This window comes from Balaenoptera acutorostrata, chromosome 21 (genome assembly GCF_949987535.1).
Source record: "Balaenoptera acutorostrata chromosome 21, mBalAcu1.1, whole genome shotgun sequence".
In the NCBI taxonomy this organism is placed as follows: domain Eukaryota; kingdom Metazoa; phylum Chordata; class Mammalia; order Artiodactyla; family Balaenopteridae; genus Balaenoptera; species Balaenoptera acutorostrata.
In genome coordinates this window covers 6,593,844-6,738,022 of record NC_080084.1, presented here as the reverse complement: position 1 = coordinate 6,738,022, position 144,179 = coordinate 6,593,844, and the positions used below count along the sequence as shown (strand labels likewise).

The window sequence follows — 144,179 nt, the reverse complement described above, 5'->3', positions numbered from 1 at the left end:
ATTATAACGAGATCAAGAACGCAGTATTTCTCTGGATCATCTGATTGAATATGAACATAGTTTTGTTGTACAGAGTCCAAAAGGACCTAAGAATGTTACCATCTCCTGAATTAATGTCAACATTGGATGTAAGTCTATTTTTTTAAGGTCTCCAACAAATATTTGCATGTCATTATAACTGAATAGGCCCATTCACCAGGCAAAACTTATTATTATAATAATCATCTCCAGGCATTATGACAAGTGTCAAGAATAGAAGAGTAGCTCACAACTGGAGGAGTGGGTATCAGAAACCCACACAGCCCTCTACACCCCAAACGTGCCTCTGAAACTATGATAACCCCTCACTGCTGTATGTAGTTTCAAACAGCTGCTTGGGAGACCCAGCCACTGGTTGAGGGCCTCCTGGATTTGTGTCAAAGCAGGATTGGTTTCCCAGCAGCTGCAGTGATAAGTAATGAACATGATTGTTCCTGGTTTTGCAAATTCCCATCCAATGCCCAGGAGATCATTCATAACAGCATAACGGCTCTTAGCCCTGAACAAGAAGATTCACTGAAGGTAAAAATGATCCTGATGCCCTGACTCAGGACTCTCAGGCCACCTTGCCTCTTTTGGAGATGACTTAGATGAGTTGAACATCTTTTGGCTAAGTTTCTATGAGAACCGAAGGAGAAAATAAGTGCGTGTGAAAGCACTTTACAAAGTTGAGATAAATTTCATGGACTTTTGGTTGGGCGTCCAGAATCTGAGACAAAGTTTGACAAGGACCTTGGCTGGGGGGAGACATAAAGCAGGGAGACAGGCACGTGACTACTCTCAACCCTGAACCCCAAGCTCCCACTCACACGGGTCCTACTGCTTGATGCCCAGACGTCAGCATCCACACAGGGCAAAACAACGTGTTTTCTTTCTCAGAGACACGGATGGAAATGTCCTTGTCTCTCAAGGTGTCAGCGTTTAAAAGAACAGTGGAGCCTTGGGAAGAGTACTTTCCCAAGCTTTGGGACTGTATGGATTTGTGTGGTGTCAGCTTCGGGAAACCGAAGAAAAGCAGAAGCCAGATTCCTTTGACAGTCAGAAGGTCAAGGCAGCATGCCAGGTGCTGCCTGCATCTGCTCACGCACACCGTCATTGCCTGCAGCCTACCCCATTGCCATGGGGAAGCAGCCAAGCCCAGGCCAACTCCAGATGCTGCCAGATCCCCTCTTGGGTACCTTCATTTCATGGGCCAGGTGGGTTTTAGCACCATGACATAGGACGTCGGTTGCTCCTGCAGAATACCCATCACCGAAGTTCCAGGTGCAGATGGTGAGAGATCAATGTGGGTTCTAGGTCATCTGTATAGGTTCTTGCTTGTCCTTGCTTCTTCCGCTTCATGAGCATCCTTACAGACTGGCCGCCCAGCTGGTCATGACCGAGCACCAGTTTCAAAAGCCAGAACCTCTCATAGAACACCCACAATGGCCTAAGGCTAATTCTCACAATAAACCCCTATTGTGTAGAACTCCTTGTGGCTTCTCTAACTGAACCTTATCTCATACAAAATTTGGTACTGGGAGCTTGGTTCAAGATGGCGGAGCAGAAGGACGTGCTCTCACTCCCTCTTGTGAGAACACCGGAATCACAACTAACAGCTGAACAATCATCGACAGGAAGACACTGGAACTCACCAAAAAAGATACTCCACATCCAAAGACAAAGGAGAAGCCACAATGAGATGGTAGGAGGGGCGCAATCACAATAAAATCAAATCCCATAACTGCTGGATGGGTGACTCACAAACTGGAGAACACTTATACCACAGAAGTTCACCCACTGGAGTGAAGGTTCTGAGCCCCATGTCAGGCTTCCCAACCTGGGGGTCCGGCAATGGGAGGAGGAATTCCTAGAGAATCAGACTTTGAAGCCTAGTGGGATTTATTGCAGGACTTCGACAGGACTGGGGGAAACAGAGACTCCACTCTTGGAGGGCACACAAAAACTAATGTGTGCATAGGGACCCAGGGGAAGGAGCGGTGACCCCATAGGAGACTGAACCAGACCTACCTGCTAGTTTTGGAGGGTCTCCTGCAGAGGCAGGGGGTGGCTGTGTCTCACCGTGAGGACAAGGGCACTGGCAGCAGAAGTTCTGGGAAGTGTTCCTTGGCATGAGCCCTCCAAGAGTCCGCCATTAGCCCCACCAAAGAGCCCAGGTAGACTCCAGTGTTGGGTTGCCTCAGGCCAAAAAAACCAACAGGGAGGGAACCCAGCCCCACCCATCAGCAGACAAGCAGATTAAAGTTTTACTGAGCTCTGCCCACCAGAGCAACAGCCAGCTCTACCCACCACAAGTCCCTCCCATCAGGAAACTTGCACAAGCCTCTTAGATAGCCTCATCCACCAGAGGGCAGACAGCAGAAGCAAGAAGAACTACAATCCTGCAGCCTGTGGAACAAAAACCACATTCACAGAAAGATAGACAAGATGAAAAGGCAGAGGGCTATGTACCAGATGAAGGAACAAGATAAAACCCCAGAAAAACAACTAAATGAAGTGGAGATAGGCAACCTTCCAGAAAAAGAATGCAGAATAATGATAGTGAAGATGATCCAGGACCTCGGAAAAACAATGGAGGCAAAGATCGAGAAGATGCAAGAAATGTTTAACAAAGACCTAGAAGAACTAAAGAACAAACAAACAGAGATGAACAATACAATAACTGAAATGAAAAATACACTAGAAGGAATCAATAGCAGAATAACTGAGGCAGAAGAACGAATAAGTGACCTGGAAGACAGAATGGTGGAATTCACTGCTGCGGAACAGAATAAAGAAAAAATAATGAAAAGAAATGAAGACAGCCTAGGAGACCTCTGGGACAACATTAAATGCAACAACATTCGCATTATAGGGGTCCCAGGAGGAGAAGAGAGAGAGAAAGGACCCGAGAAAATATTTGAAAAGATTATGGTCGAAAACTTCCCTCACATAGGAAAAGAAATAGCCACCCAAGTCCAGGAAGTGCAGAGAGTCCTGTACAGTATAAACCCAAGGAGAAACATGCCGAGACACATAGTAATCAAATTGGCAAAAGTTAAAGACAAAGAAAAATTATTGAAAGCAGCAAGGGAAGAATGACAAATAACATACAAGGGAACTCCCATAAGGTTAACAGCTGATTTCTCAGCAGGAACTCTACAAGCCAGAAGGGAGTGGCATGATATACTTTAAGTGATGAAAGGGAAGAACCTACAACCAAGATTACTCTAGCCAGCAAGGACCTCATTCAGATTTGATGGAGAAATCAAAAGCTTTACCCACAAGCGAAAGCTAAGAGAATTCAGCACCACCAAATTCAGCACCACCAGCTTTACAACAAATGCTAAAGGAACTTCTCTAAGCGGGAAACACAAGAGAAGAAAAGGACCTACAAAAACAAACCCATAACAATTAAGAATATGGTAATAGGAACACACGTATCGATAATTACCTTAAACGTGAATGGATTAAATGTTCCAACCAAAAGACACAGGCTTGCTGAATGGATACAAAGACAAGACCCATATATATGCTGTCTACAAGAGACCCACTTCAGACCTAGGGACACATTCAGACTGAAAGTGAGGGGATGGAAAAAGATATTCCATGCAAATGGAAATCAAAAGAAAGCTAGAGTAGCAATACTCATATCAGATAAAATAGACTTTAAAATAAAGAATGTTACAAGAGACAAGGAAGGACACTACATAATGATCAAGGGATCAATCCAAGAAGAAGATATAACAATTATAAACATATGTGCACCCAACATAGGAGCACCTCAATACATAAGGCAACTGCTAACAGCTATAAAAAGGGAAATAAACAGTAACACAATAATAGTGGGGGACTTTAACACCTCACTTACACCAATGGACAGATGATCCAAACAGAAAATTAATAAGGAAACACAAGCTTTAAATGACACAATAGACCAGGTAGATTTAATTGATATTTATAGGACATTCCATCCCAAAACAGCAGATTACACTTTCTTCTCAAGTGTGCACAGAACTTTCTCCAGGATAGATCACATCTTGGGTCACAAATCAAACCTCAGTAAATTTAAGAAAATTAAAATCATATCAAGCATCTTTTCTGACCACAACGCTGTGAGATTAGAAATCAATTACAGGGGGAAAAAACGAAAAAACACAAACATGTGTAGGCTAAACAATACGTCACTAAATAACCAAGAGATCCCTGAAGAAATCAAAGAGGAAATCAAAAAATACCTAGAGACAAATGACAATGAAAACACGATGATCCAAAACCTATGGGATGCAGCAAAAGCAGTTCTAAGAGGGAAGTTTATAGCTATACAAGCCTACCTCAAGAAACAAGAAAAATCTCAAATAAACAATCTAACCTTACACCTAAAGAAACTAGAGAAAGAAGAACAAACAAAACCCAAAGTTAGCAGAAGGAAAGAAATCATAAAAAACAGAGCAGAAATATATAAAATAGAAACAAAGAAAACAATAGCAAATATCAGTAAAACTAAAAGCTGGTTCTTTGAGGAGATAAACAAAATTGATAAACTATTAGCCAGACTCATCAAGAAAAAGAGGGAGAGGACTCAAATCAATAAAATTAGAAATGGAAAAGGAGACGTTACAACAGACACCACAGAAATACAAAGCATCCTAAGAGACTACTACAAGCAACTCTATGCCAATAAAATGGACAACCTGGAAGAAATAGACAAATTCTTAGAAAGGTATAACCTTCCAAGACTGAACCAGGAAGAAATAGAAAATATGAAGAGACCAATCACAAGTAAAGAAATTGAAACTGTGTTTAAAATTCTTCCAACAAACAAAAGTCCAGGACCAGATGGCTTCACAGGTGAATTCTATCAAACATTTAGAGAAGAGCTAACACCCATCCTTCTCAAACTCTTCCCAAAAATTGCAGAGGAAGGAACATTCCCAAATTCATTCTATGAGGCCACCATCACCCTGATACCAAAACCAGACAAAGATAATACAAAAAAAGAAAATTACAGACCAATATCACTGACGAATATAGATGAAAAAATCCTCAACAAAATACTAGCAAACAGAATCCAACAACACATTAAAAGGATCATACACCATGATCAAGTGGGATTTATCCCAGGGATGCAAGGATTCTTCAATATACACAAATCAATCAATGTGATACACCATATTAGCAAATTGAAGAATAAAAATCATATGATCATCTCAATAGGTGCAGAAAAAGCTTTTGACAAAATTCAACACCCATGGGCTTCCCTGGTGGCGCAGTGGTTGAGAATCTGCCTGCTAATGCAGGGGACACGGGTTCGAGCCCTGGTCTGGGAAGATCCCACATGCCACGGAGCAGCTGGGCCCGTGAGCCACAACTACTGAGCCTGCGCGTCTGGAGCCTGTGCCCCGCAACGGGAGGGGCCGCGAAAGTGAAAGGCCCGCGCACTGCGATGAAGAGCGGTCCCTGCACCGCGATGAAGAGTGGCCCCCACTTGCCGTAACTAGAGAAAGCCCTCGCACGAACCGAAGACCCAACACAGCCAAAAATAAAGAAATAAATAAATAAAGTAGCTATAAAAAAAAAAAAAAAAATTCAACACCCATTTACGATAAAACCCCCCCAGAAAGTGGGCACAGAGGGAACCTACCTCAACATAATAAAGGCCATATACGACAAACCCCCAGCAAACATCATTCTCAATGGTGGAAAACTGAAAGCATTTCCTCTAAGATCAGGAACAAGACAAGGATGTCCACTCTCACCACTATTATTCAACATAGTTTTGGAAGTCCTAGCCACTGCAATCAGAGAAGAAAAAGAAATAAAAGGAATACAAATTGGAAAAGAAGAAGTAAAAGTGTCACTGTTTGCAGATGACATGATACTATACATAAAGAATCCTAAAGATGCCACCAGAAAACTACTAGAGCTAATCACTGAATTTGGTCAAGTTGCAGGATACAAAATTAATGCACAGAAATCTTTTGCATTCCTATACACTAATGATGAAAAATCTGAAAGAGAAATTAAGGAAACACTCTCATTTACCATTGCAACAAAAAGAGTAAAATACCTAGGAATAAACCTACCTAGGGAGACCAAAGACCTGTATGCAGAAAACTATAAAACACCGATGAAAGAAATTAAAGGTGATACCAACAGATGGAGAGATATACCATGTTCTTGGATTGGAAGAATCAATATTGTGAAAATGACTATACTACCCAAAGCAATCTACAGATTCAATGTAATCCCTATCAAATTATCAATGGCATTTTTTACAGAACTAGAACAAAAAAATCTTAAAATTTGTATGGAGACACAAAAGACCCCGAATAGTCAAAGCAGTCTTGAGGGGAAAAAATGGAGCTGGAGGAATCAGACTCCCTGACTTCAGACTATACTACAAAGCCACAGTAATCAAGACAGTATGGTACTGGCACAAAAACATAAATATAGATCAATGGAACAAGATAGAAAGCCCAGAGATAAACCCATGCACATATGGTCAACTAATCTATGACAAAGGAGGCAAGGATATACAATGGAGAAAAGACAGTCTCTTCAATAAATGGTGCTGGGAAAACTTGACAGCTACATGTAAAAGAATGAAATTAGAACACTCCCTAACACCATACACAAAAATAAACTCAAAATGGATTCGAGACCTAAATGTAAGACCAGACACTATAAAACTCTTAGAGGAAAACATAGGAAGAACACTCTTTGACATAAATCACAGCATGATCTTTTTTGATCCACCTCCTAGAGTAATGGAAATAAAAACAAAAATAAACAAATGGGACCTAATGAAACTTAAAAGCTTTTGCACAGCAAAGGAAACCATAAACAAGACGAAAAGACAACCCTCAGAACGGGAGAAAATATTTGTAAATGAATCAATGGACAAAGGATTAAGCTCCAAAATATATAAACAGCTCATGCAGCTCAATATTTAAAAAACAAACAACCCATAGACATTTCTCCAAAGAAGACATACAGATGGCCAAGAAGCTCATGAAAAGCTGCTCAAGATCACTAATTATTAGAGAAATACAAATCAAAACTACAGTGAGGTATCACCTCACACCAGTTAGAATGGGTATCATCCAAAAATCTATAAACAACAAACGCTAGAGAGGGTGTGGAGAAAAGGGAACCCTCTTGCACTGTTGGTGAGAATGTAAATTGATACAGCCACTATGGAGAACAGTATGGAGGTTCCTTAAAAAACTAAAAATAGAATTACCATATGACCCAGCAATCCCACTACTGGGCATATACCTTGAGAAAACCATAATTCAAAAAGACACACACACCCCAATGTTCATTGCAGCACTATTTACAATAGCCAGGTCATGGAAGCAACCCAAATGCCCATCAACAGACGAATGGATAAAGAAGATGTGGTACATATATACAATGGAATATTACTCGGCCATAAAAAGGAACAAAACTGGGTCATTTGTAGAGACATAGATGGATCTAGAGACTGTCATACAAGGTGAAGTAAGTCAGAAAGAGAAAAACAAATATCGTATATTAACATATATATGTGGAACCTAGAAAAATGGTACAGATGAACCGGTTTGCAGGGCATAAATTGAGACACATGTAGAGAACAAACGTATGGACACCAAGGGGGGGGCCCATACGTGGGGGTGGTGGTGTGATGAATTGGGAGATCGGGATTGACATGTATACGCTGATGTGTATAAAATGGATGACTAATAAGAACCTGCTGTATAAAAAAATAAATAAAATAAAATTCAAAAGTTCAAAGAAAAAAATAATTTGGTACTAGAAGGTTCCAGAGGCACAGATCTCAAGAAAGGGTTCTCTGAATTAGGCTTTCAAGAATTGGCTTTCTGGTCTAGATTTAAAGGCATTAGTGGTCCTGTCTCCAGTGGTAAAAGGGGCAAGAGCAGTCTGTGGTGCTCAGTGGCAAAATAGTTCTCTAAATTATCACTTACAGACACTTGTAATCCAGTGTCTAGAGAGGGCAAGTCTTTGAGAAACCAAGTTTGTGCTGCCACTAGAATTTTTAGTGAAAGTAAGAAATATAGTGCAACTGGTTAATTGTTTCTAAGTGCAGTGGAGAAATGGGGGGTGGGGGATGATGAGATCAGGGCTTTAAATTTCCAGCTCAAGGTTCATACAAGGGACTAGAAAGCTTCCATTATGGTCCTAAATAACCTGTCTTCTATAGCCACTGAATTGAGATTTCTAAAAACAAAATCTAAACCCAAAGTCTAGCTCTGTGGGTAGTTAAATTGTAACACAGATGGAATTGTCTCCCTCATAGACTTTCTCACATTAGTTAGAGTTAGTTAGTTAGTTAGTTTGTCAGTTAGTTAGATTTTGAAGGAGTGAGACTCTTAAACTTGGGTAGATTCTAACCCCTCAATTCGGCCACACCTCCTTTCCAGAACTTTCACCCAAGAATGAGGAGGGTCGTCTCCCCTTGGCCAAAGAAATGACAGTGACTTCACCTGCCTGATAAGGGATTATACCTCCCCAGCTCTACCTCACCCTCTCTCAGCACTTCCAGATTTACGGCCAGAGTCAAGTCCCCAGGCTCCAGAGGATAAAGTACAAAGAGAGATTCATGAGGAAGCATGATGTACAATGAAAGAATTGCATGATTTTGCCAATTTATGTTGATAAAAACCTGGGAAACACATGTGGAATGGTTCCAAATGGTGTGGGATCAGATTGGAAGGAAAATTAAGTTGGATCAAGCCAAACTGATTGATATGGGCCACTAAGCAGAGATTTCAGATTCAATGTGTTCATTGTATGGGCTGAGAGTTCTCTAACAGTTTTCCTGGTTGGTGGACAGAAATCTGGACCAAAAGGTGACTCACGCTACAGGTGGCTGAAATGCCAAGATTTCCAAGGCACATGGTCGGGAGATGTTACTGGCACGGTGACCATGACGGACAGCAGAGGCCTTGGGTGTCCGTAGGGCTGACAGGATGGGGAGCCCACGCACGTCTTGATCCATACAAGCTGAGAAGCTCTAGGTCTGAGAAGCACAGTAGAGTCATGGACACTAAATTCACTCCCTATTAAAGCCAGTTCACTGTTCCAGAGAGCCTTGAAGGAAGGGGAGGCCAGGTCTTCTTGAGGAAGCACCTGCTACACAGCCCAAATTTTGCCCTGGGAATCTTCCTCCTCATCCCCTTCAAAGGCACCTGCACATTTGCCAGGAAGACTGAGCTTCATGAAAGGGAAATAATCAGAATTTGGAGAGATAACTGGACGGTGATTCTGAACTGACAGTAATTCCTAGACACCCAAAACTCCATAGCAGTAGACTAGTCAGTGTAGAGGCTTACGGTGATCAGAAAATCAAAGGAATTTTGGCTCAAGCCCATCTCATGAGAGGTCCTCACACCCCAAACCCACTCTGTAGCTATTTCCCCAGTCTGGGAACGTATAAGTGGAATATATACACTCAGCAACTGGCCGAATCCTATGGAGTGAGGGCTATCATGGTAGGGAAAGCTGAATGGAAGTCACCACGATCGCCTCTATCTACTAACCAAATGGCAATACCAATCTCTAAAGAAACCAAAGAGATTAGTACCACAACCAAGAAATTGAAAGATTTAAGGGTGGTGATTCCTACTGCACTCCCTTTCAACTCACCTACTTAACCTGTACAGAAGAAAGATGGATCTTGGAAAATGACAGTGGATTATCATACACTTGATTAGATGGTCACTCCAATTACAGCCACTGTTCCTGGTGTTTTTTAATGGACAGAGGAAATCAATATATCCTATAGAATCTGTACGTAGCTATTGACTTTGTAAATGCTTTTTTCTATGTACCTGTATTAGTTTCTAGGGCTACCATAACAGAGGGCCACAAACTGAGTGGCCCTTAAAACAGCCACTGAAGCCTCTAAGGGATGATCCTTCCTTGCCTCTTCCAGCTCTGGCAGCCCCAGGTGTTCTTTGACTTGTGAAGCATTACTCCAACCTCTACCTCCATCATCACATTGCCATCTTCCCTCTGCATCTGCATCTTCACAAAGTGTTCTCCTCTGTGTGTGTGTGTGTGTGTCTGAGTCCAAGTTTCCCTCTTCTTATAAGGACAGCAGTCATGGTGGATTAGGGCCCATCCTAATGACCTCATCTCAACTTGATGTTGTCTGGAAAGATTCTATTTCTACATAAAGTCACATTCACAGGGACTGGGGGTTAGGAATTCAACATATTTTTTTTGGAATACACAATTGAACCAATTCTAGGCTGCCTTAAGTACTCCCACACCCTGTGATTAAATTAATGTAATGGGATTATCATTATAAGAGAATAAATTGATGGAAAACTACAGACAGTACTGCTAATGGCCCAGACCCTTCAGGAATGAAGGTCTGGCTCACCCCACTAGGTAGGGAACCATGACCAGCCAAGGTGCTTGCTAAGAACAAAAGGAATAAATATGTTCTGAGAAATAAAAGAAGAGATGTATGAATCATAGCTGTAACCATGCACACAATTGCAGAATGAGAATTGGAATAGTTATGAATACTTTTTCTTATTTTGATAAGAATATATTTGTGTATATATTAACCAATTCTTTTCTTTCTTACTCTCTTCCAATTCTCTACCATCTAAGCTGTGTTAACAGTAGTTTACCTTATACCTCAGTGTTTAAGTCAGAGATATTAACACGTTATTGACCAGGGGATTTTTGCAGAAACTAACACCTGTGGCCGTAATATGTCTCCGGTCAAAAATGTGTTAATAAGGGAGTGTAACTCAGCCAGAAGTGGAATAAACCTCACCCACAGATGGATAAAGGGATTTTGTTTCTTCTTTTCAGGAGACGGTTAGCACGTTTTCAGTTGTGTGGAGGATAGTTGTATCAAATTCGGTGAAATCATGGTTTTGCTATTGTCTTTGTTAGGAAATAGTTAAAAGTGATACACGTGGATAAGAAGTTTCTAAGGGTGTATTGTGGTAAATTTGTTTCAAGTCCACTTAGCTAAATGAAACTTTGCTTCCCAGAAGCTCTGGATTAGCACTGGCCACAAAACACCTTTCCCCTGAGACCTGGAAGGCAGAAGTGAAGCTCGAGCCTCATTCCTTTCACTCTGGGGAAGTTGGTGCAGGGCTGCTGGCCCGACTGCCGCAGACACACACTGTCACTCATCTGGCTCGCCTGGGTGATGGTGCAGCAGCTGCGTCTCCGGCCAGGTCTCTCTTCAGCTCAATTCCTGGGCCAGATGTGTTTAGCTCTGTGGCAGCTCCCGCCAGCTTCTCCTGCCCATCAACACCCATCATCAAGGTTGGAGGCTTAGAGGTGACAAGAGGTCAACGCAGATTCTGGTCCATTCTCATAGCTTCCGGATCATCTGTGTCAATTTCAGTTTCTCCTTGCTTCTTCTGTATTATGTACATCTTTTCTTCCCAACTGCCTGCCTGCTGAGTTCAGGTTCCAGCACCCGGCAAAGAAGCGACAACCTCTTAACTTTTGTGAAATAAAAGTCATATTTTTATGGCAAGACAAGAGAAATTTAGACAAAAATTCTTCTCTGCCCTTTGGCCTCCTCTCTCCCCCCACTGTGCATTGTATATCTGCATTAAGCATCACCAAACCTCCCCCACTGTCAGGAATACCTGCTGAGCCATAAAAAGCAGCACTCCCCCTGCATCAACAAGACAACTCCATAAAAGATAACATTCCTTCTTGATCTTGTAAGGGGTCACATGACCCACCAGGATGCCACTTAGATATCTGGATTATGTGAACTGTCAATAATACATCATTTGATGTACAGCCCTGTGTCTCAAAAAACTTATATAAACTGTGTTTTGACTTCTAACGGGTGGAACAGTTCTCAGAGGTTTCTGAGATGCTCTTCCTGGGTTACAACCCTCAAGTTTGGCTTGAATAAAATTTTCCATTTCTTTCTTAGATTGATTAATTTTTTGTTGACAGTTTTTCACCAACTCCCACAATTGCGGGAGGTCAAATCCCCACAATAAACCCCTCATTATAAATCCTAGTGGGGGGACTTCCCCGGTGGTGCAGTGGTTAAGAATCCACCTGCCAACGCAGGGGACACGGGTTCGAGCCCTGGTCCAGGAAGATCCCACATACCGTGGAGCAACTAAGCCCGTGCACCACAACTACTAAGCCTGAGCTCTAGAGTCCACGTGCCACAACTACTGAGCCCACGTGCCACAACTACTGAAACCTGTGAGCCTAGAGCCTGTGCTCCGCAACAAGAGAAGCCACTGCAATGAGAAGCCGCGCACCGCAACTAAGAGTAGCCCCTGTTCGCCACAACTAGAGAAAGCCCAGACGCAGCAACGAAGACCCAACGCAGCCAAAAATAAAAACAAATAAATAAACTTATAAAAAAATAAATAAATAAATCCTAGTGGGTTCTAGGTATTTCACTGTAAGAATCTTTGCCATAATCTCAGCACGATTAATTGGCCATAAGACAATTTTCCCATAGAAGATAAAATAATAAAAATAAGATAAAAGATGGACATTAAAAAGGACATAGTGAATCAGGAAAAGTTAATGACAAAAACTTGTAAAGATTTTATGGTGAAAACTGAAAATACGAAAAAAAAATTGAATACGTTTAAAATGTCTCTGGGTTCATGGCAATACTGCACAAATAACTGATTTTAACTTGTGGATTGTATCTCAGCACTTCTCTTCCAAATCTTTCCTTCATTCATAGTACTACACTTTTTTGTTTTTTTGCTTGTTAATTCCCTCCTAGTATGGCATTCCATTTTTCCTGTTGCAGTAAAATATCCCTCTTTATTAAGACAGATATCAGTTTCCAAATCCTAGAATGTATATTTGTAACTGCATTCTGTGTCTCATCGCAGAAGCTTCTACACTATTGTGTGTTCTTGGCATATTGTCACATGGCTGCTGATAGACGTTCCAAAGTTCTATGGAAAATGTGCGTTGAACTCTGTGCCTGGGAGACCCTCATCCTCTTTCTCTTCCAATGTCGTGTGCTTCAAAATAAGAAACCAACTCTTTGCCACCTGTCAGCTGGATAAAGCCATCAGTAATGTCACTAACAGGAAGAAATGCTAACACTGCAAAGCATTTAATTTTCACGTTAAATTCAGCATCTGTTTGACAGAGCAACTTTCGTCCAATGTCAATGATTTTGTAGAAATGTTTTTTGCCATATAAAACAAACAGCTGGGGAATTCCCTGGCGGTCCAGTGGTTGGGACTCCGAGCTTCCACTGCAGGGGACATGGGTTAGATCCCCGGTCAGGGAACTAAAATCCCTCATGCCGGGTGGCAAAACAGCTCGTTATCATTGTATTCAGGTGTATCTTTTTTTTTTTTTTTTTCTGACTGCGCCAGGTCTTAGTTGTGACACATGCAATTTTCACTGCGGCATGCGGGAACTTTTTTTTTTTTACTTGCGGTATGCGGGAACTTTAGTTAGAACATGCAAACTCTTCGTTGCGGCATGTGGGATCTAGTTCCCCGACCAGGGATGAACTCAGGCCCCCTCCACTGGGACCGTGGAGTCTTAGGCACTGGACGACGAGGGAAGTCCCGTATTCAGGTATATCTTAAGGAAATTGATGATACTTCCCTTCTCAAAGTCGATCAATAAGGATTCAGGATCTAATGTTGGACATAAGTTCTCTACTATATACATATAATCTGCTTTAAGTCTTTCCAGATTTCCCAGGAAGTAAAACTAGGGATGCAGCTATTTCCCATCAATGTATGTAACTGCTAGAACGTATCTGGGCTACACTGAAATATTCCATCATCTGCCCAGTCCCTTATATTTCACCAAATCATCTAAGCCAGATTCTGTGCCAAATTCCCAAATTCCATCTACATCATGTTCTCTACTACCAAATAGCAAAAAAAGTCACCATTTTCAAGAAACTTACGTTCATCAGAAATCACATAACCATATCTTTTGGGGGGAGAGGGAGGGGCTTGATTCTTCTTCTGCCTCCAACTTCTAATACCGCTGATATTGATAAATTTGCTAAAGATGGCAAGAGAGGACAAGCTGGTGTATCTAAATCAGCCAATGAATCTATCATTAATGCTCTCAAAGACTCTTGTGAATTGCCGCCTCTTATAAAGACTTGTGGCCCCGAGGGGCGTGAGGGATGGCTGTGCTCATGGAAGGATTTGCAAACTAATATGTTATCATTTTCTAGTAGGATATGCAATCCAGCTCTGCACACTCTTATTTCACACTTCCACTAAGTTTTCTTATCATCGTGTGTTCTATCAAGTCAATAAACGTGGTTGTTTTCATCCACTCTTTTAAGATCACCATAACTACATCACTGTAGAGATCATTACAGGGCCTGAGATGTATATAAAAGAAGGGAGTATTGTATCCATGGAGAAATGAAACCCATGGAGAAATAAACAAGACCAAAAGACAACCCTCAGAATGGGAGAAAATATTTGCAAATGAAGCAACTGACAAAGGATTAATCTCCAAGATTTACAAGCAGCTCATGCAGCTCAATAACAAAAAAAACAAACAACCCAATCCAAAAATGGACAGAAGACCTAAATAGACATTTCTCAAAGAAGATATACAGATTGCCAACAAATACATGAAAGAATGCTCAACATCATTAATCATTAGAGAAATGCAAATCAAAACTACAATGAGATATCACCTCACACCGGTCAGAATGGCCATCATCAAAAAATCTAGAAACAATAAATGCTGGAGAGGGTGTGGGGAAAAGGGAGCACTCTTGCACTGTTGGTGGGAATGTAAATTGATACAGCCACTATGGAGAACAGTATGGAGGTTCCTTAAAAAACTAAAAATAGAACTACCATACGACCCAGCAATCCCACTACTGGGCATATACCCTGAGAAAACTATAATTCAAAAAGAGTCATGTACCAAAATGTTCATTGCAGCTCTATTTACAATAGCCAGGACATGGAAGCAACCTAAATGTCCATCGACAGATGAATGGATAAAGAAAATGTGGCACATATATACAATGGAATATTACTCAGCCATAAAAAGGAATGAAATTGAGATATTTGTAGTGAGGTGGATGGACCTAGAGTCTGTCATACAGAGTGAAGTAAGTCAGAAAGAGAAAAACAAATACAGAATGCTAACACATATATATGGAATCTAAGAAAAAACAAAAAGGGTCATGAAGAACCTAGGGGTAAGATGGAAATAAAGACACAGACCTACTAGAGGATGGACTTGAGGATATGGGGAGGGGGAAGGGTAAACTGTGACAAAGTGAGAGAGTCACTCTCTCACTTTGATGAGAAATAGCAGTCACAACTGTCAATCAGTTGTCTTGTCTTTTACGGCAAAATTACTTTACAGCCAGTTAGTTGTGCAACAAAGCTGCCTGTGGCAAAGATGTTTCTGGAGAAAATATGGACACAATCCTAGCGGTGCTGCTTCTCTGGTTGAAGCCTGCTGACACAATGCTGTCCCAGGCCTTGACCTGCCAACCTTAAAAGGCACGGAGGGGGCTTCCCTGGTGGCGCAGTGGTTGAGAATCTGCCTGCCAATGCAGGGGACACGGGTTCGAGCCCTGGTCTGGGAAGATCCCACACGCCGCGGAGCGACTGGGCCCGTGAGCCACAATTGCTGAGCCTGCGTGTCTGGAGCCTGTGCTCCGCAACAAGAGAGGCCGCGATAGTGAGAGGCCCGCGCACCGCAATGAAGAGTGGCCCCCGCTTGCCCCAACTAGAGGAAGCCCTCTTACAGAAACGAAGACCCAACAGAGCCATAAATAAATAAATAAATAGATAATTAAAAAAAAAAAAAAGGCACGGAGAGGCTGTAGTCTTAGCCATTGGTCTGCCAGCTGTGTCAAACCAGCCCAACATGTTGGCCACTGAGTGCTCAGTGTTGAGACAGTTAGGATTCACACCCGTGTTCACCCCCAAGACCCACTTGTTAATGTTTACCCCTGTGGACATCTTTTTATAAATGTGTAAGGTATCCAAAAATTGTGTCTATTAGCTACCCTTTCAGTTGTTTTCCCGTATGCTATGACTGAGAGGTAATCAAAGCTGCTCATCAGAGGAGTGGGCCAGCATTGCTGTCCTGCACTGAGATCATTCCAGCCAAAGACAAAGAAACCTGACACGCTGGCCAGCTCTCCCAGGAGGGGGAGTTGTCGCGTCGTCAAGTTTCCCTCGGAAAAGCCTGTGGGGAGAGAGGACGTGAGGATGGGTGAGCCACAAAAAGCTTCCGAGTGATCCTCGCCAGTGGGATCATGGCAGTCCCAGCAGAGCCCTGAAAGCAAGGAAAGCAGAAAGCATGGGCGGAGGATGGGGGAAGAGCGGGTGGATTCCCCCCCATGGGGAGCAGAAGCCCTCCTGCAGCGTTCTGCCTGCGGCTGAACCTGGGAAGAGGCTGCCTTTCTGAAACAGCATGAAAATAGAGCTGCACACAGTCAGAGAGGAAGGTGTAGAGGGCTCTCCGTCAAAGTGACAGTCGGGACGGATCCCAGGACAGGTCCATTGCTAACCCCCGATTCAGCTGGTTAAGTCAGCAAAGCTTGGACAATGGTACAGAAAATCCAGAGCAAAGAGTCACCCCAGGCAGAGCTCTCCAGTGCAAGTGAACAGAAAAGAGTTCATCCCATGAGTTACCTCTGAAAAATAATGCCGAAGAGACAATAACAGTAGCAACACTTGGCGTGAGTTAGAGACCTCACTCAAGATCTTACACTGTTCTGAGCGAAGTTTGTGACCTTGAGTAGGTGACACCTTTCCTGGCTTAGTTTGCATCTTTAAATAAAAGAAGGACCAGAGGGCCTCCTTGGCAGAGATGTTAAATATGCCAAAGATCTGCACTCTAGACTCTGCTGGAAAAGCAGCTCCGTGGCCAGGACTACATCTCCCAGACCCCTTTGTCATTAGCTCTCGCCAATGGGATCATGATGAGTGGAAATAACTGGATGTCTTTCAGACTAAAATGGACAAGAAATGAACGTGCCTCTTCCATACTCTCTTCTGCTATATCCTGGCAGGGTGTTGTCACCCAGGGCAGCCCTGGGAACCACGTGTACAGAGCTCCCATCAGCGCATGTTCCTGAAAGCTCGCACGGAGCAGAGCCAGTCCCCACACATAGGACTCTGCGTGAACGAGAAATAGACCTTCATTACGTTCAGCAAGTGAGACTGTAAGGTTTCTCTTTCAAAGCAACTAGAAAAACTGATAGGCCTCTAAGCTATAAGTTTATGACCAATTAATAGCTTACAAATACTTTCATTTAAAAACATTTTGTGCTTAATCTGACCTGAAGAATGACCACCCTATGAAATAGGTCAGTTAAATCTTTCTTTCATTTAACCTCAAGAACCATCCTCTGCTGGCTTCATACTTTTCTTCTGCAGCTTCCTCATCTCTCTCAGCATTCACAGAATTGAAGAGAATTGGGGCCTTGCTCTGGATGAGGCTTTGGCTTAAGGGAAGGCTGTGGCTGGTTTGATCTTCTATCCAGACCGCTGCAACCTTCTCCATATCAGCAATAAGGCTGTTTCCCTTTCTTATCGTTCGTGTGTTCACTGGAGTAGTACTTTTAATTTCCTTCAAGAACCTTTCCTTGGCAGTCACAACTTGGCCTACTGTTTGGTGCAAGAGGCACAGCTTTCAGCCTATCTTGGTTTTCATCATGCCTTCCTCACTAAGTTAACCATTTCTAGTGTTTGATATGACACAAGTGATGTGTGGCTCTTCCTTTCACTTGAACACTTAGAGGCCAGTGTAGTGTTATTAACTGGCCTAATTGCAATGCTGTTGTACCTCAGGAAATAGGGATGCCCGAGAGATGGGGGAAAAGCCCACTGGTGGAGAAGTCAGAACACATTCAACATTTATCAGTGAAGTTTGCCATCTTATATGGGCGTGGTTTGTGGCACCCCAAAGTAATTCAATAGTAACATTAAAGATCACTGGTCACAGATCACCAAGACAAATATAATAATAATGAAAAAATTTTAATTACTGTGAGAATTACCAAAATGTGACACAGAGACACAAAGTAAGCAAATGCTGTTGGGTAAATGTGCTGGTAGACTTCCCCAAGGCAGGGTTGCCACAGAACTTCATTTTGTAAAAAACATAATATTTATGAAGAGCAATAAAGTGAGGTGTGTCTGGATACTGAGAAATTTAAGAGGAAAACGATTGTCACCCAAGGTCTCTCTTCCTCTCCCCAAGATCACCACCGCTAACATTTTTGTGTCTTCATTTCTAGGTTTTTCTCAGTGGATATAAAAAATATAAACTATTTAAAAAAAAATTGAATCACATGGTGTAAGTGTTTTATTACTCTGCTTTGTTCTCTTGACATCCTACGATAAGTATTTTATTGCCATTAAATACTCTTTCAAAATACCATATTTATCGCAGAATAATATTTTTAGACATTCAGGTTGTTTATAATTTTTAATGATTGGACATAGCACTGTGATGAAGATCCTTAGACATAAGTCTTTAATCACATTTTGATTATTTTTCTAGGAGATACTTGAAAGTGGGATCCTTCTGACAAATGACATAAATATTTTTACGAAAATTCTTACTGCTAAATTGTTTCCAGGAATGTTGCACCAATTTATAGCCCTAACAGCAAGTATGGGTTAGTGCAAAAGCATTGCAGAAACAAGTCAATATTTTTAAATGTTTTTCATATTAATAGGAGGAAATGATATCTCATTATTTTGATTGATATTTCTTTGATTAATGGATCTATTGACCAATTCTTAGGTTTGTTGGCCATTTGGATTTCTTCTATGAGTTGCTTGTTTATTTTCTTTGGTCATTTTCCAATTGGGGTATTAGTATCTTTTATTGACTTGACGTTAAGGCTGTTATTCTTTGTCAATTTTATTGCAAATATTTTTGCCATTTTTAAAATTTCACTTTTAATTTTTATTATAGAGGGATTTTAAAAAATACAGACAGTTTTGGGTTTCTTGTTTGTCTTATGTAGTTAAACGTAACAGTTTCCTCTGTGATGAATCCCAATGGCTTTATGCTTAGAAACCTCTCTGCATCCCAAGATCAGTTAAATGTTCCCCTATTGTTTCTTTGAAATAATTAAGAAGATTTATAAAATAAGAACCTGTAAGAATTGGAAAAGCTCTGTGTTCTTCATTTTATAAATGAGACAACTCAAGCTTAGGAGGCAAAGTAACTCAAAAACCGGGAGACAGCCAGTGAGTAGAAAAGCCAAGATTTTATTTCCGATTAAAGAATAATTAGCCCACAATAAAAGTTGCGTATCTTAAGTATTCAGTTTGATATGTTCCAACAATTGTACACACTCTTGTAACTACCACCCAAACCAAGATACAGAATATGTCTACCACCATCAGCACCTACTATCTGACATCATTCACTATAGATTTTTTTTTCTTTTATTTGGATTTTATAAAAATCCAAAAGTACTTTTTTGTGACTCTCTTTGTTCGCTTACTTAGCATAAAATGTTTAAGATTCAGTCATGTTATTTGGCCTACAAGTAGTTCAGTCATTTTTTATTGCTGAATGTACTATGAATACACTAGTAATTGATCACATGAATATATTATGTAAATATAGTATGTTTTTTTCATTCTCTTATTTATCGACATTCAAGTTGTTTCCAGTTTGGGGCTTTTTTGAAAAAGGCTGATATGAATATTCTTGTAGAAGTATTTGTTTATACACGTGATTTCATTTCACTTGGGAATGGAACTGCCGGGTCATTGAATAGATGTGTGTTTTACAGCTAGGGTTTGCAATCTGACTCTAAACACCATGTCCTAAGCCATTCAACCACACTGCCCCTCAGAGATCCAAGCATTAGGAGATCGAGTTCAAATCCTAGCTCTTCTATGTCCTTGCTGTGTAAACTCGGGCAAGTTACATCACCTCTCAGTGCCTTGTTTCCTCAGCTGCACCAGCCCCTCAGGTTATTATGGAGATTAAATGAATTAACAGAAATAAAGCACTTCGAACAGGCCTGGCACATGGTTAGTTTTTATGATTATTATGATAAGAGAATGTGTCTACATTTAGCCTCTCGGATACTGGATTCAGAGAATGGTTCTCTTGAAGCCAGTGGGAAAGGCCTCCCTGTCGAAGGTGGGACCACACCGTAAAGATGATTTATGGAAGAAGACTGTCCCTTCCCACAAATTCAGCTGGACCTGCCACCTAAGCGCCTAGTGTCGGGATCTGGCGGCCTCAGGCATCTCTGAGGCTCTGAGGGTCTCGTTCTCTAGTTCCTGCACTCGTCCTTGTCTGGTCCTACATGCATTCGGCCTCCGTGTCTGCAGGTTCCACATCCACGGATTCAACCAACTGCCATTTTATATAAGGCCCTGAGCATCCTTGGATCTTGGTATCCATGGGGATCCTGGAACCAGTCCCCTGCGGATACCAAGGCACAACTGTACTCTGTCCTCCTGCTCAGTGTTCAGCCCCAGGCAGTCCCCGAGGACTCGCTCCGCCCTTAAATCCTCCTTCACATCTGAGCTCCACCTCTCCTCCCTGGGCATCAACCCTATTGCCCAAGACTCTATTAGTGCTGTGTAATTACCGATGTCCCAGCCTGAGGTCAGTATGGAGGGAGGTCTTCAGGAGGAACACGTTAGTGGCGCGAGGTAGTGCTGTTGGCCCTGAAATGAAGAACACTTTTCCAATCTTGATTACTTCCTAATCTCTTTGGAGCATCATCAATTATGGCCCTTTCTCCACACCACTCTCCCACTGGCCGGTAAGCTCCACAAGGGCAGAGTCCAGACTATTTAGCGCAGGATGGTGTACTGAGTGCCTAGCAGAGACCCAGCACACAGTCAGGAAGGCACCCAGGAAGCATTGCTGATGTGTAAGAGGAAAAGATATTTACAGACAAGTATTCAGCGTCTCTCCTCTCCTCTTACCTGCCGGGGAGATTTCTGCCTCCCCTCAGAGCTCTGGGCTCTTATTATCAAGATCAGAAAATAGTTGAGAAGGGAAACAGAGCCCAGGGAGTCTTCTTAGATTTCGCTGGAAAATAAATAGAAGCAAACTATTCATCCATCAACAGGAGTATTTATAAATAAATTATGACCATGCATATAATAGAGTATATAGTTTAAATACACAGTCTAACATGCACTAATCCATAGACTTTCTCCATGCTCTTATCAAAATGGATAATCACACAAGGTTCAGTTCTTTAAATTTGGAAGGTGATATATACATACATATATGTGATGCCATTCAAATGAAATTTGAAAAATGCAAAATTCTGCTATTGTTGTTATAATAGATGGTTATGAAATAGACATAGAAATATTATATATACATAATATTATGAAAATGATAAATACCAAATTCAGGATACAGGTCATGTAATTTGGGGGCAAACTATACGATAAGCGCACTTTATTTGTAGAGTATAAGTGAAAGTATTGGGGGAAAGAGTTTTTCATTCCATATTCGAGTGACCATTAGGTGTCAGGCACTGCTATTGGCACTTGGGATAGATCAGGAACCAGACAATAGTCCCCATTGTCACTGGTATCCTTGTAGCTTTCTAGGCCTGAGGCAGAAGCACCTGTCTCAGGGCGGTCCAGCTGACAGCTAATGAGGGTCTGGAGGTGTGAGGGGAGGGAAGAAGAGGTGTTGGAGCTATAGGCCACCCGGGTGGAGGGCAAGGCCCTGGGGTCGGGGGGGAGGCATGGTGTCGTGGAGGAAAGTGGGGCTTTGCATCTGGGTGACCCGAGCAGTGGGGTGTCAGGGCAAGAAAGAAGGGGCTCCTGCTCTAGGCCTCGCCCTGCAGCAGGGCCAAGTTCTGCAAAGATGGATGACGTGTTCCCTGCCCCCAAAGAGCTCACAAATTAGTTGTGACAACCATTCACTCGGCAGTTCGTTCAGCAAATACTTTCTGGATAAGCGTGCCGACATCTGCGCTAGAGAACTCATCCTCCTTGCGACCCAGCCAGAACTTGACGTCCAGCCCCCGAAGGCAGAGAGGAGAGGGCCCCCGGCTCCGGACAGCAATGAACCTGGGAGAGTTACGAGGTGCACTGTCCTCTCACCCGACTCAAGTACCTGCGTGTCTCTTCCATAAACATTGTTAATTCCCCACGCCCAGGTCCCTCGCTGGCTCAGCCCCCAGGAGCAGCAGGCCACAGCCATAACTTTCCAAACTCAAAACATCCACTCAGGCAGGATAAATTTCTGGTTCTGGCAGGACCCTCTGGGAAGGGCTGTTACAAAGGCTCACCCAGGGCAGCTGGCTGCTCCGGGGGACTGAGCACCAGCCTGGAAAACTGGAGAACAGAAAGAGTCTGTAAGCAAGTCAGAGATCTGGCTTTAAGTCTCAGCTCTGCCACTAACTAGCTGGGTCACCTTGCACAACCACTTAACCTCTCTGGGCTTCAGTTTCTTCATGGGTAAAAAGACACGCTTAGATCTCTTGGGGCCACTCCAGCTCTCACCACTGTACTGTTTCCTAGGGCTGTTGTAACAAAGTACCACAAACTGAGAGGCTTAGAACAACAGAAATTGAATGTCTCCCAGTTCTGGAGGTTGGAAGTCCAAGATCAAGGTGTCAGCAGGGTTGGTTCCTTCTGAGGCTGTGACGGGGAAGTGTTCCAGGCCTCCCTCCTGGCTGCTGATGGTTTGCTGGCAGTCTTTGACATTCCTTGGCTTATAGAAGCATCACCCAATCTCTACCTTCATCTTCACTTGGCCTTCTTCCTCTGTGTGTGTGTGTGTGTGTGTGTGTGTGTGTGTGTGTTTGTGTCTGTCTGTCTGTCTGTCTCTTCACACAGTTATTCTTTTTATAGGACACCAGTCATATTGGATTAGGGGCCTACCCTACACCAGTATAACCTTATTTTAACTACTTATACCAGAATGACCCCATTTCCAAATAAGGTCACATTCTGAGGTGCTAGGGAATTAGAAGTTGAACACGAATTTTGGAAGGACACAATCCAACCCCTAAAGAAAATCTTGAATCTCTAATTCCTCCTCCCGTGGACCTCTGGGGGGGCATAACATTTATTATTATCATCCAAACAGGACATTTTGAGAATGAAAAGGGGCACCATGAATAATTATGACAGACAACAGGTGTAACTGGGAACTGACCCAGGCAAACTGGGACATATGGTTCCCACAGGTACTGTGAGGTCCAGCAGAGGCACCTGACACAGGACTGGGAAGCAGGGATTGGGACTCTTCTCCTGCCTCCTGCTGGTCACTCTGTGACCAGGCTGAAAATCATATCCTCTCTCAAATGAGAAATGGACAGAGTGGGAGGGAGGAGAAAGGCAGGAAACAGTGCCTGGGAAATGCCGGAGGCTGGGACATGCACACATCCCCATTCACACATGGGGATGAGTTGGAGAAAAGTCATCCCAGTTTCAAGCAGGAACTCTTCACTGAGATGCAAATATGGACTCGAGCCCAGGTCAGACCTGCAGGGTGTGCGTGACACCATATGAAGTATGGAAAAGTCCCCACAATGAGTTTTCAGTCTATCTGGAGTGAGACGGAGTCACATGAATAATGAATAAGCAGGTTCTGGGCTGCTTGGTGCAATCAGGGTTCAGAAAAGGAGACAGTCGAGTGCCCTAAAGTGACTGGGAGATTTCAAGGTGTGTAAATGTCACTTAAGGCCAAAAGAAGTAGCCAGGCAGCCTGAGTAAAACAGGCTTCATAAAATGAGTTGAGAAGTGTCCCCTCTTCCTCTATTTCCTAAATTTGTGTAGGATTCGTGTAATTTCTTCCTTAAATGTTTGATAGAATTCTCCAGCGAAGCCACCTGGGTCTGGAGTACTATTCTTTGTGGCATGGCTTTAAATTATGAATTCAATTTCTTTCATTGATTTGGATCTACTCAGACTTTTCCTTCTTCCTGAGTCAGCTTTGGTTGTTGGTGATTTTTTATTGCACTTCGCCTTTCATCTAAGATGTCAAATTTATTGGCATGAAGTTTAAAAATGATATCCTCTTATTATTCTTGTAATGCCAGTAGGACCTCTAATGATGTGTTCTCTTGCATACTAGATGATGGTATTTTCTGTCTTCTCTCTTTTTTTTTTTTTTCTTGATCAGTCCAACTAGAGGTACATCAATTGTATTGTTCTATGCAAGGAACCAGTTTGGAGTTTATTAATATTTCACTATCATTTTTTTATTGGAGTATAATTGCTTTACAATGTCATGTTAGTTTCTGCTGTACAACGAAGTGAATCAGCTATATGTATATATATATATCCTCTCCCTCTTGGACCTCCCTCCCACCCCCCATCCCACCCATCTAGGTCACCACAGAGCACCGAGCTGAACCTCTTGTGCTGTAGCGCAGGTTCCCACTAGCTATTTTACACATGGTAGTGTATTTATGTCAAACCAAATTTCACTGTCTTTTATTCTTTCTTTTTCATCAGTTTCTACTCTTTCCTTTGTTATTTCCTTCCTTCTACTTATTTTGGGGATAATTTGCTACTCTTTTCCCACACTCTCAAAATGAACACTTAGGTCCAGGATTTTAGATGTTTCCTTCCTCATATAAGCATTTAAAGCTATAACATTTCCTCCAAGTACTTCTTTAGTTACACCGCACAAATTTTGGTGTTTTGTGGTTTTATTTTCATTCTGTTCAAAATACTTTCCAGTTTGCCTTGGTACTTTTTAAAGTGCATCTCTTGTAGATAGCATATAGTTTTTAAACTCCCGAAGTTCTATTTGGTTTCTTTCTATATCTTCCATTCTCCTCATTATCTTCATATTTTCTACTAGATCTTTGAGCATATTAAGCATATTTATCATAGCTCTTTTATTTATTTATATATATATATTTTTTGTATATGTATACACAGACAGACACACACACACACGGATAAACTATTCCCATAAAGACTTCCAACAGAGTTCTGAAGTCCATTACTATCTTTTTTATTCTTAATATTTTTTTTTGATTTGAATTTTATTTTATTTATTTATCTTTTATACAGCAGGTTATTATCTATTTTATACATGTTAGTGTATATATGTCAGTCCCCATCTCCCAGTTCATCCCACCACCACCCCCATCCCTGCCACTTTCCCCACTTGGTGTCCATACATTTGTTCTCTACATCTGTGTCTCTACTTCTGTCCTGCAAACCGGTTCATCTGTACCATTTTTCTAGGTTCCACATATATGCGTTAATATACGATATTTGTTTGTCTCTTTCTGACTTATTTCACTCTGTATGACAGTCTCTAGGTCCATCCACGTCTCTACAAATGACCCAATTTCGTTCCTTTTTATGGCAGAGTAATATTCCATCGTATGTATGTACCACATCTTCTTTATCCATTCATCTGTCAATGGGCATTTAGGTTGTTTCCATGACCTGGCTATTGTAAATAGTACTGCAATGAACATTGGGGTGCACGTGTCTTTTTGAATTACGGTTTTCTCAGGGTATATGCCCAGTAATGGGATTGCTGGATCATATGGTAATTCTATTTTTAGTTTTTTAAGGAACCTCCATACTGTTCTGCATAGTGGCTATATCAATTTACATTCCCACCAACAGTGCAAGAGGGTTCCCTTTTCTCCACACCCTCTCCAGCATTTGTTGTTTATAGATTTTCTGATGATGCCCATTCTAACTGGTGTGAGGTGATACCTCATTGTAGTTTTGATTTGCATTTCTCTAATAATTAGTGATGTTGAGCAGTTTTTCATGTGCCTTTTGGCCATCTGTATGTCTTCTTTGGAGAAATGTCTGTTTAGGTCTTCTGCCCATTTTTTGATTGGGTTGTTTGTCTTTTTAATATTGAGCTGCATGAGCTTTTATTTTGGAGCTTAATCCTTTGTCCATTGATTCGTTTGAAAATATTTTCGCCCATTCTGAGGGTTGTCTTTTTGTCCTGTTTATAGTTTCCTTTGTTGTGCAAAAGCTTTTAAGTTTCATTAGGTCCCAGTTGTTTATTTTTGTTTTTATTTTGATTACTCTAGGAGGTGGGTCAAATAAGATCTTGCTGCGATTTATGTCAAAGAGTGTTCTTCCTATGTTTTCCTCTAAGAGTTTTATAGTGTCCAGTCTTACATTTAGGTCTTTAATCAATTTTGAGTTTATTTTTGTGTATGGTGTTAGGGAGTGTTCTAATTTCATTCTTTTACATGTAGCTGTCAAGTTTTCCCAGCACCACTTGTTAAAGAGACTGTCTTTTCTCCACTGTAAATTCTTGCCTCCTTTATCAAAGATAAGGTGACCATATGTGCGTGGGTTTATCTCTGGGCTTTCTATCAATAGCTCTTTTATTTAAATAAACCGTTTATTTTGGAACAATTTAAATTTACAGAAAAGTTGTAAAGATAGCACAAAATTCCTATATAACCAACTCCCAGTTTCCCCTAATAGTAACATCTTACATAACTATGGTACGTTTCTCAAAACTAAAAAGTTAACACTGGTACATTTTTATGAACTAAACTCCAGATTGACTTTACTGGATTTCACCCGTTTTTCCACTAATGTCTTTATTCCAGAATCCAATCCAGGATACCACATTGCATTTGGTAGTCATAATTCTTAGTTACCTCTGGACTATTCCTCGTTTTCATGATCTTGACAGTTTTGAAGAGTATTGGTCAAATATTTTCTACAATGTTTCTCCATTAGTGTTTCTCATGTTTAGACTGGGGTTATATGGGGGTTTTGGAGGAATACCACAGAGGAGAAGTGCCCGTCTCATGGTATCATATCAGGAGATCAAAGATAATAAAATATCACTGGTGATATGAACCTTGGTTGCTTGACTAAAGTAAGGTCTGCCATGTCTCTTGCTGTAAATGACTACCTTTCCCACTCCATGCTCTTTGGAAGTGAGTGGCTAAGTCCAGCCACACTCATGGCGGTGGAGGTGGGGAAAGCTGAAGTATTGTTTTGCCATTTCTTTCCATCATATCTGTTTCTGAGTTTCCTTTGAGTTATATTTTTGTCTTAGTTATGAGTTAGATTTTCCTGCTTCTTTGCAAATCTAGTGACTGTGTGAATTTTACATTCTTGAATGCTAGATTTTGTTGCATTGCTTTAAAGAGTGATGGACTTTATTCTGGCAGTCAAGTAAGTTATTTGCACATCAGTTTAATCTTCTGGGCTTTTATTAAACCTCTTTTCAGGACGTCTAGAGAGCCTTTCTTCAGATTCATTAAGTCCTTCTATTAGGTATGTCCCTTCTGGGGCCTTAATGATATAGAAAAATGTCTCTCCACACTGTCTGGTGGAATTGAATGATTCCCAGTTCTGTGTGGGGTGTGGGAATATTTTGACTAACAGGTCCTCACTAATTGTCATCCTACTCAGCCAAAGACTCAAGAAGACGCCATGCACGTTTCTGGATCTCCTTTCCTGTAAAACTCTTTCATCCCTGGTGTTCTACCTCACAAATTCTAGCCACCTCAGCCCCCCTAAACCCCAGTCTCTGTCTCCCAAAGTCAACAGGACACTGGGTTCTGTTTGAGTTTCTTCTCGCCTTTCCATGGTTCAGGAATTAACTCCCAGCAGAGAACCAGGGCCAGTACAGAGCTTACCTCTTTCACTTTCCCCCTCTCCGAAATCACAGTTCTGAGCATCCCGTTTACCCAGAGTCTGACAAGAGCTATTTTATCTATTTCATCCAGTTTTCTAGCTGTTTATGGCAGGAGGATCATTACAGACCATTTTACCATTTGTGGTGGGAAGAACTTCGAAACTTCCATAATTCCTATCTCTTCCCTCAGTTCCCTAACTGAGGGCATCTACATCCTAGGGTTACAACTTTCATAATACCTTAGTAGTTGGTTTTGCCTTTTCAGTTCTCCAGTACAATTGGAAAATTGTATCGTTAATAATTATTTATATTATACTCTCTCCATCAAAATAATGTGTTTTCTGTCTCCTGCCAATCACCTTCCTTCCATTTATTTATTTATTATCTAATTATTTATTTATTTTTATTTTTGTCTGTGTTGGGTCTTTGCTGCTGTGCGCAGGCTTTCTCTAGTTGCGGCGAGCGGGGCTACTCTTTGTTGCGGTGCGCAGGCTTCTCATTGCGGTGGCTTCTCTTGTTGCGGAGCACGGGTTCTAGGTGTGCCGACTTCAGTTGTTGTGGCACACAGGCTCAGTAGTTGTGGCTCACGGGCTCTAGAGCACAGGCTTAGTAGTTGTGGCGCATGGGCTCAGTAGTTTTGGCGCACGGGCTTAGTTGCTCCATGGCATGTGGGATCTTCCCGGACCAGGGCTCGAACCCATGTCCGCCTGCATTGGCAGGTGGATTCTTAACCACTGCGCCACCAGGGAAGTCCCTTCCTTCAGTTTAAAATGGTAAGAAAGAGATGGAGGGAGAGAGTTGGTGATAATGCATTTCTTTTTAATTGAAGTATAATTGATCTCCAATGTTCTGTTAATTTCTGCTGTACAAATAATACATTTCTTGAAGAAGGTCGGTGGCTTCATAAAAGTAGATATAGATGTGACCTCTCTGTCTACCACCGCAAGCCAAGGGGCCCTGGGACTAGAGCAGAGGTCAGCAGGAGAGTTCCTAGAGGAGCATAAAAAGTGTCCCCTGGAGTTGGGAAGTCCTAGGGTCATGCGTCTGACTCTCAACAGTAGATCTCTAAAGGCAGCAGGTGGGTGGTTATTTGGAAAGCCAAAGTCATGAGAGGGCTGCCCTGGGAGTGGCTTCAAGGGCCAGGCTTTCCCACTGGAGCAGAACAGGTGGCTGGGAGGAGCCCATCTAAAAGGCCCAGGTGACCCTGGCAGACAGCTCTGGGATTGTCAGCTGGAAGATGAGATATCGAGATATCTCCATGGGGTTAGGGGGGTGGGGCGGGAGGGAGGGAGGATTTCCAATAATTCATAAAAAAAAAAATTTAAAAAAACCATGAGAGAAAGCGCCTAGTTTGGGGCACCATCCAAATTAGACGGCCTCTAGTCCAGACTACTACATGCTAGAAGAATGAGAACTTCCCCCACTGGGCTCCCAGTGCAGGGGGGTGCAGGACAAGGGGAGGAAGAGACCACCTCCCCTTTCTCCCCTGTAGGTTTCAGAGGCTGGAGCGGGGAGGGAGGGAGAAGTCAAACCTGAATAAGAACTTAAATCTTCTAGGTAGTCTGGACTCTTTGGTCCATGAAAATGAGATTCCTCCTTAATACCTGCAAGGACCAGAAAACTATGGAAGCTGCATGAGTTCTCGGGATCAGGATCCAACCCAGCAGGTGGGAAAAGCAATAGTTGGAAAAGAGAGTACTGTTTCCTTATTTCAGGCCAAGTTCAGTTCGTGCAATAAACCAGTTACAAATACTAAACATGTGAAAATGGTTTATAGGAAACGAGATGGGACTCCAGAGGTCAAAGACAAAGGCCAGCTGCTGCTGGACCCCCCCTGAGTCCATGATGCTGGCCTTGCTGTGGCCGAACCAGGGTCCAGATCTGCCTCACCACGCGGAGTGCCCACTGCTGTCGTGGACACTTTAGACTCGTGTCCTGCCCCACCGTGTGGGCTTCACATGGCTACGCAGACCCAGCATGTGCCACGTGTGGTCCATCTGGAGAGAGGAAAGAGACTGGGCTTCAGATGACAGACCTCAGCAAACAGTGTGATGGAGAACAGGGCCTATTTCAGGAAAGACCACAGCGGTAAGTGAAGGGAGAGCTCCCCCAACTCTCTGTCGTGAAAGACTAGTGAGGTTTCTCTTTCCAGTCTGTCCAAGAACTCTATATATTGTAAGGTACAATGAAAACAAATTGTTAGAAAAAAATTGAATAAAAGCAAGGCATACAAAATCCAAGTTCAACATTCGTATCATTAGATACGTCATGCAATCACTCCATCAAATAACGATTTTGTATCCTTAGATTTGAGATGCAATCACTCCATCAAATAGCAATTTCTGCACGTATTTCGTATTTCACGTGCACAGTGACAGCCGTCCACGGATCGTGCTCTTGAGTAGCACTAGCTGGGTCAGTTCAATGGCAGACACTCGCTTCTCAAGCAGCATTGGGCAGACCCAGGCTGTGTCTGTCCTCCTCCCTGACGGCCTCTCCAGGCTCCTTGAAGCAACTTCTGATTAGGTCCATCTCCAGAGCATTGGTGGTTCCCGCGGCATCAGCTCCGTGCCCTTATTCTCTCTCTCAATGTTCGTGCTGTTCCCTCTACGTGGGACACCTTCTTCTTGACTTGGCATATCCCATCCTCACTATTCTCTGGGGCCCAACGTCAGTGCCACCTGCCCTACTTTTTCATCTTCCTGGATAGCGTTGCTCTGAGGCCTCTCTGATCTGGTGCTTCACTCTCTACGTAGCACTGTGGTCAAGTCCATGTCTTCCCTTCCCTAGGAGACCGTAGGATACTTGGGGGCAGGATTCATTTCTGCTTTATCTTTGCTGCCTTCATAAAGGCAAATAGTGAATTGCCTCCATGCCAGTGGTTACCCAAGAAAGTTGGTTTTTATCAGTGACTGGCAACCACAGAACCGTCTCCCACAGTCTGGATGGAGCAGGTCGGGCAGGGAGAAATGGCTGTTTGTCTGTTCTTCCTAACCTCAAGGGCCAAGAAGTTCCAGGCCCTGATGGCCCCTGGCCAGGGAAATCCCAGCAGCACTAAGGAAAGTAGTTGATTGCTAAGGGGACCCTTTTGAAGGGCTGTGTGCCTCTCAAAGCTCTTCAGAAAATGAGGCCACCAGCTGTCCCCTGCCTCAGTCAAGCAGGAGGACGTTTCCTTTCATCTCACTCAGGCCTCTAGCTGCCCAGCAGGGTGTCACAGCCCAAAGCCAGTTGTCCCAAGCTGGGGAAGCAGATCTGACAGATGGAAGATGGGTCAGCTGTGTGTGAAGGGAAGCACTTTTGTTTAGAGCCTTGCATGCATGGCAAGCACAAGTCTTGATCACAGGGTGATGAACCATGGGAGGAATGCGTCACCTGGGCTGGAAAACCATCGTGGCTTGTTTTGTTCCTGCATCCGAGGACAGCACGCAGGCAAAATATGCCACATTTCATCCCTACGGGAACGGACCACGTCCCTCCTGTCCCTCAGAGAGGCTGCCATCCCTTCAGCTCTGCCGTGAGGACCCTGCTGCATAGCAAGCTTGGACGCCCTCAAGTCAAAGGCAGTCGGAACTGGCCGGCTGAGAAGCGTGGGGAGCAGGGCAGCCTCTGTAAAGGAGGCTGCCTGACCTGGTACAGCGGGGACAGCGTCCCCGAGCGTGGTCCAGCCTGCGGGAGAGTCCCTGCTGCATCCTGCCTCGAAACACAAGTCCCCGAGCCAAGGATTGTATCTGGCTGTGAAGGGGAGCTGAGAAAGCAAGGAAGACAAGGGGAGAGCTCGGAAAAGAGGTAGGAAGATTGAGGGTGGAGGAGGGGCCAGAGGGAGAGCTATGAGGAAAGATGATTTTTTGTGACTTTGAATATTTTTATTGAAATATATTTGACCTATAACACTGTATGAATTTCATGCATATGACATGTTGACTTGATACATGTATACATTGTAATATGATTGCCATCATAGCAATAATTAACACCATAATCATGCCACATAATTGTAGTTTCTTTTTAGTGGGTGGAACAGTTTAGATCTAGTCTTTCAGAAAGTTTGATGATTATAACACGACACTTTTGTCTATATTCACTATGCTGGGCATTGGGTCTCTAGGGCTATTTACTACTTGTTGCAACTTTGTACCCTTAAACCTCTGTGCTATCACCCCCAACACACACAGCAGGGATGAACTGTGAGAACATTATGCTAATTAAGTCACACAGAGAAAGACAAATACTGTATAACATCACTGAAATGTGGAATCTAAACAAGCCAAACGTGTAAAAATGGAAGGTGATTCAGATATAGAAAGCAGACTTATGGTTACCAAAGGGGAAAGGCGAGGGATAAATTAGGATTTTGGGATAAACAGATACACACTACTATATATAAAATAGATAAAGAGCAAGGACCTACTGTATAGCACAGGGAACTATATACAATATCCTGGAATAACCTACAAAGGGAAAGGATCTGAAAAAGAATATCTATACGTGTGTGTGTGTGTGTGTGTGTGTGTGTGTATAACTGAATCACTTTGCTGTACACCTGAAACTAACACAACATTGTAAATCAACTCTACTTCAATTTTAAAAATGAAAGATGATGAAAGAAAGAGAATGGAAAAGAAAAAAGAAAAGAATGAGCAGCAAGAAAGGAAAATAAAGAAATCTTAAAAGCCGGGGGGGGGGGGTGGGAAGAGAAGGCCATCAGGGAATAATGTTTGCAGAGCCTCGTGGATTGATGGATGTTGTTGCTTGGATACACGTCCCCTCCGAGTTGGGGCCTTTGGTCCAAGCTCTGTCTTCTCACACCAGCAAGGAGCAGGGCCACACAGGCGAAGCCATGAGCTTCTCAGCAAAGCCCAAGGCAGCCCCATCCCCTTTCTCCTCCCAATACAAGTCCTGGGGGCCCAGGGGGGCGAGTTCAGGGTTCCACTCCAGCCCAGCAGGGGCACTGGGAAATGGTGTCATTTCACACAGGACATCTGCTGAGCTGGCTGGAAAGTGTGTGCACGTGAGCGTGTGCCTGTGAGTGTGCACGCCTGTGTGGAGGGACGGAGGAGGAGCTTGCCTGCCCGGGTTGGAGAATCTCGCCCCTCGGAGAGTTCTGCTCACTTTTGCTTTGGGCGAAGCGTTTTCCTCTTGTAATCCCCAGTGTGGTGAGCAGAGGAAGTGGAAAAAGCACCCCTTGAGGTTTTTTCCATTACGGAGGCCACGAAATTGCGCAAGGAACTCAGAAATAAGGGTCTGCTGCACCCGTAGTTTCCAACTCACATCTTCCTGGGCTCTGGAAACCCTGTTTTGTCCCAGAAATGCCCAGGAGAGATGGAACAGTATTTTTTAAAATTATTTTTAATTGTGGTAATTACACATGCCCAAATTGACCATCTTTTTTTAAACTTTATCTTTTATTGAAGTATAGTTGACTTACAATGTTGTGTTAGTTTCTGCTGTACAGCAAAGTGACTCTGTTATACATATATACATTCTTTTTCATATTCTCTTCCATTATGGTTTATCACAGGATACTGAATATAGTTCCCAGTGCTCTATAGTAGGACTTTGTTGTTTATCGGTTCTATATATAATAGTTTGTATCTGCTAATCCCAAACTCCCAATCTTTCCCTCCCCTCCTCCCCCTTGGCAACCACCAGTCTATGCCCCAAATTTACCACCTTAACCATTTTGAAGTGTAGAGCTCAGTAGTGTTAAGTACATTCACATTGTTCCCTTTTCATCTCACAGACTTGAAACTCTGTGCCCATGAAACAACTCTCCATTTTCCCCTCCTCCAGCCCCTGGCAAGTACCATTCTACTTTCTGTCTCTATGAACTTGACTATTCTAGGGACCTCATCTAAGTGGAATCACACAGTACTTGTCTTTTTGTGACTGGCTTATTTCACTTCATATATAATGTCCTCAAGTTTCGTCTATGTCGTAGCATGTGTCAGAACTTCCTTCCTTTTTAAGGTTGAATGATATTCCATTGTATGTATATACCATGCTTTGTTTATCCACTCATCTACCTTTTGGCTATTGTGAATAATGCTGCTATGAGCATGGGTGTACAGATCTCTTCAAGCCCTTGCCTCCTGTTCTTTTGAGGACATACCCAGAAATGAAATTGCATGGATCACATGGTAATTCTATTTTTCATTTTTTGAGGAACTGCCATATTATTTCCCACAGCGGCTGTGCTATGTCTCCCTCCCTCCAGCGGTGCACAAGGGTTCCAATTTCTCCACATCCTCTCCGATGCTTGTTATTTTCTGTGTTTTGATAGTAGCTATTCTAATGGATGTGAGGTGGTATCTTGTTGTGGTTTTGATTTGAATTTCCCTAATGATTAGTGACGTTGAGAATCTTTGCATGTGCTTCTTTGTATATCTTCTTCAGAGACATGCTTATTCAAGTCCCTTGCCCATTTCTTACTCAAGTTCTTTATTTTGTTGTTGTTGAGTTGTATGGGTTCTTTATACATTCTGGGTCTTAAGCCCTTATCACATGCATGATTTGCAACTTCTTCCATTCCATGGGTTGCCTTTTCACTCTGCTGATTGTGTCCTTTGATGCACAGAAGTTTTTAATTTTGATGTAATCCAATTCATCCATTTTTTTCTTTTGTTTCCTGTAAGAAGAGTATTTTAGCCAATTTCAATACCATGGCTCTTCTCAAGATGCCTTTAAGTGAGAGAACAAGATAAAACCCTGTGCTGATAATGGGTGCCCTGGATCTCAGAGTGACCACAGTGAGCAGGCATGGACCAGGACAGGAGCTAACCTTTCCTTTCTGTTACTTTCCGAGTCAGAGTTTGTACGAGGTTATAAGATATCCTTTTTTTTTTTTTTTTTTTTTTTTTTGCAGACCTATGCTAAACTTAGGGGTTTGGGTTTTGGCGTCTTTGTTTGTTGTTGCTGGTTGGGTTTTGTTTCGATGCTGGGTGTTTTTTTGTCCCTGCCTTCTGGGTACACATTTTCCCCTCATACAGCAAGGAATCTTAAAGAATTAACTTCACATACAAGATCCAAAATGAGCCACTTATTTAGGAGAAAATATCCCAGGTTTTTTGGCCAGTTCAGATGTTCATTACTTGCATCAGATGGGATCATCCTAAAAATCAATAAAGGGTCCCCAGGGGAGTGAGCCAAATGCGAACATTTAACTGCTCTGAAAGATAAGGAGCTGAAAGCATCTTAGAAGAAAGAGCTGAGCATTCAGGTCTTGGCTCTGTGCTTTATGAGTCCTAACTCTGGTCGGTGTCAGTTGCCGAGTCCTCTGCCAAAGAAATACTGGAAAGCCAGCTTTCCCTAATTCCCTCGGTACGCCAGCAGCTGAAGGTCACCTTCTGGGAGGCCAGACCAACTTTTAATACATTCCAGTCTACTGGCATGAACTCACCACTTTCCTCTCATAATGGAAAAAGCAAAGCTAGTTTAATTGAAGACATCTTCAAGCCAATGGTGCCACAGGAGGTGAGGAGGGGCTCCTGGGCAGGGACAGCAAAGCTACTGCCACACTGCCCACCCTCTTCACCCTCCCGCTCACTTTCCTCCCTCCTGGGAGGCCTCACACATGCCCCCATCTGCAGATTCGGAAGTCGCGCTGTTTCCACCCATCCCTCTTGTTTCTTAACCATCAAGACAAGTTACGCATGTGGACAAGTTACCCGAGTACAGGCCACGCGCAAGGCAGCGGAGGGGGGTGACCCAGAACTAGTATCACACAGGTATAATGCGGGTATAACTTATTACCACGTGTAATGCGTGGTATAATGTATACTACACTAGTATTAGACCTCACGTGCTGCAAACAGGTTGAAGGGATTAAAAGACATCCCAGGAACAAGAGCGACCCATATGAGAGAGACTTGTCACCGCGCCACTTAACGTTCCATTATACATCAGGCGTGGTGGGTGCTCGAAGAAGAGGGGCCTGCGAGGAGGGGACCATCCCCCCGCCCCCCGCGGTCTGGTAGTGGAGTCACGTTACACACACAGACACCAACACCAAGGCAAGCACGCACTTCCCAACATCAGCTCCAGCACGCTCTGACACTCACACACACACACACACGCCTTCCATACACATCCACACCCTGCAAAGAGATGTGTTCTCCGCACACCAGTTCACGGGTAATTGTTTTTAAGTTCCTCTGCTGAAAGAAATGAGAAATGGACAAAAGCACATAGCTTCCTAAAGAAGTTTGGGTGGCCCAAGAAGGCACTCCCGGCTGAAATTTTTTTAATGAAGTATAGTTGATTTACAATGTTCTGTTAGTTTCTGCTGTACAACAGAGTGATTCAGTTTTATATATATATATATATATATATATATACACACACATATACATATATATTCTTCTTCATATTCTTTTCCATTATGGTTTATTACAGGATACTGAATACAGTAGGACTTTTGTTGTTTATCTCTTTTATATACAGTAGTTTGCATCTGCTAATCCCAAACTCCTAATTTATCCCTCCCCCACCCCTTTTCCCCTTTGGTAACCATAAGTTTGTTTTCTCTGTCTGTGAGTCTATTTCTATTTTGTAAATAAGTTAATTTGTATCATATTTCAGATTCCACAAATAAGTGATAGCATTCATATTTGCCTTGCTCTGTCTGACTTACTTCACTTAGTGTGATAATCTCTAAGTCCATCTATGTCGCTGCAAATGGCATTATTTCATTCTTTTTTATGGCTGAGTAATATCCATATACATATATATACCACATCTTCTTTATCCATTCATCTGTCAATGGACATTTAAGCTGCTCCCCTGTCTTGGCTATTGTAAATAGTGCCTCTATGAACATTGGGGTGCATGTATCTTTCTGAATTAGAGTTTTCTCCAGATATATGCCCAGGAGTGGAATTGCTGGATCATATGGTAACTCTATTTTTAGTTTTTTAAGGAACCTCCATATGGTTTTCCATAATGGCTGCACCAATTTACATCCCCACCAACAGTGTGGGAGGGTTCCCTTTTCTCCTACACCCTCTCCATTGGCTAAATGTATAATGTCATCCTCCTCTTGCCCCATTCCAAACAGGCTTTATGAGTAACCCATAAGAAAATGCACCCTAAATTCCTGGGAGAATTGGGCTTTTTGAAGGAGTAAATTAGTGTTCATGGGCAGTGGTCGCTGGAATTTCAGGTGAAGAAGAGAAAAGTGTGAAGTGTTCATCCCGGAATTTTGAACGCTCTTGCGGATAAGCGTTTATCCCATGAACAGACGCGGGCCTCTCTTTTCATGGACTCTGGCTCGTTTCCAGCACAGGTCAAGTTCAAATGCTTTATGCTGCCTAGACAGTTACTGGGCCGTGAGCAAGTCCAGGTGGTTCTGATCAGGTCTAGAGACGCCTGGCTTTTCCACTAGAGAATCGCTCGGTTCCAAAGGTCGGCATTCCTGCCCCTCGGTCAAGTTTCATTCCTAATGGAACGTCGCTTCCCAGTTCAAAGTGAAGATCTTTGATTCCTTTTTCCCACCTACCCTGCTCACAAAAAGTAATAAGGAAAAAAAATGGTTGGCTTGGAATAGAGGCCCTGAGGTTTGTTTGGATATCACCCACCCCTTGTAAATCAACATTTTAATGAGTTAAGCACACAGTGAGAAACACAGGGGTCACATTCCTCTGAAATACTTGGTCGGGGTGCATTTAGCCTAATTCCAAATCAGGTGGCAGGCCAGGCCCTTGTCACGTCTCCCTTGTCCCCAGGTTTGGCTCAGCACCCAGGACCCTGTCTGGTCAGGACAGATCAGGGGCTCACAGCCTTGAATTCCTGTGCTGGTGGGTGACAGCTGCCTGACGGCCTGCCCGGGGAGGGGTGGGGGACACCTGCTTCATGATGGATACCAACAATTCTCACCGCGCTGTGATGGCCTCCCCGATGGGCAGGCAGGCAGAATAGGAGGCGAGTGATAATGAGAACAATGAAGGGGTCTGACATGGAAATTTCGGTAGGAAACAAGCAATTACATGAGAACAAACATTCCCAGCGCCACTCACAATCATCCCAACACATAACAGTGATTATAAAAAAGATAGCAACAAATTGAGACCCGGAGCTGTTTGCACTTTGAAAAAACAGTCCTTCTGGGGCGGAGCCATGTGTGACTCTGTGTGTGTGGTGGGGGGGCTTCTGAAACACATGAATTTCATTTGACTTGATTTAAAACTGGATCTCTTTCCCCTGCAGTTGAAACCACTTCTCCTGAACAAACACATTTCCATCCACCAGGCGGGGAGGAAATAGTGAGTCAGAAAAGAGGGGAGGATTTTTCTGGACCTGCTGTAGGTTCAGCGGAGCCCTGCTGGGAAGCGTTCAGACCCGAGAAGAATGGTCCCCAGTGCAGAGCTCAGGATTGGAGGTCCGATCACAGCGAGGAGGGTCTAGGATGCAAATATTTTGCTAGGAGCCTAACTGACCACGAGCTGTCCTTTTTTTCATCAAGAGTCACAGCACAGTCAAGCTAGTTCTTAGGGTTTTAAAGGTGAGTTCTTTCCTTCCAAGTCACTAAATGGAAATAAAATTAAGTCTCTGGGTCCGGCTGTCCATCTCAACTGTCCCTACATCGTGGGATGCCTTCATCACCCCTCTCCAGCCTCCACATCTTAAACAGCCTGAAGAGAGGAGACATCCAAAAGTAAGGGGTCGGCTCTAGAGAATTAGGAGAGGGCTTGGAGAGTTTAGATGTGACAGTAGTTGGCAAATCAGGGGCAGAGCTAGAGAGGCTTCCTGCTGACATTAATTGCCATTTACAGACTGGGGTGCAATTTTCCTCTAGCCGGCTCCACGCTGCGTCTTCCGACTCCTCTTCCTTCTCTGCAGGGGCCTTGGGGCCTCCGCCAGGCCTGGCCCAGGTCAAGGCCTGATTTGGATGCCAGAGGGGAGCTACTGTTGCTAGAAGTCACTGAGTAACCTGCGGGGACGGGCAGCCAGACTTGGATTCCCCGTGGCCTCAGCTGCCAGCCTCTGGAGGGAGCACTGACCCCCCAGGGATCCAGTCAATTCTGTGGGGCCCACCCTGGCTGTCTCTGGGTCACACTGTGAAACACACACTTGGGTTTTGGCATGCGATGCCTTTATTCCTTCAGCTGATGGGCTAAATCTTCTAGGCAAAGAGGCAAAATTACCCAGATCTGGTAATTACAAACTCTCCAGAGGACTCAACAGCAAAAATGGAAACCAAGGCCCTTAAAGCACCTCCCACCCCCAACCCATTCCCAGGTACAAATAGTGACGGTGATGCTGGTGTGAATTATTAAAAAGTGCAACAGAGGTGGGATCATGTACAGAACACTTCAGAAGCATCTCCTCTTTTCTTTCTAATTCTCTCTCTCTCTTTTTTTTTTTTTTGAAAGGAAATCAAATGTGCAGTTCTGGGGTTTGATGGCTTTATTTATCTCTAAGTCCTGACATCCAAGGAATCTCAGAGCAGCCCTAGCCCAGGATCCCACCTGGCTAGCTGATGGGCAGGCTTCTGCAGTGTGCTTAGTTTCAGGGCCCAGGACTCAGGAAATCCAGGGAAGAGAGAAGGTAAAACCATTCCTTGCATCTCATGGATGCCTACAGCAGAGCTTAGCTGAAATGCCGAGGACAGGACCGTGAGAATTCCGAATCCTTCGCCCCCGCCCCATCCACCAACTCTGGTGTTCAGGTGATGGGAAGGTCATCCTAATTAAAGCCACGTGGTGGGGTTTCAGCTGTGGAAAAATTGCTGGATCCTTTCTCCTACCTCCCACCTCCTCTGCCTCTCCTTAAACATACACATGCAACCTTCCCTCCCTTTATTTAAGCAAACAACTCTCTCCCTGATTAAGTACAGCCCCCGCTTATCTAAATAGTCCACAGACCTATAAAGACACAGGCACTCTCGGGTGCTATTCGGAGCTTGTACTGGTACCTGTCTTCTCCAAACCTACAAAGAGCAGCTTTCCTCGGCCTTTGCTGACAGAAATTCCTCACGCCTGTTCCCCCGGTAAAGCAGCCTTGCTCGGCAGGCTGTCCTCAATTTATCAAAGAGGTGGGATTTCCCCTCCAAATACTTCATTCCCCCCGCCACCCCTCTTTTCGTGGCCTCTCCCATAACCTGAGCTTGAAGCTGCCCAGATGTGAACATCGGAACATGAAAAGTCCCCGTTCTGTTGTCAAATTCTGATTCTGTTTGGCGGTGGAGGGGAACACCATCGGGAGGTGAACTCCAAGGCCCCCCAGTGGGCGGGGCTGGGCGGAGGGATGGCGGGGAGGTCCAGAGGCAGACCCGGACAGGACAGGTCTGGATGGCTAATAGTTTGCTGAGGAAGAAAAAAAAAAAAAAAAAGGAAAGGAGTCTGGGGAAGAAGAATCAACCCTGGAGAGCTAGGACAAAGAGCCCTAATGAGTGGATGGAGAGGATGGGCCCCCAGCTTTGGGTTTCTAACTGCGACTCTCCCACAGTTTGATTTTCTTTCCACCCCAAAGCATGGTTCATATTTTGACTTCCGAGGAGATGGGCGCTGCGTGGGGACCCAGAGGTGTCATTATTAGTGCAGGGAGTCAGGACACTGCTGAGCGGACCAGCAGCGCCAGCTCCGCCCCTCACCCGGGAACCAATCAGAAATGCAGAATTCCAACCCGCCCTCAGATCTATCCAATCAGAACCTGCATTTTAACTCGGTCTCCAGGTGATTGATATGCATATTAGAGGTTGAGAAGTACTCCTTGGAGAGCACGATGTACCCGGCAGTAAAGAGTTAGGTTCATCCCCTCCCTCGTGTATCTAACTTACCTCTGTTAATTAATACCTAGTTAAGAATAACTCACAGAACTTCAGAAAGGGCTGCAGCAATATGAAGTGTGTGAGTATGGAAAAGAGATACCAAAATAATCGTCTGCCTCTCATTTCCAAGCCACCACGTATGTCCTACTAGGATGTCATGCAAAGATCCAGAGGACTGCTGGCATCTGGAAAACCTAGAGCACTAGCTCAAAGTTGAGGTTCCAGGGCCCCATGGCAAACCTCCCGAATCTGAATCTCTGGGAGTGGAAGACAGGCTGCATGTTAGTAAGCTCCCCTCGGTGACACATGCTAAAATTTAAGAATGAGCCTCCCTATTTCCTCTGAGTACCACTGGATGGTTGGTACGGATTTCTCTTCCTCCAGAGAGAAAGTGAATTGCTAGTACTTCTGGATCTGTTGTTGCCTTGGAAATAAGACCCACCTAACTTGGATAACATTGTGACCCTGATCTCTTTCTGGCCCTGAGTTGGAGAGCACCTGTACAACTCCTTCAAGAGGTGTGAGTGCTATAGAGCCTGAGGGTAAGGCTGTTCTCAGCACCGCCACCCTCTCTTAGTCACGAGGCTCTGGCAGTCCTGACACTTGAAACACCCCAAACTCCAGGGCGACGCCAGCTGCTGAAGCCAGGATGCCCTTGAACACACTTCATCATCTTTTTGGTGATTTGATTTTTTTTTTGATAATTCTATTTTAATTTTTAAATTTTTTTAATTTTAATTTTTTAACGTAGTTGATTTACAACGTTGTGCCAGTCTCTGCGATACAGCAAAATGACTCAGTTATACTGATTTGATTTTTAAAAATGCAAAAGAGCAATGAGAACATGTGGGTTGTGGTGGTAGGGTTCAGTGGGGTGAAAACGATATCCACGTTCTGCCTAAAAGAGATTTTCCTTCTTATTAACCACAGAGGAATAAAAAGGAAATGCCAGTATTTTCCTTGGCTGGGCTGGCATTCCAGGTACAGGTCCACTAGTATGGGAAAATCTTTTGATACCCTAGCACGACTTAGTGGAATTTTTACAAGTCCTCATACCACGCCTTATAAATGGTGCCTCTGTGCTTAGGTGTGGTCTGGGGTCACTTGGAGTATTTGCTCACTTCTGGGTAAAACTGCCAGTTGTCTGAGGTCTGGAAGTGCCTTGTTAGTCAGGGCAAGACATGAACTGAAGTTGTCACTGTCATTGCTTACAGAATTAAAAGTCACAGCGAAGAATTCCTTAGGCAAGAAGCCTAGAGCAGCCTATAGCCTCATATCGGAGAGCTTGGGCTCGCCAAGTGGTACAGTCTGGGTCCAGAGGGAGGCTCAGCTGTAATTCAGACCTTGTTCCCATGGGACTGGGACTTGGGAGCCCTGGGTTCTAGTTCCAGCAACGCCAGTGACCTGGGAGCCCCACCCTCCTTGGGAAACCCTAGCCATCTCACATCTGGGCTTCCCATCTGTAAATTAAAGGGGCAGACGTGGTCTCCTCTAAGGCTCATGTGGGTCTAAGACTCCAGGTACCAAAGAGTTTTCAAATTTTCGTTGGAATTTTAACATAGAATTGGCTGGAGGGGAAAGATCATGTGAAACCAAAAACATGGAAAAGAAACGCAGGCAGGGTTGAAAAATACATTCTTGGAGAGCAAGTATTTAACTTTCTCTCTGATCTGAAACACACAGACAGGGGAAACTTCTGGAAATGATTCATGGGAGCAGGTGGTGTACGTGGGATGGGGTGAGGGTGTCTGCAGGGCCCCCCAGGTACTCCTCTGGCTCACCATGCCCAGTTACTATTTGAAAGCTGTTAAACTGGGACCTGAAAAAAATCAAGACAGGGGTATGTGTGCAGTGGAGGAGGGTGAATGGTGCATCACTGGCGGGAAAAAGTCACCATGCACATTACCATTGATTAATTGAGTGATTTTAGTTGAGTGAATATTGATACATGGCAGGAAGGCATGAAAATAAAATGAACACATATGGGAATTACTATTAACATAAGTGATAACATCAAAACATCTGGTAAAATGCAGTTAAAAAAACAACACACAAATGAAATGGAATGTAAAACATTTTCACAGTATTCAAAGCTTTTGTAAGAGATTTAGACTCTATAAGAGGAGTGCTACGTGGAGGAACTAGAGGAAACAGGAACCTCGTCTGTGTCCTGTGTATCTGCTGGTGAAAGGTCAGGAGGGCCAGCACATTATGCCACGAGAGTCTCTCCTAAAACAGAACGCCTGAGCCCAACACATCCACGGGGTTACAGCAGAGCAACTAGTTACTTGGAGTCTGATGAGAAAGACAGACTCTTGGTTTGGGCAATGGGGTTTCTGTAATTTACAGACCCAGATGCCTTAGGGAGCCCTCAGTGCTAATTCACCGACACCCAAAGCCAAGTGTGACACAGGATGCTCTAAAAATAAAGTGTTCTTGGAATTCTCACCTCATTTTCTATCTTCTAAGATAAGTACTAATATTCTTCAAAGATTTAGCTGAGTTCTGCCCATGACCTCACTGGATTCCACCCAGAATGATGAATTTAAACCTTCACGAATACGACCTTTGCACTAGCAATAATTACCAAATCACACACAGACCTCTTTTGGAAACCAATGAGAAAGCCTGTGAGTCTGCACATCGTTTTTGTTACCTCCTTTGCTGAGAAAAACAAAGGTTTGTGACCAAGTGCAGCTTTGGGCCCAGAGCCTCCCTTTGCCCTGCAATGGCTGATGTGTAATAGTCAAGGCTGTTCCAAGTCCACAGGGAAACTCAGTCCCGGGACTCTGTGGTTGGACTCTACAACTGCAATTCACATTTCCAATTTATTTTGAACTCTCTTACTGCTTCCTACCTGAGAATTCCCATTTAGAGACTCCAGCTGTTATTTATAACCTTCCTGGGGTAACTGCTATGGCCCACACAAAGCCTTTCCCAAGGCCTCCACCCTGGACAGAGGCCTTGTTGCCTGACCCACTCTGTCCAAACAAGCAGACACATATGAGCACAGAACTCTTGAGTTAATCAATCAAGACTAAGACCCAGATCCATACACTCATGAAATTGCTCTGAATTTCAGTTGACAATAGGAAAGTAGAATATCTCTAATTAACTAATATATATACACATTTTAAAAAAAATCATCCAAAATTACAGGCAAATCACTTAAGATCCCCAACACTTTATGATTAAAGGTCAGAGAGAACCAAAAAAAAAAAATGTATTAAATGATGGGTCACTAATTGTCAGGGGTTCATTAGATCAGGATAACCCTCAGGAACGTAATGAAGTTGGCAGGCTGGTTTTCAGACTGGAGTTTTGGGAAGTTAACAGAATCTTCCACTGTTTCTGTGTCAGGCAGGGGCCATGCGGGTGACGCCTTCCAGCCCCACTGAAGCACTGGATTGGGTATAAACATTTGCCCAGAGGGACAATCGTTAAATCCTCGAGGTGTTACAGAGAATGAAGAATCAGGCTTGAAGGAGAAATTAATTTGGGAGGAATTACTTCCTATACATTGAACAAGAGGAGTCAAGTTGCTTCCGTGAATGGGTTTATGTACATCACTTATTAAACACAATGTCTTTGAGAATTATCTTAGGGCCCTTGGGGGAAAACCAGAGCTGCATTGCCTTTTAAACTCCCTCCTTGGATGGGAACCCTTGTAGCTTAACTTTCCCTCTGCAGAAATGAAAAAAAAAAACCAAACAAACATTTTTTTAAGTGCAGAGGACAGGCAGGCAGGCTATTCTGAATTTCTCTGATCTCTAGGCAATCAAGTTCAAAGGAATCCATTTCTTCACATGAAAGACAGGAATGGGATGTATTGTGAGTTTTGATTAGCATTGTGTTTGGGCCAAGGCGACCCAGAACCTCTCAGGAAGGAGGACCCACAGCTACACTACCAGGAGAATTCACCTCCCACTGGAAATGCTCAGAGAGACGGCCACTCAGCTAGAAAGTTGCCGCAAAGGCACCAAGAGACCCCAGTCTTACCACACCTTTCAAATGCTCAGTGGAGATTTTTTTTAAAACCTTGAAAAGTAAGTGGGTCTGTTGGTCGCTTTAAAACAATGTGAAATGAACCAACAAGGGAATTAGAATACTAAGCTCTTTCCCAATGACAATTCACCCTAGACTAGCAATTTGCTGACTGTTCTCAATTTTTTGTTTTTCTCCTTTAACTGTTTTTTGAAAACCACCGCTGCCTTCTCAGCCTACGAATCATCACCTCTGTCACACCAAGGCAGGCCCGTGCCGCCCTCCACGTGTCAGGAGGTGAGATCAAACCTGAGGCTGACGGTGACCACCTCCAGGGCATCTGAGACTGGCTGGTTCATATCAGAGATGACACATGGCCACAGTGCCAAGCAATGCAGGCCCCTCCCTTTGTTCTCACTATTTCTCCTGTGCACTGTCACTCTCTGAGTGTGGTGTGTGTCTGTTTCTGTCCACGAGGGACAGAAAGAGAAACTCCTCTGGAACTGAAAGCCGTGCATCTTACCAACAGTTAGAATTTTCTAGTTCCAAAGGCGTAGATTAGCTGATAGATCGTAAGCAATTTGTAACGACACAAAGAGAGTGGCAGAACCTAACGTTTGCTGTTGCCTCTCCCTTGCTGCCAACCCCCTTTCTTTACCGGCAGCGTTTTCTTTTGTAGCGACTGTGTCTCTGGTTGGGGTGGTGCTGCACCTCCCTTCCCCGGGGTTGTGCTTCTCCACACTGTAGGTCTTCAGAAGCTTCCTGATCTAAATGGGTTTCCTCATCTGGGCATGCAGCTTTAAATATCGGCTATACTGGGGTCTGGCGCATGGGGATGGAGGGAGGGGTGGGAAATGCTGCAAGGGCAAAGTAGCTGGATTACGATGCCCTCCACCTCGAAGGAGCAGGGGGTGTGAACCGCCGAGGGTCCAGGGGTGTCCGCTCCCCCCTAACCCACCCCACGAGAATCACTTAAAGACCGACTGGAAAGTGGGACATTCGTGATTCTTCATCTTCTTCATGAAGTTTTTGAATTCTTTGTTTTTCTTGTCCCACTTATGGATGGCCGTCAGCAGGTACTGGCTCTTGACCTTGCGGCCCATGATGAGGAAGTGATGGCTGAGGTTGTCCAGCTGGTGACAGGGGCAGTCGGCCCCATTCTTCAGGTACAGGACCAGCTTCTTCAGCTCCTTCTTCTTGATGGGCCCCAGCTTCAGGGGCTTCTTCTTCTTGGGAACAATCTTCTTGTCGCCATTTTCCTTTTTCACTTCTTTGATTTTCATCCTCAGCGCTAGAGAGGGGGAGGACAGACAGGGGAAGAGGAGAGAAGGGAGAGAGAGAGTTTTAGAACACGGCTTTTCATCAGAAACCACAACCCACCTGCGGGCAGAAAAGCAGGAGACATAAAAGGCAAAGAGCACCTAAAGGAGGGAGGCTCTATCTGTCTATTCTATAATAAGGACCAAGGTCTCAGCTCACCTTCACGCACCAATTCTGCCCCCCGGTTTTGCGGTATCTGATGGTATCTCAATGGTTGCCACAGGATACCGTGAGAGTCTCAAATAAATGTTCAAAACCAAATCATGTGTCTCTTTTTTAAAACTCCAAGACTCAAGACTATCATACAATGCTTTAAGAGAAGAAGGGGATCATCTAATCCAATCAAGTCCACATAATCGAATGCTACCAACATCAGCACTCAAAGAAAAAACTTACCCTGAGTTTTGTTTGTTTGTTTGTTTTAAGGAGAAAGTTATTGGTTTAGTTTTTTTTATAACATCCAAAGGACCTAAAATTCTTTGTCAGTTGGGTCCTGGAAAGAAGACAGACAGAACCTATGTGTGTGCAGTCAGCAAGGGAAAGCTGACTGCATCAAACGTCAGCGTCCAACTTTGTCATCAGAGAAACGAGGGTTCCAACCACTGGGCCTCCAGGGCGTTCAGACAGCAGGTACCGTTGACGTGCTGTCCACCACTCATCAACCACTAGATGGCGCCACTAATGGGCTATCCTACCCACCGTGTAGACCCACAGAACCAAACTCGACTTTGACCTCTCGACCTGTTCGATCAAGTCCTGGTGAGGGCCTGATGGATAAACCCAGGTGGTGATTCCTTAAATCTCACATGGTACCTGGGCTGCTTCCATTCTCAGCACGGCTCCCTGCAGAGAGGGAAAGCCAGCCCTCTGCCAACTCTGCCTTCTGGCCTCTTTGTCTCTACAGAGCCTGAGTCAACAGTGTTTCAGGGTTAGTGTGTGGAGCACACACTCTAGTGCTGGCTTCACGGGGTTAACTGGTGAGGATGAATTAGCGTGGAGGCGTTCTATTCATTGGAAATGCACCAGAAACACAAACACAGCGTCCCTGTAACGGTCAACTCCCCTCGAAGCCTCGCCAGCCCTGGAGAGTTCCAAAGGAGTTGGAAATCATTTCTAGATTCTGGTCACCAGATGATGTGTCCATCCCTTGAATTCTTGTGAATTCCAAATCACCAAGCCCTCTCTTTTGAATAACTCAAAGCTTCCACCCACATTCCATGAGGAAAGACTTGAATCGAGCTACAGAACAGTAGCTAATGACTAGGAAAGCATCTGGATGCCCTCAAGAGCGCTGAGTATTTTCCATGCACTTCCTCAGTGAAACCTAATGCCTCCACGAGGAAGGTGCAATTATTTCCCCCATTTAACAGATGAGAAAACTGAGGCGTAAGGGTTACGTTTACTTGCCCAGAGTCACTGACCTTAAACTAAACCCACGGACTGAATGTGCACTTATAATCACTGTGCTGCCCAGGCCAAATTGCAAAATTCTTTATAATGAAGCTGACATTTCAAGTGCTGATTAAACGGACCAAGACAATATGGGAAAAGGGCTCGGGCTCTCTTCCCAGGTTTACCCACATTTCAAAATGACTTTACTTACGAAATGGTAAGAGTTCCTCCTGGTTGAAAGGGAACACCGCAAGAGTGAAGGCTTTATTATTTACTCTTTAGCTGATTAGAAAGCACACCCTTGGCCACCCCAAGAATTAGGAGAAATCCTAGGAACAAAGCTTCAGTGAATGTGTCAAAATCAGGAAATCAAATGCACTCCCATCCTTTTTGCTTACAGAAGGAGTTCCAGATCTGCAGCCACCGAGCCTCGGGGAACAAATACCCCAGGTCCGCAGCCCTTAGGAAAGACCTCACTCCCAAGGGTGGCGGAGGTTTTGGAGACTGGCCCAAGCAGCAGATGGTTAGCCCTGACCTCGCAGGCTGGCCCAGGCCCCGTGCACACGGGAGTGCGCTGAGCACAGTTTCCCAGTGAGCTCCTCTCTTTACTGCCCCCCGCCCCACAGAACCAGCCACTGCCCAGCACCTCTGATTTTGCTTGATTCCTACACCCACTCCCACCCCGAGGGCAGAGAAAGGGGGACCAGCAGGCGGGAAAGCCGCGACTAGGAATCAGCAGAGACCACCCCTCTGGGACCTCCGCCCAGACCTGCCCAAGCAGCGCTCCTTCTCCCGCCCCGGCTCAGCTCCCCTTGTCGGCTTACCATCCTTGTACCTGGTGGGTCACCTGAGAAAAGACTTCACCTGGGCGAGTCTATAGTTTGCTCATCTAGAAGTGTATCCGGGGGGTTGAGCCAGAGGAGACTCCCCGCCCAGGCCCGGGCAGATCAGGGCTCCATCTCTGCCCGCCCTCTGCACTGCGAGGACCGACTGACCCAAGGAAGGCGGCCGGGGACTGCAGGGAGGCGAGGCGGTGAAGACACCCTCCGAGAAGTGCCCCGACGTGTCACGGGACCCAAGGTCCAAAGCTGGGATCGATTACATCACTGGCAGGGACGAATGCATTTCCAGTGACAACCGGGCAGCCTCTTTTCTGCAGAGAGGTGAGCCATCAGTTTTTTGGAGAACCCACTGTGTGCCAAGCACAGGACAGGTGCTCTCTGTGCGGCTCTCCTGACTTAACGCACAGCAACCATTGTTATTACTGACGACGATCAAGGAGAAGGGCTCAGGTTAAGGGACAACACGAGGCCACACTTTGTAAGAAGAGACTCAGGACTAGAACCCACCCCTGACCCCAAAGACCACGCTGGTTCCTACTATACCATGACGGGGTTTCAAATGCTATTGCTTCAGTGGAAACTATTTCCCTCTTTTGATTGTGTTGCTTTTAATCACAACTCAAATCAAAAATTAATGTTCCTTTGCCATGACCGTGTCAAGGAATTTAGTTTACATAGGTGGGAGCATGGCGGGGAGAGGGAAAAGCAAACGATGGAAATGTGTTCTGCATTAGACTCTTCGTTTCTTGCCATTTGGCTCACTTTCTTTTTTTGAGGTAGGGAGAGTAGGGAAGGAGGAGGCACATGTGGCCAGAAATTACTAACATCTTTCCATCTTTCAGGGGTTTATTTTAGGGATGCAGATTACCAACAATGTTTGGATAGGCGATTAGCCATCCCAGGTTGATTTCCCCCTGCCTTGTGGGTATGTATGCAGCCTCCCACCACATACATCCAGGGGCTGCTGGGACGGGATGGGGGGAGACTGATCACCACTTCCTCTCCACCCACCCGGCCTCCACCATGCAGACAGCCTGGACCCCAGGGATTTCACCCATGGAATGTGTTTGCGCTGCAACCGGTGCTGGTGGGCAGGGGGGAGAAGCCCCAGCAGGCAGCAGCTGGGCTCACAACTGGGGTGCTGCTGGAGTCCCAGGTCCTGGGTTCCAACTGGGTGGCCACAGAACCTGGATCTGAGCTCCCCAAGTCTGTAAAGCGTGGAGTGCAGTCTGCCTGCTGGCCTGGCCGGTCGAGCATCCAGAGGGCCCGTGCTGGGCAATCCCAGGCAGACTACCGCGCCCACCCTGTCTCCGTCCTTCTCTGCCCCCTCCCGAGCCTGTCTCCCACAGGGTGATGATTCTACACCTGCCTCAGGCCCTTGATCTCAGCTACCCGTGACAGCCAGACCCTGAACTAAAACAAAACAAAGCAAGAAACAAAACCGTTCTCTGTGTTTCTTCTTAGCAGCAACTGAACACCCTCCAACAGTAGGATATGACTCCTGCCTTTCACCTTGCTGGTCACGGCCAGCGAGGACGCAGAGACCAGAAACTTTGAAAACTCAAAACTTAAGGTCACAGTTAGGGGCCGTCTGGGTCTTTCTCCGCAACCTTAAAATAAATAACCCCTTCTATTCAGGTTAGACCCTGAAAGTTTCATCCCACTTGCAGTCACCGAAACCATATTTTTTGCCCACAAATGATACCCCCTTGGTAGCCTCCCCACAAAGCCTGGCCATTTTCTGAGGCTGAAATGAGCAGAGGAAGCTTGTTACACTCATCCCAAACCCACAATCTCTTCAAAACCGCCTTTTTCTCCTGATCTGCTTATGCTAATGTGGCCGCCATCCTTCCAATTACCCAGACAGGGAGCCTGGACGTGAGGCCACTGTTGGCCAAGGGCCAGGCATTTACACGATCGACAGTGTGGAACCGCTGCAGGAGTGCAAGAAAGGGCCTGAGACAGGGAAGGTGCCGAAGGGGCTGAGTCAGTCCCCAGCTTTGTGACTCATCTGATTACAGATAACGGTTGCAGTGAAGAATAAAGTACAGAGACGAGAAGAGAAGGAGGGACCTCCACTGGGGAGTTCCTGCAAAGTCATCAGAGTCACGGATGGAAAACTAGGCAGCTCGGCGTCTCAGAAAGCACAGGGGGAAGGCGCTTCAAGTGGAAGAAATGCTCCTTCATCCCCAATGCCGCAGAGTTTAAGAATGAGTGTGGGACCAGCTTGCTAGCCTTGGCAATGGCGGGGGGGGGGGGGGTTTGCTGACGACCTGTGGGAGCCACGATCCCAGGGGGTGAGGGAGACTCCCAGAGAGCTCAAAACCAATGGGAAGTGAAAAGGTTTTCCATCCTGACAACCACCAAGCGTCTGGAATGTTTGTGAAGAGTTACCGCTGGCCACTTCTAGCCAAACATAGTAGATTGAGCACACAATCATTTCCACCCCTCTAAAATTATAGTTTTAAAAAAGTTATAAACACATGCAAGAAAATGGTAAAGAAACAAGGACATCACATTTAGTATAATAGAAAGCAAATGGATGGTGGGTCCTGGCTTGATGAGAAAAGAAAAGCTGAAACCCAGCTGCTAACAGAGGGAGCTGACATTAAGAAAGCAGCAGATCCACATGGCAGGACCCAGACATGCTCGTGAACTGGGGCCATTGGGTGCTTCTGCACTCGATGACAGAGACTGTATTAAATATAGGAACCGAGACGTCTGCATCAGGGCACCCAGATCCACCAGCCTGGCCATAAACCCAGATGACTGCCCCTCACCAACTCCAGCAGCAGCCAAGACGTTTATTCCGTACAGAAGGTTTGAACCCAGACAGACTGGGCTTGTGGACACCAGACTCACAGGAGGACGGGGTGGGGAGGAGCTGCCCCGACACCAAAGGATTAAATGAAAGTCTGCACAGTGAAGAGTGAGACCCTCAGGTCTTAGAACACTACAGCAACACCCCCAGTCAGAGGATTGTGGGGTTTCTATCTAAAGAAACCAGTAGCCCCAAAGAAGAGACCTACAGCTTCCCCTAACAAAATTCCAAAATGAGGCCCAGCAAATCACAGGCCATGCATACACACAAAGAGCTCCAATTTAGTGCTTTACTCTTAAACTCCAATGGCCAGCCAAGGATCAGCAGACATTTAAAGGAAAGCCTCTAAATGTGAACAAGAGACCAAAACGTACAAAACACACAGGAAAAAAAGAAATCGGAGATAACAGAAACAAGGTATGGCGCAGAAGAAAACTGTTTACAAAGGTAATGGAAGATATTGTATTCATGAAACCAGAACAGAATGCTATTAAAAGGAACGTTCAGAGAACCAAGAGTATTTGAAGTTTTAAAAGGTAAGAGCAGAAATAAAGAATGCAACACACGTGCTTTAAGATAAGGTTGGAACAAAATGACAAAGAGATGGAAATAGGAGAAAGAAAGATAAAAGAGAGAATCCAACCAGGAGGTTCAACATCTGAATAAGAGAAAACCAAGAAAACAAATGGGAGAAAATACCAAAGAAATAATACAAGAAAAATTTTCCAGAAATGAAGAATGTAAGTTCTCAGATTAAACAGTGCCCAGGTCAATGAATCATAGCATTTAGAAACACCAGAGGTAAAGAGAACTTATAAAACCCTCCAGAGACAAAGAGAGGCTACAAGGACCAGGCATCAGAATGGTACTGGATTGGCCAACAGCAATACTAGAAGCCAAAACAATTTCCAAATTCAATACTGAGCCAAACAGTCAATGTGGGAGAGGAGAATAAAGACAACTTCAGGCATTCAATGGTTAAAAAAAAATCTTCCATGTATCTATTCTTAGGAAACTGCTCCAAAAATGCAGCACAAGACCCAGGATCAGGAAACTAAAGCTCTAACGTAAAAATGAAAGCAATGGAAGTCTTAGAATGGTTTCTCCAGAACAACTGTGTGGCCGGTGTAAAGCTCAACCAGTCCAGACTGAAACAGGAGGAAAGAGGGACGGATGTACTTCTACAGGAAGGTCTGGGGCTGAATTCAAAACACAATCGTGAGGACCCAGGAAAATAAAATGAGGCAACTACTATCTCAAGGGTAAAACAAAATGGTGTATAATAAAGGAAATATAAATGCAGTATACTACACGGCTCAGCTGCAGATAATACTGACATAATTATAAAAAATTAAACGCTGAATGTCAATTTAACCAGAAGTGTGATATAACTATATGGAAAAGAATGGGGAGAAGAGGGAATAGAGTATAAGACAGATGTCTTTATCGTCAATCATAGAAAAGCAATAAATAGTGTCTAAAAATTAAAACGAAGAATTTAACTAAAAATTAAGATTGTGCAAAAATTAAAATTAAGAAACAAAAGTGAGACAGATCTTTGTCTTCAATAATAGAAAATCAATAAGCAATGTCTAAAAATCAAAATTAAAATTAAGTATGGTATTTATTTACTCCCTTTTGCTATCTATCATAAGACATAGCTAAAATAGCTGAAAATTATTACCTCTGGGTTGTGGGAATTAGTGGTTGGAAGGCATGGGGCAGAGGCCTGCAGTTTTTTGTTAAAAGCCTTTTAATACTATTTGACGTTTTAAATTGCATTTATTCTGAAGCAAAAAACTTAGATTTTAAAAAAGCTTGCTGTCTAGTAAAGAACTGAAATGTATATAAAATGTCAATGAATCACAAAATGGGAGCTCTTAAAAGAAACACAAAGATTACATTTCCTGGCCCTTCACTCCCCATTCAGCTGGAGCAGCTTGGCGTTACTTAGGGCTTCTCAGGAAGGGTTTTGTTTAAGAATTCTGCTTTTTCCACTGTTTATTTGGGAAGACGGGGTAGCCTATAGAGCTTGTCAAGCCGATCATTTTTCAGATAAAAAACCAATTAGGTTAGAATTCGGATTATTTACTTTGAATGCAAAGGAACGTCAAACCTGGTTCAGCTGAATAGGCTGCCCGAGGCTGGAGGTGCCCACAGCTCCCTGCCTCTCAGCCCAGCCACAGCTCCTCCGAGCAAGGAGCAGGAAAGCATGGGGTCCCTGCAGATTCCAGGGACAACTGACCAGCAGTCAGATATACTGTCTCCAATAGGTGCTAATAAAAAATCCTCCTGGGGCAGGTAACCCATCACACAGTCTGACTCCTGACTTGCTTGCTTTCCTAAATTACTTTCCCTGGCAGACAGGGCTGAAGTTCCCAAACAGATGATCTGAGCAGCAGGGGGGCAAGACGGACAAACTCCTTACCGAGTGGCCTGTTCCCAGACCCCAGGACCAGGAAGAGCCCACAGGTGGGCGCCTGGACCATCAGCCCTGGGGGTTCAGCTTACACCCCTCCTCCCACCCTGCCTCCTGGTGAAAGAGCTTGTTCAGATAGCAAGACCTCACTAAGCAGACAGAGAGGACCTGCTTTCCTACGTCCCAGCCCCATTTTCACAAATCTCTTGGGTGGGCAACCCTGAGGCAGAAAGCGCCATCCCCAAAGCCAACTGTGCAAATGAGATTTGGTAACAGCGCTGGGTAAGGGCGGGGCTGGGAGAAACTGCTGCTCCTTCCAACACTCAGCAGAGGGTCTGGGCACCGCGCAGGCTGGCTTGCAGGCATCGGGATCCAAATGAGTCCCACTGACAAAGGCCCTGCAAAGGCAGCTCAACAGAACTCCGTTCCCAGCAGGGGCCAGTGTTTGCATCATTAATTCCTTTAGCAAAGCAAGGGGCTTGCGCTTGGTACAATAACTCAGACTCTCTCCCTGACCACAAACCACATGCTGCATACTTAACACGCATCTACTGGTTACAGGACAGACGCTACAGAGAGAAAAGGGGAAAAAAGAAAAATCAAAACAAAACAAACAAACAAAAAGATTGAAAGCAGCTTTTCTTTTTTTCTCATTTACAAAAAAACAGCAGATGTAAAAAATACTCCTGAGTGACTTATTTGAGACAAATTATTCAATTGAAATTGTCCTGTTTTCTGGATCCCAGACATCTTGGGGAGGTGGGGGGATGGCCAGGCAGGAGGGTGGAATTTGCAGCTCTTTGCCCTCCCAACCCACTTACAAGTACTCACGCGCACAGCACGGCGGCGTTGGTGTCAGCCATCGGAATCCCGCTGCCTAAGTGCTTGATTTCATGGATTGTGTTAAATCCCCACTGATCGAAGCTAATGGTGCAAAATGGAAACCCCACTTTGAGAACAAAGGGCTGCTTGGTGTGGGTTTATTCAGGAAGACATGTGCACCACGGCCCAGGCAGCAGGGGCTTGGGCCCCTCTCCTCCCAGGGAGGACCGCATCCCTCCTCCATGCCTCCCCAAGCAGTCGGCAGAGGAGAATAGGAGACTTGCTTAAATAAAGTCAGTCAAAAGGATTAATGGAACCTTGGCTCCAAGTCTGGGCCAACCGGCCAAGGCAAACAGTCCTCCTGCCGAAGGGCTCACTGGTTTTCCATTCCCCTCCGTTCCACCCCCCAGTGTTCAACCCACACGGCACGTTGGAGTGCGCAATCGTCTCTTGGAAGGAAGACGATGGGGAGTGGGTTTCAGAACCAAGAATCGTAAAAGCCATGAGCTAGCCCTGGCTCTGAGAGATGCTCCAGAGAGGGGTCCTCAGGATCTCCGGGAGGGCTTGTTAAAATGCAGAGTGCCGGGCTGCCCCCAGAGCTTCTGCTTCAGCAGTAATGGGACGGGGCCTGAGAATGTGCATGTCTAACCTGTTCCCAAGTGATGCTAATGCTGCTGGTCTGGGGACCACACCTGAGAACCACTGGTCCAAAGGGTTTGAGGGGGGCTTTTTGGTCTGTCACCTTGGTTATTCACAGTGACGCATTCTGAGGATGCTTTCTTGGATGGTGTTTAAACTTACTGGAAGCCCAGGGCAGCCCTCCAAACTCATTAAAACTCAGGCTGAAGTCAGCACGGGCAGGTCCAAGACCCAGCTGACCTTGGGCAAGCTGGTCTAGTGCCATTTTCAGAATCGCTGAGGTCTCTGGGGCCCCTACCCCGCAGAGGTGGAATCTTGCAAAGTCAGGAAAACCGAGGCTTTGTTAGCAAGAGGCAGCACCTTTCAGAGTAAAGGACTCTAAGTCCAGAATCAGCCAACTCCAGCTCCTGGTTGGGATTCCATCACTAACTTTTGTACAAATCACTTTACTTCTCTGGGTCTTCGTGTAGCCATTTGGACCAGTTAATCTCAATTTCCATTCCAGCACGGGCAATCTGTCTAAGTCTTCATATTTCCTTTCTCTGTCTTGAAATCCAGGATAGAACATCCAAGGGAAAGTATCCTCTATCTCAGATGGTACCGGCTGCCCTCGCCTGCTCACGGCGCCCGGGGACCCTGCTGACAGTGGTCACAGCCCAAGCCCACAGAGAACACAATGGCACGAGAGCCTGGCCCTGACTGTGGAGTTGTCTAAACTCAAAGACAGGCCCCGAAAGCATCTCCCAGCATGGCGGCAGCAGGTCTTCACACTATCCCATCTGACCGATGGGAGAAGAGGCCTGGGAGTGCCCTGACCCCTCGGCTGGCAGATCCCCGAAGCAGCTACGAGTCACGCCTCTGAGAAGCGGCGGCAGGCACACCTCTGATCTCACCCCTTCACTGTTCTCATAGTTGATCCCTCTGAAGGCAGAGGGTGTGCTCCAGACAAAATGTATGCTTTTCTTACCCATCCTTCCGGCCAAGCTACAGATCATCTTCTCCCTGAAGCCTCCCCAGCCCAGCCCAGCCTGGACCTTCAAGGTCCCACCCCCGCCGTCTGCATATGGACTCAGCACAGGTGGTAATTAGCCGTGAGTGTGCCTTCTCAGCCCCCTCCCACCGTGAGCCTGCAGGCCTGGCCCACCTACCCACCCCTGACCCTGGCCTAGTGGGTGTCCCACACACCCCAGAGCTCAGCTAACACTGATACGCAAGCGAACGAAGAGATGTAAACAGCACAGTCTGCCCTGAAGTTCACAGCCTCACTGGTGAGACGGGCATCATTTGCTCAAACCTCTGCTTCAGCGGCAACAAGTACGGCCAACGGCGACTTGGCAGATCAGGCCCTGGTGTAGGTGCCTTTACAAGTTAACTCACCGAATTCTCTAGCAACCAACCCTGTGGGGTGGACACCCTCCTGATAGCTGGCTTGCTGGTCAGGAGGCTAAGGCAGGATGGCTCAAGAAACTGGCCGAGGTTCCACGGATCCCGAGGGGACGCTAATTGTGCCAGGAGGAGTGGAGGTGCGGCCATCGCCATCCGCCGCCTGAAGCACGGACAGCGCTCAGCTAAGGTCCAGGTGACCCACGCCTCTCGTGCGAGGCCTGGGCCGGTGGCCGCTGCAGGCTGGGTCTCACTAATTCTTCCCTAACACACAGAGAATGTTCTCCAACAAAGCGACCCCAATCGCTGTCCCTAACAGAGGTATGCCTGTGAAACCCTTGCATGGGACCTATAATTAAGAGAACATTTCAGAAACTAACACAACATTGTAAATCAACTTGACTTCAATTAAAAAAAAAAAAGAGGACATTGATATGTTGAAACAGTAAGTAAAAGAAAAAAATCTCTGCTTTTGAAAGGTCTAGGGTGAGGAAAACTGCAGAGCAATTTTAGGCGTGGAAAAGTCTGCCACGTAAATTTATTTGGGAAGCAATCACTATGCAAAATTGTGCACATCAAAGACGCAGAGGAGAGAAATACTCCAAAATATCAGCAGTCACTGTCTCTGGGCACTCTGAGTACGGCTGATGTCTAAGCTCTTTATTGTGTTTCCCACTATTTTCCGGGTTTTATAATTTTTATAGTGAGAAAAAAAATTATCCCAAAGAGAAGTAAGTCTTATCTTACTCTGGGCAAATAAGATGTTTACAGCTTACAGTTCGTGACTCTTCCAGCAGGTGTTCAGCAGGTCTTCACAGAAAGCCCACAAGTCACCAAATTAAACATCGATTAACCTTGTGTGCCTTCGACCAGATTTCCCAAACAAACAAAAAATTAAATTCCTTGCTACCCCTTGAAGTTTCCTGGGGCAGCCAGCAGGGAAAAGCCCCGGTCACGGGCAGGGAAGCGAAAGGAACACAACTGAGCCTGCACACCAGGACACTGCGGAGACAGAAAGGGGGCCACTCGTTTTTATGCTGGGACCACAGGAATAAACCGGGACTGTCCCGGGCAGACAGGACACGTGGCCACCCTAACAGGGAGGTGGCCCGTGTGTAAAGGGAGGGTGCGTGTTTCACAGGTGTGGCTGGCCTGGAGGTGGTGACGAGTGGCCTGGCGGAGGAGAGGGCAACGGAGGCCCTTCTTCTCCCTCTCCTGGCTCCCAAAGCTACCAGGCAGGTGCAGAGGTCAGAGGGTCAGCACCCTGTCTGACTGCAGGGTTGCCCACACTTCCGCGGCCCTGGCTGGGGAAGCAGAGTCCAGTGGACACAGAACCATCGGGCTGGAAGGAGCCTCTGACACAGCCCTACGTTCTACGTCCCGTTCCCTCAGTGGAGTGAGGAGGGCGAGGCCCGGTGATGTCAGTGACGCCGGGCGTAATAAGCAGAACAGGAGACCCGTGTCCTAGGGCGTCCTCCACCGATGGGGCCTGGGGGCAGGGAACGTCCTCACTCAGGAGTCACTCTCCCCCTTTCCCTCCCAAGGATGTTCGAGGTATAAAAGCATTTGGACAGGGAAGTACCTCTCTGATTTGTCACAGATATCTCTCAAGTACCAAGTTCAAAAGAGGGCAAAAAAACAGCCTATGTCCAAAATCGTTCATTCTAACCATCACGGGATGGCACAGGCAGAAACAGGGGCTGGTCCTAGACCTGAGCCCACCCCTCCCCCGACATGAAGGTTCTTCCTGCTCTTCCGAGTTCCTGACCCACGTAGCTACCCAGCTGACTGCACTTGAATGTTTCGGTTTCTTTTTTTGAGTCTTTCTAGGCTTTGTATAAAGAGCAGGGAGGGCGGAAGGCCCAGTCACCCTAGCAGCCTGCCTGACCCTGGCCCGGGGGGCACCGAGCCCGGCCCACCGTGCACACCTTCCCCATCCATCAGATGGGGCAGCACCCGCTTCACCCCAAAGCCCCAGGGAGGGGCAACAGCGCACACGTTCTCCTGTCACCCACCCAGCACTGCCCCACCAGAGACAGACGTGTATCCCCTTGGATTACAACATAATCCAATCAGGATTACAGTGTATCTCCAATCAGGATGGAGAGGAATGCTGGTCTCCCAAAGGTGAAGTCTGTCTTGGCCTCAGGTAGGTCTGGGTGAAGCCAAGAATCTGAAAAGTTAATGGCAGTCGGCACCCAGTCCTAGCTCTGAGCTGGCCTCCTCCCGAAAAGGAAACCCTCCTACACTGTTGGTGGCAATGTAAACTGGTGCAGCCGCTATGGAAAACAGGATGGAGGTTTCTCAAAAAACTAAAAATAGAGCTAACATCTGACCCAGCAATCCTACTCCTGGACATATATCCACAAAAACAAAAACACGATGTATGTTGAAAAGATACATACACCCCAATGTTTATAGCAGCATTATTTACAATAGCCCAGACATGGAAGCAACCTAAATCATCCAGATGAATGGATAAAGGAGATGTGGTACACACACACACACACACACACACACACACACACACACACACACAATGGAATACTACTCAGCCATGAAAAAGAATGAAAGTTTGCCATTTGCAGCATGGATGGACTTGGAGGGCATTATGCTAAGTGAAATTAGTCAGAGAAAGACAAATACTGTATGATATCACTTATACGTGATCTTAAAAATATAAAAAATACAACTAACTACTGAATATAACAAAAAAGAAGCAGACTCACAGATATAGGAACAAACTAGTGGTTACCAATGGGGGGGGCATGATGGGGGATGGGGAAGGGGGTGGTACAAACTGTTGGGGGGAAGATAGGCTCAAGGATGTCTTATACAACACAGGGAATGTAGCCAATATTTTGTAAATGGAAAGGAACCTTTCAAAACTGTATAAAACAACAGATAAAATAAACTGAAAGCTGGCCTCCTCTCTACTGTCTAGGGTCCTTGCTCCCGCCAAGCTCAGCAAGCAGGCACGCAACGTGGCCAGTGGTATCGGCCCCGAGCTGGGTGTCCCGAGTCCTGCTTCCAGATCCTCTGACCTCACTGAGTCTCTCTTCTTTCTCTCCACCGACCTGGAGCCCCACACCCAGGTAAGGGGTCAGATCTGGGTCCTCAGAGCCCGGGGGACTGCGGGCGAGGGGAACAGAGCGATGGGATGGGGTGCCCCACTTGGGGCTCTTTTCTGCTTCTCCAGGAAAACTACTTATTAAAAAGAGATGGAAACAAAAATCAATACATCAACAAACAAACTTCCCCATGGCTGGGGAAGCCGCTGCGCCCCGGGGCTGAGTTGGCCCAAAGGAGATCCCTGGGGAAGCCAGTGGATGGGCAAGGACTCAGATGACGGGGACAGAGCTTCTTGGGCGGCAGGTGTCTGACCACATCCTGGGGCGGCGCGCCAACTGCCAAGGCATGCCTATCGCTCAGGCGGCCAGTGCTTCCTACGTGTTTACCAAGCTCCTGGCTCCAGAACCGACAGATTTTGGTTAATGGGCCCCAGGACGCCCCGTGTGCGGTGCATCCCTTCCTGCTGAAGACAGTCAGGACCCCAGGGCTCCGGGCGATGACTCTGGCTCAGTCCTGCCCCCCAGCTTCCGGCTCCCTGGCCAGGCGTGCCCTTCACTGGCAGAGGTCAAGAGGGCTGACCCTCTGAGCCCACACACTCACTTGCCCCCAGTTGTCTCCCCAGAGCTGGGACGAAGCAGGAGGAGTCGGGAGGCTGGGTGGGTCCCCCCGGATCTGCCCAAGAACGGAGGTCACCGCCCTGCTCACGCTCCAGGCATCGGGGACTGATGTCACCGCCACCGACCAGGGAAGGTGGAAGACGAATGTCACCCGGCCTACAATCAGAGCTCCGGCACCAGCACAGCCACTTCAGGACACAGAATGCTCGAGCTCATGGCCACGACGCGGCCACTGCAGATAAGCTGGTACTACGTGGGAGGCACTTGGTCACCTGTCAGCACCCGTTTTGATCTTTGGTGGACAGATGTATAGACACCATACACCCAACAGCTACAGTGCCAATTTGTCGTAAATTGAGGGTTTGCAGTGAAACCATCCTTAACACGGCCTGCACGCGTGACTAATTACTACTGGTAGCCTGAGGGGCTGACACACCCTCTGTATGAAGAATTTCATTTTCTGGCCAGTCAGGAAAGATGCGGTTTCAAGATCCAGGCCCCCTGCACAACATTGCTGGCCGTTTTCTGGCATTCTGATCTACCCCAGTCGTGATTTCTCCAAAGTTCCTCCCTCCTGTGAATGCAGATTTTGTGCCTCACGTTCTCGTGCCTCACGTTCAACAAATAAACGGTTTTTAAAGGGTCCTTATTTTCTAAAGCGCCTCAGATGAGCTGCTGGGGCAAATCCATCCATGTGCTGGAGACCTTTGGGGCACTGCAGGCCAGGGGCACAGAGGGGGGCTCCACGATCGCTCCCGCCACCCTTTAGAACCCGTTCCAAAGATGCCTTGGGAGCCGACCTTGCGCCACATCTGCAACTGACTTTCCCTGGCTTGGCTGAGGGGAGACATCCTCTCACCTCTGAGGCTCTAGACACTGCACCTTGAGGCTCTTGGTTTTCTGCGGATCTATTCCCAAGCTCACCTACAATGTTAGAAATCAGCCTTGTAACACCCCTGCCCCCAGCAGCTAAACAACAGAGCCACTGGCTGTATTTGGAGCTGCTCCCTGCTTCCCAGGGGCCACCAGGAGCCAGGCCCTGCTGTGTGTGACACGGCGCTCAGCAGGCCACCATCTCACATCTAGAATTTTCTCTGCCAGGCCAGGTGCTCCAGACCAACAAGGCTTTTTCTCCCTTACAAATGCCTTCCAAGATTCGCGCATTGGTACTCACCGCGTGAAGCCGGCTTTCTTTGTCTGCGAGTCCATCACGCCTTTGACGACCACCGCCCTCTGCTGCCACCTCCCAAGTCCACCTTAGGGACCCCTGGTACTGACCGCAAGTGTCAAGCACCATCCTTAAGGGCCTTACGGAGACCTGGTAAAGTCGGTACGACTATCATCCACCTTGTAAGACAAGAGGATTTAGGCTACAGCTTTCGAAAGGACACCAGCTGGTAAGTAACGGAGAACCAGGACTCAATCTCAGGTAGGTTGGCTCTAGAGCCCTACAGGTGAGTTCAGTAGCGTGCCCCCAAATTCACGTGCACCTGGACCCTCAGAATATAACCTTATTTGGAAATGCAGTCTTTGCAGGTGCAATTAGTTAGGATGAGGCCACACTGGATCCAGTGGATCCCAAACCCAACGACTGGTGTCCTTACAAGAAGAGAAGAAAGAACATAGTCACCAGGGAAGAGCCACGTGGAGACAGAGCGGAGATTGCAGTCATGAGTCAAAGGATGCCGGGGATTGCCGGCAGCCAACAGAAGCCAGGAGAGGGCCCTGGAGCAGAGTCTCCCCAGAGCGTCCCCTGGAGAGCACCCCACCTTTGGTAAGCAGGTGGACCCCAGCAAGTGCAGGCTGGCAGGGCCACACGCTGTGGGCGGCAATGACATCGTCCATACCCACAGGGGACAGGCCAGGGGACACTGGGTAAAGGCCCCAATGTCCATCCAGGAAGAAAGTACACAGCGAGTGTCTCATTGGATAATCACAGCCTTTCTTCCTTGAGGTCAGACACCCTTCCACACGCCCAGGAACCTCTTAAAAGAGTAAGGGTCAGTCATGCGCCGCGAGTAAGAAGTGGCCAAGCCAACCCAGGTCCACGCCCCCCTCCTCCAGCGTAGAGGCCCCCGTGGACCAGTTTCTATGATGAAGGTTAGGGTAAGATTTCCTTTGAAGAAAGGTTCTGCTTCGTGGTGTGTGTGTTTAAAGAACACTACGTTAGGACGCAGAGCACATTCTGAGGGCAACATGGGATTTAAGAGGCCATCCAGCCGAAGTCTTGTTCCAGAGATCAGCGAACAGGGGCTCATGAGGAGCTGGAACCAGGACCCCCGCTGCCCCCCGCCTCGATCCCCAAGCACTGTCCTTCAACACACACTCCGTCTCAGAAAGAGGACCCCCGGCCCCTCGGGCTCCCACCCCATGTGATCACACAGTCCCCTTCCCTCCTCTCCAAACGCAAGCAACCCTCCCCCTGCTCCAAGGCCACGACAAAAATGCCGAAAACCGGAAAACCAAGCTGCAGCCGGGCGGAAGCACAACCCCGGCTTGCTCTCAGATCTGTCACTTCCTGCAAGAACCGTGGCTGCAGTGAAGGAGGAGAGCCGGGGCCAGAGGCCCCTCTGCCAGTCCCCCCACCTTTTCAAGGAGAACCTGGCCCCTCGCTCTGACCCAGGATCACCCATCAGGCAGAACAGCAGGCTGCGGCCCAGCACCCCAGCCCCTCCGGTCCAGGAAACTCTTCCTGAGCCATCCTGGGGCCTGTCCTCGTGAGTCCCCGACCTGCCTTCCTCTGGGGGCCTTTGGGGGTGAGTCAGGGGCTTGGACAGCAGGCTGCACTCCCACGCGTTCCCTCATTAGAGAGCCGCCCAGGAAACGGGCTCCCAGGCCTCACACCCCCATGACAACCAGACCCGGGGGGAACGCCAGCGACCCTTCAGGCCGCTGCACAAGTAGCTGCGTGTCGGTTTCCTGAGCCAGAGTTTTTTGGGGTGTGGGCCCCCCTGGAATTTCCACGCTGAGGGCTCCCAGGGAGGAGCAGGAAGCTTCTCAACTCTGGCTGGGGTTCCTCATTCTAAGGCCCCGGGGGCCAGGCAGGAACACAGAGAGTTCTCAGCTGGTCCAGACCGGATTCCACCCCCCAACCCGCTCGGAAAGGGGGGACCACGATGGGGATGGTGAGCAAAAGAAAAGGAAAGCACCGGTGCTCTGCGGGGCCCGAGTAATCAGAACAAGGAAACCTGCCAGAAGACACATTAGGTCTGTAAGGAAAGAAGGCTGCAGGCGAAGAGCTGTCAGTCACAAGCAAACCCACACCAGCCATGCAGCCCCCTACTTCCAGAGAAGCCGGTCCCGGGCTCCGCTGCCCCCAGCGCCTCACACACACAGTTACACAACTGGGAAAGCCAAGTCCCCAGGAAAGCTGATACCCAGAGCGGGGGGTGGACCAGATGTCCCGTCTGCACGAAGGAAAGGGCAGGAGGGAGGCCCGCCCGGGCCTGCACTTCATTCCAGGTCTGTCGGCCTCTTCCCTGGCAACCGGAGGACTGGTCCCTGGGAGTCAGGAGCTCCAAGCCATCTGGTCTTCGCCACAAAGACACGCAACTCGGACCAACTTCGAGGTTCTACTGTGCGCACCGGAGCCGGCCCTTCCCTCCTGAAGGGTCTACGCGTGAGGGCGGGGACTCGAGGCTGGCATCCCAGGTTGCTGGGTGACTCGACCAGGCCCCAGGCTGTCCCTCCACCTTCCTCCGGAAAATCAGCCGACGTCCTCCTGAGAAGGAAGGTTCGCCCTCCGACACAGCCACCTTCCTGGGCAAGCCACCAGCAGGAGTGCCGCCAGCAGGTGCCCTGTGGACCACGGACTCTGTGGGGCTGGAAGGACCGGAGAAGTCATCCTCCTGCTTCCTGCCAGATGCAGGCCTCTCAGGTTCGCAGGCAAGAGGCCATCCCGCCTGTGAACAGCTCCCTGGGGAGGGGGGACCCCACCACCTTGTCGGTCAAGGTTTTGTTTCCTCAACAAGCCGGGTTCTACCTGAGCTACACAGCACATGATTTCCCTTGGCTGGACGAGCCAGCCCCAGCTCTCTCAACCACTGTCCTCCTGGCCCTTGTGGTCCTGAGAGGCAAACACAGCCTTGTCGTTTGAAGGAGGAAGTGGGAAGAGAATCACCAGGCCCCAGAGAAAGCGGGAAACACCCAACTTTGACCCTGTAGCACCCAGGGGTGATGCTCACGGCCTGCCCGCTGACACTTCTCAGCCGCTGCCCGCACAAAGTATCCACCACTGGCTACCACGGGCCAAAGGGATGCTGAGTGCGCATTCCACACGCCGGCATCAGGGCACAGGGTGTCAGTAAAAGCCCCGGGTCACTTGCCACTGAGGGACAGAGGCTCCCAGATGGGCCCTGTCTGCACCCGGCTTGCCATGGCCACTGGCCCCTCTCGGGGACAAGACTGACGCAAAGTCTCAGTCCCAGACGTTCTGAGTGTCCTCTCCACCTGATGCTTTGAACTTTAGTCTTCAGGTAAGATTTGCTCCCCTTGTGAACCCAGAGATGTCTGGGGGGTGAAATCAGCGTGTATTTTAATAGCCTCTAAAATTATTTTCAAGCTCCTCTGAGAAAAGCATCACCGTTAAGTATCTTGGTTCAGATCTGGTCTACCTGTAAAATGCATTCATTTTATTTTTTCTTTTTTAAGGAAAGCCAAGTGTGTGGCTTAGGTTAGAAATGCTTTAGGGAAGAGCGGCCATGCGGGGTTGCCCAGCAGAACTGTAAGATGGCACGTGGGACCGTGGCCAAGGTCACAGGCTCGGGGTGGATTTGCAGTGTGTCCTTTCCAGGACACATCAGTACAATCTCATGGGGTCTATCCACCAGTTCTGAGAAGTATACACAATTATCCCAATTTGGCAGGTGAGAAAACTGAGGCCCAGAGAACTGGAGTTGGCCAGAGTCTCGTGGCTGATAAATTGTGGGGCTGGAATTGAAAATCGGTTCTGAGGCTTGGAAAGTCCTCCTTGGAAATCACCCGTACCGTGCCTGCAAACTGGTCTCCCATCAGGCTGTCTTCCCCGCACAGGTGGAGAGGGTCCCCACTGTCCCTGGGTTTCTGAGGAAGTGCGGGGGAACACGTCCAGGAGAGGGGCTGAGGTCGGGGTGCCCAGCAGCCAGCCAGGCCCCATCAGGGGATGCGGACCTGCCGTGGACCAGTGCCGCTCCCAGGCTGGGGGTCCCACAGCTGCACCCCAATCCAGCTCCTCCGCTACAGCCTCCCACTCACTGCTCAGCTCTTCCACACACGCCTGAGATGGAGACCCAGGTCGCCGGCAAGCAGGGAGTTGCCAGCAAAGATATTTATCAAGAAACCAAGTCACAGAGTTTTGCGGAACAAAACCATAAGATTTCAGAGCTGGAAGGAGCCTTAGAGGTCACCCAGGGTGACCCCTTCAACTTGCTTAAGGAAACAGGCTCAGAGACGTCACTGACTGGCCGAGTGGCAGCGCTGGGTCACATCGCAGGACTCCAGGATTGGGGCGATTGTCTGTCACATCCCACTTTATCTCCTTGCACAGAAGTTTTTAAGTTTGTTTTATTGTTGCGTTTTGTGTACAGGTGGGTAAATTGAGTCATGGAGCAGTGAAGCGGCTTGCCCAAGCTGACACAGTAGGTGGTGGGACCAGGCCTTGAACTCAGGCCTGTATGACACCTCAGGCCATGCCTGTTCCTCCGGATGGACTTTTTATATCCCAGGGATTACACCATGCCCTTCACAACAATCCCTGCGAACCGCTGGAATCTGCCGAGGAGGTGGCTCTCGCCCAGAGAAGCAGCAGTTCTAAATGGACTTGCTGCAAACACTGAAACCTAACAAAATCAGCCTGGTTGGCATCTGGAGGAATAAACAAAACACAGGGACTGGAGGAGGGCTCGCCGACCCGCAGAGATGGCCCTGGGCGTGCCCGCTGCCCAGAAATCCCTGCCAGGCTCCAGAGCCTTCCCGAGTCTGGGGAATCGGCGGCGGGTTCTGGATGGCCTCTCTCTGGAGCGACGGGGAAAGGAAGAGGCCCCTGACCTCGGCCTTGGAGACTCAGCCCCCGGAGGGGTGACTGGCACCCACGCTCACCAGGCAGACACGCTGTGCACAGATCAGCGCGCTCAGACCTACCCACACACACAAACCGCACTCGCACCCCAGCCGAGGCCTCCCCCGCCCCCGCCCCCTGTGGCCGCAGCCCCTCTTGCCTCCCCCTCCAGGAGGCCCCAGACCCCTGGGTTGACTCAGCCCCACCATCACAGGCCTGGCTCCACAGGCGCCGAGCTTGCTGCCTGCCCGACCGCTAACGAGGTCTCGAGAGCAAGTCAGGAGTTTATGACGGCTCCTAATGACCTCCGCTCTCGGGAATGACCGGCTCTGCGGTGACCCGCGTGTGGGCTGATGACACTCTCGGGCTCCTGCTCCGCGTGCCCCAATGGAGGTCTCCCGGGGCCCTGACCGCAGCAGACGGCCTGCCCGGCTGCCCGAGCCGTGTGCAGACCTCATAAGAACGGCCGACAGCGGCGCCTTCCAGTGGGTGGCCCGGCACCGGCCAGCGCTGCCCTGAGCCCACAGGCCCTCGTGCCCCAAACCTCTCACCCCAGACACCTGAGGCTCTGCACAATATCGCTTTGGATGAATGAGCACTTCCTCCTTCAGTCTTCCTCCTTCCCCTCTTCCTCCCCCCCTCCTCTCCCTCCTCTCCCCCTCCTCCCTCTCCCCTCTTCCTCCCCCTCCTCCCTCTCCCCTCTTCCTCCCCCTCCCCCAGCCCCTCCCTCTCCTCTTCCTCCCCCTCCCCCAGCCCCTCCTCCCCCTCCTCCTCCTCCCCTCCTCCCTCTCCTCTCCCTCTTCTCCCTCCTCCTTCTTCTTCTCCTCTCCTCTCCCTCCTCTCCCTCTTCCTCCCCCCTCTCCCCCTCCCCCTCATCCTTGCCCTACCCCAGCCCCTCCTCCCCTTCCTCTTCTCCCCTCCTCCTCCCCCTCTTCCTCCTCCCCCTCCCCCATCCCCTCCCTCTCCTCTTCCTCCCCTTCCCACCTCCTCCCCTCCTCTCCCTCCTCCCCCTCCCCCTTCTCCGCTCCTCCCCTTCCTCCTCCCCCTGCTCCCCTTCCGCCTCCTCCCCCTCCCCCTCCTCTCTCCGCTCTCCACCCAAGCCCTTCACTTTAAAATAGGCTCCTGACGCCCCTCATTGCCAACAAGACAAATGTTCCTTTCTTCAGCATAGCATTCAAGGCCCTGAGCTGACTTTGGCCTACGCTGTCAATCTCACTTCTAGATACCCGCCCCCATACGCCTTATAAGCCGTCCACAAAGAGAATCACCACTCCCCCACATACAGATGACGTCATGCCTATGTATCCTGGTCTCTGAGGGGTCCACCACTTAGAATATCCTTCCTGTGTCCATCTTCTTGGTGAGAAACTCCAACCAATCGTTCAGTGGACAGCACCTCCTGTCTGCAGCTGTCCCGCCCCCTCCCCGGGAAGACCTGCTCCCTCGCCTGCTATCCCATGGCCCCCGTGCTCACGTGTTACAGGGATTTCAGCGTTGATGACGTGATCTTATACTTGCCTGTTTTCTCCCCTCTGTCCCCTCTAGACGGTAAGCCTTCTGAAGGTAGGAAGCACACCCCGGTCATCCTGCACGACCACTGTCGTGCACACTCACTGCTCCTGAGTCTGCACGTGATACAGCCTTCAATTCCGCCAGCATTTATGACATCTCTAATGCAAACGTGGGTCTGGGTCAACCACTCACTGCCCTCTCAAGGGCAGGGAACACCATATGGACTGGCACAGAACCGGTGGGTGCCAGGTCCCGAGGGGCAGAACAGAAGCCCCATGGGGAAGCCCCCACATGAAGCTTTGGCCTCAAGCTGGCTCCAGGAAGAGGGAGCGTGAGGTGCCCTGGTCCTCCTATGAGGTCACCTAGAGACACCCCGCCCCCGAACACCCCACCCCCGCCTCCACCTCCACCACGTTTGGATGGAGGCCTGATAACGTGGGCCGCCTGCCTCCTCAAGGCAGCTCAGTGCAGGCCTTCTCACTGAGAATGCAGTTTGAAAGGCTGCACACAAAAGGATGGATGGAACTGCCCCTACTAAAAAGCTCCCCTGATGTGCACAGGTAAAAGCTATCTTCTGCCTGAGGTCTGACCTTCCTCGCCAAGGGCCGAGCACCTGCAGAGAGGAGACAGCCGCGCGCTCTTTGGCTTTGACCGTAGGGACTCCCCTCCTCCCAGGCTCTAGGAAGAAACAATACAAACACTCCTGCCTCTGGATGTCTGTCGATCCCAAAGTCAGCATATGTAGCTTAAAGTATAAGCAGGGCCGCGTCCTCAGCAGTAGCCCAACAATCGTCTGTAGGATCAAATCTGTGCAAGACTGCCCACCTTCTGCGATGGTTAGACTTTTCAAAAGAAAACACACGCACACGTCATATGCCTGTTTTTAAACGAATGCATGTCAAGAGTAAAGGAGCTGTCACCCTCGAGGCTAGGATCAAATCTGTGCAAGAGTGCACACCTTCTGCGATGGTTAGACTTTTCAAAAGAAAACACACGCACACGTCATATGCCTGTTTTTAAACGAATGCATGTCAAGAGTAAAGGAGCTGTCACCCTAGAGGCTAGGATCAAATCTGTGCAAGAGCGCACACCTTCTGCGATGGTTAGACTTTTCAAAAGAAAACACACGCACACGTCGTATGCCTGTTTTTAAACGAATGCATGTCAAGAGTAAAGGAGCTGTCGCCCTCGAGGCTGGGTGCTCGCTGGCACCCGGCACGCTGCGGGCATCTGAGCCTCTGCATCTCAGAACAAAGGCCAGGCCGTGACTCTCTCTAGTCAGCCCCCTCCCTTTCGTGGAAGCCGCTGTAGGTGACGTGAAGTTAGAGGCTGTCTTCGTAGGCTCAGTCGCCCAGAGCAGACTGCCACACTCTCCCTGCAGCCATGCCCCGCCGGCAGGATCCCTGACTCGGACCCACAGCTGTGCTGGTTGGGTCACCCCTGTAACACACCTGCTCACTCCAGCTGCTGCACCCTCTGGGGCCCCAGCATCCTACCAGCGGGGAAGCTGGAATCAGAAAGACCACCTCCTTCCTCACACCTCAACTCAGCCCTTGAGTCCCTGGGTTTCGGCCGAAGCGAGTCCCAACAGGACGCCGAGTCAGCTGCCAGAACCAACAGATGACCTTCTCTACCTGTGCTGATTTACCCGAATCAGGTTTTGTCAATTTAAGAAGTACTATTTGATACCATATGATCTCGCTTATACGTGGAATCTAAAATATGACACAAATGAACGTATCCATGAAACAGAAACAGACTCACAGACACAAAGAACAGACTTGTCATTGCCAAGGGGGAGGGGGTGGGGGAGGGATGGAGTGGGAGTTTGGGATTAGCAGATGCAAACTATTATGTAGAGAACGGATAAACAACAAGGTCCTACTGTATAGCACAGGGAACTGTATTCAATATCCTATGATAAACCATACTGGAAAAGAATATGAAAAAGAACGTATATATATGTACAACTGAGTCACTTTGCTATACAGCAGAAATTAACACAACGTTGTAAATCAACTATACTTCAATAAAAAAAATTTTTTTTAAAGTACTATTTGTTTCGAGTCTTAACTCCTTTCCCAGCCCTCACCTCCTGACACCAGGATGCCTTCCTTGACTTTCTCTGTTAACCTTCGTCTCCTCTAGGGAGCCGCCCTGGATGTATCCAGCCCCCGCAGGAGACCCTGCCCTCCTACAGGCCTGAGAGTTGGAACCCGGCACTAAAGCAAGAGAACAGGGACTGACAAGCCTGGCTCCGGCCTGCCTCATCCTCCAGGTCCTCAGAGCTGTTCAGGACCTGATGGGGAGCTGAGACCACAGGAAGGAACACAGGCCGTCCCTGCCACAGACACAGACCTGGGTCCAAGAGGCCCCAGTGGAGCCTGAAGGGTTTCACGTGCTTATTCGAGGCCCCGATTCTAGCTCTGCGGCCATAGCCACGGAGGTAGGGACTTCCTGCAGCCCTAAAGCCGTCTCCAGAAGCCAGTTGGATTTGCAGTGAAAGACACACCAGTGTGAACTCATTTTCAAAGGGCTCACAAAGAGCAGAGAACACGTCTGAGGAACTCCCAGAAGGAAACGTCCCGGGGAAAATGCTGACGGAAGGGCTGGAGAAAACAGGAGAGAGAAAACCCCTCTGGTTATCCTGCCTGAATGAGAGAGAGCATCGTTTAGGGAAGCTGGTTCCTAATTTTTCCCCTCTGCCAAAGTACTATTTTGGCATCTCTTTCCAACTCACAGACATCCTTTCAGAATCCGTTGTAAAGGATTTCCCTTAATTCCTGCCCTAAAGAAATACTCCTTTATTCCCCTAAATACCCACAGGCCAGTAAGCATCCATTACCCGCACATAAATCCCTAAGGAGCTGTCAGGACGGCCGGGCCTTACACACCCACGGCTCCTACAGCCGTGAAAGACCAACACCATTTCCTCTCAATCCTCAAACGTGAGCCCTGACCCCGACTCCCAAAACCCTCGCAGGTGACATCATCTCTTCTAGGGTCCTTGCTTCCCCTCCCTGACCCACCAAGGAAATCAGGATGAGCAGGACCCAGGATGGTGCCTAAGTAACAGGTGATACCCACAAACCTTCAAACTCAGCCTTCTGTGAGGACCCCAAGGCCAGGGTGATCCAGAAGCTCCAGACTCCAGGGCTGTCTGAGAACAAGCAGTATAGAACTCAGCAGTCCCTCCCTGAAAAGTCACTATAAATAGCCGCTGCACTATCTCCCTCAGAAAGACCTAGAAGGCTCTGTTTCCTCTCATTCCATCATCACCATTCATCCGTTCATTCCCTCCCTGACTCAGACAGGTCCTGGGCACACGTGCCTGTGCCGCCCTCACAGGGCTGGATCTGCCCCCTTTATTCCTAAATGGAGCTCTCACAACCCCCAACGAGCAGAGCCAGAGACCCTGGGAAAGCATCTCAGCCCTCTGCCCCCATCCTTCAAGCTCAGCAGAATCTTCAAGGTGATTTCACCCCCAACCACCATGCCCCGGCCCCGGCTCCCAAATCATTCAACACGCCCCAGCCTCCTGCCAATTTGCTTCAACAAATGTCTATCTGCAAAGAAAACTAAGGTGGCCACTTCTGGACGGGCCGTCGGTGTGATGCAGAGGGAAGCCGGACTGAGGTTTGCCCCCTCTGAACCAGGAAGCTCCCGGTACCACACTAAGTGGCACTCGAGCCCAGAGAGGCCCACTCAGCAGGGGCAGCTCCGGCACACAGGGGCCCTGCCAGTCCTTGGGCCTGGCAGCCCACCGGCCCGGCTGCAGGGCCAGGTCCTCCGGGGCACGGCGGGAGTGACAGTGCTGGTGACAGGCCGGGCCTCTGACACAGCAAATCTGTAGCTCAAATATTTATTGTATGCGTCTGGCTTTCACACAGAATTTGCAATCTGCCAGTTACCAGTGTTTACCTTGGTAGAAATTCACGGGAAATCTTCGTCTGAACAGGCCCGGAGTTTATTTTACTGCCAGATAAACAACTTTCTTTGATAAATCATCCATGTGACAGTGTTCCTGAAAGACTAAACAAAGATTTCAAGTGCAATCTATAGGGCTTTGAGAAGCCTTCCAAAGCTAATGCATGTTTAATTGGCTGCTCCAAGCAGGCTGGGGCAGGGCGAAGGCCTGACATCTCTTTGGCCATTTGCTCTCCTTTGAAAAATAAATACAGATTGGAGCTTCTGGCTCATTCCTGAAAAAACTGGAAGAAATCTGCCAATACTTAAATGCTCACTTGCTTCTGAATATGGCCTATTTCTTTGGCTCATGGGCGTGCATATCACAAATATCACAGCTGCTGGAAAAAACGTGAAAACTGCCCCAGAGACAGTGCTTGGGAAAAAGGGACAACACGGAGGACTCTTAAGGTCTCTCTTAGACCCAATAAATTATGAGCAGAAAAACTCATATCAGGAATAAGATTTCTAAAAATCACTCAAAAACAAAAGAACAAAGTTCAGTGGGCGTGTCCTAGAATTAGCAAATACTCAATCCAAGCTCTACATATTCTGCGGTCATCATTGTCCGATGACTTCCAGTTTTCACAGTGACTTTAGGGTGTCATTTCACTAAAGCCCGGACTGTCTAACTTCTAGTATTTACAGGGTTGCTTTTTGTTTGGTTTTGGTTTGGTTTTGGTTTTGTGAACTTCAGCACCTTGAAGCCGCATCAACCTTTTAAAGTTTTCCCCAGTGGGGTTTGTAAAAGATTTCTCCAGTTTAATCCTCTACTAACCAGAAATTCATCAGGACATTCCATTCCATTTCCTAACATTTTGTGCCAAGCAAGCTGGTTTTATTAGTGCTTGAATCCTGCTACCGAGGCCGATTTCCATCCTGAAACAGTTCTTTCCAATAAGAAGAGATAATAATGGTTATGGCTGGAGCAGGCACCATGTTCCAGGAACTGAACGTGCTTGACTGACCCAGTTCTCCTCCCAACACAGTCACACAGGAATCACCATCCACAGGTGATAGAGACAGGCTCAGAGAGGTTAAGAGACTTTCTCGTGGTCGCTCAGCTTATAAGGATGGGACTTCATCCAAGTCTGTCTGGCCTGAAGCCTATGTTCTTTCTATTCAACAGCACCGCCTGCCTCTTCACAAAGAAACCAATGATCGCCAAGCTCTTTCCCTGTGTCAGGCACAGACATCAGTCCATTGACACCCAGCAAACTCTGAGAGCACCCAGTGCCCCTTCCCAGAGAGATTCCTCTCCCATTCCTGGCAGGATGGGAACGTGATGGGCATGAGGGGACATGAAGGAGGAAGGGCGTGTGTGCAATCCAGACTGGCTACCCAGCTAAGAGCTTCTGGGAACAAAAACGGTAAGGGATGCAAGGCAGAGAGTGGCCTTGGGCAATCTGATGACTAACTCCTTTATCTGAGTCTTATTTTCCTCCATCTGTAAGCTGAGCGCCCTGGACTGGCTGATCTTTGAGGTCCCATCCAGCTCAGCAGATCTTCAGAATGACAAAGGGGTACGCAGGAGCAAGGCAGCACCCAAAGAAATGGGCGAGCAGCCCCCCTTGTCTCAGCTCATCCTCTACCCCCCTCCTTCTCCACCCACCCCCAGAAAGGCTCCAGGGAACAGAGGTGAACTTGAGGGTAAATCCTTCCCTTGGCTCCCCTTCTCCATGACCGTTTATATACACATCAAATGATAAGGAGGATATGATGCTAAGTGAAATAAGCCAGACACAGAAGGACAAACAGTGCAGGCTTCCACTTACACGCGGTACCTGGAATAGGCAAAGCCTTAGAGACAGAGCGTACAGTGGGAGTTCCTGGGAACTGGGGGGAGGGAGAAGGGCAGTTAGCGTTTGGGTACAGGGTTTCAGTTTGGGATGAAGAAAAATATCCAAAGATGGATGGTGCCGATGGCAGCACAACAGTGTGAATGTGCTTAATGTCACTGAGCTGTACACCTAAAAAGGATTAAAAGGGTCCATCTTACGTCATGTATATTTCATCACAATAAGTTTTTTTTAAAAAGGAAGGGAAGGCAGTGAGGCGGGGCCACTCAACAGGAGAATCACTGGATGGCAGGTTGGAGGGCGTGTCAATGGGCGCCCAAACCCCGCGGTCTGGCGACTGACCGCCCCAAGGAATAACCTCTTCGGAGCTGGACTCATCGACAAAGAGGGAGCAGTCACAATCCCCCCCACTACGTGTCTTGGGTCAAAGAAAGCAACGACTCCAGCAGGATGTGAGACAGGGAAGGGCTGGAAACAGGATTCGGCTCGGGAGAGGTGCCAACCGAGAGCCTTGGAGCTGCACACCCTGCTCCTTTAGTGAAGGGCGGCCTCGTCTGCTGGGGACAGAGGGCTGGGCCACCCCGTGCTTGCCCAGACCCCCGGGATGAACAGCTAGCGAGTCCAGCGGGTGTGCGGGGCCCAGGGCTGGGTTCCTTACACCGGCTCATCTGCTCCACCGAAACCGATGCTGGGTATTAGTGTCACCTCGCAGGGAAACTGAGGCCTGGAGAGGTTCTGAGATTTCCCAGTGTTGCCCGGCATATGTATAGGGGCAGAGGGAGAAATGAACTCAGCTCCAGGGGTGCCGCCTCCACCCGAGGATCCTGGGTTTCTGGGTCCTTTCTCAGTTCAATATACTTTCTCAGGGCCAAATATGCTAAAGAAAAGTGTTGCTATTGACATTTGCCTTATCTAAGAATCTTCCTGCCAGGTACAGCCAAGAGAGAATTAAATGTGCAGAGAGTGCTCACCACAGGGGGAAATTTGGCTCTTTTCCCAGCTTTTCCTCGCGGTGCCTCAACATGGCTTCAGAGTGCACAGTGGTCCCCATGGAATCTCGGCCCAAACTGCCCGGGGCTTGATTCCCCCCTAGCCAGGCCCCCAGCTCTCCACTGGGAAGCCGTGGAATCGCCACCATGACCCACCCAGCCCATTGGAGGGCTTCAAAGGCCCTCAAGGGTTCAGCAGTGGTCTCTGCACGGAACAAGCCACCCCCATCATGGGCGAAGGATGCAGGATGGGCCACAGGCCACGAGCTGGGAGTGGCATTTCCAGGGCACTTAAAACTCTGACCCCGTGTTTCCCTGAATGTGAAATGCCATACGGCTCCTTCCAACTATTTCCAGATCTGTGGATGGGCTGTGTATTTTAGAGACCTTCAGTGACAATAAAAACCAGTTGTTTTCAGCCTACCAACTCCACCCCGGGATTACAGTTCCTTCTTCCATGTCTATTTAATTTTACTTCGACTGAACTAGATTTCTAGATATTAGGGCTTTTTTTTTTTTTTTTTTTTAATATATACACTCAGTCACCCAAAACAGGGATGCAGTTTCCCTCGAATTTAATAAACAAGTTGCACATACTCGTTTGGAAAGAAGTTTTCTCCTTTTATAAAAAAGGAAGGTCATAAACAACAAGGTCCTACTGTATAGCACAGAGAGCTATATTTAATATCCTATAATAAACCATAATGGAAAAGAATATTAAAAAAATGTATATATATAACTGAATCATTTTGCTGTACAGCCAAAATTAACATAACATTGTAAATCAACTATACTTCATTTAAAAAAAAAAAGAAAGAAAACTGGAAAACAAAATAAAGCCAATGCTCTGTTACTTTTTGCCTACAAGGTGCATCTACTGCCAGAATAATATCCTTTGTCTATTCACCAGTTTTCCATAAGTACTAGTGGAATGGAATAATAGTGAAAAAAGAGGATATACAATGGTTAGGTCAAAAAAAGGCTACCCATACAATAAGTTAAAAAGTAAGTCAAAAAAAAAAAAAAAAAGTAAGTCTAAATTATCCCAATTTCTAGTCATCTGGGAACATTTTAATATTAAATAATTTTTACATTGTTTTTCTCACTTAAATACAACCCAATATTGTGATATAAATGTACTTGTTCCCATTTAACAATTGTGAACATTAAGGAAAGGCATTTCCATGCACACTGTAGAAAACCTAGGATTTGTACTCAGATGTGTACTTTCTATTATAATATTTTTGGATTTAAAAATTCCTATATTATTCACCTTTGTGAATTTTAAGATGATACAACATAAAACCAGGTTGTAGTTACTTTAACAGAAAATAAACTGGAAATTAAACCACTCAAAAAAAAAAAAAAAAGGCCAATTTCCATCTCCCTACCATGCCCTGTCATTCACACACACGTCCAATGAACTTTTATTTTATGCCTACCACGGATAAGACACCATACCAAGGACGACTGAACTACACACAGGCCTTGTTTTGTTCATTCTAAGACACAGATTCTCTTCACATTTTAATGTGAAGTATGTTTTCTCTGTGGGCGGGGCATCTCACGTGATGGATGGTGCATCTCGCAATCAATGGGTGCCTTGACATTAGGTAAAATATGGTATCAGAGACAGATCGTGCTCTCCAGCAGCTTACAGATGTTGCAATTACCGTGCTGGCAGCTACCATCTCCTCCTCTGTGGGAGGAAACCCAAGGTTTAGTTTGGAAACACTGAGCCTCCTTTTTGCAAGAAATCAAACAATGCACCTCCAAACAGCAGCCCAGCCAAAACACCTTGAAAGCAGAGTGAGCCAGAGTGAGAACAAATTAGTGAAGGTCCAGAAACCGCCGAGAATGTTTCTTCTAGGAAATACTCCCAAACACTAATGGTGAGAGCCAATTTTTTTCTCTTTCCTCTTTGACTCAGTTTAGCGTTGCAATGTACAGTTTTACTCTTTATGAGGAAACATATAAATGGAGAAAAAAAATGCTTCCAGAAGGCAAGGAAAATTTCTGGGGGCCAAGAAATCTTTTTCCACAACCAGAAAATACTGGGCTAAAGAAGTGGCCACCTGAACACTCTAAAAAAAAAGGAGAAGCCAGTACAAGAGGAAGCTCTGAACTGTCTTAGCAGAAGTATATTATTCCACACATTTCTACCAGGAAAGCTTAAGGGTGTTTACAGATCCAGAAGCTAGAGAGAGAGTGGCCAGAGGCAGGATCCTAACCTCACAGCCATTATAAATCAGATCCCCCATCACTGGGATAAGCTGATCTGAAGGAAAGACAGTTATGGGTGCTGAGTTGTTAACAGCAGGATTATTAGTGTGGCAGCTTGCAAATAATATATGGACCTGTCGAAGGGAGAACAGCAGCACCCTGTTGTCATGGAGCAGGAAAAGCAGAGAGAAAACAAGCAGCAGGGCCGGGTGTCCTCACTGAAGCACAGCAGGCAGCCTGGCCGCCATGTTGAATCCAGAGACTTTGCACCATCTCACTTTTGGCCGTCGCACATTTGGTGCTTGATCCAGGCTGATCCAGCTGCATTCCTGAGCATCAGCCCACAGGTGTTTCTACTGAGGCTTTGCCCTGCTGGCGGGGGGGAATATGTGCTCTGAACTGAGGAGGTACAGTGCAGGGGTGGAGAGAACCAAGCAGACCTGCCAGAGGGTTAAAAATACAGTGCCCGGTGCAGTGGTTGAGTATCCGCCTGCTGGGGCTTCCCTGGTGGCGCAGTGGTTGAGAGTCTGCCTGCCAATGCAGGGGACACGGGTTCGAGCCCTGGTCTGGGAAGATCCCACATGCCGCGGAGCAACTGGGCCCGTGAGCCACAATTACTGAGCCTGCGCGTCTGGAGCCTGTGCTCCGCAACAAGAGAGGCCGCAATAGTGAGAGGCCCACGCACCGCGATGAAGAGTGGCCCCTGCTTGCCACAACTAGAGAAAGCCCTCGCACAGAAACGAAGACCCAACACAGCCATAAATAAAATAAATAAATAAAATTTAAAAAAAAAAGAAAATGCTCCCTATTTCACTAAAAAAAAAAAAAAAAAAGAATCCACCTGCCAATGCAGGGGACAAGGGTTCGAGCCCTGGTCCGGGAAGATCCCACATGTTGTGGAGCAACTAAGCCCATGCGCCACAACTACTGAGCCTGCGCTCTAGAGCCCGCGAGCCACAACTACTGAGCCTGTGCTCTAGAGCCCGCGAGCCACAACTACTGAGCCCGTGCGCCTACAGCCCGTGCTCCGCAACAGGAGAAGCCACCGCAATGAGAAGCCCACGCACCGCACAGAAGAGTAGCCCCCGCTCGCCGCAACCAGGAGAAAGCCCGTGTGCAGCAACGAAGACCCAACACGGCCAAAAATAAATAAATAAATAAATTTATTAAAAAAAAAAAAATGCGCCTCCCGGGGAGCCGGTGATGGGCCGGGCAGGCCCAGCTCCACGGGGGCGGCAGGGGTCTAAGGACGCACTGGCAGGAGAGGGCGAGGGCGTGCTGACCCAGAAGAAAAGCACCCCTTGTTCCTGGAGCTCCCAGGGAGCCTTCCAACAACCTGATGTCTTCCCACAGGGGATGTCAGGGCCGCTTAAAGCAAAGTTTGATCCCTAGAGTAGGGAGTAAAGCATTCTTTTTCTTCTCTGCTGTGTGTCAGCTTGCCCTGCTGCATTTCTTTGTCTCTTAACTGAATCCCATCAGCGTGGCTGACTACCTCCCTTACTTGAAATGAGCTGAGCTAGGAAACAAGTTTCTCAACAAGGCTGCAATCTCCAGGGTGCTGAGAAGGGCAGAGCTGAGCTCAGCCCCTGCAGAGAGAGAGAGAGAGAGGAAAAAAAGAATCCTCTTTACTGCCTTATGAGACCATGACACACAGAAAACCCATAAAAGTCTCTCCTGCATCCAGATAAAGAAGGCTGGCGTCCAGGACACCCAAGCACGGAGGAGATAAATGCCTCCAGGATGGAGCCCAGCGGCTGTTCATCTTCTCTTAAGGGGGGAACGCAGCGTGACAGCGAGTAAAAGAACTCCAGTGGGACAAGTCAGACGCCTTATTTGTGAAATAAGTGGACTTGATAGGATGACCTGGAGGATCCAGGAGAATTCAAAAGTTCTTGGAACTCAAGAAGGAGATAATCTCCGGGCGAAAGGAACACAGTCCCAAACAGCTAATCAGATTGCCCAGGCCCTGACTGGTTATTAAAATAAGATACACCCCTGGTGCCTGCACGCAGGGAGCAGGGAGCCATTGCCGCGGGGAGAGGATGTCCCTCCCCAGGGGGGTTACCTCAGCCCCCTCCAGACCTTTCCCCTTAACCCAAAGGTCAACCTTCACACTCAAATTCTTTCCCAAGGTTTGCTTCTTCAGCCCATGTCTAGCGAACGGCTCTAGTTTAACGAGTTGCCACTAAAGCCCCCAACAAATGTAGGTTGGCGGGTTACTGAGAATCTCAGCAGGAAGATGCAGATTCTCTTCTCACGGCTGCCGAACATCCTTCGCCTGGAGTCTCTACAGCGCCCCCTTCAGGCGGTGAGTTCTATGACGCCACGATTCTCTAGGAAATCACCGGTTCGTGTTTGGTCGGGGTGAAGAAATTTCTTTAATGAAATTTTCATCTATTCTAGGTCCGTATTTGAGAACACAGTATCTAGCACAGAGCTCTGCACTCAAGAAATGTTGAGTGACCGACTGGACGCGTGGCTCAGTCAATGACTGGACACGCTGAATCTAAGTCGCGTCCTCCGCACACGCAGTCCCGGGAGAAGTTATCTGAACGTAAAACATCAGCTAATATATTACCTTTCAGAGTGGGCTCTAATACGATTCCCTGGATTTGCTGAAACGTCAGGGAGTCGACTTCTAAAAGTGAGTGCGGTGATTTACACTATCGGAAGAGGGTCAGTGAAATGTAAAGGCGGCCCCTGAGAATTATCCACACTGCCCCCAGCCCCCCGCAAGGAAGGATGCTTCGGGATGAGCCACACCGGAGCAGATTCTTCCTGCCACCCCCCCCTCCCCCCCAATCACGCAGCAAAAGGCTTCTCATCAGGACTTCTGAGAGATTTTATTTCTGGCCTTTTTCTCGATGCCCAAATGCCTCTTTGGGAAGGAATCTCGCGCCGTTTGCGGAAGGAAAGCTTGTGACCCGGACAGGCTGGGGCCGCGCAGACTCTGCCGCGGAGACCCGCCAGCCTCGCCGGGCGTTGGGCTCCCCTTGATGGAGCAAGGGTGTGAGCCTCAACAAGCAAGTGTCACCGCCGCCAGACGGAGGGATCATCAGAGTTTGCGAACATTGCTGCAGGTCCCTCTACAATTTATTTGAGTTCATTTAAAATGGCAACCAGAACAAAGGATGTGACTCAAACACAAGCAGTGGAATGCTTGGGAGACAAAATCGTCCCGGAGGTCATTCACCAAGAACCAAGAAGGCAGGGAGAGATACTTAATGCAGAAATAGGGCACTAAAAACATGTGCATTCTCAAGAAGCTCTCCGTGGCAGAGGGTCAGAATTCGCCAATTCCCGCCTTCAGTCACAATGACAAATACCCTGAGACTACACCTGTCACATGTACCATTTCCTTCAGCTTACATGTGTGCACATACACGTGTGCAGCTCTCCGTCACGGCACTTCGCCAGCACGAGGCCCTTTCACGTACTTTATTATGCTTGGTTAGTGAAAACCCAGAGGAGGTAGCCCTGGATGGACATAAAGACTCACGTTACCTACCATCATGCTTTCCCTGGGAGGAATTCTGTAAGAAATCCAGCCTCGGGGACACAATGGCCAGAATCACGAGAACCTGTCCTTGGCAAAGCAGGCCTGGCTGCAGTCACTTCTCAGCATCCATATAAAATAGAGGCAGGCTGGAGGGAGTCGGCCCTTCAAAAGGATGCAGTTCACGTCTACTTTTCCAGAGGACAGCCTCCCAAGGTGTCTGAAGCTCGGTCTTCTGCGGGGCAGACTACCAGGGACCGTCCCTGAAAGGCTCCCTGAGATCAGCCCCCGGGGCCATATCCAGCCCTTCTCCTAGGGCTGCAAGTGCAGATCCAGAATTCCCTTTTAGCCCAGAGTGATTATTAGCGAAGAAGGGAGGGAAAACCCCTCACTGTGGGATTGTCAGTTTCCTGGCCTGGAAGGACCTGAGAGCCACTGCACCCGCCCACCCCGGCAATGCCCTAAGCGCACGGACGCTCCCCTCCCAGATCCTGGGCAGAGTGGTGCTGACACCTAGGGGCGGATGGAAGAAGAGTTGTGCCGAGAGGCCAGCCCAAGCCGCCTGGCTTCCCCCAGCTCCTCTACAGCTCTCCCCAAGCCTGCCTCCCTCCACTCCTCAAGAAGGTCCCCCCAAACCTGCCCAGTGATCCCACACACGGAAGAACAGAAGCCAAGTTTGACTTTCATAAAAACCCGCCGGTTCCCCACCCTATCTGGTCTTCCATCTGCCTGAGAACAGCAGCCATCTGGGGAGGATGGAGGGAGAGAATACACATCTCCAAAAAGATGCTCCAACAGGCTCTGCACCAGGGATGTGGACCGGGAGGAACCAGGGATGCCCAACTTCCCGGAGGCGGCCAGGGACATTCTTACCAAACTCGCTGGCACAGAGATGCTCGATTATGGCTTCAGATTTCAGCTCGTTGTCACAGGGAGGACACACCGTCGTGCCTAGGAAGGGCAAGGGGAGAACAGGAGCTGAGTGACTGCGGTGGAACGCAGGGAGGATCCGACCCTGGGGCCGAGATCAGCCCGGGAACCAGGCTGAAAGAAGTTACAGGAAAGGTCTTCTGGAATTTCTGATAGGGCAACTTGAGAAAAGAGGAGTCCTGGAGGCCAAAACAGACGCGTAGTTTCTTGAAAATTTGGGGACTAGAGCTGTTGAATATGGTACAACTATTAAAACCAACACGATGTGGGGCTGGATGGGGCAGGTCCTATGAGTCGTGGCTTGATGGGATGTGGTGGGTCCCTAGGAAAAGCTGACTTGTAACCAAACACTTCTACCCCAGTCGTTTGTCCCCTGTTCTTTCTCCCCTCTCCTTGAAATACCCCTCTCCGATTCCTGCCCCCTTCCTGTTCCCAAACTCCCCACAAGACGGCCGATCCGTCTGACCAGCTCTCTAGGAGCCAAGAAAGAAAATCAGCCAGACTCACAAACTCCAACCGCAGGCCCTGAACACCCCTCCCCAGGCGGCTATTGCAGTGAGCTCCTGCCGGGGGCGGGAAGCAGGAGCAGCTGGTGGGGGCTGGGAACGGCACCAGCCCTGCTGCCAAAGGGAAGGACTTGGCGGGACAGGGGAGAGACCCTCTGGAGGCGTTTTCACACTGTGAAGGGCTTTGAAGAGGAGATGTGTGTGCTGCAGGCATGGGGGCCACTGGGGGCAGCTGAGCCCCGGGGGAGGGGGAGGCCCTGGAGGCCAGGGCCAGCGGGTCCTCCCAGCCAAATGCTGCCGATGCTGGAGGGACCCCTGGGAGGTAAGGGGGCTCCGTGGAAGGGCAGGGAGAGAGCGGCCCAGTGCAATCGCCAGAAGGGAAGGCGGCTTGTCACCACCGCCGCCATCCCACCGTCACCTCCATCATCTACCAGACCACTTGGAGTTTTATCCATGATGCAGGAAAGCACGAGCACGTTCTAAGGGCCCTCCACCTCGGCACAGCACTGGAGGCCGTGCCCGGCCACGCTGGGGGGCCAGTCACCCCCAGGGAGGACGGGGCGCTGAGTGACCTTTGCTCCGACTCAGGCTCTTCATCCTCCTCCTCCCCTTCCCTCTTCGTGGCTCCTCTGGCGGCATCTCCTTCACCTTCGAGCACTTCTGTGGCTCAGAGAAACAGGCAGAGCCTCCCACGGTGGATGAGGAGGGAGCTGCACAGCCCTCCGGGGCCAGTGCCGCCCCCAGGACGCAGCGGGTCCCCAGCGCCGGGGAGGTGATGCGCGACCCCCCCCCCACTTCCAAGCAGGGTCCCTGCGAGGCGCCGCAGAGGCCGTACACCTTAGTCTTTACCGACAGATCCCCGTCCCACCTTTACTCTGTGCCCAGGGCCGCACTCCATCCAGAGTCCCGCAGCAAGAACCACAGCCACGCCCCCGAGCAGGAGACCGTGGGGCTATCTTTTGGCCCGGATGCTGGAAATTTGCTTTTCAGCCAGAACTTAAGATCGGATTCCAGAGGTCGTGTTTCTGACAAAAGGGAAAAACTCACCCAGAATTTTGCATCATGGTTCTTGCTTCCATGGGGAGAAAAACGGAAAGGAAATCCCGCAATATGGGAAGGACCGCGGTACCTACTTCGGGAGTGTGGACTGTGCTTTGGGGCTTTCCTTGTTTGGGTTATTTTTTTTAAGTGGAAGTTATCATGTTGCAAAGTTCTATGAATGTGACCTTGACCAAACAACTAGCAGGGCAGGACTATCCAAATACAAACACCGGGTCCCCGCTTGCTCACTCACATCACCTTGTCTGGACACTCTGAGTTCCCCGATCCGACTGGCGGCCCCGGGTTCTGAACACCACAGGGGCATTGTTCTCAGTCTCATCAGCTACTTTTGGCCCTCAGCGTCTCCCAGGCGGGCAGGAGCTGGCTGGGGTGGGCTCTGTGTGTTCGCATGGCTTTCCCCCACCCACCTCGACTTTTCTCATAGCCGACTGTGGAGCAGCTCTAGATTGTATAGGGCGACATTAATCTGTGGCGTCTCTGGATTATGCTTGGGGGCCCTGCAGGCGGCCCGAGCAGGAGAAATCCACCCAGTCATCCATCGGAGAGGCAGAACTAAATAGCTGTTTTAAAGTGTATTTAAAATAATGTTTAAAGCAAAAGAACCAAAAACCAAAAGGTTTTGTGTTTCATCAATATTTAAGGGAGGGGAGGGGAAAGTCCAACACTGGAATCAAGAGTAAGTGGATTTTTAAAAATCAATGCACACACATGCACACGGCACACACCCCACACAGCACACAGCAGGTCTTCCCTGGCCAGCTCTTCAATACGGGGAAGGGACCCTAAGGAAGGCTCCCGGGAAGGATGAGCGCACCGTGGCCTCTGCAATCTGTGACTAAGACAGCCAGGCTGTTTTAACGCACAACATGCCTAATCAACAACAAAATAAAACTAAAAGTATGTGCTCGTTCGCAGAGCTTGAATCAGTAAAACCTGGCTGGGAGGAGGAACGACAATTTATCGGCCTGGGAATGTACAGGTCTAATGCAAGTGCAAGATTTAGAAATAACTTTCCTGAAAACAAACAAACAAACAAACACTTTTTCCTCTCCCATAACAGATGCTGAAGCAGCTTGGGCATCAGCCTTTTGGGGGTGTGGGGGAGTGTCTTCTGACTCATTCTCATTATCAAGTTTATCTTTAATAACATGCGGCCCCAAAGGCCTGCCCAATACCCCCAAACGGTGCTTGTCCAAGTATGTGAACAGGAAGCAGCCTGCGGCACGCAGAGATATGCTGCTGCCTCGAAAACTCCATTTTAATTTTACAGAATAAAAAGAAATAAAGAATAAAAGTAGGGCATGTATACTTGGTCTCCAAATGTACCAGTTCTGATTCTGGAGCCACCAGCTAGCTGTAAGGTTACGAGGACCAGGAGTTTGGTCCGTCTCCACCTGCCCTACACACACACACACACACACACACACACACACACACACACACACGCGCGCGCGCACACACACACGCACACACACGCGCGCGCGCGCACACACACACGCACACACACACACACACAGCCCTCCCACCTCTGGGCTCAGGTGACAGTCAGGGGCCACGCGGCCCCAGAGGACTGACTCCTAGAGGGGGTCCCTCCCACTGAGGGGCCGCAGTCCTGGGCAGGAGCGGAGCCTCCCGCAGAGCCTGTCACCAAAAACACGGCGGGGAGAACCGGGTCCCAAGTCCCACACGGGACTGGTCCCGTCGTAACTGTTCTCTGTGTGCAGCTGGTCTCAGGACGGTGACTACCTGAGCACTCCTGGGATGGAGGGAGGAGAGGAGATGGTACAAAGGGCAGACTCTGGGAGCAGCCAAGTGGGACAGCAGCCAAGGAGTCAAAGGCTCCAAGAAGACAGCACGTATTTGGTCTCCCTACCACCACTCCGCCACCCCTGCCTTTGGGGTGTCGAGCTGGAGGATTCTCGTCCCTTCATAAGTAGGCAGCCCAGCCAGCACCCCTACCTTCCCGTCGGAAGGGCTTCCGCCTCAGAAGGGTTCTGTCGCTGATGGTACCAGAAAGGGACACTGTGGGGGTGGACTCAGCCCCAGCAGAGCTGGCCGCGGCCTCCGGAGGCAGGGCTGGGCTAGTCCGCCCGCCGCCAGTGAGGACGGGGAGAAGGAAAATCCCGTGGGTTTCACCCGGACAGAACACAACGCGCTTTGTCCGCTCCAGGTAACGGCTCAGCTCCAGTTCTCAAAGGGCTGCGCCTCCCCGAAGGTGAACTCTGCGGACCCCCAGGAAGGGGGGAGCAGTGGGACCCAGACCTTGCCCCTGAAGGCGGGCCGCTACCCTGCCCACCCGCCAGACCTGCCACCCCACACCCGCCCCTCTGGGCCATCTCCTCCTTCCCTGGAATAAGCCAGGGCATTCAAAGTTCGGGGTGCCCTTTCCCGGGACTACCCCGGCCTCACTCTGGGGAGTACGTCCCTCGGGGGACATTTGTGCTTTGGCATCCCTTGGAGATGTGCTGAGTCACCAATCAGCAGGTTTCCCCCCCACCCTAAACCCGTTCCTCAAAAGCCCCTGGGATGCGGGCCGCTCTGCTCAGCGCCCTGGGTATGGCTCCCCATCCCTGACGACCTCCACCTCTGTGAGCCTCAACTCCGCTTCCGAAGAATTTGGGGTTGCATTCACTCCTCTAAAAGTCAGGCCACAGTGCAGGATTGTTCTGTGGGGTTTTGTTTTGGTTTCTTTGCTTGTTAACTTGTTTTGTTGCCTCCCCGGGATGGTTTTTCCTCCACCCCCCCCCCCCCCACCAAGAACTGCCCTTTAAGGGGGAGGGGTTTCAGAGAAGAAACTCCGGCTCATCCCTAGGGCTGTTAGGAAAGCCTCCAATCTGCGGAGCCTCGCTCCCCAAGGGGAGCTGAGCCATGAGCTAATGACAATTTTATCTTTCTAATTACCTGAGGATTTGTGTAAATGAGAGAAGCAGGGGGGTATGCAAGAATGAGGGAGAAGAGCCTTTCCATCCCGCCCCCGCCCAAACCTTCCCGAAGCTGTTAACTGAAAGGGGTAGAGAAACAGAAAGCCTCGCAATTTCTAAACTTTTTGTCTCGACCAGGTCTGCACCAGTCCTGGACCTACTTGGCTGAATAACTAGCTAAGGAAAGCGTTTAAAAAGAAAAAGAAAAAAAAATCCTCCTCAAACCTAAGAAAATAAACAAAGCTGCACCTTAGCATTTGCTCGGCCTTTCTGAGCTTCCCAGATTTGGGGTTTGGGTTGGTTTTTTTTCCCCCCCGGCGCATCCCGTCTGGGGGGTTCAAAACTCCGACAGGGACTCGGTTCCCTCGCGGGGGGCAGAAGAGCTCTCCTGGGAGCCAGAGCTAAGGCTTTGTTTCAGCGTAGACTGGATCCCAGGACAGCGGCTCCAGGACCCGGACCGGGTGCGCGCGGGGCTCGCCCCGCCGGGCACCACCTCGGAAGGGCCGCTAGCTCTCAAGGTGGTCGGGCACGGCCGAGAGCACGTCCCCAGTCCCGGGGCGCAGCGCGGACAGCCCCGGGACCCCCCCGCCTCACCTTGGGGCTTGGAGGCCTCGGTGGCGTTGGGCGGGGTCATGGCGATGCAGACGTCGCCCTCGGGGAACTTGTCGCACTTGAGCATCTCGGGCCAGTAGAAGCCGAAGAACTGCATGACGGGCTCGCACGAGTCTCGCACGGCCTCGCAGAGCCAGCGGCACGGGTAGATGGGCCGGTCCAGGCAGACGGGCGCGAAGAGCGAGCAGAGGAAGACCTGGGTGCCGATGTGGCAGTTCTTGTTGAGCAGGGGCACCCAGCTGCTGGCCTGCTGCTTCACCTCGGCCATGGTCTCGTGCTCCAGCAGGTTGGGCAGCACCATCCTCTTGTAGCCCACGGTGTGGCACAGCCGCAGGTCCACCGGGATGTCCACGCACTGCGGCGGCTTGGTGTAGAAGCGCCCGCTCTGGTACGCGCCGACGTCCGACTGGAAGCTCACGTAGTCGTACTCGCTGGCCGAGCCCGCGGCCAGGAGCCCGGCGGCCAGCGCCAGCAGCGCGCCCGCCGCGGCCCAGCGCCCGCCGCCCATGCTCGGCGCCCCGGCCCCTGCGACGCGGGGCGTCCTCGGCCGCCTCCCCGCGCGCGTCCCGCCGCAAACTTCCAGGAGCCCCCGGGCACAAAAGGCGCCGTCTGCACCCGCGCCCGGCGCTGGCGGGGCGACCCTGGGGAGCTCGCGCGGGGAGGCGAGCGCGCGGCCCGAGTGCGGCCCGGCTCCCGAGGCGGCGGGACCCGAGTGTCCGGCGCTCCCGCGGCCGAGCCCTCCGAGCCGCGCCGGCCAATCAGCGCCGGCCGCCGCGAGCGCTCCGGGCCCGCCCGTCAGTCACCCGCGTGGCCGGCCAATCGGCTCGCGGGCGGGAGGGGTCGGCTCCCTAGAACTCAGCGCAGGTCAACACCCCTTAAAAAACAAAACCAAAAAATAAATAAAGGAAGGAAGAAGGGGGGGAAACGAGAAAAAGAAGGGGAAAAAAAAGGAAGAGAGACTGGGGACGAAGAGAAGCGTGCGGTGGGTAAAGACGATGTTTACTGCTGCTTTAACTTGAGTCGGATGGCAGGAAAGTAAGGAACCTTAAGAGTACTTGCAAGTCCATGAGATAATCAGGACTTTTTTTTTTTTTAAACACTTTTCCCTAACTTTACGCAGCAGCCCACCTCCTCGGTGTTGTTCTCTGTGGCTGCAGACGAAGATGGGCCGTTTCTGACAGACCGGGGCTCAGGAAGGCTGCGGCGAGGGAGGTCTGCTTTTTAATCCCCAGCCCGTGGGGCTCGGCTCCCGCAAGGGCCAGGCGAAGGTGTCGTCGGGCTGTTTGCTGGCTTAAAAAGGCAGCGCCTTTCCAGGTGGGATAACCGGATGATGGCCCTCCGACAACCCGGAGGCAGTGTGGCAGGAAAGGGTGCTAACAAAGGTGTTAACTTTGGGAGAACAGTTTAAAAAAAGAAAAAGAAGAAGAAAAAAAAGAGCCCTACTCAAGGCCCAGCCCAAGAGCACGTCTGTGTGTGCATGCATATGCACATTGACATGTTTGTGGTCTAGAAAGCCAAAACATTAAAAACACATGTGCACTTATCAGCGTGGCTTGTGTAAATATCAAGTCCATCACTCAGGCACACATGCTACATTCAGAGCTGGCCCAGGAACCTCAAGTCAAAAACCAAGGGTTCCGTTAAAGCAGGAGGCAAGAGGGAAGTCTTAGCAGAAACAACCCACCCTTCCCATCCAGCCCCCCGGGGAAATGAAGTCCCTCTGCCACTGCCACCTCAGAGTTCCTGGGGATTCTTTGTATGTTTCAAACGGGACCCTGAGAGGGAGGTTCAAACTTCAGGGATCTGAAGTGTGACCACGACTGACCCCAGGGGCAGAAGACAGCAACAGCAGTTCCTGAGGTTAACTGGGTCTCCACACTGCTTGTGTCCTGAAATGTGGGGTGGAGGGCGGCCAAGAATGCTGCGGACCACATCTGAGCAGTGTGGTACCACCCCAGGTGGCAAATGGCCACAGAGCTCCGAGCTCAAGGCAGACACCGGAGAAGGCGCTGCCTTGCTGGGCCAGCTTGTTTGTAAAGCTCTGGGGAAGCTTGCTTTGGATTCTGCAGACCAAATTTCTTGATGGACAGATTCCAAGTCAAACGACTAGAGTTTCTGAAGAAGCGAGGCTATTTTCTTAAAGCCCTGGTGCCCCTAACGAGATGGTGATTCCACTGCGCCCACGGGAAGCAACTGCCGATGGTCAACTTCTCTGTCATTTCTAAGCTAATGAAAGGTGCATTAAAACAAGAGGGGCAGCGTGGAGGCAAAGAGATGGCGGCAGAGCAAGACTTTGGGTGGCAAAGGGTTAATCCCTAAACAATTGGTAATGCTCAGCCCCAGAAGCTGGGGAAGACATTCCTCACAGACAGAGAATAGACCTCAGGAAACCAGGCAACTGTGACTCAATTCAAGGGGCAGTTAGAGAAAAATGCAGTTTGGTAGGGGTCCTTTTCTCTCCTCCAGGCAGGTCCTCAGTCCCAAGACAAATGTGTCTGTTTACGCACTCATTGCAAAGAGTTGTGTTAGCAGATAACATCCTGTCACCTCTGGATCCAGGCTTTGCCCAGCTCTCACTCATGTTTGCACTGTTTCCCCAAATGGTGGGAGGACTTGGGTCTGCCCACCATGAAAATTCTGGAAACTAGTCCAAGTGACTACACCTCCACCAGTCCTGGGGCGGGGGGGTCTCGAGTCAGGAGTAAATCTCACAAATCCGTTCATGGGAGGGCCTAGCCTAGGTCTGGTTGTTTCCCATTGATCACCCGCAAATGGCCTTAGCGAGAGGCCTCTTGGGGCAAGCCAGGGACATGATTGTCCTGAGAAATACAGGGAGTGTGGGTGTAAGACCCCAGAATCCTAAACTCAGTACATTTCTGGCTCCTCTCAAGGCCCAGCTGGAAAGGAAAGGCTCAAGTCTCAGTCCCACTGACAGACTTTTAACTCACACCTAGGATTTTGGAGAATGACTGCCCACCACCAATCAGTGTCCGTGGAGTTTGGAACTGCACTGAGCATGACTGCCCAGGTAATCTTTTAAAATGTTTTTAAAGAAAATGTCTTGATTTTCTTGAAATGGAGGAGGAAGTTAGCACTAATTTTTATAAGGTCATCTCACATATAACAAGAGATGTAATGATTTCTAAATCCAGAAATTCAGAGGGTAAGTGGAAAATTGAATAAATGATTAGCTCTGAGCAGACAACTCTGGTGAAAATTTACTGAAACAGTACAAATATTATAAATTCTAAAAAATATGTGGAACAGCTATCATTTAATAAATTTTACATTAAATTGAATAATATAATTTAGCAAGTTTGTTAAACTAATAAATTTTAAACACTTTAGCTATTGTTTTTGATACCTGAACATTTACCCTAAGTTGACCTACTGCTTTTTAAGAATAAACACAATTTCTTCTTTCTCCTCCTCCTTCCCCCTCCCCCTCCCCCAGAACAGCGCCAGGCAGAACAGCCTGAAGACTTCATATTTTAGAGGTGCATGCAGCTGTTGGGTTTGTGTGTGTGCTTTGTCATATTGTCAAAACTTTGCACTTCAAAGCCCAGTCTCCCTTGCCCTAGTGGCAAGAATGTGTGTGTGTGGAGGAGAAAGTTCTAGAACAAAGGTTCTTTAAACATGCTATTGACATGACAGAGCTCTCAGAAACCAGGGGTCTCCAGTATGGGAGTTGTCAGCCAGGCACATCTTTCCTCCTTGAATGAACAGGGGCAAAATACACCTTTAAACTTGTGTTTTTCGTTTCAAAAAAGTGGAAGTGTGTTCCCTGTTGCTTCACAGCCCCAGCTTAAGGAGGCATTCTTCAGTCTCCCGGGTCGCCCAAAGCTGAATGTCAGGCCACGCAGGGTCACTGCGGGGCCTCCCCGGCGCCTACACACAGAGCTCCTTCCTGCCCTCTTCCAAAAAAACAAGGGTTGCGGGGTAGACCTTTCCGGCCGGTTTCTCCCATTCTGTTTCATTATCATATCATCAGTGATTTTGATGACACTCTCCAGAGGTACACTCAGCGTCCTCTCCATCATCCTGGAGCGGGAGTGCAGGGCGGAGGGTCTCCTGCCTGTGGCTGGGTGGTGATGGGACTGCATTCTGACCTAGGATATACGGAGTATGGCCCCAGTTCTGCTCCTTACAGGCCGGATGACTCACACTTGACTCTGCACTGAGTTCTCATCTGTAAATCAGGGCTATTAATGCCTGCCCTGCTACCTCAGGAAATAAAATATGTGGATTCTCAACATCCAGTGTCAGGGAGGCACACAGTCCTGTGTTCTACAGTCTGCAACGTTTAAACTGGCATTCCATACAAGACACCACAAAGCACAGAAATGTTCTCACTTGGACAAGCTTCTTTTCCGCTCCGCCTCTGTGGAGGTGCAAATGCCCGGAGGTTCCCAATCCCCTCTGACTCAAGAATTGGCCTGACCTGCTGTCTGGGGTTGGGAATGTCTGGGAAGAATCATAAACATTTGGAGTTAAAGGCATAGTCCAGCCCCACCTCCCCCCGGGCAAGCACCCTTCTGCATCTTTCTTTTTATTCATTTTTTACTGTGCTAAGAACACCTAACATAAGAGCTACCCTCCAAATGCATTCTTAAGTGTCCAATACAGTATTGGTGAACCTCTGCACCATTTTTTTAAAAAAATAAATTTATTTATTTATTTATCTATGTCTGTGCTGGGTCTTCGCTGCTGCGCACGGGCTTCCTCTAGTTGCGGCGAGCAGGGGCTACTCCTTGTTGCGGTGCGCGGGCTTCTCGTTGCAGTGGCTTCTCTTGTTGCAGAGCACGGGCTCTAGGTGCGCGGGCTTCAGTAGCTGTGGCTCGCGGGCTCTAGAGCGCAGGCTCAATAGTTGTGGCTCACAGGCTCAGTATTTGTGGTGCACGGGTTTAGTTGCTCTGCCGCATGTGGGATCTTCCCGGACCAGGGCTCGAACCCATGTCCCCTGCATTGGCAGGCGGATTCTTAACCACTGTGCCACCAGGGAAGTCCCCGAACCTCTGCACCATTCTTGATGGGGGCTGGCTGAGCACCAAGCCACCACCACTGGACCCTTTCACTTCTTGGGGACACAGCCACCAGGTTCAGGCAACTTCATTAGAATGTTCTTCCTTTCCTGAAGGGAAATTCTGCTCCCTGTAATTTCTCCTCCCTAGGCCACCCAAGCATCAGTGCCCACCCTAATCTACCTCAAGGCCACGGACACACAGCCCCTGCCTGCCCCACTGCTCAGATAGACCCACCCTCTCACTCCCCAGAAGAGGCATTGTCAGACTGGGCTTGGCAATTTGTATTCATATATGAATATACTACCTTATTTATAGATATATATACATTGTAGAATTTATATACCACCTTCCAGAAAAGAAGGAACTAAAACACACATTTTTAACATAACTTTTTAAAATCTCTAATGGGCTGGTTCTCTGATTAAAACCCTTACAGACTTTTTGATTGTCCACAGGAAAAAGCCCAGACTCAGCAGAATATCAGGATCTTGCCCTCCAGTGTCCCTCAAGTCCCTCCCTCTTACACACGTTGTTTTGTCAGTAACACCCTCCTTCACCTTCGTACAAACTCCAGCTCATAAACTTCCCAGATTTAGCAAATGAAAATATAGGATACCCCCGTAAAATTTGAATTTCAGATGAACAAGAAAAAAAATTTTTTTTTGTATAAGTATATCCCAAATATTGCATGGGATATACTTACACTATACATTATTTCTTGTATACCTGAAATTTAAATTGAAATCGGCATCCTGTATTTTATGTGGTAAACCCACCTGTTCATCCTTCTAGTATTGCTTCCCCCCAGAAGCCTTGTCTGACCCCCTCTCTGCCCATCACCTCCCTCCTCCACCCCAGTCGGATTAACTGCTCTCTCCTCCTGTTGACCTTTTATAACTGCTTGCTTTGGGGTGTCTTTTACACAACTGGGAGCTCTTGGAGGGTCAGGATCTTATTTTGTCTCCTTTATCCTTGCATCCCCAGCATCTAGCATGGTACCAGGCATACAGTAAGTGCTCAGTAAGGCTCTGCACCCCAATGAATGCATAAATATGTAGTAGAGAGAGGCAGATGTGTGAAAGACCCAGGCTAAGGGAGGTATGCCCTTGAGCATCGATTTTACACTGTGTTTCCTGAGAACCAAGGCAGTAAGTAAGAATGAATAACTCACATGGTTCTCTCCGTCTGCAGAGGAACTGATCCTCAGCGCCTTATACAAAGACTTACAGAGTGTGGGACTTTTGTAAGATGTATTATCATGTTACAGCTTGGGAGGTCAGAAGCCTCTCTGGGCTACAATCAAGGTGGTGGCAGGGCTGTGTCCTTTCGGAAGGCTCTGGGATTTTCTGCCTTTTCCAGCTTCTGTAGGCTGCCCACATACCTTGGTTTCTGGTCCCCTCCTCCATCCTCAGAGCCAGCAATGGCAGGTTGAGCCTTTCTCCTGCATCTTTCTGATCCTCACATCCGGCCTTGGGGACAGACGCGTATCCAACTCACCTCTCCCCAGGGCCTGCACCAAGTAGGCTGCTCAGTTGCAGATGCATGGGAGGTGGGTGAGCTGGTGAATGTACTGGCCGATTTCCGGAGGAGAACAGAACTTCCTGCAAATCCTGCGGGGACACTGATTCTAACACAACCCTGTTAAAAACAGGGTCTGGTATCCAGAAGGCCGGGGTTCCTGGGAGCTTCTGACAGCACCTGGGAGTGGAGGAGGGGCAAAGAGAAGCTGGAGAGGGCTCCGCAGGGTGGGACCTAGTGCCAGGTCCTGGCTCAGAGCTCCGGGCTTTGCTTGGACATCACAGAGCAGGGAAAATGGGTCTTTAGGAACGCCCCCCTCTGGTGATGCGGGCAGTGAAAGTGAAGTGACACAGGCTTCGGGAGGCCCGTAAATCGCTGGGATTGCTTCCGGGGATGGGGTGGGGACGGCCAACGGGGACACATTCCCCAAGGAGCCCCGAGCCGCCTTTCTCATGGGTTTGGTATAAACGAGGTGCGGGGAGAGGATGAGCGAACGCCCATCAGGTGTGGTGACCACACATGTGCTTTGAAGGCGCGCACCCCCTGATCTCCATCCGCGGCTGGGGGGGGGGGGTCTCCTCTCCCGGTCTCCCTCCGCCTGAATAACGCATCGCGTCCTAGAGGCCCTGCTCCCCTGAGCTCAGGCACACTGCCCCCCGGCCCCTAGCCCCTAGCCCCAGTAGTGAGCTGCCATTATTCAGTCTTTCCCAGTTTGCAGTCTACCCGCATTATCGCCTTTGGACCTCACAAGGAGCCTCTGAGCGGGCACAGCGGTTCGTTATTCCCGTTTTTCAGAAGAAGACCCGGAGGCTCAGAGTGGCGGAACCGCCACCAGCAGTGCGGTTTTGTAAGAGGGAGCGATGGAGAGATAGGTCTGAAGCATGAGCAGGTACATGAGGTGTCTTCCTGTGAGTCCTAGAACCAGAGAAGAGTGGGATGGAGTAGCAGGTGCCTGCAGGGGTCAGAAGTGGGGGCTTTGGAACTGCTGCAAGGAGGGGTGACCCGGCCTGTCCTGGGTTGCCAAGGAGACTACAGTGCTCTGTGCAGGCAGCTGCCAACAAAGCATGTGTGGCCGACCTGGCAGCATGTGGATGCCCAGAAGAAATGCTCTAGGGGAGAAAAGACTGGGAGCCATGCAAAGAAGGGGGGCTCACTACACCCCGGAGAGAGAGAGAGAAAGAGGGCTGTGTGAGAGCTGGTCCAGGATGTAAGGCAGGAGTTCTGTCTATGGTCCTCTTCAGGGCCTGAACATCTTGAGAGTTACATGGTCTTTCCAGGGGGGATATTAAAAATATTTAAAACCCAGTGTGGCACAACTGATCAGATTGTATGCCAGACAGAAACCACCTGTGCAGCCCTTCAGGTGTGCCAGCTTCATCCCAGCACTGGGACGGTTCCCATAGAGGCGTGAGAAGATGTACCACTCCCAGAATGCATCAGGCCAGCTGTCCTCCCAGTCGGTACCCAAGACTCAGCTCCCATCTTCTCTTGGCTGGCCACTCCCCAGGGTCCCCCTGCTAGAAGTGGCCAGGGCAGTCCTCTGCCCCTGTGCACCATGGCTATCCAAGCAGCCCTCCTCAAATACTCTTTGCTTGTTTACATGTCTGGAGCTCCTCCAGAAGCTTCTTGAGGACAAAAGCTATATCCTTTTGGTCCTTGTATCTTCTGTACTTAGCCCACTGCCTGCCATGATGTAGACACGGGATCCCTGAATGAGATGGGTCCTATGGCCCAGCTCTGAGCAGTAAGAAGTAAGTGCAGGTTGGTAACTGGGGCACCCTGGAAAGCATTTTAAAACAGACAGCCTTAGGAAATTCCCCGGTGGTCCAGTGGTTAGGACTCCATGCTTCCACTGCAGGGGGCCTGGGTTCGATCCCTGGTTGGGGAACTAAGATCCCACAAGCTGGGCAGTGGGGAAAAAAAAAAAAACCAAAAAACCCAGATAACTTTAGAAGGCATGCACCTTGACCCTCCCTCCACTCTTCTGCCTGCCTGGAATTCAGATGTGATACCAAGAAGTACAGCAGCCATCTTGCAACCATGAGACCACAAGCATGAGGATAAAGGCCCACACACTAGAGTGGAGGGACAGAAAGACAGAAAGAACCTGGATCATAAGCAATGACCTGAGTGGCTTACCCTGGAATTCCTGTTGGGCGGGACCTACAATCTCTCTGCCTCACTTGTTGAAATCCAAAGTCATTTGGGTTTTCTCGTTCATACAGCTATAAACAAACCTAAGTGATACAGGTCTCTCATTTAGAGGCTCTCACAGCAGACAGTAAGCTCGAAGGCTGAACATTCCAAGTTTTACTGTCTCCTGGGACATTACTATTCACAGTGTGGTCCCCGGACCAGCAGCATCAGTAGCTTCTGGGATCTTGTGAGAAATGCAGAACCTCAGGCCCCACCCCGGACGTATTCAATCAGAATGTGCATTTTAACAAGGTTCCAATATGCATATTATGCATATTTAAGACTGAGAAGTACCATCCTAAGAAACTCATCCAAGGCTAGGAAGTTGCTTTGTCTTTCTCCTGTTTCAATTCCTATGGCTGCAGAAAAAACCTATTTCTAGGTGTCAGTGGATTTGTCACACACGGGCACCCACATTGCTCTGCATTCCTCGATTTAGCAATCAACGCTTATGGATCCCCACTTTTCAGAAGAGGAGACTAAGTCACAGAGAGGCTCGTCAGCCACCCCAAGTACAGAGCATTCAGACAATCCTTCAACAATGAAATCAAGTTCACAGGCCGAAAGGGTGGACAGGCAACTCTCTTTTCTGAAGGAAGCAGCGCTGCAGGGGTGCTACCAAGCAAAGGGCAGGCAGCACAGAAGCGCTGCCCCTTGGCACCTCTGAGGCTGACTGCAGCAGCCAGGGGCAAACAGACCCCGCTTTCTTCCCCACACGCTGCAATATAAGCAGCTGCGCATCTGGAGGCTTCTGTAATCTTCCAGCAGCTCCAGGCTGTATCATATTAAATATCTGTCGCTAGACAAGCATGGCCTTTTATGGGTCCTTCTAACACTTATAGTGTTGCAAGAAAGCCATAATCCCCAAACCCCAGGAAAGCATAATTTGTCCATCAAACCCCCTTGTTCTTGATTTTTAACTGTAGTCTATTAACCAAACTGCTTAAAACACAGTATAAGCTCCATCAGTAACAACTTCCCAAGTACAGCCTCTCAGCCTTGGAGTGCTTTCCAAGTTCTGCATGAACTCCTTGGGTGTGAAAAGTTTTCCAGCCACTTTCGTCCATAAATATATAACCGACCACTTCCTGAATTGCCACATAATCCTTACTACTATCACTTATGTTTTCTTTTATTGCCATCATCATTGGCGCCTTGACAGGAGAATAAAATATTCTTTCTGGAGGATGACATGCTCGGCATCCTGCATAATTTTAACTCACCCACAGTCCCAGATTTGGGGTTTTATTTCCATCTCCACTGCAAGGAAATTACCTCCTCATAATCAGTGGGGATTTCAGATTGGGGGTTAATTCCATCCTCTCTTTTCTCCTGACATAAGCTTTGCCTGAGCTGGGTCCTGTGGGGAAGAGAGGTCTTGTAAGATGTATCCCCAGACCCCTAAAACCGTAGAGATGGGAAAGAAAGACACACATCAGAGACAGCTGAGGGGGCCAGTGTATGCAGAGCAAAGTTGGGGGGAGTGGTGGTAGGAAGAGCGTGGGTGATGGGCCGTCACACTCTGTCAGGACAACATGCTTTATCCTGGAGCTGCATCTGCCCACCTATTGCCCAGCAACTCAGGGAAACCAGCGGACATGCTAGGAACTCGGCCCCAGAACAAGCCCCCCAGAACCCTGCCTCACCCCCCACTCTGGTTTGCAGCACACAGAAACCCCATCTTCCTCAGGTCCATCGTTCTGTCAGGCTGGGAGACAACTCTCTCTCTCTCTCTCTCTCTCTCTCTCTCTCCCCACCCCATCATTTTGTCCACCCCCGACTACCCTAAACAAGGAAGCTCTCAGCCTCCCGATACCACCCCCAAAGTTTGAGGGGTTGCTGTCACGAGAATAAGTACACTTGTAAAAGATTAAAGGGGGTGGCAGGGAGGAAGAACCCGGTGGTGCTGAAGTCCAGAGGAATCACACTTCCAAACCTCTGTCTTGTTAGGAAAGACCTAAACCAGCGGACCACACCCTGCCTTGCCTCCTTCCTCCCCTGGCTGAGGTCCTTTCTAGCCCTCCAAGGTGAGGGGAAGCCTGGGATGGAGGCCCAGCTTTGCAAAAACACAGGGAACCAGAGGTAGTCTCCCCAGATTCACACAGACCCCTTCTCTGTGCTGAAAAGGGCATATATGATAAATGTGTCAGCCCAGGCTCTCCGTCTCCGAGCCCTTCCCTCCTTATCTTTCACACATCATATTTCTCTTGCTTCGGGCATAACTGACCTTGGAACCAGAGATCTGTAGGCAGCTCAAAACAAATCCGGTGGCCCCTCTTGTCCTCGGAGGTGGAATGTTCTTGATGGGAAATGGATTGCAGAGGAGAAGGGGCTGCTTGATTGGTGACTGTGCCCTGCAGAGCGGGGGTGAGGGAGACAGGGCTGGACCACCAGCGTGATGTGCCCGGTTCCGTGGAAACTCGCCACCTTTCCACTCCCATCCCTGGCTCGCTTCCTGGGCTCCTGGCTGCTCTCAAGACCCTTTCTTTCCACCCGAGGGGTTCCAGATGGGGTGCCTCCCCCCACTGATTTTCCCTGGGAGGTGAGGCACCCACGGCCCCAAAGGCTGCCTGAGCAGCTCCGGCGCTGGGGGAGGGGCGTCTGTGGAATGCAGCCCTCTCCCCACGCTCAGAGGCCAGCCCCAGGGGCACAATAGAATACATTAGTCCCACAGCCCTTTCAGCTCTGCCTCTTTAAGAACAATGGCGGCCACTGAGCTGATTTTTGCCAAATGATTGGCTTTAGTCCATTCGGAGCAGAATGGAGGCCGCCAGACAAAGTCCATATTCAGGGCTTCAGAAGGGGTTGGCTAATGGGCACCAGCCCAGGCTACTTCCTGGGACCCACTCTCAAAGCATCCCAGTGGCCAGGAAAGAGCCCAGCAGCTGATGCCAGTCAGCCAGGCCCATCCCCATCCTGGTCAGAGCCGCGCTGCTCCTGAGACAGGTGGCCACGCTGCCACCCCGAACACAGGCAAGGCAGATTCTCTGTTTAATTTGAGAGGCCTGCTACCAGTGGTTAACTCCAGAACAATCTTAAGTATTGTGAGTTTTATTTAGGAAAAACCAGCTTGGCTTCTGGAAGGGAATGGTGCTGTAATAACATCAACCCTGTGATGTTAGGAGTCTAGTTTTCCAGCCTGACCAAGCAGAGAGACCTACCTCTCGGTCCCTCTGAGCCGCAGGGCCTTAATTTGGGAGGCAGTTGGGCGATTTAGGCTCTAGACCCCTTCAAACCTTGAAATTTTATGTAGAAAGAAAACTCTGGCCATGCCTCCTTTACTTTACATCTCATACTGCGTTAGGAACTCCGAAAACACCAGAAAACCCAAAAGCCCAGGGCAAATATTAGTGATGATTATAACTAACAAAGATCAGTGTGAAAAAGATCGGTGTGAAAAGATCAATGTGAAAAAAGCAAAGCCACCACCAGAGATACAGCTGTTTTGAGGTGACTTTGTTTTGTTTTGTTTTTTGTAGTTTTTTGGCCGTGCCGCGCGGCATGCGGCATCTTAGTACCCTGACCAGGGATCGAACCCGTGCCCTTTGCATTGGAAGCTTGGAGTCTTAGCCACTGGACCCCCAGGGAAGTCCCCGCTGATGTGATTTTTTTTTTTTTATTCCTATAACAACTGTGTCCAAATGGGGAGACGAGAGAGCCACCTCGTTGGCAGTGCAGAGTGGGTGCTACGGCGTCGCCCTCACCAGCCCTGCCTTCTCCCAGCTCCTTCTCTTCTCTGCCGTGGACATGCTCTGATCCCCCCTGGGAAAGATGCACGACTCGGCCATAAGCTTTGAGCACTTCTCTTTGCATTTTTCTTCTTTGCTTCTGCATTTATCAATACGCAAGATACAAGAATTTTGCCTAGATTTTTTGGTGCACCTGAGAAAGTCATTCCAAGCACCCAAAGCTTAGGTATTGAAAATGGGACATCTCGGGAGGGAATATGTCCTGCCAGTTCAGCCCAGACATCACCTGCTCAGGCAATCACCTGCTCAGGCAGGTCTTCTCTATTTAAATTGCACCCAGACTCTCCACCGTGACCACCCCCTTTTCCTGCTTCATTTTCCTACCCACCTCTTATGCTCTTCTAACACCCACATATTTTTCTCATTGATTTTATTGTCTGTCTCCCTCCCTACCATCACCAACGCTTCCCAAGGGCAGAGATTTGTATCAGTTTTGTTCACAACTGCATCTCACAGAACAGTGCCTTGGTCCCTAGAAAGCACTCAAGAAAGAGACACTTGCTGAATGAACAAATGAACTAATTATTAATGAACGAATGAATGAGGAGAATACAAGATACAAACCTATCTACAGTATGATTCAAATTTTGCCGAAAGACTGGAAAGAAAAGAAAGAAGGGAGTGATACAAAGTACTGTATATAAAATAGATAAGCAACAAAGATGTACTGTAGAGCACAGAGAATTATACCCAATATCTTGTAATAACCTATAATGGAATATAATCTGAAGAAAAAACGAATCATTTTGCTGTACACCTGAAACTAACATAATATTGTCAATCAACTATACTTCAATTTAAAAAAAGAAAGGAGGGAGAGAAGGAAAGAAGGAAAAAAGACAGCTAAAAAACTGAAAATAACTACACTGAAATGTTCATTGTCTCTGGTTGTTGGAATCAAATGTGATTTAAACTATCTTCTTTTGGCTTTTCGTCTTTTTCTTAAATGTCTACAATGATCGTATATCACTTTGGGGGAACAAAAAGTGAAAGTATAGATATTAACTTTAAAGTAAAAAGGATAGGGAAAGAGACCAGCATAACTATTTTTCTCAGCAAAAGGAACAACGTGAGTCTCTAATATTAGTCCCGATGACATAGGTTTTTAAAAATCCTGCTTCATTTGAAATGTCAGGTAATTATTGCAAAAGATTTCGTGTGGGATGGGGTGAGTGATGGCTCACATTTTCCGGATAATTGCCCCCATTGTCCAGTTCACGATTCATATAGAGTCATATCTGCATCTCCCAGACCACACAGAAGTGAAGTCTGGTGTGAGAACTCTGGGGCCAGCAATCAATCAACAGGTATTTAATGAGCTCCTACTACGTGCAAGGTTCTTGCTGTGCATCCTTGCTCACTCTTGTGCACGTGGCCTCCTCACTGCCCCCCAAGACCTCTCGTCACCCCCATCTGCTTTGTGTGGACTGCCTGCCCTCCCGGGGCATCCCAGGCCCAGTCTGGACATCTTTCCGTTGCATTCTGCATCCCCTAAGGAAGAGACTCTGAGCTTCGTCCACCTGCTCTAACTCTGGGCAGGAGCAGAGGAGGGTTTGAAGCAGGCTCGGGGGTCATGCAATGGTCCCCGGGGGATACGGGGCCTCTGAGCTCCCTCCCAGCAAGCTCGCCTCGGTCCGCTCCACCCTCCTGGCCACTGCCGGGCATGGCACAAGCTCTGCCCGAGGTGACCCACCCATGGGAAGGGGCCTAGAGGGGAGCCTTGGAAGGTCATATGCCTGTCATATCAGGAGAGCACTTGACAGCTGCCCTTTCCAGGCTGCAGGAATTCATCCTGTAATAACTTGCCACGCGAAACACACCTTTCCTTTCCCATTTGGACTGGACTGTGTCCCGGGAGGGGAGGGCTGGTGAGAACTCTGCCCTGAGCACCACAGGGAGGACCTGCGTTTCCTGCGGAGTCCTGGGGGTGTTTGTTCTGAGGAAATGCTGGACCAGTGGGGTGTCACCCAACAAGAGAGGGTAGGCGGAGAGCTGGGGGTTTGGACATCGGGGAGTGTGTCTGGGCATGTGGCGGGATCCTGCGAGGCTGGAGGGATTTCCTGCCAAGCTAATGAGGGTGCTGGCAGCACACAGCCATCACTGCAGGAATCCTGGCTCTAATTGGGATCTAGCCTTGGCTCCTCTGGAGGACGGCCGCGTGGGAGTGCTGGGGCCCGTCCTCCCCAGGCACTTCCTGCCCTGCCTGTAGGCCCCCCGCCGGGCACAGCCCCGGGACACTCTGCAGCCTGTCACCAGACCCCCCAACTGCCCCTCTTCCCTCCCCTTCCCCCCACATCGAAATGCTTTCCATATCCCACCCTAAGTAGACGTGGCTAGAGAGACCAGCCTCTCTGCAGCCCCACCTGAGTGCTTTGGGCTCCAGGCCAGCCTCTGCGCCGCCCACTTGTCCGGGTTCTGACGCCCATGTGTGCTGCTTTCCTTCTTCCTTCCCACAGTCTCCTACAGATGGAGAATTTCAACCAGAAGGAGAATAGCATGGCCGGTGCTCAAGCTGGACCTCGCAGCCTGGGGGACCTGCTGTAGATGGGGAGGGACCCCCAGGGCTGGTGGGGCCTCCAGACTCCAGGGAACATTCTCCAGAAGGAAGGACGATTCCCCACCTTTCAGGGCATGACCAACCCTTGATCAGCATCTTGTCTTGATGAAGTTATTATAGTTCTGGCCTTTTGGCCATTCATTCAGCTACTCCGTGCTGGGCGGGGAGCGATCAGGACGAACACGAGGCAGATCCACTCTCAAGGTAGCCCAGCCTCCCGGAGACCTCATTTGCCTGTCCGCCAGCTGAGATGAGATTCAGATTCTGACTCGGTGAAGATCTACTCAATGCCTTCTTCGTGTCAGACACTTTGACAATCGTTTATACACAGATGAGCGCAGTAGAACCTCAGCAAGTCTGGGAGGTAAGTTAGTTCTGAAGAAACTGAGGGTGAGACCTTAAGGAATTTGCCCAAAGTCACTCAGCTGACAAGTAGAAGGACCCAGGTCCGGGGCTCAGAAAATCTTTGACACGACACAGCGGCCGGGGTGGGGTAGGGGTAGGAGGAGGGGGGCTACTAACTGAAAAGATTAACGCATCAAAAGGAGCCCCGCGTTAGGTGACAGGTCCTGTGCCACCGGTCCGCACTGGGCCACGTGCACCCAGGGGTCGAAGGCCCTCGCTAGGCTGGGTGCCGCTCCACGCCCACTTGGCAGAGAGGCTGCCTCACCCCGGCCAGCAGAGGACCACGGCACCCTCGGCACTTTTCCGACAGCCGTGGTTGCAGTGCAGAGGACTCCTTCCACGAGGGGCGCGCAGGTGCACGCTTGGGTCCGTGTTCCAATCTGGGCTGCTTGTTCCCTTCTGTCTGTGTCTCTTTCTGCCCTCCTTTTGAAAAAGAAAGCGAGGTCTCTGTTGTATCCCATTGTGTACTGACTGCCCAGGCGCTGGTTTTTTCCGCCCTGTCTCATTAAGATGGATGGGACTGCTGCCTTATTCATAATTGGGAAGGCTGCCCTTTGTTTCCCTTTCCTCTCCTCGCTAACGAAGCCTGCTCCAGTGGCTGCATAAAGAGCCTTGCAGCCCCGGGCGCACCCGTGCCCTGCGTGCGCGGCACCGGCTGCCAAGGCACGTCTGCTGGCCAAGCCTGAGAGCCCCAAACGTACCCACCACACCCGGGGCTCTGGAATCGCAGGAAGAAGGGCTGCCGCCGTCCAGCCCCAGGGAGGCTGCTGGACCTTCCCCGGGGTCCCCCACGGCGTGGAGGTGAGAACCCCAAGCCAAGTCCTGGATCTGCACCGCTCCAGCGTCTGTTCCGCCCGCTTTGCTGCCCTGAGCATCTCTAAACCTTTGGCAAACCGGCATCGTTCTAGGCACTGGGACCACTGTAGTGAACAAGGCATCAAGTCGCCTTCTTGCCTGGCTTTCCAGTAGAGTGAGGCAAGACAAGAACAAACACACAAGGAAGCAAGATGTTAAGACGTTGGGAAGTGCCGTGGGGAAAAAGTCAAAACAGGATGACTAGCTCTGAAGGGCTGAGATCAGGCCTCTCTGAAGAAGTGACATTTCCCTGGAGAGCCGAATGGAGCTCGGATGGTTCCAACCCCCCGGCAAGAGAAGCAGTGAGGGCCCAGCAGGCAGCACGTTGTGTGGGGCTGACGTTTAGCTGGACTTGGCTGGAGACTTCAGGAAAGAGACAGAACCTACCTTGGGTTACATCGGGGCTGGGCTAAGCGGGAGAAGAGGTGGCTGGGCGGTCCAGGAGAGGGAAGCCTGGAGCTGGGGCAAAGCTGGGGGTGGGGAGAGGGCCACCAGCCATGTCAGGAGGGTGCAGGCACAGGGTCCTAAGTCTCTGTAACCAATGGGTCTGGGTGCTTGACCCCCTCCCCCTCCCCTCACTCGCAATCCTGCCTCTCTCATTCCAAATGGATGGGACCCGATCCCCCAGGCTGTGACTGCAGAGCCCAGGTGAGCAGAGAGGAACAGGGGAGATAGGAACAGCCAGGTGAAGGAGAACTCCATTGGAGAAAGGTGAGGCCTCACCAGCTTGCCAGTTTGTACAAGCCGTTGGCCGTATAAATTATGTTCCGCGCACAAGTTCAGACTTCACCAGGCCTGCCCTTTCTGCCCCTTCTGCTGGGAACACAGGTGTCTGTCTTCGGAAAACACTGCAAAATTCCTCCAAGGGCACAGAGTCCCCTCCGTGTCTACCTTACCTCCCCCTCCCCCCAAAAAAAGCAGGAAGGAGAAAAGGGAGAGATGATATTTGCATCTTGTAATGCTACTTGATTTTCTTCAAGCCCCCCTGACAGTTTTTATGTCCTGGGCTTAATAACGAAAGCTTATTCACCCAGCCAAAGAAGACAAGGATCTCTCTGCTCTCAGGGATGTCCCAGTTTGAGGGATTCCGGCCCCCAAGTCCCCGCTCCCACCCCGGCCATGTCAGGAAGATTAATCCCCTTTCTCCAACCTGTGAATGGGAGGCTGGGCTGTCACTGACCTCCGAGAAAAGGGGGCCCCCCGCATGTTTGCATGGGACTGAGGGAGCTTGGTTGAGTGCACACACATACACACACATGCATCATCCTAGGATCCACCAGGGGAGGCTTTTATTCTCCACGCCGTTTCAGGCTGCATCAAAATTTATCATGGCCTCCAAGTGGAGGAATTAGGTTGATTCTCTAGTACATCTGGGGGCCAGCAGGTCCCATGGGGAGGGGACCCGGGCTCGGTCTGCTTGAGTTAACCCCACAGATTTGGTAAGCCTCCACCGTTGCTTCTTTTGGTCCTGCTCCCAGAATTTACTGATGAGAAAAAAGGAGCAAATCCCAAGAGCCCTGAGCAAGTGCCTCCCAGGCACCAAGTGCCATGCGGGTCTGAGGTTACCACCCGCCCTGGGCCCACCCTCAGGGTCTGCCCTGACTCCTACCTGCTCTGTTCTCCTGCCCCAGGGTCTGACTGGCTTCTCTCCTTCTGACCTCACTCCTGGGATCAGGGTTTAGAATGGTCTTCACACCTCATAGCCCTGCAGTTGTAACACAGATGCTGGAGTCTGGCTAAGCCTGCCCCCCGCGGCTCGCCACCTCCTGCCCATCCCCCAGATCTCCTTCATTTGATTTGTAACACTATGTATGTATGTTTCTGAGCATGTTTCCTCAGCCTAAAATAGTGAGGATCCTAGTAGCTATCTCATCAGGGTGTATGAATGCATTTAAAGGAGGTAATGCATTGAGAAGCGTAACGATGCCTGTCAAACAGCCCTCATCATCCGCAGAACATTGGTGATGCTTCTTTTTTGCTGGATTGCAGGACCCTCTGAGCAGCTACAGCAAGAGACCAAGGTGTGTTCATCTTTATCCCCCAGCTCCAGCTCTCCAGCTTAGACCTTTGCACACTTGACAAGCTCATTAAATGTTTGTTAAAAATACTCCATATCCATCCAGCCCTGGGCGCTGATCACTCAGAAGCTGGCAGCATACAGATTTGCTGACCTAAGGAATCCATTCATCCTGAAGGTCAGGGACCCAACAGTTCTCCATGTGTTCCCCTCCCCAGGTAGGCATGTACATGCCAGGGACCTTGTCGTCCTTAAACCAAGAGAAGGCCTAATGGTGCCCACTTATGGCATTGGCGGGGCAGGGATAATTATTGTGGACAAAATACCTTTTAACACTCTTTAAAGTATTGTAAGAAGTAAGCTCACTGCTCATTTAAAAAGGACAATGATGACTTGTGGTTGCCAAGCGGGAGGGGGTGGGGGAGGGATGGAGTGCGAGTTTGGGATTAGCAGATGCAAACTATTATGTAGAGAATGGATAAACAACAAGGTCCTACTGTATAGCACAGGGAACTACATTCTATATGCTGTGATAAACCATAGTGGAAAAGAATATGAAAACAAATATATATGTGTATAACTGAATCCCTTTGCTGTACAGTAAAAATTAACACAACATTGTAGATCAACTGTACTTCAATAAAATAAATTTTTTTAAAAAAGGACTGTCATGGGACTTCCCTGGTGGTCCAGTGGTTAAGACTCCCCGCTCCCAATGCAGGGGGCCCAGGTGCGATCTCTGGTCAGGGAACTAGATCCCGCACGCGGCAATGAAGATCCCACGTGCCGCAATTAAGACCCAGTGCAGACAAAAAAATGTTTAAAAAGGAGTCATGACGGAGACATTTACACCCACCGAGCGATGCTTCTCTTTGTCACTGACAAAGTCTAATTGCGTCAGACTCTGCCTCTCTTTGACAAGTTCTTCTGGTCAATGTTTTTCTTCCATAAAGGCGACCCATCACTGAGTCATCCGGCCGTGCCTCGTGGGGCTTTCATGATGCATCCTCCCACGAATGGGAGTGGCCAGCAGTGCTGGGACAGGAGGGGAGCGGCTGAGCCCTCCGGGTCAGGGAGTGACAGTGGGTGCGGACTCACCCCCTGGGCGTCCGAGAAGAGCCATGAAGAGTCCCTCCCGGTGCCGCTGTCCCTGGCGGCTGTGTCCGCACCGCTCAGGACAGGCACCGCCAGCCAGAAGCCTTGCGTGGACCCTGACTTCCTCGTGCAACAAAGCCTAAAGCCAGGGCCCCCTGCAACTCGGCTCAAAAGTCTCCCCCTATCTTCACCTCCGCGCACCCTTACTCCACGGCCAAACCAAATGGGTCCCCTTTCCCTAAACAACCACAGCCTTCCCACCTGCCAACCTGGACCTTTGCTGTTTCTGTTCCTTGAGAGGCTAATCCTATCCCCTCCATCATTCAAAACCCCCTCACCTCCCCCTCCAGGTTCACCCCCCTTCCTGACCACATCAGCAAGACCTCTTCCCTGAATGCTCGTGGCAGTTTATGCTCTGCTCTATGGCCCTGCTCTTTTTCTGCTTTGCTTTATGTGTGTCTCTGTCTCATCTGTCTTCCTAGATTGGAGGCTCTTAAAGGGCAGGGACCTCATCTTGTATATTTCCCACCACATCTCTTGTACAGTGTCATAGGTGGATGGGCAGATGGATGGATGGATGGGAAAAGGCTGGGGTGGGGGGAAAGGAGGGAGGAATGAAGGAAGACACGGGAAGGAACAATAAACAAAGGGCCCTTTGCCCTGGGGACCACCAGCATCCTAGGTAGTAACCAGAGAGGCCTGGCCCACTGAAGATGCTAGACGTGCAGGCCCTTCTCTCAGTGGCTCCCTCCTTCCCCTCCCCCCTGCCTGGTGCCCCCTTCAGCAGCATCCATCCCACAGGCCTGGGCTCATTGAGGAGAAAATATGCAAAGGCAGAGCAGGGGTGGCCTTGTCCCATGAAATCCTCTTCTTCAAGGGCCACTGCATCCACAGGAAATCAATGAGATACAGACCCACCTGCTGGGCCCCTTTATCGCATGGCCCTGACACCCTGGAAGCTAGTGTGACCACACACAGCAGAAGACACACAGTCACCTCAACTGGGGAGTCACCGGTTGTCACTGGCAGTGACAGATTCTCCCTGCTGCACAGACACGCTAAAGCTGATGCTGAGTGACAGGGACAAAAGCCACCTTCCACAAGACGCTTCAGTTAACCAGAACTCCATTGGTCACAGTTCTCACCTCGTGCAGGTTTTTGTTTATTTGTTTTATTTCTTAGATCCCAGTACCCTTTCTGGAGGAAAAAGAGAAGGAATCCAAGAAAACAAACTGACAGTAGAATTGTGGTCAAGAATAGTTCCTGGAAAAAAAATAAAGAGGGGTGATGCTTTAGCATCCAGAGTTTCAGAGGCAATTTCAGCAACGGTGGAGGAAGTGACTCTGCCCGGAATCAGCAAACACAGCAGTTCTCCTTCCCCGGCTGCCCCAAGCCCTTGCTGGAAGCTGGAGGCTGCCTGTAACTGTCGACTGGCCGATTCACAGAGCCGCACGCCAAGGATCCAGGTGACCCCACGGTACACGGCTCACTTGCCCCACCCTGGTAACTGAAGGATCCGAGGACCGTGCCGTGACTGAAGTCGCCAGAGCCACTGCATGGCCTCGCTGCCCAGGAGGAGCTCTGGTGTCCCGCAGACGCTTGTCCCAGTCTCTCTCCCATCAGCCACTCTCCATGTGACCTCGGCAGGTAGAAGGCGCTCTGCCTCGGGCTCCTCATGATAATAACATACGCTCATCAGGTGGGGAGATAATGCATATCATGGAGTCGAATTCTCTAACACACGGAGGAGCTAAACAAAAGTTGAGTTTCCTTTCCTTCTTCCTGCCTTCCAAACCTCTCACACCCCAGGCCCCTGGCCATTCCTCCTGGAGAGTTCCGTCTGCACCCCACCAGGCCTCCTAAGGTGAGATGCTTGGACCCATCAGACCCTGAGACCCCCCCTGGGACCCTGCCCCCTGGATCTGAAGGGTCTGGGGCAGGCACCTGCCCTGGTGAGCCATGCCCCACAACTGGGGAAGGACAGAGCTCAGAGAGAAGACAAAACAGTCAGCCCATGAAGTTCTCCCCCCAGCCTCCTCGAACCATCCTTCTACCCTGGCACAGTGCCAGCTCCATCACATGCCGAGATACCTCACTTAATCCCTATGACGTAAGGACTGATACTGTCCCTTACAGATAAGGAAACTGGGGCCCAGAAAAGTAACTTTCTGAAAGTCACACATCTCATAAGGGGTGGAACCAGCCTTTGAGCCCACGGGGTCTGGCTCCAGAGCCAGGCCTGCAGCCCCTGCACCTGGGGGCGCTCTACATCCTCAAGGCTTCGGGCAGGAGGAGCTCCCCATCCCAGCACTGCCTTGGGAGAGTCCCGCCATGGGTAAACATTTTTCATATATTCTTCTCAATTCTCACAGCAAGCCTGCACGGTAGCTATAATTTTCCCATTTTTCCAGATGAGAAATACTGAGGTCCAGAGGCGGGAAGTGAAACTGTTAAGTCACAGAACTTACAAGAAGCCGAATCAGATTCATCTGATTCCAAAGCCTGTGACTCTTCCAATGCCCCAGATGAGTGGTTGGCTTCAGACACACAGAGGGAGCCTGAACATCCACCCTCAGGATGGTTTAAGATCCACCCCATCTCTTCAAGCTCCCCCAGGACTCCCAGGTACAAACCAAACTCCAGCCCGAGTTTTGCTGCTCCATGACCTTCTCCAAGAGCCCAGCCAAGTGTCTGCCATGAGTGTGTTATCTGGGACAGGAACACACACGCTAACGGACAGATTAGTGGGGCCGCCTTTATCTGGGCTTAACTGTCTGCTGGTAGAGACCAGAGCCCCAAAGGATTATGACAGAGGAGGGGACACTGATTTGGGGGGGAGGGGGCGTTGGATGTTTAAGGGGCTGTCAGGGTGACTGGAGGGAGGGAAGCCTGAGCTTGGTGGTGGGAGAGCCAGAGAGAGAGCGCCCGGTGCAAGTGGGCTGGACCGAGGTCAGACGCATGCAAACCTAGCCCTGCAGCCTTGCAAGCGCCATCACTTCTGCTAGCAGAGCTGGTGATGCCCTGATTCCCGCTGCTATTGTTGCTGTTATCACTATAATCAGCAGCAGCATCACTTACTTATGTATCGGCATCATTTATTCATCTTCTTGACATTCTCTGCAATCCTGCACGCAGTGTGGACGCCTCCCCACTCCTAGAAGTCTCTCCACAAATGCAGGGACCACTGAGCCACAGAGCACCCCCAAAGCAGGCTCCAGCCCGACACTCCGGAACCATCCCCTCTTATAACAAAGACTCCTCAGCTGGGTCTTCATGTTCCGGAACCTGAGACCCTGCCCTCACCCAGGGAAGACTCCTGAGTGGGCAAACAGAGATGCTGCCCCTTGGGGACCTGCAGCAGGACAGCCACCTCTGGCCCTTTAAGGATCCTGCTGGGTTGGGGGTGACGGCATGCCCTGAGCTGGCAGAATGGAGTCCAGTCTACAAAGCTCCTTGGTTGAAGGAACTGCTCTCCCGTGCTCCCTGGGGGTGCCCTGGAGGGTGCTCCCTCAAATATTCACTACTGCCTCTGGTGCACCCACCCCCATCAGAGCTGGGAATATGGTGATGACTTCTCTCACTGTGTCTCTTGTGATGGGAAGCCAACATTTATTGTTGATTTCAGGCCCAGAGGTTGTAAGAGAGCCAGTGGCTTTCCAGAAAGTCTGAACAAGATAAAAGGAGATCAATAGCTGGAGAATGATTTGGAGGCTGAAAGTATGGCATATCCTGGTGCAAGAGTGAATTTTTGGTTGGAAAGATATTAGATGCCTCTCAAGGATAATGAGGAGCGTTGTATCAGTTACCTATTGCCAGAAGACAAACAGCCCCGAAACGTAATGCGGTGACTCCCACATCTGGCTGATGGCAGGCTATTAGCCGGGATGACGGAGGTCACTGGGCCACGTGTCTCTCATCATCAGAAGCTTCTGCACACGGCGGCAGCCACAGGGTTCCAAAAACCAGAAGAGAAGACCATTCCCACTGCACAAGTGCTTCTCAGCCTCCGCTGGTTTCCAAGCAGCCAGAGCAAGTCAAGTGACAAAGCCCAGGAGGGTAGTCAGCGTGCATGCAAGAGGGTGTGATTCCAAGGAGGGGGCGAACTGTGGCCATTTTGCGACCTACCTCTAGGAGACCTGAGCCACCTGGCTGTCTTTCACAATACACACTCTTACAGGAACGTCAGGTGACTTAGGACAGATGGCCAATTAACATCTTAATGGTGTAAGTGAATAAACACACAAAGAAAGAAAGAAAGAGTGAATAAGGAGGGAGCAGGGAGTGAATGTAGGTCTAGCACTCCAAGTGCCTAAAGAAAACTGAGATCCTCAGGCCTGGGGGAAGATTCTGGAAATCCGAGAAGAGGCCTAAGAAAGACACGCAGCTCTTGAATGTACAAAATCATGAGAGAAAATGATGTTGGGGAGAGAAAGCTTATGGGTGCAGTGAGAGGAAACTGAACTAAAAATCAAAAACCCTATAACTCCTCAAACTTTATTCCTTCTCTAATCATGATGGAATTAATGAATTTCCTTATTTTTTTAATTTCAACTATTGTTTATTGAGCTTCTACTCTATGCCGGGCAGTGGGCCCTAAGCTCATGATGTTGCCAGCTGGAGGTCATTCTCATAAGGGGTTCCTGCACCTTTTTAGCAGCATACTTTCCCACTCTATCTCTGAAGCCCAGCATCACACCTGCCCTGGAGGGGAGAGGCCGCTCAAGCTACCCCGCCAGGCTCCCTCCCTACCCCTGGAGGGCTTCTCAGGCTGGCAGCTGCTGTGATGCTAGGTCCAGACCTGGTTTTCTGGGTGGACCGGTTGGAGGCCCCTGGCCGATATGACCTCGAAGCCCCCTTTAGCTCTGACGCTCTAGGATAAGAACGGGAACAATGCCAAGCCCCTGAGTGAGGCATCTGTCACAACCAGTCATGCTGTGCCGAGAAGAAAGCATGTGTCCCCTGGGAGTCACCAGGAAGGCCACCAAGGAACACAGAAAAGCAGGCAGGCTCTTCAGGGCATCTCTGAGCGCAGCTCCTTGGCACGGCAAACCTGCCCTCCCCGATCCAGTCAGCCACCATCCTGCCACGGGGCCCCCGCTTCCCCAGCACCCGGTCGCCTCATTCAGAGCTCCGTATTCCCAGGACGAACAGTGGAAGCACAGCCCCCGGTTGAGCCCTTTCGTCCTGGGCACAGAATAAAAACAGAGGCAAAACACTAGGCAGGAGGTCTTGACCGCTGCTTCCTGCCAACCTGGTGTAGACCTCACCGCCTCCCCAGATCTCTAGGTAGCTCTCTCTGCCCTCTGACCTCATCAGGGTGAGGACAGGCACTCTCTCGACTCCCCCTTTCCCCGCTCAACCTTCCTGGGCGCCCACTCATCAGAGCTCATTGTTTCTTCCTGAAGGCCACGGGTCCCTCCTTTTCTTACCCCTCGACAATGTGTGTCGTCCCCCTCCCTTATCTCACCTCTCCCCATGGGTTCCCTTCACCTGCAAACGCCCCAACACCTTTCCCGGCCCCCATCTGTCGGCAGCAGAAGATACAGTTGATTGTCCTTTGTGATCCTCTCCCCCAAGCAGGCATCACTTCCTATCTTCCCTACTCTGCCTCAATTCCCTGCAGGCAGGCTCAGACCGTGAGGTTTAATAGCATCGTCTTTAATAGCATCACACGCTCAAGATAGGAAATGATCTTAACATTATTGCTTGAGGATCCCTTCCCCTTCCTTCCCTCCCCCCCACCAATACCCTCATGATTAGTTGCCAACTTCTGTCTGTCACCCCCTATAGTGGCTGTGGAGCACCCCTTTCTCTTCATTCCTACAACACCATCTTCCTCAGATCTTATAAGGACCATTGTCAGTCTTCCAGCCCTAGTTTGCCACCTCCCTTCCCACCACCATCCTCCTATTTAAATTCACAGCCTATTTGGGGCCAAGCCTTGTATATGCCTATATTTGATCTTCTCACGCTTCCTTCATCCTGGAAGGATTCACCCCTGCCCTGCCAAATCCTACCAAGCCTTCAAGAAGCTCGGTGGGGCTTCCTCTAAAAATCCTCTCATCTCCTCCCCTGCCCCCTCTTACCACCGCCTGCCCCCCATGAGCAGGAAGTCATCCTCTGAATTCCTATTGCCCTGTCTCTGTCCCTGCACTAAGATGGTTATCACTTTCTACATTATGTCCTAGGTGTTTGCATATTTTTCTGTCTTCCTGATGACAAAGATTCCTTTTATCTTTATATCCCCCAAAGAACTAGGACGCTGTCTTTGGATAGATTTGTTGAATGAATGAAGCCTCCAGCTTTCACAGAAGGCAGTTACAGAGCATCTAGCTCTTGGGGAGGGGACTTTGGGATCTTGCCCAGAAACAATTTAGTGATTGTAAAAGTTATCACTTGAATTATTTGCCAGAGCTATGTCTCTTGACAGCCATCTGCAGCCACCTCTGTGTTGAAGCAATGAAATTAAAATCTGCTGTACTGAACCAAATTCCTCGAGCAACCCTTCTTTTACACCCCCATGCATGGAAGATGGAAAGCTGCAGCTTCTCGGTACTTTCCTTCTCAGATCTGTGAACGGTCACCCCACAAACCAGGCCATCCCACCCGCACCCCAACTCAGCCACTGAGCTCATGTCTTCTGGCCTAATTCATTTTCTAGACAGATGGAGCAAATACCTAGCAAATATTATTTATGACTTTGTGATAAATAAGCCTTTTACAGAAGTTATTCAAGGAGTTCTGGGGAATTTCAAGGATAACTTTCAGCAAGTTTTAAAGGTCAGGTCAGCCTGGAATAGTGAGTCCATAGTATTTGCCGCTCGTTCATCTGTTTTGAATTATTGGTCTCACCCAGCTTCAGTCGGCTCTCAGTGGATGGGTTGTGCTTTAGCTCTCTGGCTGTATTTTATTTCGATAGTGGGAAAAGGGTTTTAATAATTATTATTTGTGCTAGACTGACAGTGGAGAGAGAAAAAAAGGGATCATAATGAAATTCAAGCTCTAGAAAATGTGCTAGAAAAGATGAGTTCTACCTGACCAGGCATACTGTCCATGTACACCCACACGGCCATGCACACGGAGCAGTGGTACCCCCTCTGTGCAGAGGTGAGAAGGCACTGGGCTGAACCTGGCAGCACAGAGGTGGGGTCATAAGGGCAGGGCTTTCCCAGAGGGCCAGGAAGCAACGGGCTAGCCTGGGACCTTTTCTAATGTATGAATGCGCGTCTGATCCTCTGCAGATGCTGCAATCAGAGCTTCTTGGGAACAGAGACTGTATCTCACTCAGTTCCGAATCCACGGAATCCAATGCTCTGCCAGCATGTAGTAGGCACTCAATAGATATTTATTGGATTGGGTTGGATCAGACTGGATTGGATTGGAATGAGTTGGATTGGGTTGGCTTGGCTTGGCTTGGCTTGGCTTGGATTGGCTTGCACTGAGTTGGATCGGGGCGGATTGGATTGGGTTGGGTTGGGTTGAGTTGAAGTGAATGGAATCAAATCGAATTGAGCTCCCATTTCTCCTCCACTCTAACTGTAATTTCTTTCCACAAAGCCCTTTATTTTTTTTAATTTTCTTTTTTTGTTGTTGTTGGCTTTTTTTTTTTTTAATTTTTTCTTTCTGGTTAGTTTGTTTAGCTTCGTTGTTTGGATTTGATTTTGATTTACCTGGAGAATGAATTTGCCTGAGGCAGAAGTTTAACTTAGAATGTAAAGGTCTTTACAGGTAGATCTAGACATTTCTCCCTAGATAATTTGGCAAAATTCATTTTCCATTCCTGAGACCTAAGAGTATCAGCCTATTTTTCTAGAAATGGTGTGGAATAAAGAAATAAAGAATGTTGTCTCACATTACACCCTTTGAAAATAGTAAAATTTGTATCACCTTGTTATAGTTTTGAAGACGGCTTTTCTCCTAGTCTGCTCTCCTAATTTGAAACTCTTTATTTGGCATATTCCAAACGGGTGCACATAGGTTCTTTAAAAAAGTACTTGGTGAAGTGAATTGACTGCAGAAAGCCTGATTTGTTCACCTCTTTGGCTGTTTGTTTTAACTCCAGAAGGTAGAAAAATGTCTCCCCCTGTGAGAAATCAATCAAGGGCTCCCTTTGTCTCTAGACTGAGGCACTTTCTGCTGGATTCCCTTCTTATAAACATCTGTCCCTCTCACTTTACACGGTAAACATGGCCTGAAGAAATGCTACCTTGGTTAGTTTTTTAAATCAAATTGTATTTAAATGCACTAGTGGACATTTAAAGGACTACTACCTACAATATGAATAACTCTCTAATGTACATCCTGTCAAACCCGAATTTTTCATATTGGATTTTCTCAAGGAATACCCATCTCTTCTTTGTTCTTCTTTCAGAGAAGACAATTAGCAGTGAGTGGGTTGTCTGCAGTCTCCTTGCAGGACCAAGGCCCCAGGAGGGCGTGCCTGTTTGCCAGAGTTGCATGTGGTCCACATGGGAGCCTAACTCCAAAAGGGAGGTTTAGAAAGAGAAAGGGATGAGATCATCAGTCCCCAGAGAGGTCTTTAAATCATGAGGGAGGGTCTATGCCAGAGGGTGCAATGGGATGGTGCAGCAGGGAAAAGAAAACAGCAAATAAGTCCACTGGGTGAGAGAGATGGAAACCCCATGACAAGGACCTTTGACGTCACTGGCTTGTGATTGCTCCTGCATCCAGCTCTGTGTTGGGCCGAAGGGACCGAGCTGACAGAGTCTCTAGCCTGTTTTCCTGACGACCTTGGATTTCTGCAAACCTCTCCAGCTTCTGGATGCGAACCCTCACTCACAACCCACGTTCATGAAAACATCCTCAGTCTCTACTTACCTCACACTGAGAACCCCATATATTATACTCCCTTCCCTTCAAGGTAATTGAATCCCTCTTGTCACGCAATTGCACAGGTAGTGCAGGGCAGGGAGGAGAGGCTTCCCACCATGATGAATCCTTCAGATCAATTTCATAAGGAAAAGCATCCTTTTAGTAAGAAGGAGAGAAAAAATGAAGACTTTTTGCTAGTACTTCAAAGCATCTGGGGCCAGCTGCATGTCCTACATCAGTTGCTGGGCAAAATCCTTCAGACCATAGAATTTCTGTGTCTCCTCCTCCTAGGTCTTTGCTTTATCTACTGTTTGTAGATGGTGTTCTACTTCTTCTACCTCTTCTGGAGCACCCCCCCTCTCTCTAGCCCCTTCCCCGAGGCAAGGATTTAGGGACAGAAGCCTCATTGTTTGTTCTGGTCACCTTGCTGATTAACAAACACCTCCAAAACATAGTGGTTTGAAACAGCAATCTATTATTGTCTCTCATGTGTCTGTTGTGTCAGCGGGGCAGTTCTCATTTAAGATCTCTCATGGAGTTGTATTTGGTAGGGGCCAGGGCTGGAGTCATCTAAAGGCTTGAGTAGACTGGACATCTAGTGGAGTTGTTTCAGTCTGTTACTGAACTCAGGTCCGGCTGCTCCCCGCTTGAAAGCAATATTCGAGAGGCAAGTGTTGGTAGAAAGGAAAGGTTGCTTTATTCAGGAGACTGGCAAACTGGGGAGAAGGCAGACTCATGTCCAAAGGCCAAATCCCCACCTGCCAATCAGGGGGCAAGAGCTTTTAAAGGGGAGTTTCAGGGGTGGCTGGAGTGGGTTACCTGCAGAACGGCACAGTCAGCTCTGACAATCATCTTGAAATTGGTCATGCAGTGGTCTGATCAGTGTCATCTTGATTGTTTTAAGTACAGTTAATCTTCAGTTCCAGGGTTGGTTTTTTCCCATTCCTTTGAGGCCAGTTCTCAGAACTGTGGCAGCTTGCATCATGACTACAGCCTGGTCATCACGAACTCAACTTCTTCCACCTGCTGGGGGTTTCAGTATCTACAAAACAACTCAAAGGTCATGGCTCAGAATATTATGTATAGCCCTCGAGGAGGAACTAAATAAAGGCCCTTGACTTTGTTTAATGACTTGATTATTATTATTTGGTCCTATATGACTGCTTTCTTTTGCTTCTACATTTTCTCACTTCTCTGATTAAATTTATTCTTTGATCAAAGTTTTTCTACAGATAAAAGGCAGGCAGAGGACATGGCTGGAGGTGGTTCTGTCCTGGGAAGACCTCATAGGGTCCTGCTTCATTTCAACTCGATGGCTGACAGTTGATGCTGTCAGTTAGAGGTCAGCTCGTTGACGACCAGAACAACCTCATGCGGCTTCTTCATATGGCTTCTCACGGCATGGTGGCAGGGTCCCAAGAAGGAATGTCCCAAGAAGGAGTGTCCCAAGAAGCAAGTGTTCTAAGAGACCCAGATAGAAGCCACAGAGCGCTCATGACCTCGCCTTAGAAGTCCCTGGAAGTCACTTCCACCATATCCTACAGTTCAGGCAAGCCACTAAGGTCAGTCCAAGAGCAGGGGAATTCAATTCCACCTCCTGATGGGATGAGAAGTATACCCGTGCTGGGGGAGGGAACTTGTGGCAGCCATGCTTGGAAACTCTCCTCAGAGTCGTACCACGACTTCTCTTACCACAAGATTCTAAAACCATTTTATTCATTTCTGATCCTGTGTTGCCTCTATTCCCTTCCCCTCAAACTCACGATCCCTCTAATTAATGCCTTCTGTCAGGGACATATGTTCTATAAGTCAGTCAAAGCCAGTCCTGAACTGAGCACAGCAGGTTTTGACTCAGAGAATGACTGCCTTAAAACCACTAGAGAGCTCTCTCTCTTTCTGTTTTTTGTTTTTTTTTTTAAGTTATTGGATTTTTTAAACAGTCAGAGAAAGTCCATGGATGGGTCACACACACTGCAGAAATTTTCAGGTGTTCCCACCATTTTTCTTTCTTTTTTTTTTTTTTTGAGAAACCAAATGACAAATCACCTTCTGAGATTCTCCTCTGGACTTATATTTAACAGTGAAAAGTCAAAAGGAAGGCAAAAAAAAAAAAAAAAAAGAGTCCGGGGGGGGGCAAAGTGAAAATTCAACTGAAACTAATGAATCTTAAGAGTTTGCATAATTCTAACACCTTTCCGTTGGAAAGAAAAGGGAATCTCCCAAAGCATCAAAGCTCTATAGAAAACAAGTGAGGTTTAGACTGAAAATCCTCAGACCCCAATCTCCTGTCTCCCTCTCCCTGAGCCGCTGCAGGCTGAGGGCAGAAGGACCGGCCACTCACTTTCCCTCACAGAGCAAGGAGCTGGCCCTTTCCCAGCCCCTCTGGCCTGCTCTGGGGTCCCTCTGAACCATCCGGGAAGTCTCATTCCCAGGGTCTCTCCCCCAACTCCTGAGAATGACTGCACTGAGGGTGTGGGGCAGAGCAGGAGGTGCGACACAAGGGAACCCCCATCCATCCATCCATCCCATATATGTGATGTGCTTTCAGCTTCATGTAAGATTATACAGCAGTCAGGGCAGCTAGGAAGGCAGAGGCGGACAAAGTTATTTGTATTTCACACTCGCAGACACTTTTTTCATTATCTCCCAGGAGGCTCCAGTGTTTGGGGGAAAAGAGTGCCAGATGGGGAGTTCCCCGACCTGAGGTCTCCCCTACTTCTCCACTGACAAACGGTGTGGTCCTCCTGGGGCTCAGCTGGAAAAAGAGATGGTTCTACTACCTCATAATCTTTAGGTCTCCTCCATCTCCTAATTTTCCTTCAGGAAAACCAGGATCAGGAAGAGCTGATGACGCAGAAAACCCCCCATCAGGACGCGGCACACAGAAGCAGCTCTGCTCCCTTTACCCTGGCAGGACGCGCCCCAGGCGCCCCCCCCCCAACCCCACCCATTTGAAGGGACTCCCTCATCCCCAGCCACTTTCCCTCCAAGACCAGCCAGCCTCCTTTCAGGACGCTGTGGGCAGCCGATCAGAGGAAGAGTTTGAAAACTCTCTACTGTGGATAAAATCCACAAGCTGTTTTCCTAAAAGGCCAGGAATTGGGGTGGGGGCAGGGTAGGGGCGAGATCAGGGCCCTTCTCTCCGCTCTGGAGGTCTCCATATGCTTTAGCTCTTAATCACTAGATCGGAAAGGGGGAGGGGGAGGGGTGGCCGGGGAGGGGGAGGGGGAGGTAAAGGGGAAAGGAAAAAAACGCAACACCAACGAAAAAAGAGACAGCCCCCCACTCAGGTCCTCTGGGACCGAGGACGCCATTCAGAGCTCGCAGAAAATAGGGTCAGGCATGTCTTGTGACCTGAGACCCCAGAGCTCCTCTGTTCCCCATAATTATCTAATACAGCACTCTCCCTGCCAAATACAATGAAACAATTTGTCACTTCAATTATCTGTCAGTCAACAGCGAGGCCTTTTCAACAGGCCAGCACATGTGTTTGGAGAGCTTGTCAGGGAGAGCCGGCTAGCCAGACCCATAACCATGGAAAATGGAACCTTTGTTAATGCTGGTTCTTAGAAAAGTAAATCCATTCAATTGCTCTCCTTCTCGCTCCCTCTTCTCTTCTAAATGCCTTCAGCTTGGAATTTGCACAAGGAGCTGAATTGGTCCTGCTCTGAACCTTCAATGACTGGCCAAAGGATTTGCATGAGGAAGCAGAAATTAATTCTTCCTTTCGGGGCTTTTTCCCCCTGGTTTGCTGTAATTCTGTGTTTAGAAGCGAGATTACACCCTGCGTTACAGCGGGATGGGGACGGTGAGGGGGTGGGAAGTGGCGGATAGCTGGGGGCTGGGAGGTGTTTGCGTTTTGTTAGCTTCGCCAGTTCAGCCCGGCCAGCGGCTCCTTCCTTTCCCGGCCTCTTCCCCGGGGAGTTCGCTCCGGGGTCTTCACACTGTCCCCTTGGAGGGATAAAGGGGAAGGAAATCTCATCTGAGGACCAGTCATCCCTAGGAGCAAAACCCGGATTCTATTTCTACACAGACGGGAGATTGTTACTCCTGGGAGGGGAAGCAGGTCTGTGGCTGAATCGCTGGGGCCTAAATGGAGAAGCCTATACATCCCATGAGTTCCCACAGTAGTCTAACTTGAAATACTCCATCCCAGTGTCAGACCGTGCATGAAGCTGCATATTTCCATTTTGGGTTGGGAATACAAGGTTGCTATTACACAGTGTACCAGCAAGGATGCCAAAGACCCTTCCCGGTTCACAGCAGGGCTGGGACCTTTTCAAGATGTCAGCAGGGAGTGGGCACACACGCGTCCATCCACGGTAGTGTTGGCTGGTTTTTCTACCTTGATTTTTTTTAATTGAAGCGTAGTTGATTTTTAAGATTGTGTTAGTTTCAGGTGTACCGCAAAGTGATTCAGTTACAGATTTTTTTCAGATTATTTTCCATTATAGGTTATTACAAGATATTGAATATAATTCCCTGGGCTGTACAGTAAATCCCTTTTGCTTTTCTATTTTATGAATAGTAGTTTGTATCTCTTAATCCCATACCCCTAATTTATCCCTCCCCCCTCCCTTTCCCCTTTAGTAACCAAAAGTTTGTTTTCTATGTCTGTGAGTCTATTTCTGTTTTATGTATAGACTCATTTGTATTATTTTTTGATTCCACATGAGTGATATCATAATATTTGTCTTCCTCCATCTGATTTACTTCACTTAAAATGATTATCTTTAGGTCCATCCATGTTGTTGCAAATGGCAATATTTCATTCTTTTTTATGGCTAATATTCATATATATATTATATCTTCTTAAGCCAATGAGCTGTTACTGACCACTTAGGTTGATTCCATGTCTTGGCCATTGTAAATAATACTGCAGTGAACATTGGGGTGCATGTATCTTTTCGAATTAGAGTTTTTGTCTTTCAGGATAAATGCCCAGGAGTGGGATTGCTGGATCATATGGTAGCTCTATTTTTAGTTTTTTTGAGGAACCTCCATACTGTTCTCCATAGTGGCTGCACCAGTTTACATACCCACCAACAGTGTGCGAGGGTTCCCTTTTCTGTGCACCCTCTCCATTTATTATTTGTAGACTTTTTGATGATGGCCATTCTGACTGACGTGAGAACCTCTTTGTCGTTTTGATTTGCATTTCTCCAATAATTAGTGATGTTGAACATGTTTTCATGTGCCTGTTGGCCATCTGTATGTCTTCTTTGGAGAAATGTCTATTTAGGTATTCTGCCCATTTTTTGATTGGGTCGTTTGGGTTTTTGATATTGAGTTGTACTAGCTGTTTGTATATTTTGAAAATTAAGCCCTTGTTGGTCGCATCGTTTGCCAATATTTCCTCCCATTCCATAGGTTGTCTTTTCATTTTGCTGTTGGTTTCCTTTGCTATGCAAAAGCTTTTAAGTTTGATTATGTCCCATTTGTTTATTTTCGCTTTTATTTGTTTTGCCTTGGGAGACTGACCTAAGAAAACATTGCTACGATTTATGTCAGAGGATGTTTTGCCTATGAGTTTAATGGTGTCAAGTCTTATATTTAGGTCTTTCAACCATTTTGCAGTTATTTTTGTATATGGTGTGAGGGAGTGTTCCAATTTCATTGGCTTACATGTAGCTGTCCAACTTTCCCAGCACCACTTATTGAAGAGACTGTCTTTTCTCCATTTGTAAATTCTTGCTTCCTTTGTCCTAGATTAATTGACCATCAGTGCGTGAGTGTATTTCTGGGGTCTCTATTCTGTTCTGTTGATCTGTATGTTCGTTTTTTGTGCCAATACCACCCTGTTTTGTTTACTGTAGCTTTGTAGTATAGCCTGAAGTCTGAAAGGGTTATGCCTCCAACTTTGTTCTTTTTCCTCATGATTTCTTTGGCAATTCTGAGTCTTTTGTGGTTCCATATAAATTTTAGGATTATTTCTTCTATCTTGATTGCTTTTATAATGATTTTTTAAAATGCATTGTCTTATAGCAAATAAAATTGTGTGTTTCAAATTTTATACATATGATTTCACATACATTAGAGTTTTATCCCACTTTACATGCTTACAGATCCCTCACCACCAACCCCCCCAAACCTGAGAATCTGTCTTCCTCCCTCTCTGCCTCAGCTTCGTGTCCACATAACAAGCCGGAGGCTACAATCTATTACTTTCTGCTTCTGCAGATGGTTTCCCTCCCCTCCATCCAGCCCCATGACCCAGCACCACAGAAAGAACACAATTTGGTGTCTTCCAGGCCTTGGAATTCTGTCCCCAGGACATCTGAGAAAATAGATCCCTGAAGATTTCAGACCAGATCTTGCTCTGTCTCCCCAGGGGCGTTAGGGCTCCTCAGGCTCCCGTGGCTCTGGTCTGATGAGGACCATCCTCTCCTCTGCTCTTTCTTTCTGCCCTCATCCCTCCTTTCTTTCTCTTCCTCTCTCCTTTCTCCTTCCTTCTTCTCTTCCCTTTTCCCATCTGTTCCATTCCCTACCTGTTCCCTGCCAATCTTTTCTCTGTATGGCTTTTCCCTTTTATCCTTCCTTACGATTTTCTGTTTCTTTCTCTCTTTTTCCCTTTTTTGAACCCAAAGAGTTTCATAGTCGTCCCTATAGCACTGGGTTGCACAAAGAGAGAAATCATTCTTCTTTTACTTTCTACTTTATAGGTAAGAAAATATAAGCCCAAGGGGGGAGGTTTTAAATTCATTCAGGAATTCAGGAGGGAAACTGCCAAAGAAATAAATCACTAAGTAGCTACCAGGTAGACCCAATCCCAGCCAGGTCCCCTAATGGCTCTCCCTGCCTGCATCTCACCCCAGAACAGAGTATGCCCTTCTCCATTGACTTAAGTGGCAGATTCCTCAAAGGAGGGATCCTGGCAACCAACCTGAATGCGGTCCAGGAGGTAACTGGGTCTTTTTTCTCCTGGGCTGTGAGTAGAGCCTCTCTTCAGCTCTCAAGGAAGAGTTCATCATGGGGGATATGACAACAGGGGAAGAAAACAGCCTTTCTTTCCAGATAAATACTCTGTATGCACACTGGACCTCCAAAATGACCACGCACTTTGAGAAGTTGCACACTTACCCCAATGTACTAACTATTAGCAAAATTATTTTGGAATGTTTTCAGGAAAAAAAAAAAAAATATATATATATATATATATATACCTAACAAAAAAGTGACATGTATTACTTTCTGGTAACCCCATGTTTCAAAGGGGTTCATTTGCAATAAGTCCATGCTTCATTTTCTACCCTTTTCAGATTTTATTCTGATTATGCAACACTTCTTCCAAAAATCAGTTCCACTTCTACTTTAGTGAAATTAGCAACCCTTAAGGCCACATGCAAAACTGTGCCACAAGACCGGAAGTGTTCCAAAAGCAGAGTATTTCTAGGGGAGCCGAAGTCTAGGCAGGACCACGATAACTTTAACAAGCATCTTCTGTGAACATCTTGTGTATAATGCCATAGCATTGAGGCAAATGCCAAACCGCAAAGCTGAAGGAGAGAGGCAGGAGATCACATCACAACCGCCAACACACAGATGTAGGGTTTGGAGTCAGGGGAGGGAGGAGAGGCCGGCCTGTTTTCTCTCAACCCTGGGACTGGCTTGCCGTGGCTCTCACCTCCCCCACCTTTCCCCCAACCTCCCTGGTGACCTTCCCCGTCCCCAAACTCCCCTCCACTTTAGTGACACCAGTGTTTAACCTTTCACCTCTGAAACCTCCACTGTCTGCTCCTTGGGAAACATGGTGACACGGCTGCCCTCTCTCCTGGTCACTCCCCAGAGGAAAGGGGGCAGAAAAAGCCCTGCGCTGAATGAGCATCTATGCTGCCTCAGGCTGGCCTGCGTCTAATCCCATCTCAGGCCCTGAACAGCTTAGAAGCATTTCCCAAGGAGGCACAGGCAATTCTGTCTCTCCGAAACATAATCGTTTTGATTCTTTCATCCTGCCGTTAGATAGACCTAACTTTTCCTTCCCACAGCCAGCCCCACTCTAAGCCTAGAAAAGAAAAAAATATAAGTATTTGGAGGAACTGATAACTGCCTACTGCAGTAAATTCAGGAACTAGAGTCAGCCTGTGGAGAAAATGCTTCCATCCAGAAGGAGAAGGAAAGGGGCACCCAGAGGAAATAGGTCAAGCTTTGAATATTGACACCACTGTCCCTCTGGTCATCCCAGTATCCCAGAGATGCTGGAGGACCAGGGGACCTCCAGCCTGAATGCCTGAATACCACATTTGTTTAGGTGGTCGAGGCTTTTAAACTTTTTCTGACTCTACCCCACTTAGCTTTGTCTGGCTATACTCACAAACGTCCAAAAACGGCAATGTGTACCGTTTCTCTTGGGTGACTCCACAGAGTAAATATTTTACATACAATTTACCCAGAAGCCCAAAAATGATTTGCTGAAAACAGCCCAAATGCGAATTTGCCACCCTTCTGAGAAACAGTGAATAAAGCTTCTTGGGTTGTGAAGCCAAGTTGCTTAAAAAGCTGCAACGCGAAATCTTAAAGCACAGAACTTCCCTTAACTCAATAAGCATAAACCATTTTAAACTATTTTTACACGTAAGTTAGTATTACCTACACCAACGAAATTTTACGACGTGCTTTATAATTAATCATCTGCTTGTTATTATTAAAATTCTAACTCAATAAAAGTGCTATACGATCATATAAAAAGATTGCAGTTTCGGGGGAAATTGCTACTGAGCTGGGAACAAGGAGAAAAGGAGAGTAAAGACCAGAAGTCACAAAGCATGGGTCTGCTTGCAAACAGTTGAATGATAAAGTAGTTATTAATAATAAAAACAATAACTCATTCATAACATGGAAGTAAAAATAGTGAGTTGTCTTGCTCTCAGGTCTGATATGAATACCAAAATGTGAGTCTGCAAAAGCATTTCTTAGATTTACAGATGAGCCGAACCCGTGTGGATCCTAAGTACAGATTTTAAAGAATAAAAATGAAAGATATTATCTTTTTAGTCTTCAATGTCTGTAAGTAACCATGAAGGTATATTGTTTAAATACACGTATATACATATATTTATAATAAACATATCTGTGTAATGTATGTATCTGTACACATAGGCATATATCACATATGTATAACCACACAAGTCAAAACAAACATATCTACTCAGAGTCCTGCCCTGCTCTTATGTTAAGTGGGCTCACTGGACCTGTGCAAATGTGGACTAAATATTTGCAATAGATTTTAATTCATCTCCCTGAACACAGTGTTGTTTTATAGTCTAATCTGAAATGTTGGTTTCACAGTATAATCGCTTAACGTTCATGTAGACTTTAACTTTGGGAAAAGTTTACTTTATTATTTTTTTAATTTAATTTTTATTTTATATGGGAGTATAGTTGATTTACAATGTCTTAGTTTCAGGTGTACAACAAAGTGATTCAGTTATACATATACATATACCCACTCTTTTTCAGATTCTTTTCGGGGAAATTTTAAATTTATAAAGCACATGAGAGTGAGACAAACAAGTGTTTTTCATTCTCCCATCCATGTGGCCATCCAGCCTTTTTTGAACAAGCAGAAATGAGCGCTAAGGGGATCAAATGGCATCATATAAAACTTGAGGTAGCTTCTAAAGACTTTTCCAAGAGGAAGTTCAAGCATTTCCCCACAAATAGCCATTTCAACAAGTAGGGAAGGTACAACTCCCATAAGTAGAAAGCAAAGTCCCGGAAAACTAACAGGTGTTTCAATGGCAAGGCGAGAAGGACGCTGCAAGTCCTGATTTGGGGTGGTTTTGAAGAACAATGCGGCCATTGGCAAGTACTTGTTGGGGCTACTGGGCTGTGAAAGACCCCTGATAGACATGCAAATGTGAGGGGGCCTGAATAGACTCGGCAAAGCTGGGTTTCCACAGCCTGGGCGGGGAAAGCTTTCGGGAGATAGCTGAAAGCATGTGCCCTGAGCCAAAAATAACGTTTGTGCTGTAAGGACATTTAGGTAGAGCTGAAATGAGCCATTGAACTTTTTTTTTTTTTTTTAAGTGCCATTGGAATCTGAACAGGCAGCAGTAATGCAAATGTGAAGTTTGCCTTAGTTAATTGGGTAGAGGATTCACCAATTAATCATAGTAGAAAGGCAGAAAACTATTCTTTGGTTACTACTTTTTCAAAAAAGAGTCTCACTAATAAATTGTTTAAAACACAATACCCAAACATAGGAATCTGACAACCAGAAAAAAGTAGGAAGGCCTTTATATAATCTCTCTAAATGCACCTGAGCTGAGGTAGACAGCTGAGATCGGAAGTTTAAGGTTGTTTAACACTTAGGACCAGTCTAGAGAGCCCACCAAGGCCTGGATGGGCCTTTTCTTGGCCTGATCACTGAGGGGGCTGCCCCAGGGGGCAGCAAAGAGCAGGGCCTGTGCCCCCAGTCCCCTTACAGGCTCAGCCCTGAGAAACATCCCCAGGAAAGGGGTCGCTGTTGGAAAAGCCACTAAGCCACTCCAAGGGAGGAGAATGAGGAAAATCTTCCTTCTCAAGCCAGCTTCCAAGCGTCTGGTTATTAAACTGATGATCCAGAATTTTGGCTTCCTGCCCAGCAAAATGAAAATTTACAAACTACAAATGTCTTTTCTTATTAGTAACGTTTTTTTTGATTCGGAAAATGCACCTGGTGTATGTCTTCTTGCGTTTTGTGTTGACATTTGTTGAAATTGTTTTAGTGCTGTGTATCAGTTCCTGTCTCAAAGGAAGGTGTAAAAAGAATTTTCGATAGAAATAAAAACGTGTGGGTGAGGGAAGCAGAATGTGAGTTGGAGCTGTGTAGAATGAACTACTCAATTTTTCAACGTCTTTTCCACTGAGGTACATTCAGTGAAATAATTCTTCCCAAAAGGAACAAATGATCAGCTGAAATGTTTAAATAAATATTTTGGCTAAGAATGTGTTTCCCACACATACAGATAATGGTCTGTATTTTTGCAGAGAACTTCTGACAACCTACCCTAGATTTTGCTTTAAAAAATAAAGACTGCCTGAAAAAAGGTTTGGAAAACCTCCTATCGACCCTCATTGTCTTCCTCCTGATTCACCTACGTCCAGGAAATGAAATAGTCATTCCTCTAACTTCCAAGTGTGGTCCATTTTGTTTGGTTGGTTTTGGATAGGTCCTGTTCCCATCCACCCCAACTATCCTTTCTAAACTTTCTATATCCATTCAGAGGGACATCAAGGCCCAGGAAGTCAATGGCCTGGGAACCTGGAAAGTGCCCTGTTGCATCTTGGGAGGTGTAGTCCCTGTAAGTCATTTGTCCCAGGCATGGGGTAAAACAGGAGATGCTCAGCCAGAAGGACTTGCAGGATATTGTTTATTTCCAACTACTGTGTTAGTCTAGGCCACCCAAAAACCAGATAATGGAAGACAATCACACTTCAGGAGAGCAAAATCATCCCATGGGAAAACATGCTAAATTGTGGGGCTGTATTATTTAGCATTTTTAGATATTGCTATGGTTGGGTTGACCAGATATCCCTCTCCCTTCCACTGGAGAACTTAAAAGATGCTGTTTGTTGGTAGCACCACACGTCCAGGAGAAGAAAGAGCCATTACAGGTACCAGAGTGGCTCTTGTAATATAATCCAGGCTCAGAAAAGAAGTCACTCCTTACTTTAACAAAAATATGCACTGTCTTTTTTTTTCTTATTATTTTTTTGGCTGGACTGTGTGGCTTGTGTAATTTGAGTTCCCCAGGCCCACAGCAGTAAAAACGCCGAGCCCTACCCATTGGACCTCCAGGGAAGCCACTTACTGTCTTTTAAAATAGGGCCTTAGAGAAATCTACACACTTTTGCGATTATTGAAATATTTTTCACAATAATAAAGTCACCTTAATTCTTCATCTATGCCACAGAGCTCACTACTTGATTCACTGAGTACCTGGTCTCTCTCAGAAGAAATCAAGATGATGGTGGCCTTGGTCAACCTTGCCCAAACCAATGCTGCCTCCTCACGTGTGTTTAAGCCTGGACATATGCACAAGTCTTTCTCTATGGAAGGAGTAATGAACTAGAGGACACAGAGATTAAGAACTTTGGTTAAAGATGGAGAACTGAACATGTATATTATTTTCCTCTTCCTCCCCCATAAGACAGAGATTCTGGACAGAAGCAGAACAACAAAGTGTTGGAAGCTGGAAAGCGAATGGATGTACATGCAACTGACTACACAAGTCTGCAGAAAATTGAATACTAAGAGAAAAGTGGAGAAATATGAGTAGCAACCCAGTTTACCTCATGGGACACCCAATAGTTAGCACCAGAGAGGTCTGGAAGTGAGGGTGAAGGGGGAGCTAAAATCAGGAGAAAAGACTAAGAGATTCTGAGATCTCTAGATGTCACTGATGATTGCTCCTGCCCTTACACTGGCAGAAAATTGGAGATTTGTTCTCCAGAGAGAGAAATTGGTCTGTTCATATTTTATATTTTTTCATTTCTTATTTATTTGAGTCATCTCTCTTGTTTCCTTAGCAAGTCTAGCTAAAGGTTTGTCTATATTGTTTATCATTTCAAAAACCCAGCTCTTAGTTTCATTGATCTTTTCTCTTTTTTGTCTCTATTTTATTTATTTCTGCTCTTTGTTATTTTCTTCCTTTTAGTAACTTTAGCCTTAGTTTGTCCTTTAGTTCCTTGAGTTGTAAAGTTAGGTTGTTTTTTGAGAACTTACTTTTTCCTTAATAGAGGTGTTTACAGCTATAAGCTTCCCTCTTAGAACTGCTTTTTCTGCATCCCATTAAGTTTTAGTAAGTTGTGTTTCCATTTTCATTTGTCTCAAGATTTTTTACATTTCTATTTCTTGTTTGATCCATTGGTTGTTCAGGAACATGTTATTTAATCTCTACATAGTTGTGAATTTTCCAGTTTTTTTCTTGTAGTTGATTTCTAGTTTCAAACCACTGTGGTTGGAAAATTCCCAGAGTCTTCCATGTTCACCTGAGAAAAATGTGTGTTCTGCTGCTGTTGGATGAAATTTATCCTGTAAATATTTAGTCCAATATTTCCTTATTGATTTTCTGTTTGTATGATCTATTGTTGAACCTGGGGTATTGAAGTTCCCTACTATTGTATTGTTGTTTATTTCTCCCTTCAGATCTGTTAATTTTTGCTTTATATATTTAAGTGATCCTAGGATGGGTGCACAAATATTTACAATTGTTATATCCTCTTGTTGGACTGACTCCTTAATCATTATATAATGCCTTTGTCTTTTTTTACCGTCTTTGGATTAAAGTCTGTTTTGTCTGTTATAAGTATAGCTACCCCTGCTTTCCTTTGGTTTCCATTTGCATGGAATATATTTTTCCATCCCTTCACTTTTAGTCTGTGTGTGTCCTTAAACTGAAGTAAGTCTCTTATAGACAGCATATAGTAGGGTCTTGATTTTTCATTCATTCAGCAGCCACTATGTCTTTTGATTGGAGAATTTAGTCCTTTTACATTTAAAGTAATTATTGATAGATATAATCTTCCTATTTCCATTTTGTAATTCTTTTGTTCTTTTCTTCTTCACCAGCTCTCTTCTTTTGTGATTTGATGATTTTCTATAATGGTATACTTAGTGGTATGCTTTCTCTTTATGTTTCGTGTATCTACCAAAGAGTGTTGCTTGTGGTTACCACACAGCTTACATAAAACACTTACATTTATAACAGTCTATTTTAAGCTGATAACATCTTCACTTCCAACACATACTAAAGCACTACACTTTTACTCTCCTCCCCCAACATTTTATGTTTTTGATGTCACAATTTACATCTGTTTACCTTGTGTATCCATTAACTAATATTGTAGTTATATTTATTTTAATACCTTTGTCTTTTAACTTTCACACTAGATTTATAGGTGATTTATCCACCACTATTATAACATTAGAGTATTCTGAATCTAACTATATATTTACTTTTACCAGTGAGATTTATACTTTCATATGTTTTTCTGTTACTAATTAGTGTCCATTATTTCAGTTTTTAAAAATTCCTTTAATATTTCTCGTAAGGCTGGTCTAGTGGTGATGAGCTCTTTCAGCTTTGGATTGTCTGGAAAACAATTTACTTCTGCTTCAATTCTGAACGACAACTTTGCCAGGTAGAGTATTCATTTTTTTTCTTTTTCACATCTTTATTAGAGTATAACTGCTTTAAAATGGTGTGTTAGTTTCTGCTTTATAACAAAGCGAATCAGCTATACATATACATATATCCCCATATCTCCTCCCTCTTGCATCTCCCTCCCACCCTCCCTATCCCACCTCTCTAGGTGGTCACAAGGCACCAAGCTGATCTCCCTGTGCTATGCAGCTGCTTCCCACTAGATATCTATTTTACACTTGGTAGTGTATATATGTCCATGCCACTCTCACTTTGTCCCAGCTTACCCTTCCCCCACTGTGTCCTCATGTCCATTCTCTATGTCTGCGTCTTTATTCCTGTCCTGCCCCTAGGTTCTTCAGAACCCCCCCATTTTTTTTTTTTTAGAGTCCATATATATGTGTTAGCATACGGTATTTGTTTTTCTCTTTCTGACTAACTTCACTCTGTATGACAGACTCTAGGTCCATCCACCTCACTACAAATAACTCAATTTCATTTCTTTTTATGGCTGAGTAATATTCCATTGTATATATGTACCACATCTTCTTTATCCATTCATCTGTCAGTGGACACTTAGGTTGATTCCATGTCCTGGCTATTGTAAATAGAGCGTCAATGAACATTGTGGTACATGACTCTTTTTAAATTATGGTTTTCTCAGGGTATATGCCCAGTAGTGGGATTGCTGGGTCATACAGTAGTTCTACTTTTGTTTTTTTAAGGAACCTCCATACTGTTCTCCATAGTGGTTGTATCAATTTACATTCCCACCAACAGTGCAAGAGGGTTCCCTTTTCTCCACAGCCTCTCCAGCATTTATTGTCTGTAGATTTTTTTTTTTTTTGATGGCCATTCTGACCTGTGTAAGATGATACCTCATTGTAGTTTTGATTTGCATTTCTCTAATGATTAGTGATGTTGAGCATCCTTTCATGTGTTTGTCGACAATCTGTATATCTTCTTTGAAGAAATGTCTATTTAGGTCTTCTGCCCATTTTTGGATTGGGTTTTTTGTTTTTTTGATATTGAGCTTCATGAGCTGCTTATATATTTTGGAGATTAATCCTTTGTCAGTTGCTTCATTTGCATATATTTTCTCCCATTCTACGGGTTGTCTTTTTGTCTTGTTTATGGTCTCCTTTGCTGTGCAAAAGCTTTTTATTTATTTATTTATTTATGGCTGTGTTGGGTCCTCGTTTCTGTGCAAGGGCTTTCTCTAGTTGCGGCAAGTGGGGGCCACTCTTCATCGCGGTGCGTGGGCCTCTCACTATCGCGGCCTCTCTTGTTGCGGAGCACAGGCTCCAGACGCGCAGGCTCAGCAATTGTGGCTCACGGGCCTAGTCGCTCCGTGGCATGTGGGATCTTCCCAGACCAGGGCTCGAACCCGTGTCCCCTGCATTGGCAGGCAGATTCTCAACCACTGCGCCACCAGGGAAGCCCCATGTGCAAAAGCTTTTAAGTTTCATTAGGTCCCATTTGTTTATTTTTGTTTTTATTTCCATTTCTCTTAGAGGTGGGTCAAAAAGGATCTTGCTGTGATTTATGTCATAGAGTGTTCTGCCTATGTTTTCCTCTAAGAGTTTTATAGTGTTTGGCCTTACATTTAGGTCTTTAATCCATTTTGAGTTTATATTTGTGTATGGTATTAGGGAGTGTTCTAATTTCATTCTTTTACATGTAGCTGTCCAGTTTTCCCAGCACCACTTATTGAAGAGGCTGTCTTTTCTCCATTGTATATTCTTGCCTCCTTTATTAAAGAGAAGGTGACCATATGTGCGTGGGTTTATCTCTGGGCTTTCTGTCCTGTTCCATTGATCTATATTTCTGTTTTTGTGCCAGTACCATACTGTCTTGATTACTGTAGCTTTGTAGTATAGTCTGAAGCCCAGGAGCCTGATTCTTCCAGCTCTGTTTTTCTTTCTCAAGATTGCTTTGGCTATTCGGGGTCTTTTGTGTTTCCATACAAATTGTGAAAATTTTTGTTCTAGTTCTGTGAAAAATGCCATTGGTAGTTTGATAGGGATTGCATTGAATCTGTAGATTGCTTTGGGTAGTACAGTCATTTTCACAATGTTGATTTTTCCAATCCAAGAACATGGTATATCTCTCCATCTGTTTGTATCACCTTTAATTTCTTTCATCAGTGTCTTATAGTTTTCTGCATACAGGTCTTTTGTCTCCTTAGGTAGGTATTTTATTCTTTTTGTTGCAATAGTAAATGGGAATGTTTCCTTAATTTCTCTTTCAGATTTTTCATCCTTAGTGTATAGGAATGCAAGAGATTTCTGTGCATTAATTTTGTATCCTGCTACTTTACCAAATTCATTGATTAACTCTAGTAGTTTTCTGGTAGCATCTTTAGGATTCTCTATGTATAGTATCATGTCATCTGCAAAGAGTGACAGTTTTACTTCTTCTTTTCCGATTTGGATTCCTTTTTCATCTCTGATTGCTGTGGTTAAAACTTCCAAAAATGTTTTGAATAATAGTGGTGAGAGTGGACAACCTTGTCTTGTTCCTGATCTTAGTGGAAATGGTTTCAGTTTTTCCCCACTGAGAACAATGTTGGCTGTGGGTTTGTCATATATGGCCTTTATTATGTTGAGGGAAGTTCCCTCTATGCCCATTTTCTGGAGGGTTTTTATCATAAGTGGGTGTTGAATTTTGTCAAAAGCTTTTTGTGCATCTATTGAGAAGATTGTATGGTTTTTCTCCTTCAATTTGTTAATATGGTGTATCACATTGACTGATTCGTGCATGTTGAAGAATCCTTGCATTCCTGGGATAAACCCCACTTGATCATGGTGTCTGATTCTTTTAATGTGCTGTTGGATTCCGTTTGCTAGTATTTTGTTGAGAATTTTCCAGGTAGAGTATTCTTGGTTGGAAGTTTTTTTCTTTCAACACTTTGAATATATTATGCCATTCCCTTCTGACCTGTAAAATTTCTGCTGAAAAATCTATCAGTCATCCTCTGAGGATGTCCTTGTACATAACAAGTTATTTTTTTTTTCTTGCTGCTTTTAAGAGTCTCTTTTTTTGTCTTTAACTTTTGACAATTTAATTGTAATGTTTCTCAATGTGGGTCTCTTTGTATTCCTCTCATTTGGAACTGTTGAGGCTTCCTGGATCTAGATGTCTGTTTCCCCAGGTTAAGGACGCTTTCAGCCATTGCTTCTTCAGATAAGCTTTTTGCTTCTTTCTCTCTCTCTTCTCCTCCTGTGAAACCTATAATGTGAATATTGGTCCACTTAATGGGGTCTTATATGTCCCTTAAGCTATTTTCTTTCTTTTTTTCTTTCTGCTCCTCTGACTGGATGAATCCCACTGCCCTGTCTTCCAGTTTGCTGATGCTTTCTTTCTCTTCATCTAGTCTGCTGTTAAATCTCTCTATTGAATTTTTCACTTCAGTTATTGTATCCTCCAGCTCTGTGATTTCTACAGTACTTTAAAAAATATTTTCTAACTCTTTGTTGAAATTCCTACTTTGTTCATGCATTATTCTCCTGGCCTCAGTGTGCATCTTATGACCAGTATTTTAAACTCTTTATCAGGTAAATCACCATATCTCCCTTTCATTACAGTCTTTTCCCAAAGTTTTATCTTGTTCTTTTGTTTGGAACATATTCCTCTGTTTCTTCATTTTCCTTGACTTTCTGTGTTGATTTCTGCATAAAACAGCTACCTCTCCCAGTCTTACCAGAGTCTCAAGAGTGTAGGAGGTGAACCTTATTGTTCAGCCCATCCTGAGCTCTTGGTTGTCTCTCAGACCTTTGTGATTGTCTAACCCACTTTCTTGGGTCTTAGCTGCTCCCAGTAGCTGAGGGTGTGCCAAGACCTGTCAGTGTCCCAAAGGGGAGGGTCCCAGTCACCACCTCCTGTGGGATGATTGGAAGCTGAGCTCTCAGGCAGCAGCTTTTATAGTATGCAAATAGGACTCTTTCAGGGGTAGACTGGGAAGTAGGCATTTCTCTCAGCTCCTTTTGCACTGAGCCCTGGGGGCAGGTAGCCAGTTAAGAATTGTTTCTTTGTTTGCTACACTTTGTGGGACCCTGCAAACACAAGCCCCACTGGCCACCAGAGGCAGGCATTCAAACGGTTCATCCTCTGGGTGGCAGCCACAAAAGCCCAGGTGTCAGACATATGCACAAACATGTGCACATATGCACAAACTCCTTCCAGGAAGAGTTGTTCCTAAAACAAGTGGAGCAGTGAGAAGGAAAAACAATAAATGTTTACCACGCACTGAGAACTGAACACATCAACAGACCTGAAGAGGGAATGTAGTGAGTGCTTGGAGAGATTCTCAGTATCTTTGGACAAGCTCTGAGTCAACACGGCTATTATTCATAAAGATTCCAGAGTAAAGGAAATAAACCAAATGAGGTCTATGAGAAGATACAGCAGAATGAGAGGAAAGGAAAATCAACCCAAAGATTCAGGGGCAGAACATATTTCTGAAGATAATTTAATGCAAGATTGAGGAGACTAATTTATAAAACATCTTGTTACCTGCCAACGAATGCAAAAACAGAGGCAAGTACTCTTAAGAATAAAACTCTTAAGAATAAAACATGGAAAGATAAAAGGGTAACAAGATGAGGTGAAAAGAAATATGGTTGAGATAAGAAAGAACTGTAAAGAAACTAAAAGTATATCAGTGAATCAAACCGAAGTAAAGGGGAAAAATCTAAGAGAAGAAATTTATAAGACAAATTGCAAGTTATTTGCATGAACCTAGATCAGAGCCCAGGGCCGAATAAGCCCCACTCAAATATCTGTAATACAAATAAATAATCAAGCCTAAGGATTATTCCTCATGAAAAATGAGAACTGGAACTAAAGCAACAACTTTATATGTATGTAATATACGTACAACTAAACTACATTTAAAGGCCAGAAAACAAAAAAGTGGGAATGCATACTGAAGGAGCAAATGACGTTCTAGGCAAAAATCAATAAGCAATGACCCGAGGATACCTTAGAACTTTTACATTATCAGATACAGATAAAAATCTTCTAAAGACCCACGAGTAATATACATATTTTTAAAACATATTATCTTCAAAGGAATAAATACAAGACTTTTAGAATTCTATATTGCTGTAATAAATGTCAGATGAAAAGTTTTACATGGTTTTGAGAAGAATAGGTTGTAGTCCAAGAATTACTCTCAGGAAAATGATATTTCATGTATGAAGGAGAGATATGATCATATGAGCAAGGGACCTTAATATATATACTCTTCCTTAAAGAGTCTTAAAATATAATTCAATCAAATGAGGGCTTAAGAATGGAAGAGTTGTGGAATAAATGATTGCAATGGGCAGCCGCATCAGACAAACAAAGGGTTAAGTATGCACTGTTAAGGGTTCAGTATAACTGGTGCAATCTGGTTAAATAACCAATTGCAAATGTTAAAAATTACTTGTGAAACAGAGGAAACACAATGCAAAAATAACAACTTAAAAACAATAATGTGATGGTTTCACAGATGAATTCTTTCAAACTTTCAAGGAACAGATAATTCCTATGCTATTTAAACTTTCTCAGAGCATATGAAAAGATGGAAAGCTTCCCAGTTAATTTTACAAAGTCTGCATAACTCTCAAATCAAAACCGAAGAAAGCACTAAAAGGAAAACTACAAGCTAATCTCACTTGTTATTTTAATCTAAAAGTCCAGCTAAAATATTAGTAATGGAATCCAGCAGTATATTAAAAGAATAATACTCCATGACCAAATAAGGCTTATTCCAGGAGTGAAGGATGATTCAGTCTTATGAAATCAATATATATTAGTACAATAATAAGTCAAAACATATGAATATCTTGAGGGAAACTAAAAGGTATTTAAAAGAATTTTACAGTTGTTTCTGATTTGTTTTAAAGACAGTAAACTGTATATAAAAGTATACTCCCTTAACCTAATCAAGAGTATTTATTTTGGATCAAGTTCCACTATCATATTTGATGATGAGACATTAGATAAACCTTCTTTAAAGTCAGAGACAAGACATGGATCTTAGCTATCACTACTGTTAATTAACATGAGAGTTCTAACCCATGTAATAAAATAAGAAAAGGAAATTATAGAAATCATGTCTAAACAAAGAAAGATGCATTATTTGCAAATTATTTTACCTTTCATCTACAAAATCAACTGAAAAACCAAGCAGAACTAATTAGAAAGGAAGATGTGTAATTACAAACACATGTACCAAAATCAATATCTTTCCTATATACCATGAAGGAAAGGATCAAAATTACAAATGCAGCAAAACTATAAATAAAATACTTGACTCCACTTTAACAAAGCTGTTGATTTCTGGACAAGATGGTTCTATCGGCTCCTGCTTTGACACAACCCTTGTCAGTGATGGATAAAACATAAAATAGAATACTAGAAAGCTATAGCTAATTCAAAAATAAGATAAGCATCACCACAGATCAGAAGCTGAAGAGAAATACAAAGGAATATGGAAAGTGGAAGCTATGGGCCTGCTGGGCTTTCATCCACAGACAAGCAGATGACTCCAGAGTTCAGCTCCTTACAGATAAAGGGCGCTAGATGTGCAATAACCAAGACAAGGGACAGGAGCCAGACTCACTGCTTGAAGGCAGGAGACAATGGAGTGGTGTCTTCAAAACCCTAAGGGAAGATGATTGTCAACATAGGATTATAACCGGCAAACCATTATTCAAGAGTGAGGGTAGGGCTTCCCTGGTGGCGCAGTGGTTGAGAATCTGCCTGCCAATGCAGGGGACACGGGTTTGAGCCCTGGTCTGGGAAGATCCCACAGGCCGCGGAATAGCTGGGCCTGTGAGCCACAATTACTGAGCCTGCGCGTCTGGAGCCTGTGCTCCGCAGCAAGAGAGGCCGCGATAGTGAGAGGCCCGTGCACTGCGATGAAGAGTGGCCCCCGCTTGCCACAACTAGAGAAAGCCCTCGCACAGAAACAAAGACCCAACACAACCATAAATAAATAAATAAATAAATACTTTAAAAAAAAAATCTTTAAAAAAAAAAAAAGAGTGAGGGTAAAGTAGAACATTTCAGACCTACAAAAAGTTTTAAGATTATATGTAACGGTCCCTCACTCAAAGAACTACAAATGATGTGATTCAACAAAAAGAAAAGCAAATCCAGAGGGAAGACATGAGATTTACGAAATAATAATGAGCACTAAAATGGGTAGATTTTTTGGTAAAGTTAACATTAGCTATATAACATACAGCTATACTACATATATAACATATTACTATATAATATATATCCATATATACACTAACTATAATTAGTAATTATAGGTAATTTTTATGTTTGAAATAGGTGAAAATGAAAACTGTAGACCTGCGATGTCCTATATGGTAGCCACTAGCTCTAGGTGACCACTGACCACTTGAAATGTGGCTAATCTGAATTGGAGTATGATGAAGTGTAAAATACACCCTGGATTTTGAAGACTTCATGTGAAAAATCATGTAAAATATCTCAATGATTTTTGTATTGGTACATACTGAAATGACAATCTTTTGGATATGTGTTACAGAAAATACATTATTAAAATTATTTTCACTATTGCATTTTATTTTTTTTTTAAGTTGGCTACTACAGAATTAAAAATTACACGTTGGGCTTCCCTGGTGGCGCAGTGGTTGAGAGTCTGCCTGCTAATGCAGGGGACACGGGTTCGAGCCCTGGTCTGGGAAGATCCCACATGCCGCGGAGCGGCTGGGCCCGTGAGCCACAATTGCTGAGCCTGCGCGTCTGGAGCCTGTGCCCCGTGACGGGAGGGGCCGCGATAGAGAGAGGCCCGCGCACCGCGATGAAGAGCGGTCCCCGCACCGCGATGAAGAGTGGCCCCCGCTTGCCGCAACTGGAGAAAGCCCTCGCACGAACCGAAGACCCAACACAGCCAAAAATAAATAAATAAATAAATAAATAAATAAGAAAATCCTTTAAAAAAAAAAAAAAAAAATCCTCATCGAAAAAAAAAAAAAAAAAAAAAAAAAAAAAAAAAAAAAATTACACGTTATTTTTTTTAAATTTATTTATTTTTGTTTATTTATTTTTGGCTGTGTTGGGTCTTCGTTGCTGCGCGCGGGCTTTCTCTAGTTGCGGTGAGCGGGGGCTACTCTTCATTGCAGTGTGCGGGCTTCTCATTGCGGTGGCTTCTCTCGTTGTGGAGCACGGGCTCTAGGCACGCAGGCTTCAGTAGTTGCGGCACACGGGCCCAGTAGTTGTGGCTCACGGGCTCTAGAGCACAGGCTCAGTAGTTGTGGCGCACGGGCTTAGTTACTCCGCGGCATGTGGGATCTTCCCGGACCAGAGCTCGAACCCGTGTCCCCTGCATTGGCAGGCGGATTCTTAACCACTGCGCCACCAGGGAAGCCCCTACACATGTTATTTTAAACAGTAGCACTGCTCTAGATAACAATCTCAAGATGATGGGGTGGCAAGGCAGGAGAGAGGATTGTTCTTATACCAAAGTTGTCAACATTTGATAAGTTCTCTGTCATGTTTGAGAAGAGGAAGAAAGACACTGAATGACTATAGACTTTGTTGCAAAAAAATTTATACTTAAGTATGAATGTTTCAAAAGAATGGAAGTAAGACCCAGAGTTTCCAAATCATCTGAGAAAGGAAAAAGGGAAATGTAGAAAAATTTATTAATGCCTCAAAGGTAGGAAATAAAGGCTGCAAAAAAGCAAAGGATAATAAAAAGAAAAAAATAGATGGTAGAGGTAAGTCCCAATTTTCAATAATTACAAATTATTGAATCTCAGCTATTAGAGTCAACTTTCCTGGAAGCACATATAAAAGAGACTCCTCTACCCCAAAACTGGGAACATAATTTTCAAACTACACACAACATTTTTATAAAAATTGAACATATCTGAGATTTCAAAGAAAGTTTCAAGCGATTTTAAAGAACCAATATGACACAAAACATGTTCTCTGAGCTTGGTCCAGTTAAACTAGAAAGCAATAACAAGGTAATTTTTTTTTTTAAATTTTATTTATTTATTTATTTATTTATGGCTGTGTTGGGTCTTCGTTTCTGTGCTAGGGCTTTTCTCTAATTGCGGCAAGTGGGGGCCTCTCTTCATCGCGGTGCGCGGGCCTCATTATCGCGGCCTCTCTTGTTGCGGACCACAGGCTCCAGACGCGCAGGCTCAGTAATTGTGGCTCACGGGCCTAGTTGCTCCGCGGCACGTGGGATCCTCCCAGACCAGGGCTCGAACCCGCGTCCCCTGCATTGGCAGGCAGACTCTCAACCACTGCGCCACCAGGGAAGCCCAAGGTAATTTTTAAGAAATGTATGTTTGGAAATTTTTAAATGAACTCCTAAATAACTTATGGAATAAAGACAAAATCAAAATGGAAATTTTAAATATTTGAAATGGATAACAATACAAATGGTACATATAAAAACTAGTGAGATGAGTTATACTGAAATTATAGCTTTAAAGCCGCTCAGTAAAAAAAAAAAATTAAGATAAAAAGATAATTAGGGCTTCCCTGGTGGTGTAGTGGTTAAGAATCCACCTGCCAATGCAGGGGACACGGGTTTGAGTCCTGGTCTGGGAAGATCCCACATGCCGCAGAGCAACTAAGCCCGTGTGCCACAACTACTGAGCCTGAGCTCTAGAGCCCGCGAGCCACAACTACTGAGCCTGCACGCCTGGAGCCCATGCCCTGCAACAAGAGAAGCCACCGCAATGAGAAGCCTGCACACTGCAATGAAGAGTAGCCCCCGCTCACCACAACTAGAGAAAGCCTGTGCACAGCTACAAAGACCCAATGCAGCCAAAAATAAATAAATAAGTAAATAAATAAATAAACAAGTTTATTTTTAAAAAAGATAAATACTCACAAAGTGAGATAAATACTCACAAAGTGAGAAACACAAATCACATATCAAAGAAAACAGAAGGAGGAAAAAATAAAATTAGGAGCTAAAGTTAACTAAATAGAACACAAAGAAATCATAGTATCAGTAACACTGAAAAATGGGCTTTGTAAATATTAATAGAATAAATCTGCAGTAACAGTAATCAAGAAAAAAAGAGAAAAGACACAAATCAACAATATTTAAAGCAAAAAGAGGGACATAGTCTCAGAGCAGTAGAGTTTTAAAAATCACAATTAATACAAATTCAATGCTAATAGATTTGAAAATGTAAATGAATTGAAAAAATTTCCAGAAAAATAATTAATTACCAAAATTGGCTCTTAAGAAGAAATAGAAAGCCTCAATAGGCAAACAAATGAAAAGCTTAATGAAACTGAATTGGTAATCAAAAGACTTCCCCTACAAGAGGCAAAAGGCCCAAGCATTTTATGGATGAAATTTTCCAAAACATTCAAGGGACTCTTTTACAAAAATTTTAAAAAGAAAAGAAAAGAGAAAGAAAACCCTCTAATATGTTTTTACTCTAGAATAGTATAGCCTTAATGTCAAATGAAAGTATGATTTGACATCAGAAGACTACTGGTATAATAAATTATTAGTGTAATAAATCACATTAATAGATTAAAACAGAAAAGATATATGATCATTTCAATGGCTGCTGAAAAGATACTTGATAAAAGTCAATACCTATCATGCTTAGAAAAAAATTCTTAGGAAATTGAGAATAGCAGATGACTTCCTTAATCTCATAAACTATATTATTATACATGATACAGAGAATCTATTAAATATGATAATACATGTTACAACTTGAGAAGCATAAACAATAATTCAGGAATGAGACAGGATCCCCACCATCATCACTTACACTCAACATTATACAGGAGGTCCCAGGCAATACAATAAGGCATAAGAATAAAATTATAATAATTGGAAAATAATGTAAAACTGTCTTTATCCACAGGTGATGGTTTTCTTCATGAGAACAAATCTAAGAATTCTAAAAGACTGTTGTAACTGATAAGGAACATCATTAACATTTTTAAATTAATAACTTACATCTCTACTGGCAATTACCACGTAGAGATTATAATAGAAAAATAGATACCATTCACAACAGCAATGAAAACTATAAAGAATCTGTGTATAGAGTTTATATAAATAGTTGTAATATATACGTAAATATAACAAAAATGTATAAGACACATTTATTGGAAAAATTACAAAACATTAATAAAGGACATAATAAATAAAAATATTAATTAAGGAATAGATACTAAGTTCATGGATAAAAGACAATATTATTAAGATGCTAATTCTACTCAAATAAATCTATAAATTCAATACAATTTCAATCAATATCCTAGCACAATTTTTTGTGAATTTGATAAGCAGATATAAACTTTATATAAGAACAGAGTATCACAAATAAATAAATGTAAAGCTATAGTAATTAGAAGAAATATTGCCTTACAGATTACACACACACATACACACACACACATTCTGTTTAGAGAGTCCAAAAGCAGACTTATACATACATGGAAACTTGCTATACAACAGCGGTGGCATTATACATGAATAAAGACCAGTCATCTAACAAAGGGTGATATCATTTGGAAAATAGATACACTTTATTCTACACACAAAACAAGCAATTGCAAATACGAAAAGTCAAAAATATTAAACTTTTAGAAGGCAACAGAGGAAACTTTATGACTTCACAAAAAAACTACAAATCATAAGGAAAATGTTGATAAATTTGACCCCATTAAAAGTTAAAATTTGGTATTTTTGATGCATAAAACAAAGGATTAAAATCTGCATGTATAAAGAGGTTACAAATCAATTTTTAAGGGGAAAAAATGACAGTAAAAAATGGATAAAATATATGAGCAGGCAAGTTAGAGAAGAGGAAAGAGAGTCAATAGACAGAAGAGAAATGTTTAATCTCACCAATAACAAAGGAATTACAACCAGAACAATAATGAAAATTATTTCACATTCATTGTATTGCAAAAGTTTACAAATAAGAGTTGGCAAGAATAACGGAGAGATGGGAACTCTCATATATGGTTAGAGAACTGCTTGAAAATAATTAAGAATATAGAGGACTTCCCTGGTGGTGCAGTGGTTAAGAATCCACCTGCCAATGCAGGGGACACAGATTAGATCTGTGGTCCAGGAAGATCCCACATGCCGCGGAGCAAATAAGCCCGTGAGCCACAACTACTGAGCCTGCACTCCAGAGCCTGCGAGCCACAGCTACTAAGCCCATGTGCTGCAACTACTGAAGCCCGCGTGCCTAGAGCCCATGCTCTGCAACAAGGGAAGCCACCGCCACGACTAGAGAAAGCTTGCACGCAGCAACGAAGACCCAATACAGACAAAAAAAAAAAAAAGAATGTAGAATTTCTTCAACCCAGAAATTCCATTGTAGATATATATTTTAAGGCAACTGTCACATACATATATGTACACACAGACATACAAAAATATTAATTGCAACACGTTTATAATAACAAAAAATTGGGAAAGAAATTTCCATCAATCAAATGAACAGAAAATAAACTATAATATATATACTGAATTAATTCCTATTATATAGCAGTTAAATTAACTGACGCTACATATATCAACATTAGTCATTCTCAAAAACATAATGCTGATTAACAAAAAAGAAAATTGCAGACTTGTACCACAAAATAATATTTACATAACATTTGAGAACATGCAAAACAATACAATTTATCGGTACCTTCATGTTATGATAGAATCAAATGCTTGGAAATCTGAAACGCAAAATTCAGGAAACCTGTTCCTCTGGGGAGGGAGAAAGTGAAGTCAGGAGGCTTCAGCTGCCTCAGAAATGTTTTAATGTTTTCTAAAACCTGAGGTAAACACCACAAAATGTTAAGATTTGATTAAGCTGGGTGATGGATGTTTCTATAGTATTCTCTACTCTAGTGAGGATGACTTCAGTCCTGGGAGTTTGAATCAAACAGGAAGTGTACGCTGAATTCAACAGGGTGTCATTAAATAGCTATCAAGGGGTGGCCAGAACATACAGAAAGGATCTGTAAAGAATTCAGAGCAGAACTGGGCAGGAAGTAGAATTATTGGACGTAACCATATTGTGAAGCAAACCAGGTGGGAGGCTGCAGACTTCATATCAGACAGTAAGGTTAATTAATGGCATATCTTAAACTCAGAAGAGATCAATCCCTTCCAAAGGATATGGACTCAGAGTCCCAGTTTTTTAGTGACTATTAAAAATCTGAGTGAGTGTGTTGCTGAGTGGCTCCAGGAGAATCAGCTCTAGTGTCTGGAAAAGGATCTCTGTCCCATAAGCAACTTTATTCTGCTGCAATCTCCAGTTTGACTGGGGTAATAACTTACTGGCTTGTGATGGTAAAAGTTTTTCTTTCATGGATGTCTTTTTAACCCTAGGAAGGTTTAGAACCAAATACAGAGATGAGTAAATAAATCAAACTATTACATTAATACTTTTGTGTTACATTCAAAAATAGGTTGTAGTATCATTGGAACAATCTGTACGTGTTTGTTGTTTACAGTGATTGTAGGGTTACGAGTTTTGGCATAGAGAGAATCTAACAGATTACAGTCATGGTTCCATTTTACAACATGTAATTGAGTAACTGATTTATGGTTGTAAGTTGAAAGGTATAGAGACTTCAGCTGGGTTTTTAAACAGCACTGGAATGTCTTTAAAGATTTGCTATATTTATCAGTTTGTTCTATCAGACTTAATATGCTTGTTCAGGTACTTGGGAAGGTAATGCTTGTTAGAGGCATTTGAAGTGTTGAAAAGAAAATCTACTATGTTAAACTTATAAATACAGCTTTAATGATTGAAGGAATTTAATTAACTGAGCTGTAAATGGGACCAAATGTTTAAGGGGATCTGTTCTATTCACCATGCATTAATTAAACTTTAATCAAAGGAAAATTAAAAATTTTTGTACTTTACTAATTTTATAAGGTTTGTAAGTTGCACTTAAAAGATTAAGGAAAATCTAGGTTTTTAATTTGTAATTTCAATAAATCAAATATTAATGTTAACATTCTGCAAATAATCTTTCTATGCACAAAAGCTATCCTCAGGAACACTCAAAAGCTCCATTGATTTCTGCTTCCAGTAATGATGGAGTGAAGTCTTTGGTAAAGCCTTTCCTAGATAATAATAATAAAATGTGAAAAACAATATTTTTTAAAATAATTAACTATTTGAAGTAACTGGTAAATACAAGTCAGAGAAGAGCTTACTCTTGAAAGACTATACTTGCTCCAAGTAAGAATTGCAAGTTTATGTTTTCTTGTTTTTGTTTATATTATTTTGTTTTTGTCTGATAGTACCCCCAACCCTCATGGCTATGGGAAGTTTTTAGAAAATGAGTCTTACCAACTCAAAGTGTCAGGCGAAAGAGTTTAAGGATGGGAGAGCAGTGGAAATTTAGGGTTAAAATCCTGGGAGCAAGAGAACTGTGGAAAGTGTGAGACTAAAAATCTGTATGCAAGCTATGCCACAATGCCCTGGACGACCACAAAACTATGCATGTGTGGGGAGGGAGGGCAAGGCACCTGGGAAAAAACCCTCCCCCACCACACCCCAGGAGGCCAGGTTAAAAATACACAGCAACTAGAAACTGGAAGAAATGAGCACATATATTAGCTACCGCACAACACAGAGGAAGAAGAGTTTGCAATTTGAGTCAAGGCAATTAACTGTGTTCTAGAACAACAACAACGAAACTCTCAGAAGAAAATAGTAGAATCTAGAATTACTACATTTTATCCACTCTACCTGGTTTTCAACCAAAAATTATTAGATATGCAAAGAAATAAGAAAGTAAAGCAGGGCTTCCCTGGTGGCACAGTGGTTAAGAATCCGCCTGTCAATGCAGGGGACACAGGTTCGAGCCCTGGTGCGGGAAGATCCCACATGCCAAGGAGCAACTAAGCCCATGTGCCACAGCTACTGAGCCTACACTCTAGAGCCCGCAAGCCACAACTACTGAAGCCCGCGTGCCTAGAGCCTGTGCTCCGCAACAAGAGAAGCCACCACAATGAGAAGCCCATGCACTGCAACAAAGAGTAGACCCTGCTAGCCGCAACTAGAGAAGGCCTGTGCATAGTAACAAAGACCCAACGCAGCCCAAAATAAATAAATAAATAATTTATTAATAAAAAGAAAGAAAGTAAAGCAGTCAACAGAAAATGACTATGAGTGGCCCAAGATGTTGAACTTGGCAAAGATTTCAAATCACTTTTATAAATGTGTTCAAAGTATTAAAGGAAAATAAGTACTAATGAGTAAAGGAAAATATAGTTCTAATGAGTGAACAGATAATCTAAACATAGAATGGAAACCATTAGAAATTCTAGAGCCAAAAAGTATTACAATAACTGAAACAAAAAATTTACTCGCTAATTTCAACAGTAGAATGAAGATGGAGGAGCAATCAGTGAACTTGCAAATAAATCAGTAGAAATTATCCAGTCCAAACAATAGATATAAAATACTAAAGAAAAAAACCTATGAAATATGTGGGAAAATAGCAAACAGTCCAATATATGTGTAATTGGAGTCCCAGAGAGATACAAAAAATATTTAAAGAAATAGTGGCAAAGTTCTCCAAATTAGGAGAAAATCATTAACTTATAAATTCAAGAATCTTGACAACCTTAAGCAGGATATATACAAAGAAAGCCACACCAAGGTACATCACTGTCAACTGCTGAAAGCCAAAGGATTGAGAAATCTTGATAACAGTACAAATACTTAAAAAACATTTTGATAGTTTCTTTAAAAGATTAACATACAAGCCTGCACTTATCATGTGTCCCAGCAGTTCTATTCCTAGATATTTACCCAAGAGAAATAAAGCATATTTCACACACAGATTATGCATGGATGATAGTAGAGGTCTTATTCATAATAACCAAAAACTGGAAACAATACAAATGTCCATCAATAGGTGAATTGGAAAAATATTTTGATATATCCATACAATGGAATATTACTCAGTAATAAAAATGAATCAATACCTAATAAATGCAACAACGTGGCCAAATCACAAAAAAATACGTATTATATTATTTGAAATTCTAGAAAAGGAAGACAAATCTATTAGGACAGAGTGATCAGCC

General features: G+C 46.7%; 1 protein-coding gene across 1 annotated transcript; it reads right to left on the bottom strand.

Moving 5' to 3' along the window:
• Window positions 1–42,265: 42,265 nt before the first annotated feature.
• SFRP1 (secreted frizzled related protein 1) lies at window positions 42,266–86,419 on the bottom strand. The gene is made up of 3 exons (XM_007182107.2): window positions 85,695–86,419; window positions 80,555–80,632; window positions 42,266–45,626 (listed from the first exon to the last, which is right to left on the bottom strand). The coding sequence occupies exons 1-3, from the start codon at window positions 86,218–86,220 to the stop codon at window positions 45,304–45,306; spliced, it is 927 nt and encodes a 308-aa protein (XP_007182169.2). The 5' UTR covers window positions 86,221–86,419; the 3' UTR covers window positions 42,266–45,303.
• Between the last annotated feature and the right edge of the window lie 57,760 nt (window positions 86,420–144,179).

Coding starts and splice junctions, on each gene's coding strand:
- SFRP1 (XM_007182107.2), bottom strand. CDS start 86,220: ATGGGCGGCGGGCGCTGGGCCGCGGCGGGCGCGCTGCTGGCGCTGGCC. Junction 80,633..85,694: donor CGAGGCCTCCAAGCCCCAAG/GTGAGGCGGGGG, acceptor TGCCCTTCCTAG/GCACGACGGTGTGTCCTCCC. Junction 45,627..80,554: donor TCTCTGTGCCAGCGAGTTTG/GTAAGAATGTCC, acceptor CCCCCTCTCTAG/CGCTGAGGATGAAAATCAAA.